General features: G+C 39.1%; 2 pseudogenes; one reads left to right on the top strand and one right to left on the bottom strand.

Annotated features, from left to right (window-relative positions):
- The first annotated feature begins 63,695 nt into the window (after positions 1–63,695).
- LOC149229294 (two-component response regulator ORR21-like) lies at positions 63,696–65,616 on the top strand (annotated as a pseudogene).
- An 11,212-nt stretch (positions 65,617–76,828) lies between these two features.
- Positions 76,829–122,563, bottom strand: LOC149229293 (protein NODULATION SIGNALING PATHWAY 1-like; annotated as a pseudogene).
- Positions 122,564–144,179: the final 21,616 nt, after the last annotated feature.

Here is a 144,179-nt window from a genome sequence, read left to right as displayed (position 1 = left end):
TCCTAGTTGGTATTAGAACCCATGCTCAAGGCTCACTTGCTAGTTTCTCAGGATCAAAGTCTAAAAACCATCTTCCACACAATCCTCCCAATCATAATAATCTTCCTCATAACAATAAAAATAACAATGATCATAATAACCCCCATAAGGCTTGCATATATATTTATCCTAATGCATGACATCTCTCAGCCATGTGGCACACCGAAGCCACATGGGCCCTTGGTGTCCTCATCATCGGCACATATCATCCAACACCATTTCCCCTTTTCATTGTGGAATTGCATGCCCCCCATACTCTTATCGTGGAGTGGGCTCCATAGCCAGCCTATTTAATTATTATTAAAAATATTACATTTCATTTATAATCATAGCCCTCTGATCATGAAAATATTATTAACAATATTACAAATTACATTGTAATTATAATTAGAATATTACATTGTAAATATAATTAAAATATTACATTTTAATTATTATTAAAAATATTACAAATTACATTGTATTTATAATCCTAGCCCTCCGACCACTCAACGAAAAATGCTTAGGCACGTTGGTCCCAAAGTACATAATATATCTACATGGGCATGCATGCCACATAACATAGATTGGCTCACCAGCCTAATACCTTGCACATATAATTACAATGTTATAAGTGGGTAGGGGTATTACAAGGAAAATCTAGTGGGCTAAGAAAGGTTGGAGCAAGCCATGAGGCAATGTAGTAGAGTGATAAATTTGTCCTTTTGGTGTTCCTGAATCATTGCAAGTGGTTATTCAAGAAAGTAGAATATTTTTTTCACTAACTTTGTTTGAATCCTCTAATTAGGTCATAACCCATCAAATCAATGCAAGTTTATGAATTTTTATTATGCCTATTATGTTTTAGGGATTTATTTTGTTAAAGCTCTAGATAATTTTTTTGAGTCTTGCAGACACACCAACACATCACGGGATGATTGTGATCTTACAACTAATAAACCCTATGTTCATTGTGTTTAGGAATACTTCTCCAACATATTCTTCAAATTAATATACAAAATTGTCGTGTTTCAACGATTTGATTTTGAGGAAATAAAAGAATGTTTGTTGGATGAGTTAAACAATGATTTCTTGAAATTTACAGGAGGTAATGACTATCTACATATAAATAGAATCCTTATGGATCAACTTGTAGACACATCTTCATGACAATACTCTTCATCTCCTGATCAGATATTTTCAAAATAGCTGGAAGATATACACATGGACGGCTTGGTAAATCTTCTTTATGTCCATAAACTTTCCTCAACAACTATTATTAAATCAAATTTGATGGATGCAATGTTGTTTTCTCGCCAGCTGGATAGGGTTATTTTGGATTAATCCACTCTAGGTCCCCCAATTAAGTTGTTGAGTAGGATGTATTCTATTGAGGGGTTTGGCATATGCATACATTGACATAGCTTTTTGGCTTCTATTTCCACGCCATATTAGTCCTTGGGATAAAGCAAGTGTGAGAGAAATATATGTTTGATGAAGAACCAACCATTGTTTTAGTTGTTGCATAACAACTTCAGAAAAATAATGCTGCCATTCAAACTCATTATGTAAATGAGGAAAATAATGTTTGCTACAAAGAGAGCCATCACAAAGCATAAAGGACCTACAGATGATATCAATGCGGGATTTCACACTTAGCCAACGAAACCATGCCCTTACATTTTGATTTAATGTTAACTTTTAAGTGTTGTACTTAACATATATATAAACTCCCTTTAACATGCCCCTTTTGAGAAGCTGCTTCTTGTAATCCAATCATGCAATGATATGGAAATTGGAACTGATAATACATTTCCCTATCTTTCTTGTAAATATTAGTTCAGAACCAATCATAGGATAGTGGTTCCTTGCCGGTAAAAAGATATTTAATATTATTACAAATATGAGTTAGGGAATTCTTTATCATTAGGGTGTCACTTAAGGTTATTTTGATGCTTGTGTAGTGGGGCTTCTAGATAAGTATGCGTATAATAATTTATTAGACAGGTTTAATTGTAGGATATACAAAAATTTTAGGCTATTTGGATGTCCTATTCCATGGAGATTTCTCATATGTCTGGCGAGGGAAAGTAGAAATTTGAATTCCATTATGGGAAGCTATGAGCAGTGTATGGTGGCATAGGATTGTAGATTTTACAATTTATTTTCTAAGCAAAAATAGAGGCATAAGGGAAGATATTTGTCAAGATATTACGTACCATTTTGGTAATTATGAATAGGACAATCACAACTAAATAAATAATAATAGCATTCTTTAATAGTTATTAATATAGAGACACGACATGAGTATTTGATAAAGAGATATGAAGAGAATATAATTATATGTGAAGCTATTGTAACAATCATTGTATATGTATTGATAAAAATGTCATTCACTCTTTGGGCTCTCCCACCTTTGGTGTATGAGAAATCCCCTTCGAGGATGGTTATTTTCCATCACTGGGCCATGCACATATCTTCTCTTGTGGTGAACAAATAAGTTCAATATGATTATCTTTTCTGTAGTAGATCCTAGATGCTACTAGATTCAGGACCATGTATTCATTACAAGCAACTAATCTGATTGGTTTAGAAGATTATTCATCCATGGTCCTTTTGCAGAAGGAGCCAAGTAGAGTAGCGTATTTTGTCACAAAAGTCCTTTTTAAAATATAAAAGAAAGAATTTTATTCATTTATACAAAAATATCAGATAGGAAGTTAGGTTAGCTGCAACCCCAAAATGAAAAAATTACAGGCATAAGCCGCTGGCTCAAACCCAAACATCTCTAAGGGAATATAGTATATACCCTTTAGGTCAAGGCTATGTTGTTTTTCCAGTATGTTAGTGTCAGTCTTTCCAGCCTTCCTCCAGTGATCAAATATGCTCTTACAAAGTGGTCTCAGAGTGTCAAGGTCAAATTTTGTCATTTCAGTGAGTCTTCAAGCAAAATTTGGTCACTAGGCATTAGGTCTAGGGTTTGCTTTCACTCCTTCTAAAGTTGTCCAAATGTCGGTCCATGTCATCATTTTGCTGAGTCTATCATCATTCATAGGGTTGTCATCATCATGTCAAGTTCTAATGAGTCATTTTACACCTTGTTCATGCTTCAGTTGCGCCTAGGCAAGGTTCATTTCCCTCTCTTAGGGTTTTGAAGGCAATTTCTCTTGGATGGTCAAATCATCGGCAAAACTTGTATCCAGATGTTCATACACCTTCCCCTATCCTTCATGTACCTTATCAAATGCTTCCCATCACTGAGATCCCCCAAATTCCTCATTTTTGCACAAACCCTAGTTTCTTGCCACAACTTGGCAATTTTCTAGGCTAGGCCTGTGTTTTTCCCTTTTGGACCCCTTCCCCTCACTCGATCTCTGAGATTCCACTTTCCCCTACTTCCTAACATCCCTCCCTACTTCCAAAAATTTCCCCAAGAATTTAGAAGCCCCTTATCCCCTTCATTTCGCTTCATTTCGACAAAATTCCTTGTTTCACACATCGGGACAAGTTTCACTCAAAAGATGTTTTAGAGCAATAAAAGATGAATTTTGAAAAATTGATAGATTTTTTTGTCCAAAACATGCCAAAGAAGAAAAACCTCCTTCACTTTTTACACAGGTGTCATGTTTTTAGAGAAATGTCAAAAATATCGTTGCCTCAGGAGAATCGAATGCACCTCTAGAGTGACCTTGGTAAAATCAAATTTTCTCCTAGGTTGGTTGGCCAAATGACTTTATTGATGATTCAAATGATAACTAGACACAAATATCTTTCCAATGAGCTATCATGAGCTCAATTTGGAGTTGAGGAAGGCATTCAAAAGTTGACTGCAACAGCACTTTTCCTTGAGGCAGCCTCATTTGGCACATTTTGACCAGTCTTGGGAGATTTGATTTTTAACAGGGAAAATGACCTCCAAATTAAAAAATTCTAGTTGTTTTGGAAAGTAGACTAAAATACCTTTCCAACGAGATATCCTGCGCCCAATTCTGACACCGGTAAGGCCTCCAAAAGTCATCTGAAAGTCGCGCTACGCGTTGAACCAGGCGCACTATGCGTTGGGGAGCGCGCTACGCATCAGCGCGCAGTTTCCAGTTCAATTTAACTCAGGCGCTACACGTTGGGAGGCGCGCTACGCATCAGGCTGGGCATGCTACGCGTTGGGTTTCTTGCTCAGGAAACTTGCCAACAAGCACTCAAAACCTTTCTTAACTCAAGCAAAATTCAGGTAGGCCTCTCCTCCATGGCTAGTTTTGGTTTGGCAAGATGAATGAGAAATTAATATGTTAAAAAATGCCATGCAAATGTGAAGTTGAAACCCTACATTGCTGTGTGAAATTTAAAGACTTAGTTGTGCTAGGGTTTCAAAGTATTTTGCTGTCCAAGGTTGCCCATTTTTGATCCCTCTTTTCCCATATCTTCACCAACATTCTCCTTAAAATTTTTCCATGCAATTATATAATCTTCCTACCAAAATCCACTAAACTCCCTAAACCCTACTAAAATCCTTAAACCCTATGAAAATTCCCAAACCCTACTTCACCTTAAATCCCACAAGTTATGATTTTTCATGTTCCCTTCCCTAAATTCCTTTTTCATGTTTATTGTCCCTAATTCCCTCATGTTCCCCTTTCCCTAACAATTCCCTTGTATTTATGTCCCCTTGGTAACAGCATTTGAAAAAGTCAAACAATAGTCAATTGTGTGCACAGTCAGCATATACATTTCAGCCATCTCGCCTTCTTCATCGACACAGTGAGTATTATCTCCACATCAGGTGGAAAGGGTCTCGCCTTCTGCAGCACAGGTACAGGTACAGGACAGAGGCAAGCAACCCATATTTGATGAGTTGCGACGGATCCATGAAGACCGCAACTTGGCTCGCAAGAGACCCGGTGATTTGACACCCATTGAGTGAGAGGCTATACTCATCCGGGTCAATACTCATTTGGAAAAGTTGCTGGCCAAGGCAAACACGGAAAAAGACATGCTCCAATCACTTGAAACATCATTATTAGGCTCGCATGCATGTGTGTAAAGCAAGAATGAAGATACTCAAAGGACGGTTGGCCAAGGCACTAAAACGGAGAAAAAGGCCCGATCCCCTTCATATTTTGGCTGAGGCTTCCTTGAAGGAGCATGGCACTAAATGACACACCTTCAGCTCAAATTTCAGAGAATTTGGAGCAATTTTGGTCATTTTTGAATTTTTTGGTCAAAAAACAGGTTTTTGCCCTCAACGCGTAGCGCGCCGCGCGCTACCCTGAAGATGGGCAAGTCCATTTCTCAAAAACTCAGCATTTTTGGATTTTTCATGACAAATTACACTTTCTCAGCAATTACCAAGACATTTCATCAGGTTTTGAGCCCTCAGAAGGTAAAAAAACATGCAAAAAATGACTTTCTACCACTTTTTGGACACACAGGGAGCAGTCTTGGGAGATTGCAATTTTGGAGGGGAAAATGGACACCAAATTGAGAAATTACACTTGGGTTGGAAAGCAGACATCCATACCTTTCCAACAAGCCTACTTTTTCCTCATTTGGATGCCGAGAAGTGCCCCAAAAGTGGGCTCAAAAGTGCGCTACGCGTTGAGATTTGGCGCGCTACGCATCAGGATATTTTCCACATTTTGCACCTTCCAGCTCAGGAATTCGCCCAGCTTTGACCAATTTTGATTTGTGATGGGATTTTTCACCCTCCTTGATGTAATTGATGTAATTTTATGATGTCATGGCACTTATTTATCTCTTCTAGAAGATTCATTCATAAAAAGTCAAAAATTTAATGAATGAATTGGTTTCCTAGCTTATAGAGGCAAGTTGTTTTGACTGCCTAGATTTTAGTGCTCAGTTTAGAATTAGTTGAAACAGCTCCTAGGATGATGAGCTCGACCCCTAGAGGCTAGGGAATGGGTTGGCATGGTCTATATTATGCATTTTCTAAATCATTTTCATGGTTGGAGAGGTTGGACTCTGGAGGGATAAGCTTCTATTGTATTACACTTTGTATCTCTGCAATTTTGGCAAAGGAAAGACCAGGGTTTTGCAGCACTATTTGGGATTCCTGTGGTTATTTGTGTTGATGGTGTGCTTCTCTCATGTACTTGTAAGATTTGTTATGTGTATCAATTTCCTATTTCTCTTTTCTGCACATTAAGTAAATGAAGTGTTAAGGTAGAATTCATAATTTATATGCTCTGCCTTTAAGTTTGCTTAATATCTATGTTTTCCTCTGTCTAAAGAGAACTCTCGATGGTTTCTTGCTCTCTTTAGCTCCTCACTGGTCATTCCTATCCATTCACTTAAATCAAAGGCATCAAGACAATCTCCTACCTTGCCCCAAAAAGACCTCTGCAAAAACTGTGTCTCATCCCCGCACCCAAAATTGCCGTGCTCAGTTTTCCAACAAAACCCTAAAAATTTAAAATCAAAATTTCCCTATCAGTTTAATAGCCTAAAATCAGTGTTCTTTATTGGTCATCTCAGCCCTTTGAAGACCTTTTGCCGAGATAGACCCGGAGAGAGCCCTCTCCTGTCCCCGTAGGGCTAGCTATGAGGCTAAGTAGTTTGATGTTGCCTTGGATTTTGCCTTTTTCAGCCTGAGGCCAAATTCAAGCGCTAACACAGTATATTACATAGCTTTTCCTCATCTCTATTCTAACTTTTCTTTCACTCCCTTAACACTATAAATCAATGCACTCATTTTGTTCATTTCTCATCCAACTTTTCTAGTACCTTGTCCAATTGCATGTTTTTTTCCTAAACCTTTTTTTATAGTTTAATCACATTTTATGTAAAATGTTATTTTTTTTCCATGATGCACAAATCAGCTCCAAGCTTTACTGTAATCCATATATTTATCATAGTCTCATTAAATTATGAAAACTTCTCGCCTAATTCCCATGAAAACTTTTCAATCTTCCTCTTAGAAATCTTTTGCAAAGTAAAAGTATTTTTCTTGGTTTTGGAATGACCTAGTTCATCCTAGTCCCTACCTCCGCTTGAAATTCCTCCTATTGCCTACTTTCATGCTCTCCCATTTGCTTCGATTTCTGTCACTACATCCTCTTCTTCTTCTGTTTTTGGGGAATTATGCATTCTCCTTAGCCATTGATTTTCCTTTATCCTTCCACTAGGATTTTAACAACCTTAATATTTGAGTTTATTTCTATCATTTTGTATGCAAAATCATAAATATGATTGTGGAATTTGATACACACACTGCACATCAGTACACATACTGAGAGGGTGTCCTTATTAGGATATATTTTTCGATAGGTGTCCTTGTCGGGACATATTTTTCTATAGGTGTCCTTATCAACATTATATTTCTGAATTCTCTATAACTTTGCTTGTCTAGTGAAAATTTCTCTTTTCCTCCCCACTAGCTTCCTTTTTGTATCTACATATCACATGCACCTAAATAATCTCATATAGGTATTTTTTAGCTTCCCCCACAAATGTTGAGATGGAAATTTTTTTAGAGCTTCTCGTAACTTTGTGCCAAGTGGAAGGGGTTGTCCCCCCTTTTGCAAGCTCAGCAGGTGAGAAAAAAATATGCACTACTTGTGCAGTTGTTGTAAGAACTAGATGTGTCTGAACTTATTATGATCTGCCACTAGAGGGATATGTGAAAATGTTATGGTTCTTATGCATTCACTTGTGTTGTTCTCAGTTGCTATGTACTAAGCTATATTTTGACTTCTATCATCAACTATGAATATAATTTTTTTCTCCCCTTCTGCATTATCATGTTGTTAGGATCAAAGTCTTTATACATGTGTTATTGATGGGGCTGATGATAAATTTCAAGTTCTTTTAAACAACTCCTGGGAAATGGTTGGTCTCTTTCCAATGAGATCATTTTTCTTAATCTTGTTTCACATTCTAACCCATTGAGTAAACATAGAAAAGCATAATAACTCTAGCAAAATACCCTCTAATGGCTGCTACATATGCATAACCCATGTTTTTTCCAAAAGAATTATTCCAAGTTAACTTAAACACCATAGATAGGGATTCAAACCATAGTCTAGTACTATTAAAAAAATTATCATAACCTTTTAGATGAATAATCCCAAATAATTAATAGCCCTAGAAATTCCTATCAATTATTAAGTTATTACTATGTAGAATGCAAAAGTCCTTTACAAAATTGTTGACTCATGCTATATTCTTGTATTAATTTTTCTTTTTTTGGTGTCCCATTTAGGATATTGAGAGAATAGAAAATAGTAGATTCTTCAATGTAAGAATTTCAGGAGTGGTGGAATTCAGGGCAACACCTATGCATTCCTAATGATTAGTTACTAATTCAAAAATTACTAATATATGTAATATTGAAATGGATCCAAAATTAAATAGGTTCCTTTCCCATGGTTGATACTAGATCACGTCATCATGCCAAGTGAATGCATAGGCCCAACCATAGGCCAAAAACCTTTAAAATCCACACAACACACTTTTGATAGAGACAACCACTAATATTGAGTTTAACCAACTGACGCCTTTCTAGCTGAGGTGTACTTGAAGCAAATAATTGTGAGATATATTCATGCTATGAATCTTCTATCTAAACACCTGAGGCTGCTGTAATTTGGTCCGCATGCATTCTCATCACAAAAGTCTTTCATTTGCTAAAAAGATTAGGGAAATGTGTATACAATCATAACCAATGAATTCCACAATAGGGAACATAGTTTACATGATTCAGTGGTGATAGACAAAGGTGCAAGGAAAATCTATAGTCATCATGCATCCAATAGATGAAATAAAAGTAAGAGAACCAACCTTCAAGAAAAAGATTGCCCCTCTACCAAACACATAATGCAATACAACCACCTCCTGATCTCAAGTCCATGGTGATTTAGCATAACCATTTGGACTAGCAAGATTCCATGATGCTTATGTGTTATTGGGTACCACTGGAGAGACACAATAGGATAAATGATACTCATACTCTGCTTTCACAACCTGCTCAGAAAAAATCTTAGGTCAAATTTCAAAACAACAATGCATGTGAAATCAAATTCTTATCTTATGTTCTGTGCCTGATTTTTTATTTGACATGCCATGTGAGAAACCTCTATGCCATTTTCTCTTTTGATACATGTGATTTGTGGACTACTAAATAGTGGAATTCATTTTAAGATCTATTGAGGTTGAATTTGTTTTCGAGATCACATATTATGAATTCTGATATACAAATATGTAGCATAATACATTCATACGAAGTTCACTGATAAATTGTACACAAGTGTTTTCAAGGAGATACTAAACCATAATCGTGATCTGAGAAAAAAATTGGATTTATCAAATGCAACACCTCGCATTTCTCCTACAACTAAGGGCCATGTTGAGGTGGTCAACGAGCTTGTTGCTGGATATAGTAAATTGAAAGGAATTGCTAGAAACAAAGGCAAGAGTGCACTACATTTGATTGCAAGAAGTGTGTAACACCCTCACCCCACATCTACCCAAGTAACTATCCAATCGGGGTAAATATGCAATGAGAAGCCACTATAATGGGATTCAACCTCCTAGGCGACCTTAAGGAAGTGGAATTGACAGAAACACATTACACAAACCTTCCACATGAACAATAGAAATCCTAGGAGACATCCTAACTACTCACGTAACCAACCCCTTGGTCCCACTGAGTTTTTATACCATTAAACCCTCGGACGCTCCCTTGATATGGACAAGGGTGTGTTTGGGAGGCTCTAGACACTCCCATAGCATGGGTATGCATGTGTCTCAGGACTTTTCTCCTTAGACCTGTGCTTGCAAATCCAATATTTGTGCCCTTTTTTCAGGCCTAGAGCTCAGGTCACTACCCAAAAATCAATGACAGGTTCATAAATGAATTTACATAATAGAACAATGATACATTTGCAAAAACATTGACAGGTTATAGACTGGACCCCTTCTAGCCATGATAAGAATTTTGTCAAACATGTCACAAATATGTAATATATAGGTTTAAAAAATAAATATGTGCATAGGGGTCTCATACTTATATGAGAATCGCTAAGAAGAATTGTTCCCTTATATAATTAGCTGCATTATCATCTATTAGGTCATAGATACATTGTTCATTCCTTTAAAAATCAAAACATGAGGAGAGCCATACATCATCACTGTCATAATACATGCTTATAACTAGCATAATAACAACATACATACCAAGGATACATCACCCATAGAATCCACATATAAACCAATACATTTACACATAAGATACTAATGAAATAACCTCTTATTAATGAATGCAAAAGCCAACTCGGTATGGGACTACCAAATTCCACCTGACCATAGATTGTCTGATCCAGATCTCTCTTCATCCAATCACCGCCATTCCATATTCCAAGCATGAATGTGGGACTCAAACCAAAATAACCAACCAGGGCATCCTGAGGCTAGACCACCTCACCCTCATAAATAGAAACTAGGCTTTACCGTAATCCACACTAGATCACTAAGCCAAACAATAAACATGTAATAACAGACTTTACCATGATCTCCACCAGACCACTAGGCCAAAACAAGCATGGATTCCACTTGATTTCTCCACCTACACCATGAGGAATTTTCCTATCTGCTAGTCTCTTAAGATTTACTGCAATCCACATAGGATCACTAGGCCCTAAACCGAGACTCCACCCTCTAGGCTTTACCGTATATCTCACCATTCACCATTAAGGATTCCTAGGCCTAATCAAGGGAAACCACCTCTAGGATTTATAGTATATCCCTCCATTCATCAGTCGAGTATTCCTAGGCCCATCGAGGCACACAATACCTAGCTTTACCGCAACCCACATTCTAGTTCAGGGGTCACTAGGCTAGTGGCTTTACCGCAATCCACAGTCTAGTTCAGGGATCACTACGCCATGTGTTCTTTCTTTCAAAGATCCACCTCACTTAGCTTCGAATCCATTCGGCAATCCAGCTCAACCAAAACATGAGAACACCATCACACCATGGCTATCTAGAAATGGAAAGTTTAGGCTGAAAACACTGTCATACCTAAAAAAACCCATGCCATAACAACAAAGAGCCACATGCAATACCATGCATGCCAAATCTAGCAAGGAAAACACACATGCAAATTGATTCTTGCAAAGAATCTTGCTATAGTTGCTTGATCCTACTCTTCCATTCTTGCTCCTTCCTTCCTCATGCCTCCTTTTCCTTTCTTGATCCAATGCCAAAGTGCTCCAAGAAAACTCTAAGTGTCCAAGAGTGAGAGAGAGATAGATAATAATGAGAGAGCTCCAAAACTGAACTGAAAAAAGGTACCAACTAATCCTCCTAAGCCCTTTTATCAATTAGGCCTCTATTTTCTTCATTTTTCATTATTTTTCCTTCATTTTCCTCCTCACATGCAACCTGTGACATTTCACCTTTCTTTTCTCCTAATTTCCATTATTTTCATAAATAAATGTGCCAAAAATTCCATTTTGCCTTTCTAAATGCTTTAGCCATTTCCTTAGCCATACTTAACCAAATGAACACACACACTAGGATGTCTTTCCCATCATTCAACTTGGAATAAGTGTCCCATCAACCGTGGTTATTATTTTTTCCTTTATTAACTTTTATTACATGGAATTTTGACCAGGGTTGTTACAGAATCCTCCCCCTTGGGGGACACCGTCCTTGGTGTTCAACGATGCCTATACCTCAACAAAACTGTTGAAAGGGAAACATATTTCCCATGGAGCTTTATAACTTAGCTCGTTGCAGTATTTACAATGAATGACTCCGTTGAAAAGAAAACCAACATGACAACTATGATGACATGACACCCATACCGCTTATTGGATATTTATAACATAGCTCGTGGAGGTATTTACATCCATATACATATGTGCATATATCTAAACATCACACCAAAACATATACTAAACATCATACCAAAATTTCTTTTCCTCAACTGACAAACAATGAAGGATACATAGCCCACATCTGATCCACCATCCCCCATGTAGCTTCATCGGGCCCAAAGTGCTTCCACTTCACTTTAACTTGCTCAATTTCTTAGTTCTGGAGCATGGGTACCTTTCTTTGCAATATACACTAAGGATCTGACTGGAATTCTCCATCTGGCTCCACCTGCAATACATACCATTTAATCACATGATCAACATCTTTAACATACTTCTTAAGAAATGACAAATGGAAAATATCATGGAATTTCAATGTTGAAGGCAGTGTAAGTCGATATGCTACTAGTCCGATCCTCTCAAGAATATCGAAGGGTCCACAAAAACTATGGTGCCAGCTTGGCACATGATCCAATCCACAAGGAGCTCTTCTTCTGTTTGATGTGCAAGTACACCTGTTCCCCAAACTAGAACTCCTTGAACAACTTATTTTGATCTGGATAGCTCTTCTGCCTATTTTGTGCTGCTGTCAAATTCTTCTTGATTACCTGCATTTCCCAATCCATGTCTGACAACATGTCCGGTCCAATCAACACCTTATCAACTGGATCACTCCAACTAATGGGAGTATTACAACTCCACCCATACAATGCCTCAAATAGACTCATCTTCAAAGATTATTGATACCCATTGTTGTAAGAGAACTCTACTAGTGGAAGGTACTCTTCCCACTTTTGCTGCTGATGCATCACATGCATCCTCAACATGTCCTCCAATATCATATTGACCCTCTCAATCTATCCATCTATCTACGGATGATAAGCTATATTGAAGGCCAACTCTGTACCTAATCTCGCAAATAACTCCTTCCAAAACTTGGAAGTGAACTTCGCATCCCTGTCTGACACAATCTTCTTCGAGACTCCATGCAATATGACAACATCCTTGATGAATACCTGTGTTACATCACTCACTGAGAATGTAGACTTCAAGGGAATGAATTGTGCTACCTTTGTCAACCTTTCCACTACTACCATGATGGAATCATGCTGTCTCACTGTCTTCAACAAACATGTGATAAAGTCCATGGAAATGACCTCACATTTCCATTCTGGAATCACAATCATCTGTAGCAGTCCACCTGGATGCTTACACTCTACCTTCACCTATTGACAATTCAAGCACCTATCCACAAACTCTGTTACATCCTTCTTTAGATTCGACCAATAATAAAATTTCTTGACTGCTGTTAGCGTCTTCTGAGAACCTGGGTGACTTGAATATGGTTTCCCATGAAACTCCTTTAATATCACCTTCTTGATATCACTGTTGTATAGCACATATATCCTGTCCCTAAATCTAAACAATCCATTTGTTGTGAGATGATAGTCCACATCCTGTGCACCTGCATCTATACCTATACCTATACCACTACCTATACATGTACCTGTAACACTACCTTTACTTGTACATGTACCACTACCCGTACTTGTACCTGCACTCTACTGCAACCTGTGCACAATTTCCATGTACCTGCCATTCTGATGACCTGCTTACAAGATCCTATCCTATAAATTTGTCCCATAGGAACTCATAGCTTCTATATGATTTACTTATATCCACTTGCTAAAAGAATCTGCAACCCTGTTCTCCTTTCCTTTGAAGTGTTTGATCTCAAAATCAAACTGACTAATCGTGGCCAACCATCTAGCTTTTCTGGTGTTTAGATTCGTCTGGTTAAATAGATACCTGAATCCACTATGACCACTCATCAATACAAACCTCCTGCCAAGAAGATAATGCCTCCACATCTTCAATGCATGTAATATCACTGCTAGGTCAAGATCATCCATCAGATAGTTCTTCTCGTGGTGTTATGAGGAATTTTGCATCTACGGATAAATACTAATTCCCTAGGTAGGTAGCTATATGTAGAACAACAGATTTAAAGCACTTATTCTTTTTCTATAGACGATAAATAAGGCAAAGGGAATCAAAGGACCTACTTGTTATTTCACTTTCCTTTTGTCTCCTTTGTATGACTCCCGTCACTCCTTCTTGAACTTAACTCGCTCAAAAAGTACCTGCAAGCATAAACAGAAGACGTAGAACCAACCAAAGCAAGAGATCTACCGATTATAAGTAAATGGAATCAGATACATTCACACATATAAACATCATATATCAAGATAAGCATATGGAAAAAGGGGTAAACAACTTAATTAAGTAGAAGGAAGAATTACAACCATGAAGTCCGATCCATTGTCACTCTTCCAGCTTGGGTTCCAACCAACATCACATCAATAGAAGAACTCTCTGGAAGCATAACACTACTTGCTTATACTCTCAATCTTCACACCAACAATATCTCCTTACAAATTCTCAAAGTCTAGCCCTTGTTCACTTAGACGAGTGCTCAATTTATAGGAAGATGGAGGAGGTTTTGTCATAAATGAGGGTATTGAATGGCCTTCCATACTGAGAGTTGGTTTCCATGGAGGAAAGGATGATAGGATAGGAGGTTACTTAACTCATTCCTCATCCATTTTCGAGCTCATAGGAGATGATAAGTGTGGGAATCTTATAGAAGGCTCCAAAAGATAAGAATATTCCCAGAACCCTATATGAATTTCACTCAATCTGGCCGAACACAGGTCAAAGTGGGCCTAAGTGCTCTGAAGAGCACCCTTACATGGGCCTACCTGCGCTGGTCCTTCAAGGAGTCATTTCAGGATGTCTTCAGGCCATGAAACTTTCAGGGAAGGAGGAATTCAAAGTGTTGACTTATCTAGGGCATGTAGCAACTGAATTAGTGTTTGATGAGCCCTAATAGTACTGATTTGGATGATGGGAGTGACGTGCCCAAATGGATCTATAACAACTTCCCCCTAAAGCATGAAGTCCGAAATGTTAATGTCGAGTGATATGCTTTATGATGTGATGAGGAGGCTCTGAAGCGGATGGTGACTTGCATCGATTACAATACATGTATCATGATATTTTGATTTTTTCTCATGAATCACTGAGGGAAGGCATACCCATGCTCAGCATATAAAATTTCATTACAAGTACATAGACAGTCGTCTATAGATATAGACCCATGATAGGATGACTATCAATGTAAAGCCATTGTATGAATGATTTGGTACATTTCCTGAAATCGCAGCCCGGATGGATGAAACTAGATCTGAGGTCTTCTATCTCGTTCAATCGTTCGCTCAAGTATGAGTCTAACCATGCGAATATGTGATCTGAAGTCGAACATGGGAAGACACTATCTGATTACTAGCCAATGATGTAAGCCGTTAACAGACGCGAGAGAAATCATTGATAATGATAATGATCCTCAAGGTACTGCAGTACATTCTGCATGGTGTGAATGGATGTTTTGATGTTGAACACCATACAAAGTCTTTCGGTTGAAGGCCAGTGATGTCAACCTATCGCCGGAAGCGAGAAACCTGCCATTGATGTATGCAAGATTCAAGGTACTAGAAGGGTGTTTCTAAGTCAACTTGTTGGATAATGTGCTGATGTCGACAAGAAGCGACTTGTCGCAGGAGGGCCTTGATGTATCCCACATCAATGACACAAAACAAGTGTAATGATTTTGGAGACGGAATTCAACTAACGACACAAGTTTCAGGAATGGCAGTCATGAAAATGAAGGTTTATGAGTATTGCAAAGGATGAATTTCAAACTGAGTGACTTCTCTTGAACATGTCGGCGACACTGAATGGATTGGCAGCATCGACCCAAAACAAAAGTAATGGATGGTATGATAGATCAATGTATGATGACCATCAAGCAGATAACCCAATCCAAATAGTCACAATGATGAAGTGAAAGTGTCATGTTCAAGAGTGATCTGTTGCCATAAAGTGGTTTACCCCCTTTCCCATTTTCCCCAGTGATTGCTGACTAGTACCTCTTTATTTTTATCAAGCTTGAGAAGGATAACATATGCTTGTTATATAATTCCACCCTTCGGGTGAATCCATCGCTATGTGATGTTTTAATGAGTCTAGTGAAGGTGAAACTCGGTCTTGTCATGATGGACAAGTTTGTTGCTATTTGATGTTTTAATGAGTTTAATGACAATGATAATTCAATGCTTTTCATGTTTAGAGAGTTTGAAAAGGGACAAAAAGAAAACTCCACAACTTCTTTTTCGTAGATTTGTCTCTCAAGTCCAAAAAAGGGTAAAACAATACAAGAGAGAACCTATTGACCATGTTCGGTCAACGTCTTCCTTTTTCGTAAATAATCTATCTCAAACCGAAAAAGGGTTAAACTTATACTGAGTAGATGTCATTTCCAATCCGTTAACGAGCTAAAAAGGACAAGCGCTCGACAATCTTTTCATGTTTCGAGAGTCTGAAAAGAGCTTAAAGAGGACTCCAAGAGGGTTCCTTTTTTGATGTTTAACAAAGCTTGAAAAAGAGATAAAAGTATGCTTTGTGGTAAAAGTACAATTCACGATCGTGCACGTCAAATTCTGTAATTCAGCTGTAAATCTGTTCAAAGCAACACCAAATGGATTAAACATACCAAAATATTTTTTGATTTTTAAGTTTTTACATGTTTTTGTGTTTTGATGTTCCAAGACTATACTAAAATCGTTCTCATGCATGTAGATGTGGGTACTATTTGACCTATGAGGCATCGAAAGGAGGCAGGTGGGCCAACACCGAAAAATGTTGGGAGAGTAGTTCTCTAGGATTTGGATTTGGCCGAGACACTGGCAGAGTTGCAGGATCATGTAGAGTGATTGACCCTTGGTATTCCAGATGTCTGGATCCAAGATTTACCTATGAGGCTGCAAGGCCATACTATTGGTGTTCCAGGCCGTTGGATGCAGCTCTTGCACATGATAGCTCAGGCCGTGACTTGTTATCATGAGCATCACTAGGTCTACTTAGGACTTTTTTTGCATGCATTTTGAATTTTTAGGTCAAATTACCAAACATGTCTTGGACACAATTTTGTAAAAACTTTTAAAACATCTATCTCTTTTTATTTTCATAGTTTTTATATATATGGTTATGTGCAATCCTATTCAACTAATGATGTCGCAAATGTCTATTTAACACATTGTTTGCTAATGAGTCGGTTAATGTGTTAAAGTTTATGGAAATATGTTGATATTGAATGTACTCAAAATGTCTTTCCAAAATACAAACTCTAAGGAACATACAAAGAATTGTTGGGTTTCAAACGATATAAACGTGATGAGCCTCATAATTGGGTAATTATATGGGCCTTAATTCACCTCCTAGCTTAGTCAAACCAACTATTCTCACAACTTATTGCATACTTTTGATTATAGTTTGTTTATGAGATGAGTTAGAGTTGGATATTTTGCTTTGTGGTCTAATGTGCATTTAATGCGGGATTTAAGGATAAAAGCAAGGAATTTTGGCAAAGACCTTAGTCAAAAATTGAATGGGACAAGGGAGAGGAATTATAGGAGGTAGATCCTCCTCATCTACTACCCCTCCATTCGAATATTCCTCCATCAGCTCGGAGTGCAAACAACCAAATCATGAGGACTAGAAGGCAGCTGAGCAAGTGAAAGTCAAAGCACCAGTTTATCTCGAGTTTGGGAGCCGAGCCTCCCTAATTTTAAGGAAGTCATTGGAGACTTCAGATGTATAAGTAGAGAGGCCTAGGACCTCAGTAGGATTTGGATTTTTGATTGTAAAACTTTACTTTATTTTCGAGTTGCAAGACTTGTGACAGTTGTTGATGTAATCCATTGTTTTGATAATAAGAATGAGTTTTGTTTTGAGCCAACACTGAGTTAACTCAGAGGGCTGAAGCTCTTGGGTTAGGGCCCAACCCTAGCAACTAAGGCTCCTCTTTATTGTACATGTATGCTAACATAGATTCATGGTTTAATTGATCATTTTCTTAAGTAGCCGCATTTCCATTATAGTAGTGTAGAGTAGATTGGTTGTGTTTTAGTTTGCTTCCATTTGTGCCTTATTTCAATTAGCAGGTTAGCTAGAAGTTCTTGCATGAAGTTTGTTGTCTTGATTCAGTACGAGTTTCATTTCATTGTCGTCTTCTTCCATCACTTTTTTCTCATATTCTCATTTCCTTTAGCACGAAATGCTTAAGTAGAAGCTAATAAAACATGTCTCGATCATATTATACTCGTAGATTTCCTTACCGTATGATCCACAAAAAACCTGACCAATCACTGCCCGATTCATTTCAATGCTTGACTTTATGCACTCCAGATCTCCACCGTCGATCTGTCTAGCTTGATCTAATGACTATCATGAATTCTTCCACCTACTTTATGTGCTCCAAATCTCCACTGTCTATATGTTGCACCCTCAATCCAATGGCTATCGCATCACCCGATCGCCAACTAGCTTGGCTGATCTCGACCGTTGAACAATCTCGCATGATCCAACGGCTATCGCGTAATATTGCGCGAATTCTTGCACGGCTGATATCTGCCCGAGAGCACGCGAGAAAAGTGGTTTTACCGTGCTACGTGTCACTCACTTAGGCTAATCACGTGAAAATTAGAAATACAACTTACAACTTTGAAGGCACGCAAGAAACTACTTACCACCTACGAAAACCCGCTCCATCATTCCGCACGTTTTTCCCACGTCAAGATCTCCACTGGTCATCCTCCATTAATCCTGTCTGTCCATCTATTAACTTAATTCCTCGTGATAAGATATCCGCCGGTCATCTTCCATTAATCCTGTTCATTGATCGATCCATCCATTTATTCACTTAATCTCCATGATAAGATCTCTGCCGCTCATCTCCCATTAATCTTATTCGTTGATCGATCCATCCATCCATTCACTTAAGCTCCTACGATAAGATCTCCACCACTCATCTCCCATTAATCTTATTCATTAATCGATCCAAGGGTTCTTATGCACTACTACTTCATTACATCCTCCTTTCACTGATTTCGTCCTCCGGTTGCTCTTCCGCTTGAATCCTTCCTGAATGTTGTTCTGCATACTATTTAAACGCTGCCATTCGATCATCGCAATACTCCCTGAGCACCTTATAGCCATCCTCAACCACCTTCCATCCACCTGTCACATCTACAAGAATAATTACATTGCATGCTTAATTTTACCAAAAAATCCAAAAAAGTGAAAACATATTTAGTTTAGTTTCCTTGCTTACACATTAGTATGGTTTGATGCTCTTTACTTCTGTAACATAGATAGCAACATCAGGTTAGTGTTGATTTAGCAATTCTGCTTAGCATAGCTGTTTAAATGGTTAATTAGGTTATGGTGTGAGTTAGCATTACATGTTGTTTTATTCATTATTGCAGTAGAGTAGCTCTCTTAGAATAGATTTTCTCTTCTTCCATCAAAGAATCAAGCTTTTTCTGACTCTATAGAAGTCTGGCTTGGAACCCCTGGGGTCTCTCACTAGATGAACATTGACAATAGGTAGGACCTTAAATTTTACTTGTGCATATAGCACTGTCACCTCCAAGTTTTTACGAACCCCAGGTTGATAAGTAAAGCTGGTAGCCTAGGAGTTGCAGAATCCTTGCTGCAATATTGGCACTCATCAAAACGTTTGTTAGTTGCAGTACGACGAGTTGTAAGTCCAGCCTTACGATGATTCGGCGAATGCCAAGTGAAATGGTATCAGAGAGAAGTTCGATCAACGTGCTATACTCAGCGATATTGTTCGTTGATCGACCAATACAAATCCCTTGAAAACTCACCAACTCGCCACTTGGAGCAAAAATGGCCCATGCTGCAGAAGATAGGTTCTACATACCACGACTAGCACCATTGGCGTAACCAACAAATGGTTCCAAAGGTTCCGCCATCTGCAACAAATGCAAAGCGGATTACTTAACCACATAAGAACTCTAAAAGACACATTGACACACATGCATGCAATTAAAGCATATATACAATGAGTTTTACTAGACTCAATTAAGCATAGTAACGTTTGAGGTACAACCCATTTTAGGGCTGCGACAATGGAATTCCATCATAATCCACCAAAACGTAGGCACCTTTTTGCCAAAACACGCTTGACAATATAAGGACCCATCTAAAGCAGTTCAAATTTTCCTGCTCTTAGTTTATCAACTTCCTAATCGTAAAGCAAGACCAGGTTTCCTTCTGATAAAACACAAGGCTTGACATTTCTCTCATATTACGCCTTGATTCATTTCTTATGCGCTTCGTTAGCCAATGCGGCTTCACGACGGGTTTCATCCATATGGATAAGTTCCAAGAAATGCACTTCTTCTTCAGAAGTGTCGGTAACAGGTCAATCACGAGTTTGAGAGATGAAATTTCGCATTGTATTAGCAAGATTGCCTCCAGACCATACACCAATTGAAAGGGTGTGTATCCTGTTTCATTTCTCATCGAGGTTCGATATGCCCACAAGGCAGAGCATAGGATTAAATGCCAGTTTCGTTTATGAACCCCTATCATTCTTTGAAGCATTCGCTTCAGGACTTTGTTGATGGACTCAACTTGTCCATTCGGCTGCAGATAATAAGGAGTAGAACTATCATGTGAAAGTCCTAACTTGGCAGTTAACTCAGCCATCATGTGATTGTGAAAATGCGACCCATGATTTGTAACTATAGCCCGTGGTACACCAAACTGGGCAACCACGCGGTGAAAAAGAAAAGAGCAGCCGTCTTGCCGCTGTTGTTTAATGTTGGCATCGCCTCGACCTATTTTGTGAAATAGTCAACGATGACTATAATTTACCCATGCCCCTCAGTCGAGGTGGGGTTACATGTCATGAAGTCAATGCCCCATTTGGAGAATGGTCCAACAGTGATGACAGGATGCAATGGTGTAGGTGGTAATCTAGCTTTATGGTCATAGATCTAGCATGTGTGACAACTTCTGACAACAATTATGCAATCTTTGAATATGGAATGCCAGAAGTAACCAGCATAGAGAATTCTCTATGCGGTAGCATGACCAGATAAGTGTCCACCACAACCACCTAAATGACAATCATTCAAAACTTTCTTGGCTTCCTCATGAGTGAGGAACCTTCGTAAAATCATATCGATACCACGACGGTAAAGAGTGTCACCAACGATCAGATAATGTTTGGCTTGGTATCGAATACGTCGCTGTTGCGAGCGAGCGGTATCAGGCCATAAAGTTTGGGTTTGGAGATAAATCAGTATATCTCCATACCGCACGTCAGATGATGAAATCAATAACAGAGGATCATCCAGAATTGATGGTTCTGATGTTGAATTAATGGTATTCGAGGGAAGGTCGCAAAGAAGCTCGACAAAGACTAGAGATTTATTTGATTTGGATTTGATGAATTCCAAATCAAACTCCTGGAAATTGATGATCCATTCTGAATATTTGCCCCCCAGCAATTAACGTGACAAAATATATGTCATAGATTTGCAATCCGAAATGGCAGTGGTCTTTCGGAGCATGATGTAGTGGCGAAATCTCTGTATAGCTTGAACAACAACTAGATCTAACTTTTCGACGTAAGAGTACTTAACTTCTATATCATTGAGATTGCAGCTCAAATAATATATCGGATGTTCAATCCCATCTTCTTCTTGAACTAAAACCATTCCAATGGTTGTATCTGCAGCGGCGAGATACAGGAAGTAGTCATTTTGATAATTTGGGGAATACATTAATGAGGCTCTAATCAAGGTATCTTTAAGAGCATCAAAGGAAGCTTGCGCAACCTGGTCCTAATGGAAGGGTATCCCCTTTTTCAATAAACGAGTAAATCCTTTAGCCATTTCAGCATAATTGGGAATGAACCTCCTCAGAAAGTTAGCCTTCCCTTGGAGTCTCTGTAACTGTAGTAGATTGGAAGGTGGAGGCAAGTCAAGGATTGCCTGAACCTTAAGTGGATCAAGTCAAATTCCCTCCTTAGACACTACGAATCCAAGTAAACGACCAAAACCAACACAAAACACACAATTGTGTGGATTGAGTCATATTTTGTAGTGTCAACACCGTAAAAATATAGCTCTAAAATGCTGCGGGCGATCAATCTGCTTTCGTGAATGAGCAGGTAAATCGTTAAGGTATGGTTGAAAAATATGTTTGATGTCATGGAAGGCATAAGTCATCGCCCTCACAAATGTTGCCCCTGCGTTCTTCAAACCAAACATGAGTTTCCTATAAGCGAATGTCCCCCATGACAAATAAAAGCAATTTTAGATTGGTCCTCTGGGTAGATATTGATCTGATTATAGCCAGAAAAACCATCCATAAATGGGAATATTTCGCATCTGGCACATTCATCAATAATATGGTCGATAAAGGGAGTAGGATAATTGTCTTTTGGACAAGCCTGATTAACATCCCTATAATTGACGCACACTCGTATTGTCCCTTGTTTCTTCATGACAAGAACAATATTGGAAACCTAATCAGTAAGAGGAATAGGGTAAATGAAACCAGCATGCAAAAGTTTTTCAACTTCTATTTTAATAGCAACAACCTTCTTTGGATGAACAGGACAAAGGCGTTGTCGCACTGGTTTGACACTAGGATATGTTTTGATTTCATGTTCAACTATACTAGAGTCAATTCCTGGCATCTCCTCGTATGACCATGTAAATATATCTCGAAATTCACGAAAGAGAGCATGGTAAATATCAAGTTCTGATGGAGAACAAGATTTGCCAACATGAATGTTTTCTGCAATGTTGGGTTTGGTTGAAATATTGATAGAAATAGTTTCTTCGATATTTGACAGGTTTTGCTCGGAATCTACTGTATCTATGAAAACATAATTCGAAAGAAAATCGACAATTGAAGGGTGATTAAGTTCATTTGAATAATATCCTATGTGATCTGGAAGATGGGAACGATGATGATAATCTTCCCATGTTTCTCTTTCCATAATCATTGATTGGATGATTCCTTCATCAGTAGAAAATATACATGAAAAAGGATTAGAGGAAGTACGATATTCTAATGAACGATCTACTGATAAAATTGACGAAAATGGATTTGGATTCACCGCAAAAGCCAGAAAAATTGATTGCTATGCTTTCTCAATAGGGCTTAGCGGCATGATTTCATTATTACTATCAACTTCAAAACTATTGGTAATCTTCCCTAAGTCAGATGAAGTGGAAGATATCATGTTGCAAGTCTCAACTTTTGCCACTTCCGCCAAATTTAATGGTGATGGTAGTGAAAAATTACCCATTAGGGAAGGATGTTTAAAGAGACCCACACCAATGTTTTGAAGAGATAGTGTGGGTCCATGTACCAACAGAATGCTTCCAGTAGCCTATGAACTAGAGGCGAAGAAGGCAAGTTAGTCGATAACTGTGATTCCACCTTTATGAGGGAATGCAATTGTACGAAAGTACGTTGAAACCATAGCTGCCATAGCATAAACCCACGGTCTTCCTAGTAAAATGTTGTAGTCAAGGGGTCCGTCAACAACCTCAACTTCAACAGTTACTGTTTTACCTCCTAGTTCGATTTGCATATTACTCGATATTCCACAAGGCATATATGTGCATCCGTCAAAAGCTTCAAACATTGTTGGTGAACGTGACAAAGGTGGTGATCCAAGTGTTTTCCAGCAATTCAAAGACATAATACAAGTAGATGCCCCCTCGGTTCGATGAACAAGTTTATTCAAGGCATTTACTTGAATAAAAAATGCTAATTGCGCTGGTAACTGTGGCGTATAACCCGCATGGTTGAAAAACACAAGATTGGAATCAGTTGGATCGATTCCACCAATTGTTGACAACAAAGCCTGCTTTTGGGAGGGACAATTCTGAAGTACCTCAAACGTAGACATAGCAGAAGGCGACTGAGCCAAATCTTCTACTATGTTATAATTATGTGCAGCTCGAGCTTGAGGGTTAAATGTTGATTTATGTACAACTCCCTTAGGCAGTTTTATTGTTAAATCTCGTGAAATAGGTGGTGGAATAGGATCATTCGAAGTCGGAGTCGAAGAGTTAGGTTGATCAGCCTGGTTATTCGATCACGACGGCTGATTTCCATAATATTTACTTCGTGTTGACACCAAAAATTCAATTTTAGGCTTAGAGGCGGATAGCATAAGAACTTGGGAAGTGGAAGCATGGTCTGTAGAAACCATATTTGTCTCCGGTTTCGGAAAAGGATTAGTCAATACCGCGGATGTATTATAAATCTTCAGAAGCTTTGAGACTGCGGAGCGGTGAGGAAAATCTCGTGTAAAATGCTCATCGTTACAAATAAAACACCGGTAATGAGGTTTCCTAGCCGAAGGAGAGGAATAAGATGATTTCTCTTGAGGGGAGTTATTTTGTTTCTTTTTTTTTTTCCCTTCTTCTTACTTCCTGGTTACTTTTCATTCTTTCTCTTGTCAGATGACATGACATTGATTTCGGAAGTAAGAGTGTTACCAGGTGCATTTGTAGTTTGGTTGGAAATGGAAAGTTTTTAACCAGATGGTCTACCTACTGTTTGTGTGCTCGAAGAACCAATCACACCGTCACCGGTAGGAGAGTCCTTACTCGATGGTGGAGGAGGAACAGTGAAAGCTGGTTGGGGTGCATTCGGGATCTTGTCATAGAGCATGCCAGACTGTGTATAAATCAAGTCCAAATATTGGGCACGAGAAATTACTTGCTCTTCAGTGACAAATCCACCTTTCACCACATCCTCAGTGATTGATGGCATCAAGGATTTTATAAACCACTCAGCCAGAAGCTGATCAGGAACATAAGTTTTAACCATTCGACAACGATGACACCACTCATGAATATGATCAGAGATATGAATAGCAGTAGTATGTTTAAAGTTGGTTAATAATTCCGTTCCAGTCTCATATCGTATGGGTAACTAGAAGTGGGTTAGAAATGTGGTAGCTAAGGTAGTGAAGTTATCAAAAGAAGCTTGTGGTAACTCAATGTACAACTTTGTAGCTGGACCAGTAAGCGTTCTCTGGAAAAGACGTAGTCTAATAGAATCATCATTCAAGGAGTTTGATGAACACCATAAATGAAAAGTCATGACATGGTTGGATGGGTCTTCTCCAAGGTTTCCATTGAATTTCAGAATATCAGAAGGTAACTTATGAGGAATCACCGGCCACCAAGGTGCATAATGAATTGGGTCATTGGTGAGCCAATTTAGATCTGGTAATTCAAGTGTCGCAATGAAAGGCAACTCTCTATTGAGGTTAGGTTGAGCATATCCAGGGTAATATGGGATTGCCTAGGCAATAGGCCTTTGCATACCATCATAAGGCATCTACTGCTGGTAACCTTGATAAGGGTGAGTTTGTTGAGCAAATCCGGCATAAGGTTGTTGTTGAGCACCGAGATACATTTGCTATTGTCCAATCCCAGCATAGGCTTGCTGACCAAGACCTGGATAAACTTTTTGCCGACCAAAACCAGCATAAGCTTGCTGACCAAGTCCATGTTGAGGTTGGTATTGCTGGAATTGTTGCTGTTTGTACTAGGGCTGCCAAGGCTGTTGAATCAACTGTTGTTGTTGTTGGTACAACAGTTGTTGATTTAACGGTTGTTGTTGCCCACCAATGTAAAGTTGACCAGGTTGTGAATACACTAAACCAGTGTAAGTCCGAGTCATTCAGTAAAAGGTAAACTTGCCTGAAGTTGTTGGACTCCAGACACAATTGGTTGTTGTAAAATTGCCTGCGAAGGTTGGATTTGTATACTTGAAACTTGGGGATTTGAGGTTGAAGGGCCAGCTTGCACATGTTGAGATACAACAATCTGAGCTTGTGACTGTGGCACAACTGTAACAACATGTGTCATAGGTATGGATGAGACAAATTTCATAGGTTGTGATGGATACACAAGCCTAGGTTGAACGAGAATGGTTGGCTGCCATTGACAGACAGTCATTCCAGGCTGACCTAAAGACGACGACATACCGACATATGGTTTCCCCCCAGAAAATGGAGGATAAGGAGAATGTGCATATTGCTCTCCGTATGGGGGTAGTCCAGTGTAAAGCAGATACATAGGACGGTAACCAGATGAACCAAATTGATATGAACTTGATGGGTCCAGCTGTTCGGTATCCGTTAATGAGGAACCAGATAAAATTCCAGTAGAGGACATTGGTGAAGACCAAGGGCTAGAAGCAACACCTGAGTGGGTTCCCGATAAATATTGGTAACCCAATGGGATGGATGGAACACCATACAAGTGTGACTCAGGTGTCATAGTAAACATCGAAGAGTTTGTGACAGAAGGTTCTATCGTCGCCGTAACAGATGGTACAGTCTGGGATGTTGACTCTGCCATAGTCAAATGTCCAAATAAGTTTCCTAACGAATCAATGGGTGTTTGAAAGTAATCAGGATCAAAAGGAGCAGAAATGAGGAATATAAGGATACAGATAAAGTCCAATTCCAAAATTGAATGGAGTTCTTGGTGATTCTACCTCAGGTTCCTCTTCTATCGAAATCAAACCAGGTGGAATAATTTCACCGTCTGGTCCATAATAAATTTCTGGTATTTGTTGCTGAGATAAAGAGGAAGTCTCGACAATTACAGATGTCTGAGGATGTACCTGTTGATCTTCTTCAGGTAAGGTAACAACTTCTGATTGTTCAACCTCAAGATCCGAATGTTTTGGTAAATGAACAAGTTCAGGTTGGGCTTCGTGAACAACTTCTGGTCTAGAAGTAACTTCTGATTGAACAATGATGGGTTTAGGATCCACTTCTAGTTGAACAGATTTAGGTTCAGAAGTAATTTCTTGTTGAACAACTTTGGATTGAGAATCAACTTGTTGTCGAACAACTTGGGTTACTGTTTCACTAGATTCAATTCTAGCAGGTAATTATGGAGATTCCACTTCAGTAACAGATGTACCAGTAACTGGGGTCACAGTACTTACCGATATAGGTGTTTCTGGTAATTTAGATGAAGAACTAGAGGCTTGTGAAGTACTGGATCCAGTCAAATGAGACCGCTTCGACCAGATAGGTGTAGCTTCGGGCAGTAAAGGCGATTTAATCGCTGTTCTTCGCGAACGACGGGGTAAGGGTTGATTTTCCTCCACGATTACTGATTGATTTTATTACAAAAATAAATAATCAAAAAGTGGTAAGATAGGCAAAAAGGTTTACCAAGCAACTGTGAATTGTAGAATACCTCCTGGCAAACCAAGAAGTATAGGCAGACAATCTTCCCGAATGCCGTGTTCGGTGTATCACAGTGTACAAGACGACTGACTCGGTTACCTAAGGATGGATAACAACCTAGTGTTGTCCTCCCATATATACCTGAAAGTACGTGGAGGCCCAATCCGTATTAGCGCTGTCTAATGCGAAACTGCACAATGAGAGCATTCCCATATACTTTACGTATTGTAACACCGCCCTATATACCCGAAGGTACGTGGACGAGCTACGATATACTCACGTACGTGGAATGAGGTATCACACTCGGAATGTATCACAGACAAGTTAGTGACAGCTGCTATGTTTTACGATGCCGGAACACGTCTCTAGCCTAGAACCTCTAAATGTTTTGCGTTAGGTGACAATGCTCCATTAGGTTAATTGATGTTAATTTTAAGTTGATCTTGATTAAGAATTTTCCTTTCAAGGTTCACCACGTGATGTATTTTCAATTCCTAGAATGCAACTAATATGATAAGCATCCTTTTCATTCGATTTTGACAATGAAAACCTTAACTAGTAGGGATAGAGCAATCAGATTCTTGTAATCAAAGAACAAAGAAGACATCTAATGCAATTTCCATAAACTATTCCTATGAGCACACACAAACTCTTTTAATGGACAATGCAAGTTTTTCTTTTCAATTCCCTTAATGTTGTGATGAAACAAAGGAAACTAATGCACATATAATCAATCAATCTTTTTGCAAGAACGAATACTTTACGACAATTACGTTTCGAAAGAAAAGAAGGGTTTTACGACACTTTATTTTGAACAAAGATTAATCGAATATAAATTAACTTTGACAATGAATTGATAGCGATAAAGAAATCATTTAAGAAACACTAAACAATCATAGAGAAAGTAGGGTTGGCAAAGGAAACACAAATTGATTTTAGAGACAAGCATCATTGACCTTTAAGCAAGCAGAAACATAAGGAAATTTGGCAAAAAATCAACTCAAAGGAGGGATTTTTGTCCTAAGGAGGATCAACACTGCCTTGAATGGGAGACGGTGTGCTTTAGAGCACTGTCCTCAAGCCAAGGGTGCTCTGCAGCGCTCTGTCTCTAGACCAATCCTGCATTGGTGCCAGAGAGGCAATCCTAGGGGCTTACAAGCACATTTTTCACCAAAAAAAACACTTCAAAAGGCTGAAAGGAGATCAATGGAAGAAAGTAAGGTCTACTAGAGTGTACTAGGATGAAGGTAAACTACTTGGAACGATGATCGTTCCCCAGCGGATTCGCCAATTTTTTATGAGGAAATTTGCATTTACAGATAAATAATAATTCCCTAGGTAGGTAGCTAAACCTAGAAAATAGATTTAAAGAGCTTATCCTTTTTCTATAGATGATAAATAAGACAAAGGGAATCAAAGGACCTACTTTTTCTTTCGTTTTCCTTTTCTCTCCTTTTTATGACTCTCGTCGCTCCTTCTTGAACTTAACTCACTTAAAAAGTAACTGCAAGCATAAACAGAAGACAAAGAACCGATCAAAGTAAGATATCTATCGATTATAAGCAAATGGAATCAGATAAATTCACACATATAAACATCATATATCAAGATAAGCATATGGAAAAAGGTGTAAACAAATTTATTAAGTAGAAGGAAGAATTACAACCATGAAGTCCAATCCATTGTCACTCTTCCAGCTTGGGTTCCAACCAACATCACATCAATAGCACAACACTCCAGCAGCATAACACTACTTGTTTATACTCTCAATCTTCACACCAACAATATCTCCTTACAAATTCTCAAAGTCCAACCCTTGATCACTTAGATGAGTGCTCAATTTATAGGAAGATGGAGGAGGTTTTGTCATAAATGAGGGTATTGAATGGCCTTCCATACTTAGAGTTGGTTTCCATGGAGGAAGGGATGAGAGGATAGGAGGTTACTTAACTCATTCCTCATCCATTTTCGAGCTCATAGGAGATGATAAGTGTGGGAATCTTCTAGAAGGCTCTAGAAGATAAGAATATTCCTAGAACCCTATGTGAATTTCGCTCAATCTCACCCAGTGTAGGTCAAAGTGGGCCTAAGTGCTCTGCAGAGCACCCTTGCATGGGCCTAAGTGCTCTGCAGAGCAACTTTCCATAGGCCTACCTGCACTGGTCCTTCAAGGAGTCATTTCAAGATGTCTTCAGGCCATGAAAATTTCAGGGAAGGAGGAATTCAAAGTGTTGACTTGTCTAGGGCATGTAGCAATTGAATTAGGGTTTGATGAGCCCTCCTTGCATGGGCCTAAGTTCTCTGCAGAGCAACCTTTCATAGGCCTACCTGCACTGGTCCTTCAAGGAGTCATTTCAGGATGTCTTCAGGCCATGAAAATTTCAGGGAAGGAGGCATTCAAAGTGTTGTCATGTCTAGGGCATGTAGCAACTGAAATAGGGTTTGATGAGCCCTAATATTACTGATCTAGATGATGGGAGTGATGTTCCCAAATGGATCTGTAACACGTGGTCATTTAGTTTCCATGACTCATAGCATACCACCTGTCCATCCTGCATAAGGACTCCATTAAGTCCTCTCTTGAAAGCATCTATACATACTACAAACTCTTTGTCTAGATCTACAATCTTTAACACTAGTTCATGTGTCAATAACTACTTGAGCTGCTCAAAACCACCCTCACACTCCTTCGTCCATTCAAACTTATTACCTTTCATTTTCAATGATGTAATAGGATAAGAAATTTGTGAGAAGTTCCTGATGAACTGCCAATCCCATGAAGGATCTCGCCTCATCTACATTTCTAGGAGATTCCCACTCCATGATAACTCTTACCTTTTTTGGATCTACTATTATTGCCTTCTTGGAGACAACATGTCCTAAGTAATGTACCTCAGTCTGAATGAAACTTCACTTGCTGAGCTTGGCATACCACTGATGCTCTCTTAACAACCTCAACATGCTGCCAAATTCTCAACATACTCTTCCTCATTTTTAGAATATACCAATATGTAATCAATGAACACAATAACAAATTTATCCAAATAGAGATACAACACACTATTCATCAAGCACATAAATGTAGTTGGAGCATTAGTTAAACCAAATGGAACTACAACAAACTCATAATGCGCATACTTGGTTATGGCCCTCTAAATTAGACACAAATTAAGGCCCATCTAACCTTTATTAGTCACATGAAGGATATATTAAACCTCTCCTTATACACTTAATAATGTTCTTTAGCTTTAATATGTTCAGTAGGAAGGTTTAAATATAATTTCATATTTGTGCTTAATATTATTTATTTTTGTAGAATATTGTGAGAATATTGGGAAAATTATGAAGATCTGGAGGAGGAGATAATCTAGGGACTTGCTTCCTACTACAGGAGGATCAATATTGGATCATAAATCAATAGGATATTATGAAATTATTGCACAAATTCTGGAGCTCTAATGATTGAGAAAATCTAGGAATGTGTTCCCTCTCATTTAATACAGATTCCTAGTATTGGGAACTAGATCCACTATTTGATGGATTTTGGAGGGGAAATCTTCCTCCTTTCAAGTATAATTATTCCTCATCATTTTGTATAAGTACCAATTCGAATTTTCCTCCATAGGAATGCATTTTTTAGTCTTCTTGTGGAGAAAACTTGTATTTTTGCAGTTCCACTTTCATTTCTAGCAGGGATGTACTTGGATTGATTCAAATAATGAATTTTGGTGTCATTTTTAGCTTCTAAAGCTTGGTATCCTTCATATGAATTTGATTATCCTTGGGCTTGGCCATCCCAGGAGCCTTAGAGCCCTTTTTTATAATTTACTTTTCTTCTTTTCACTTATTATTCACATGCATCTCTTGTTCTTGTTTTTCCTATTTTTGCATTTAGTATTGATGATTTTTTGCTATAGGATTGGGTTAAATCGTTGAAGTGAGTTCTTTTGTATGTTATTTACAAAGTCACAAGCATTATTTCATCCTTGGAACAACTTTGGAAGGTCATAGTAATCATTTAGCTACTTGGATTAGTTTACTTATTCACAAATCTAAAATTTCTGGAAATCCCTTGTAGCAAATAGTAGTAATTTTATGCTATTTTTTAGAACGTTCTAATGAAATTAATTTGGGTTGATTCAAATTGAATTAAGTCATAAAAACATTCAAGTTAATAATTTTTTTTACCCCATTTCATTTTCACTTGATTAGGTTAGGCATTTGATAGTTTAACTAGCTCACTGGTTCTCGAATTTCCATAGTTTAGACTAGTAATTTTATGCTATTTTTTAACATGTGTTAACAGGGGGTGTTTTGGAGTGATCCACTTGGAATGGAGACTTATGACATCATAATTAATAAAAAAAATTGTCCCATCCAATTTTCATTTGATTTACTTGGTCATTCGGTGAGTTATTTTCTCATGTAGCAATTATTGTAGGTTTTAACCCCGTACAGAAATTACCTACATACGAATTCTAAAAACACAGAAAATAAAAAATGCGAGAGCATAACACATAAAACACATATACACAAAGATTTTTCCCTGGATCCCAAAACCGGGACTACCAGCTTGATTTTTCATTATGTTCCTTTCAATGTTACAATACATATTTATACATGCCGAAGCATCCAATACCATGGACCGAAAACCATGTCGTCCAAAACCATGGACCGAAAACCATCGCGTCCAAAACCATGTGCGAAAATCATGCACAAAACCATAGGTAGGTCCACCCAACCTAACATAGGGTCCAAAACCAAATTTTTTCGGGGCGCTGCCCTGGACCCCATAGAGTGGGGTTACCTACACCCCTCAAACCCCCTGTGACTCCCCCTGCTCGCAATTGGCGCAACGAAGGGGGGGTTCCGCCCCCCTTCAAACCCCCCAGTTAACTACATGGGAAAATTGTGGAAAGAATATAACACAACCCAACATTCTCCCACTTGTTGTTTTCTTTCCACAGGGGTCCACAAGAGAGCTTAGTCATTTATCCAACCCTGCAATGCCCATTGTTTCTCTACACCAAGAGAACTTCTCAGAGCTCACAGATTTTGTCAATGCATCTACAGTGTTCTTCAAAGTGTCCACCTTTACCAGCAATTCCTTTTTTTCTTCTATCATATCCCTCACAAAGTGACACTGAACATCAATGTGCTTTATCTTTGAATGGTAAGCAGGGTTCTTTTCCAAGAAAATTGCACTTTGGCTATCACTGTCTATCCTTATAGCTCCATGTACTAACCCCATACTTGAACACAATCTCTACAACCAAACTACTTCCTTTCTTGCATGAGTGGCTGACATGTATTCTGCCTCTGTAGTTGATAGTGCCACTACAGATTGTTTCTTACTCATCCAACTGACTGCACCTCCAAATAGGTTAAACACATACCCACTTGTATATCTTCTCTGATCTAGATCTCTAGCCCAATCCGCATCAACAAAGCCATGGATATCCAAAAATTTGTCCAATCCTGGTCTTCCTTGGTAGCACAAACCATAATCACTAGTGCCATGCAAATACCTGAAAACCCGCTTCACTGCTATCCAATACTCCTTCGCTGGTTTTGACATAAACCTGCTCAATACTCCCACTGCATGTGCAATGTCTGGTCTAGTATAGACCATTGCATACATCAGGCTACCAACTGCACTTGCATATGGAACACGAGACATATCCTCTTCCTCTTCTTGTGTCTTGGGACACTGTTTAGTAGATAACTTTACACCTACAGGAATAGGAACCTTCACTGTTTACTATCCTGCATATTAAAACTCTGCAATATTGTCTCGACATACTTCCTCTGGTTTAACCAGAGCTTCCTCTTTGCTCGATCTCTTTTAATTTCCATGCCCAAAATATAGTTTGCAGCACCAAGATCTTTCATGTCGAATTTGGAGGACAATTGGGTCTTCAAATCTTGGATAATTTCTTTGTCATTTCCAACCAGCAACATATCATCCACATACAAGACCAGATAAATAACACGGTCACCAATTAATTTAAAATACATATAGTGATCTGCTTTGCTTCTAGTGAAGCCAAGTCCCCGTATAAATGTATCAAATTTCTGATACCACATCCTTGGTGACTGTTTTAACCCATACAAAGACTTCTTTAACTTGCATACCAGTTCTTTCTTACCCTTCACCGCAAAGCCTTCAGGTTGCTTCATGTAGATCGCCTCTTCCAGATCCCCGTGAAGAAATGTTGTCTTCTCATCGATCTATTCTACCTCAAAATCAAAAGCAGCAACAACAAATAAAAGTAATCTAATAGAAGCTACCTTGGCAACAGTAGAAAAACTATCACCAAAATCAATTCCTGGCACCTGGGAATAACCTTTTTCTACCAACCGAGCTTTGTATTTCTCCACCTTTCCTTCTTCATTTGCCTTCTTCTTGAACACCTATTTGCTACCTGTTATGCTCCTATACCAATAGGTGTCATATTTCATGATTGACTGGTTGAGATCCCTGATATGTTCATCCTTTCCCTGCTGTAAAGGTTTCCATATTATGAAAAAATCAAAAAATTAAAAAATGAAAAGAGGGTATACCCTAAACACCCCGCTATTGTATACACCCGCCCTGGTTAAATAAACCATATCACTGCGCATAAGAGGGATTAATAGCTCATTAGGAGCTTATTAATAACATCTGCATGCATAAATTCAGGATTAATTAACCTTTGGCTAATTAATAACCTAATCTCAACCCCGATAACCAATGAAAATCACCCCGGTACTGTTATAAACCATTATTTAATACTGGGCCCCTCGCGCATTACCACGTCGTCACCTCCAACGAGCACCCACTGTCCGATCGGCGCCCTCCCATCGGACGACCAATATACATATCGCTAGCCCTCCATCCGCCGAACTTTACCGCCCGGGGGATTGGCGGTATCATCGCCCGTACCAGGACGCGTGTCACACTCCTGCACTACTTGCGCCCCCCCGTCCGAAACCAGTTTAGCCCATAAGCAGTGCAGGGTAGAACACTTACCGCCCTCCTGCTAACCCCTCGCTGACATCATCTCTCCACGTCACCATCCCGTACCCTCCGCTAAATGACAAGATGTCCCTTCATCTCGACGTCATCCACTCAATAAATGCCAAAATTCTCGCCAAACCGAATTGTGTTAAAAAACGGCGAAATGTCATTTTCACTGTGATTCTGTTTGTTCACACTCCCATGCAAAAAAGCGACTGGAGTCACTGTACCAGATTTTTCAACCGCCACCTGGCTGAGCAAACCACAACAGCGCACTCTGCACTCCGTCATTCAACCTACAGTTTCTCAATTTGCCTCCTTAATCTAGGTATTTATCCATTTCACCGGTAACCCTGTAAATTCCGCTTTTTCACTGAAAATTCCACCTGTGAAAACCAAATTCAGGTTGAGAACAGTCCGTTTAGCCCTTAAAAAGACTACTAGACCTGCTGTTCAGTCCAATTTTTCACAACAATCCCAAATTCCAGTTTGAAAACACAAGAACCAAACATGGAAGCCCCCGCAGCTCTGAATGTCGCGCCTGTAAAAGCACCTCACAAAGATTTGGATTATCTACCTCTTGCAGACAAAGATTTTCAATTTTTAATTTTGTGGAAAAACCTGTGAACAGTTTTGAAACCAACGTTTCGGACTAGCTTAGTGAGTCCATCATTAGGGCAATGAGATTTGTATTTGAGAAGAGAGAGCGTGAGATTACGGAGCTTATTAATAGTTATTTGAAAAATATTTCAGATGTCTTCTTTTGTAGTCGGCTTATAAATGATAAATTCATTAATAATTATTTAATTTATTTATTTAGATAAGTATTTATTTTATTTACTATTATTATTTATTTATTTAGTTTTAATTTTATTATATTATTGTTTTTATATATATATATATATATTTTATTATTATTATTTATTATTATTATTATTATTATTTTTAATTAATTAATTAATTATTTTTTATTTTTTTGAAATTTATATTATTTGTTTAAGATCCTAACTACATGTTAATTGTTTTACAGGAATGTATATAATTTTAAAGATTAGTTTTGAAAATTTATGTTAACTAATTTATTATGTGATTAAATTATTATTTAAAGGATTAGATAGGGAGTTAGCTATGATAGGTTATGTTTATCAATTTTAATTAATTAAATAATTTTTTTTTTTCTCCTTAATATTGATGTTTACTTATTTATTTATTTTTATTTTCAAATTAAGGAATTAACCACTGATTATAATCATCTTCAGGCCTTCTGTCAAATTAGGGATAGTTATCTAAACAACTCTGATATTTTTGCACTGTGGGAATCCTTCCCTCAATCCATGTTTTGTTAGACATCATTCACCAATGCTGTGCCGATTATGGCCTGTCCATAGGGCAGTCATGTCACCTTCCCAAACTGTCCTTTTTTCCATAATTGCTGAATCCATTAATGAGATGATACATTTCCATTCCACTGAGCCTCTTGCTCCTCTTTCCATGGGATTTTTTCTAGAAAAAGCCTCTCAATTGCCCAACTTAGACATAACTCGTATTGCTCAGATGTTCATGTCACCAAGGCGCCAACCTAAAGGCCCTCCTCCTTATTTGCACGCTTTTTTCACTGAAACTAGTAGGCTTATTGTTGACATGATATCCTCGGTCTTGGGATTTAGGTCCAATGAATATGTGGATGATATCAGCCTAGTTCTATTATCAATATTTACTCCAGGACATCCCCCTGCTGTCAAGTATGACTATGCCATTTTCATCACCAACAAAATCCATGCTAAATTCATGAATTTGGAGAGGGAAGGAGTGTTTAAATACACATCTTTCATCTACCATATGTTGTTATATTATCAGCCAGACAACTTTCCATTTCCCATGAGGAAATTAGACTCAAAGGGAAATCGAAGGCCTGTGATCTTTTGGAGCTCAGTTTTCCACAATACCTATGAGTGCCCTTATACTTATAGTGAATTCATTGACCTGTTTGTACGCCCAGCCTTGACTCTGTTGATAGGAGCTCCTCCTCCTAGGATCACTGGGGATATGAAGAAGATTCTGCAACTTTCAAAACAATACAGAGTAGGTGACTGGTACCTCTACCAGAATCACACAGAAATCAGAATGTATGGGTGTGTACTTTTCCCTTTTAAGTTGTCCAAGTATGTGCCCATGAGGTTATTTGCATTAAAATATTTCAGGCAGATTATCAATGCAGACCTAACACATTTTTGTAATGTAAAGAAGAAAGCTCAACCGAGAATCAAAAACCAGTTAGGCCCTTATGTTATCCATTCTAGGGAAGCCTGGAAAGATGCAGAACAGATCTTAGAAGACCACCTTAGATTAAAGAAGAGTTTTGGGTGGGTGTCATATGACCCATGTAGTTTCATAAGTAACAGAAGGGTAAGGTACAAGCTATCAGTGTATGTACATCATAATATCCCAGAAATTGAACAATATGCAAATCAGGAAGAATGGGTAGAAAGAACCTTAATAGAAGAAATGAGTGAACATGAAAAGATGGAAAAGGCTATGAAAGATCTTGAAAAAACCCTTGACCTGGACTCTTTTGGACAGGTATCTTTCAAGCTGCCTCAACAGTCAGGAGGTTGAACATCCTCTGCTGGAACTTCTCAGTAGCCTGTACAAAGAACCAGTGCATTAGTCACAGGGACCTCAAAGGGCAAAGAGGTAGAAACTACAGAGCAGCCAATAATGACTGATCAGCCAGGGGGTCCAAAGAACATGAACAAGTACAAATTCCTCCCGCCCAATCTAAAGCAATAGAGATCCCAACATTACAAACTCCTCTAAATGAGGAAAGAAGCAAGAATAGAGACAGAGAAGAGGCCACACCTATTAATGGACCTGTTGAGCAACCAGGAGCAAGGAGACAAAGAATGAATCCTCTGTCAGAAGAGGAAATTATTGAAGAAACAATAGACAGTCTAAGAGGTGAGAGGGTAGTCAGCCAGCAGACTTCCCCAGTAGTGGATACATCAACTAGCTCACATAGAAAGGAGCTAGAAAGGCAGCACAATGTAGAGGTGTCGTCCACCAGGCCACAAAGCAAACAGACCTCAGACATCAAGAAAACTTTCCCAGAGATAAAGGCCAGGAATGATCCCGTGAGAATTGAAATTTATAATCAATACCTAAAAATGGCCCCCTCAACCGAGCAAAGATTGATGTCTGCCTATGACATTAAAGAAGGCAAAATGATCATGAGTTATTTTAAGCCAAAGGTACAACAACCCCGATCTGCATCAAATTACATCAGAACAAACTTAGAGGTCCTAGCCAAAGACATTCATCCAATGGACTAGATTGAACTCCACAAGCAGACTGGAGAAATGGTTTATTCTACATTAACTGACAAAGCAATGTTGGCCCACCAGTTACAAAGTTCTTTAGACAACACAACAACTCAGTTAGATTGGGAAAAAGCTTCTTCTTTGGCCAAAGATAATAGAATAAAATCATTGGCAGAGATCATCATGGAACTGGGACATGACCCCAAAGATGCTAAAGGCATAAAGGCACTAATCAAGAAGAAGGAAGAGGACATTGCTGCCCTGAGGAAACAATTGAAGCTCCCTCCTTCAAGGCACCCTCAGACTATATAAATTATAGAACAAAAATCAGAAGAAGATATGATGGACTTGCTCATGAAACTCAATGAAAGATTAACTGATATAGAGTAGACACTGGAAAAAGCACTAAAAGAGAAGCAGGGAGAGTCGACCTCCCAGCCACCTGAGGTAATCCCTACAGTCACAACTACAGTCCCTTCAACACTTGGAACAACATCAGCTCCAAATGTCCCAGCAGCCACAACAACAGTAATTACAGGTACAGAAACAACAACAAGAGCACTAGGCAACAATACAAGTATGAGCATAGAAGAATTAATAAAAGCCATGGAAGAATTGAAACTCCAAATGTTAGAGCTGAAACAAGTAAATGAAAAATTGGCAAAAGTAGAAAAGAGTTATGATAAATCCAAAATAAGTGTGGTAGAGAAAATAAGAGAGGTTAAAGCATTAGAGAATAAAGTGAGAACATTAGAGAAGGATCTCACTATGGGTAAGCCTCTGGTAGAAATCAAAGGAATTCTTTGGACCAACATCAATCAATCCCTAAGTAATGTTTGGCCATCTATCCAAGCTATTTATGAGCAAATTGACTCAGTGAATACAACACATGGAGAAATTCAAAAATCAAGAGCTTTATTAGGACAAATGCCTGATCAAGCTAATCGGCTCATACATTTTTTGAATAACAGAAATAGGGAACAACTGGAACAACTAGAAATCCTAGACAAAACAGGCACCATTTTGGACATCAAAAGAGTTCTAACCAAGAGAAATTTAATGCAAAATTTGGAAAGAAGATGCCAGGATATGCAAGTAGAAATTAATTCTTTCATGGAAAGGTTTGCAGTTTTGCAGAATAAAGGAATACCAAGTCTTTTAGGAAATAATGACTGGCTTATGAAACACGCAGATTATGTACATAAGTTGAACAAATATGCTGCTGATCAAGTTAGTTCATCCACAAGTGCTTCAGGAGAAAAGGTACTCCCCATAGGCCAAGCTCTCTATGATAAGCTAGAGAACTTATTTTATATTGAACATGAGGTAAAACATCTATTTCAGCTTCAGCCTAATTTTGTCAGATATACAAAAGCTGATGAAACCCTAAGGAAACTTCAGAGGCATAAATTGCCAGAGCAACAATGGTGGGAAGACATGCTGGGAATTTTGTAAATTTCTCTTGACTAAAACATAGGTTTCGGGCTATTTTTCCGTGATAAAATAACCAACGATGAACGAGGGTCAAACGGGCTAAAGTATATCTAATCAGGGTCAAAGAATGTCCGGCAATGACGGAGTAACCGGCACAGAGTATCAGTGGAAGACAGCTGTAAACCAACTCACAGAACCTACCTCCAGCACATCCGTTAAAGATGGAACAACCAACACAACATCAATTTATTGTTTCCCTGTTTTCAAGACTGTTTGTCTCTATCTTTTGTAAAAATAGGGATTAGTCATCACTAGATATTATCTCCATCAGATATTTTGTAAGATATTTTGATATTTTATATAAATACCCCCAAAAATGAAGTATTTGGGGTTGGTTGGGAAGTATTCTCAGACTTTGCTGTAATACAGAACTTTGGAATAAAAAAGGTTGTTGGAACCTTTTGTTGTCTGGCCTACTGGATGTGGAATTGATGCTAAGGACCTGTTACAGAATTCTTGAATCAGCTTATGGATCAATAAGTCCCTTCTAACTTGTGTTTTACAGTTTCTACGTTTATTATATCATCTATGTTTCATGATCTCAATAATAAAGAAAAATAATAACTCAGAATTTGCTTGACTGCACTCTGCTTTCAATCTTTATTATTCTCTATGTTTTCTTCAGAATTAGAATAAACAGTGAATTCTTAATTGCTCCTGTTTCCCCTGATTCTTTCCTCTTGAGTATTTGCTAAGGAATTCTTAATTGCTCCTTAACAGTGATCAACCATTTTCCCTCTGTCAATATGATGAAGGATTCTTAACTGCCCTTCATCCATCTGACTCCATTCCATCTGATTCTAGCCTTTAGATTGTTCCATATTTGAAGTACCTTGCTCTGCGATGCCATCCTCTGTTAGAAACCAAATCCAGAAAGCCATCCTTCTTTGACTCCATCATGCCCAATGGGCTGAACTCTTCAGTTTTACCTTACTGTTCTATTGAATCTTTCCAACCAAACTCAAAACAAAGCCCTTGAACTTCATAGCTAGCCTAACACATATCAAAACAAAGCTAAATCATAAAGAGAGAGCCCTCTCTAGATGCAAATTGGCTAGACTCTATATGTAAAATATTGGTTTGTGGTTACCTTGGCTGTATTCCCTTTCTTACAACTTTTGGGAACAACCTGAGTGTTAACACTACCAATGGGTTTCCTTCAAGCCGACAACTTCACCAGATCCCAAGCCTCATTTTTGTGCAAAGATGCCATTTCATCAACCATGGCCTCTTTTCAGAGTTTTCCATCCTCTGAATCTACTGCTTCCTTCACGGTTCTGAGATCATCATCAGTAATAGATAAAGCAAAATTTGAACAGAAAGCAGATGGACTATACCTTTCTAGCTACCTTCTTTCTCAAACTGATCTTCTCACACCTGGAGTTTGTGGCTCTTCATCTTCTAATTCCTCCTTTGTTGTAGAGTCTGATTATTCCTCCTTTAGCTCAAACTCTATCTTCTCCGGTTCCTTTGGTTGGACTTCACGTTTAATAACATCTTTCACCTCTCTGAACACCACATCTCGGCTGTACACAACCTTCCTTGTTACTGAGTTCCAAAGCTTATAACCCTTTAAACCATCCTTATACCCAATAAAGATGCACTTTTCAGATTTACTATCCAACTTGGTTCGTTTCTCCTTTGGAACATGTACATATGCATCACATCCAAATACCCTCAGATGTGAAAGAGAGGGTTTCTTACTAGTCCATACCTCTTGTGGAGTCTTATCCTCCAACGCTGATGAAGGTGATCTATTGACCAGGTAACATGCTGTCTCCACTGCCTCTGCCTAGAATTCCTGTCCTAACCCGACACCACTGAGCATGCTTCTTTCCCTTTCCATCAACGTCTTATTCATTCTTTTTGCAACTCCATTTTGCTGAGGTGTATATGGAGTAGTATTCTACCATGATATACCACACTTCTTACAAAATTCTTCAAATTCCTTTCTACAAAACTCTCCACCGTTATTTGTTCTCAACACCTTTATCTTCTTCTCTGTCTGGTTTTCCACCAGAGCTTTAAATTCTTTAAACCTGTCAAGACTTCAGATTTCTTCTTAAGGAAATATATTCATGTATTCCTTGAGAAGTCATCTATAAATGATACATAGTACACAGACTTACCCAGTGATGGAACCTTCACAGGTCCAAAAACATCACTGTGCACAAGCTCTAATATCTATTTCGCCCTCTTACCACCAGAGGGGAAACTCACTCGATTCTGCTTCCCATATACACAATTTTCACAGAAATCAAAATCCAGAGAGCTATTACTCATACCTTCTACCATACCTTTAGCATGAAGTATTCAAAGGCCCTTCTCTCCAATATGTCCAACCCTTTGATGCCACAACATGGTATTCTCTCCAAAGACCACTAGATTTTCTGCTCCACTTTCAGGAACCACAGAATTGTTGCACCCATCAACAACAATGCTACCTTGCAGCTTGTACAAAGTTCCAATATGAACTCCCTACATCAATACCAGCGTTCCCTGAACCATCTTGCAGGCATCCTTCTCAAACACTATTTTTACACCTGCATCATCCAACTTGCTTACAGAAATCAAATTTCTGGCCAATGCAGGAATATGTAGAACACCCGGAAGTGTTTTAACCCTTTCACCTTGCAACTTCAACTTTACTTTTCCACGACCAACAATTCTAGCCTTCCTATCATCCCCTAAGAAGACATCACCACCATCGTATTTCTCATACTTGCAGAATCACTCTCTATGGGGAGTGAAGTGAAAGGATGCACCTGAGTCAATCAACCATGCCTCGTGATCTACATGTGTACTTGAAGAAGCCAAGTACACATCCCCACCTTCATCTGAGGTGGTTTTCGCCTCTACATAAGGAGCATCATCAAATCCCTTTCCTTTTTCAGGAGCTTTAGATTTACAGTCCCTTTTGTAGTGCCCTTCCTTTCCGCATTTCCAACACACCACCTTTACAGGTTTTCCTGGAGATTTAGATCTCCCTCTAGATTTAGACCTCCCACTCGATGACTTATTTTTGTTTCTATTTTTGGACCGTCCTCGTACAAACAAGGCATCACCATTCCAGCTCTCCATATTTTTCCGTCTCATTTCCTCCGTCAACAAGGATGAGACTATTTTATCAAACTGCAAGGCAGTTGCATTACTACCTATTGCAATAACCAGACTATCCCACGAATCTGGTAGAGAACACAATAAACTAATGCACTTATCTTCATCTGAAATTTTAATATCAACAGATGATAATTGACTTACCACAGTATTAAATGCGTTCAGATTCTCTGTCACCGAGTCTCCATCTTTCATCCTTAGGCTATACAACTTTTTCCATAGGAACAGTTTATTTACCAGAGACTTAGATTGGTATAAAGTCCCTAACTTGTCCCACAAAGCCTTCATCATAGCTTCCCTTGATACATTCAAAAATACTAAATCTGAGACACACAATCGTATTGTGCTCTTTGCCTTCCGATCCAACTTCTTCCATGCTTCATCGAACACTCCCGTTAGTTTAGTACCTAGATCTACCATGATCCACTGATATTTATCCACCAATAGATCCTCCATCTTGAGTTTCCATAACTCAAAACTCTGACCTTTAAATTTCTCGATCTCTATCTTTCCACTGCTCACCATCTTCTTTCACCACCAGAATCAATCCCATAGATCTCCCACTGAACAGGGTCTACCACACGCCCGAGTGAAACCCCTCAGCAGCAAAGGCGTCCCCTTGAAGCCAAAACAGCTCTGATACCAAATGTAGGTTTTAACCCCGTATAGAAATTACCTGCATACGAATTCTAAAAACACAAAAAATAAATAATGCGAGAGCATAACACATAAAACACATATACACAAAGATTTTTCCCTGGATCCCAAAACTGGGACTGCCAGCTTGATTTTTCATTATGTTCATTTCAATGTTACAATACATATTTATACATGCTGAATCATCCAATACCATGGATCAAAAACCATCGCATCCAAAACCATGGACCGAAAACCATCGCGTCCAAAACCATGTGCGAAAATCATGCACAAAACCCATAGAGTGGGGTTACTTGCACCCCTCAAACCCCTTGTGACTCCCCCCTCCTAAACCCCCGATTAACTACATGGGCTAATCATGGAAAGAATATAACACAACCCAACAATTATGTCTTCGCCCATAGAAAATATGTCCCTTCCTGTAACAAACCTTAACACCACTTCACTTCATCAGTTCTGATCCCCACTGCAACGATGACTTAGTCTAGATGAATAATGATCCCTAGCTATGATTTTATGACCAGTAAAAGCTCCTAAGCCACTCCAACCCTTCCTTTTATTCAATGCAAAAACATAGTAGACTTAGTTTTTTTATCATAAGTATGATGCAAGTAGGTTACTGATTTACAAGCAAGTGTGAACTAGGTAGATGGTATGTTGACACCTAATCCTTGTGATTGGGGAATTATTGTAAATAAATAATTGAGAAATGTGAATAGTCATCGGGAGATGAACTAAACAGTCTCTCCCTCATGTATATAACAGACCTACCTGATTGAATGAATAACACGAATCAGTTTTTGTTTTATGGAGTTACTGCCTGGCCTGACATGGTATCAGAGCCAACTCCTTGTTTTAGCTATTATGCTCCTGTAACTCCTCTGTCCTGGCCTCTGCCTTATTCCCCTCTGTCCTGAAATAACCTGCCTCTGCCAGCGCTGCACATCTGTCCATACTGTCCAGACAAAAGCGCTGTACGTTAATTTTTTTTATATAGCGCTGTCATTTCCTGTTTTAGCGCTGAGGCCTGACACGATGTCCCATATTTGTTGAATCATATTAATGTTGCGTTAATTTTTTTTTTTTTGTGAACACCCCTGTCTTCATGAATAGCCTCAACACCTATGTCCTCTGAATGATTACATGGTATTCTGCGTTCAATGATCTCTGCATTACTTTGATTCCTTAGCAATCGATGTTTCCTTGAATCTGCGTTGAATGCTAAATGGTGTATGTTGAATGAATCTGCGTTGAATGCTGAGTGGTGTATGTTGAATACGCTGGCCATTCTCTTCTGTAATTTCGTTCATTTCGTTCACATCCTCCAAGCTACGAAACGAGCATTTCATGCCAGGGTGCCACTGCAGAGATACGCCACCATCGATGAAGCTTCCGCGTTTGTCAGCATAGACGTTTTTAAGGTTTGTTCACATAGTGTGAATACCTGTTCACAAATAACAAGAGCATAGGGCGTTTGGCTTGGGGCATCATAAGTAGCTTGCAAACCCTTTCGGTTACAGACATGAATCGGCAGCACTGTGAACCGGAAGGCATTGTGAGTGATTGCACTCCCACTGGCCATTAATAGTGGGCGAACTTTGGAATAAAGCCACCTGTATCGAACCTCTGTGGTGGATCGCAATAGTGAGAAAGTTTTCGAGCTCCTGATATCTCTACGTGGGAGACAACTCCTAGTATCGACATTTGAATGGTAACATTTGAATGCAGAAGGGTAACTGTCGGTCTCTGTGGGTATCGATTGGTATATTTAAATCATATTGAATGGACAACGCATTTAAATCATATACATGGTATCGATTGGACAACGCATTTTTAGTGTATCTTTAAAATGTCTTTAACGCTGTCCCATTTTTTTTAAACACTGTCCAACAGTTTAACACTGCCATATTTTTTATTGCTGGCTTCAAGGTCTAGAGAATCAAAGGAATTTATGGTGTTTTCCTTTCAGTGAGCTTTGAAATTGTAATGCCGTTGCTGCTCCAACTTTGTAGAGCTCGCGGTTGATGCCGTTGCTGCTCCAACTTTGTAGAGCTCACGGTGAATGATTGATTATTGATTGTGATATGAATTAAACAACCAAAATTGTTTCCCACAGAAATTTTTTGAGTACAATTTCACTATATATCAGCAGAAGTATTTTTTTTTCTATCAGCAGAAGTTTTTTTTTACAGAATGCATTCAATCATCTCTATGGTAGGAATAGTTCTCACTGGCAAGGAGAACTATCCTGAATGGTCCCGGATGATAAAACACACCCTCATCTTCAATGAGTTGTGGAAAAGAGTGTGTGTCGGAGAAGGAGACAAAGACCCAGTACAACCTACCTTAGACAAAGAGCTCGTCATTTGGGAAAACAAGAACAGCAAAGCCTATGAATTAATCGCAACATCTATAAATGAAGAGGTGAGTTGCCATATTTCGTCATATTCAACTGCCTTTGAAGCCTTACAAAAGCTGAAAGAACTCTATGACTCACATTCTGCACTTGAAGTTGTTTAGCTCATGATTAAACTCTTCACTCTTGAACTGAAAAATAATGATCCTCTTGCTCTTGCATCTGAAGTAAAGTCTATAATGCATGATATCAATTCCACTAAGGTTGAGTTGGATATCCCTCTTATTGCTTTTCTCAAGGCACTCTATCCTACTTACTCCAATTATCTTGAGTCTTTACAAGCAAATGGAAATCTCAAAGATATAACCTTTGAATCTCTTGTGAAAAAGTTTGCTGAAAGAGAGAAAGCTTTTGGAAAGAAGACAGCCCCTGAATCTTCTGAAGAGACTATGTGCCTTGCTCATAAAGAAAAGCATCTTGCTCAATATTCTACAAGAGGAAGAGGTGGTCGAAGAGGAAGAGGAAGATATTTCAGAGGCAGGGGCGGGCAGACATTCTCAAGGAGAAAAGGCAGATCTGCATTGCATTCGCTGCAAAAGAAATGGATCACGTGATGCCTCTACATGCAAGCTACCATGGGACAAAATTGAGCAGAAAAGAAACCAACAAAAAGGTAAAATTGATGATACAGAAAAAGGTAAAGCACCTGAATCCTCTCACTATATTGAGGCACAATGTAACATTGGAGTAAGTGAAGATATGTTTAATGCTTCACTTGCTTCTTCAAAAAATGATTGGTTGCTTGATTCAGGAACAACCTATCACATGACTCATAGAAAAGATTTTTTTGAAGATTTCACTGACAATGTTGATGGAGCAGTATACTTTGCAGATCAGTCAAAAATCAAGCCATCAGGGCTTGGCACAATCAGGCTTAAACTGCCTGGTCTTCCAGACTTTCTTCTGGATCATGTTCTATATCTCCCACAGCTCAAGAGAAACTTGCTGTCCTTGGTCCACATCCGCCAGCAAGGTCACTCCATTCATATGTTTGATGGCAAGCTTGAGGTAAGAAAAGCTTCTGACCACTCACTTGTCATGAGGGGAATAGAAGAAGAAAGGCTTCTCAAACTGCAAGGAACCTCTGCTCATGCACAACATTTCTCATATATTTCTCATCATGAAGAAGGTACAATTCCATCAAGTTTATTATGGCATGCTAGATTTGGACATTTAAACTATGATAGTCTCCGCTTATTGAAGAAAAATGGTGTTGCTGGTTTGCCTACAATTCCTAGGAAACATAAGCAATGTGATGCTTGCATTCTAGGAAAGCATAGCAAACAGTATTTTCATGATTCACATTCAAGAGCACATAGGAAGCTTGAACTCATTCATTCAGATTTATGTGGTCCAATGCCTATTCCTTCTGCAAATGGAAATAAATATATCATGACATTTATTGATGATTACACCAGAATGTGTTGGGTTTATTTATTGAAGAACAAATCTGATGCTTTTCAAACATTCAAGAATTTTCATAAATGGATTGAAAATGATGCACAATCTATTTTGTGTTGGGTCTATTCGCACTGATAATGGAAAAGAATATACATCAAATGAATTTGAAAACTATCTTCGCCAACATGGGATCAAACATCAAACAACTCTGCCTTATAATCCCCAACAGAATTGTGTAGCTGAAAGAATGAATAGAACAATCTTGAATATGGTACGATCCATGATTTTCTTCAAAAATGTAAAGATAATGTTTTGGGTTGATGTTGTTCTATGTGCTGCATATATAAAGAATAGATGTCCATCTAATGCTATAAGAAACAAGACTCCTTATGAATTGTGGTATGGACATGTTCCTTCGGTAAAACATCTCAGGGTCTTTGGTTCCACCTGTTATGCTTTGATACCAAAGGTACTAGAAACAAACTTGGTGCTAGAATTCGTAAGTGTATCTTCCTGGGGCATTCAAACACCTCCAAAGCATACCGCCTCTATGATGAAGTAAATAAAAAGTTTGTTGTATCTAGAGATGTAATTTTTTTTGAATCATCCAAATCTAACAATGTTGTTGAGCGGCAACTTGATCGCTTGGATAGATTCGCAAAAACGAAATCATTTCAAGAATTTGATAATCGAATTCCACATCTTGAAGGGGGGATTCCTATTCTAGATCAACATGTGGAATCTTCTTCTGCAGAACACTCTCCCCCGAATGAAACTCCAACAACGGATGATGCTTTAAGTGATGTAATTGATAGAATTGGGAGACTCAATCTTGATTCAGTCCCAACTCAATCAACAGAGCAGCCTGGACCATCTCAGAAAGGTCCCCCAAAGTGGCTGACAAAGACACTTGAAAGTGTTCATCCTGATGAAATTGGAAAAACAGGAACCAGAAATTCAAACCGACAAAATGGACGTGATGTAGATGACTCTAATTCACCTGTTGATATGGATGTTTCTTATGATTGTGAATTGAACTTGTCTACAGATTTTGAACCAACTTCCTTCAAAGAAGCTGCTTCTCATGATGAATGGAAAGAAGTGATGCAAAAGGAGTATGATGCCCTCATAAAGAACGGCACTTGGAAGCTGGTTGACCCTCCATTTGGAACCAAACCAATTGGTTGCAAGTGGGTCTACAAGAACAAGTACAAAGCTGATGGCTCACTTGACAAGCACAAAGCTAGGCTTGTGGAAAAAGGTTTTGCACAGAAGGAAGGGGTCGATTATGAGGAAACTTTTTCCGCCACAGCAAAATGGGCCACCATCCAGACACTCTTTGCACTAGCAGCTCAGAACGGTTGGAAAGTCCATCAAATGAATGTAAAAACTGCCTTCTTGAATGGAGATCTAAAAGAGAATATTTTTATGTCCCAACCTGAAGGATTTGCTGTGAAAGGACATGAACATAAAGTATGCAAACTTGTGAAGTCCTTGTATGGCATCAAACAAGCACCGCGAGCCTGGTATGAAAAACTAACTGAGCATCTTCTGAAACTCAACTTCAATCATTTTGATCTTGATGATGCAACTTTATTTGTCAAGAAAGTTGGCAAAACAGTTGTATATCTTGTGGTATATGTAGATGATCTTTTAATGATAGGGAACAATGAAAGCTACATTGCATCCATAAAGAAGGAATTGGGGAAAAGTTTTGAAATGACTGATTTGGGCTATGTTCATTACTATCTTGGCATTGAAGTAACCCAACATCCAAAGTCCATATTTCTTTCTCAAAAGAAATACATTGGAGATTTGTTAAACAGATTTGGCATGATAGAGTGCAAGCCTCTTACTACTCCAATGGAACAAAACTTAAAGCTCACATCTATTGAAGGAAAGGAATTTGAGGATGCAACAAAGTATAGACAACTTGTAGGAAGTCTCATCTACCTCACTACTACCAGACCAGACATTTCATTTGCTGTTGGAATCCTCTCCAGGTTTATGCAAAAGCCTTGTGAGGGACATTGGTCTGCTGCAAAAAGGGTTCTAAGGTACTTGAAGGGAACTCAAGACCTTGGAATCAAGTATACACAGGTGGACGACTTCAGCTTGATTGGATACTCTGATTCAGACTTCGATGGAGACAAAGAAACTGGGGTATCTACTTCAGGATATGCTATGAGTCTTGGATCAGGAGTTGTCTCCTGGAGATAACGCAAACAATCAGTTCTAGCAGATTCCACAACAGAAGCAGAATACATGGCAGCAGCTGAAGCAACAAAAGAAATTGTGTGGCTCAGGAAAATTCTTGAAGATTTGCAGGTAAAAAAAGTACAATCAACCCCACTCATGATTGACAATACCTTTGCAATAAATTTGGCCAAGAACCCAAAGTTCCATGAACGAACGAAGCACATCAATACTAAATATCATCTGATTCGACACCATGTTGAGGCCAAAACAATCCATCTCCGTCATTGTTCCACAAATGAGCAAATTGCAGACATCTTCACCAAAGCGCTTGGAAGAGAAAAGCTTGAAAGATTCAGAACGATGCTTGGACTCACCAACATCCCTTCAGATTAAGGGGGGGAATGTTGACACCTAATCCTTGTGATTGGGGAATTATTGTAAATAAATAATTGAGAAATGTGAATAGTCATAGGGAGATGAACTGAACAGTCTCTCCCTCATGTATATAACAGACCTACCTGATTGAATAAATAACACGAATTAGTTTTTGTTTTGTGTAGTTACTGCCTGGCCTGACATGGTACATGAAATTATGATTGGTAGTTTGATGAATTATGAAAGATAAAATAACTTTCTTTTTACAAGTAGATTAACCTTTGTCCTTTCATAAATTGATTAGTTAGCATTTACAAGTTGAGCAAGTAGCATTTCCATTTCGTGCAAATAGAGTAATAATTCGTTTTTTGCAATTAGTTTATGCTTTTATTTCATGATATTCACTCCATTACATCAGATCAACAAAAGAATGAAACATTGTATGCTGCACATATAGTGTCGATACCTGTTAAGTTTGTACAAAGCTTGAGTTGATAATTAAAGTTGGTAGCCATGGGAGTTGCAACATTCTTGTTGCAATATTGAGCCTCATCACTTTTTGGCGTCGTTACCGAGGACGTGTCAAAGTATGAATTGTTTTCTTCCCTAGTTGATTAATTTATTTTACTTTCTGTAAAAACACAAAAAATTTCATTAGGAAACTTTCATTTCAAAAACAGAAAATTGCATTGCATTAGCATTTTCATTCGAAAAAAAATTCCAACACCAACCCCACCCATTTGATCATGTGGTGCAGTAAGAGTCACATCACCATCCAATTTTGTAGGTATAAGAAGAGGAGGTGACAAAGAAGGTAGAAGAAATGGATGGATATGATGACAATGAAGAATATCCTCTTGGATTTCCGATTCAAGACACTGATATCATTGTTCATATGAAGAACATCCCTCCATAGTTTCTTCCCAACTTCCACAGTATGAGGTGAGAGGATCCAAAAACCTTTCTCTTTGAATTTGAAATCCTTTGTAGATCTTATGGTTACTTACTAAACACTAAAAAGTTGAGATTGTTTCCAGAAACATTGAAGGGTAGAGCTCTTAAATGGTTCATGAGTTTAGGGACTAATATAATAAGATCATGGAAAGATATGCAAAAGATTTTTCTAGAAAAAATAAAAAGACCACGATCTCAAGGAATAAATTTTTAGAATGAATAAAAAAGAAGACGAGAGCCTTGAGGATCTAATATAGAGGTTCATGTATAATGTTAAGAGGGAAAAATTACGTCATTTAGGATCTGACACACTAAAAACCCTCTTACTTAGAACTATTAGGGATGAATGGATTGATCTTCTTGATCTCATGAGTAGAGGTAATGTATACCAATTATCAATTGAAGAAATTTGTGAAACACATATCAAGAGGAATCGAAAGAGTAAGTGAATCAACATCAAGATTGGTAAGTCAAGCTAAACTTGGAAATTTGTTTGATGGCTTTAAAACATAAATTCTTAGCAATCTAAGAAAACAAGTAAAAATGTTAAGAATGCAAGATGAGGAAAAAGAAGATGTTGATATTTGTGTTGTCCATGCAGAATCACATGTTGTTAAATATTGCCCATCATTACCAAGGTTGAAGGAAGATTACTAAGAGGACAATGGGGCAAGTCAATCACCAAAGAAACTATGTTATGTAGCTCCAAGAGGACCGTGGCAGCCTAGTCAACCTAGTATGATGTAAGAACCTAATTCACAATTTCAAGTTTATGCACATACATCTCAAAGTAATTGGAACACACCCTTTCCTTGACAACCTTGGCCATCTCAACCCCAAAACCAATCTTGGCAACAAGGTTGGCAAGAACCTTATGGGAGAAATCTACAATATCCTCAATATCCTCCATACCCAACTCCATGTTATCCCTACCATCCACCTCCACCACAACCACAACCCCAACCATATCCATCTCAAAGATCCACTCCCACTCAACTACTTGTACCACCATTTCCAAACCCACACAAGGAACTAACTCAACCTGCTTACAATGTTGAGGTACAACACTTCCTAACATCTCCTCTTGATCTCAATAGTATTCATCTTAGCTTAGGATGAGAATTGTAAAAAAGAGATTCTCGTAATGCCATTGAAGGACAACTACAGAAAAAAAATATTCAAATGAGAAGACCAAAGAATAATGGGCTGCACTTGATGAAGAGAAGACATCAGAATTAGAGATTGAGAAAGTTGCCTCATGTTTACCATCATATCCTCCATGTGTTCAAGAGAATAATCTACAGAAAGAAGAAGATTTAAATGTCATGATAAAAGAAGACATGAAGAATGATCTAGATGAGTAAGCGAACCAAGGTATCAAATCTATATTAAGGTTTGGTTCTAGAAAATCGACAGGATGGAGCATCACTCTCTTCTTCAACCGTGCTTGATATTGTTAAAGTCAAAGCATTTGGTCTCTGACATTCACCTACATGTCAAAGCATATATTTCAAGCCTACACACCAGTTTATCTATCATCTTGATGTGCACATGGCTCCATTGGAAATATTCCTATACTTGAAAGAGATTTTGTTTTTCAAGTAGAGTAGCATAAAAAAAATAGAAAAAAAGAGGAAAAAAAAAATCTTAGGTGAAAACCTCATTTGAGGTGCCTGAAATTGGCTCATTGACTGAAAAACTCCATGAGGCGGTCAATGGGTTGGAAAAAGTTGAAAAAAAGATAAAAATAAAAGATCCTAGGTGAAAACATTCTATGGGGTGCCTAGGAAGGCCTACTAGTTGAAAACCTCATTGAGACAGCTCGTAGGCCTAAAAAAAAAAGATGAAAAAGATGAAAAGAAAAAAATTATTTTCTCCATGTATCTCTCTCTCTGATGAATGCAGGTGCTCTCCAACTTTGTAAGCAACAAGAACAATTTAGCACCAAAAGGAAAATATTGATCAAAATTCTAGTCAAAGGAAGTCAAACTTGGGATTTCTCCTCTGTCCAAATGCTCCAACAGGACCAAAGCCATACCAATCCATCACCGTCATCTATTTCCACCATCCACCGATAATTCCCAAGCATTTCCTATTCATTTTCCTCAATGTCCTAAAATGCTACATGAGGGCTCTGTTTTGCTACAGAGACCAAAATACACAGAGCATAAAATTGTTTTTATCATATCTGAAAACTATGCATCCATTTTTTGATATTTTTAATGGGGAGTTGCATATGGATGATGGTAACATGCTCAAGAAATTTCAGCAAATTCCAATGCACACTTTTCAAGAAATTTACCTCCATCACCTACAACCAATTTTAATTTTTCTCGAGATGCGTGCATCCATTAGCCAAGATTTTTATGGAGAGATACATAAGGATGATGTCAACATGCTCAAAACATTTTAGGTCAATCTAGTCTACTGTTTGAGAGATATGGATAAAACAATTATGTTATAGGAGGCTACCCTGAAATGCTATAGGAGGGACCATAATTGCTACAGGAGGCATATTTGATTGGAGAAAGAGGCCAAAAGGTCATGTATTCTTTAGGAAATGTTGAGATAGGTCCACCATATCCTCATCATTCATTTTCCACACCACTTGACCTCTTCTCCACTCTCATTTTCATCCCCGTCCATGAAAAATTTCCATTTTCACCCCTTCTTTCATTACTTTCACCACAACCAAGGTTTTTGATCCTTTTCAGTAGTTTGATCATGAATTATCAGTGTTTTGGAAGCATTATCTGGACGATGAATCGCACTGGTTGGTTCGAAATGCGTCGACAAATGAAATATCATGTGATTTACGCTGAAAAAACTCTCTCATAAACTTGATATGGATCATAGAAGCCTCAATTCAACAAGGATATTGTTGTCATAGAAGGGTTTTAATGACTGCTACAGGAAGAACTACATTTGTGTAGCAGTCTGCAATTACCTTACAAAACCACAATTGATAGCATTAGAATGAAGAACCAATAATCTTGAAGACATCATAGAATGATTTGATCTATGATGGTTGTGTTTTGAGCCAACCTGATGTGACATATTTATATATGATGATTTGGTCAAAGATGCTAGTTTGACTTGTTGTGACAAGAAGTAAACAAGATTGTGAGTGTACCTTATTGACGAGATACCAATGAGGTATGATTTGAATTTATTTTGAATCTAATGGGAGTTATGTGCTTGGTACAAGACACACGAAAATTCTCGGTTGGGTGGTTGAAACTGACTACAAGTATTAGCAACAATAACAAAAGGAATTGGAACATGCAGAATTATGTTGGTAAAGCACTTTAGTTGCAGGGCCATTGTGGGACACTGGTACCCATTCGTGACCATTGATTGTCATGAGCATGCTATGACCAGTATGATGATTTTAAGACAGGGATATGCCTTGGTTTTTGTATCTTCTGATGTGAGGAAGCCTTGCCAAGGGATGGACTGCCCGAGACAGGGGCACCAATGGAACTTGTAAGGTGTGTGAATGCACGGAAGTGGATGACTGGATTTCCTAAGGGATTGTGTAGCAAACAAGGGAAGACCTTGGATGGATTTGTTTTGGTCATTAGCATTTCTATATGGAATCAGATGCACATTGGAAGTGCACCCTAGAACAATGAGCCAGTAACTGTTCATTGAGAGGACAGGTGGCACGGGATTATAGTGTTGGACATTGGATGCAGATTTGATTTTGCAGTGGATTTTGGACTTCTTGGAAAGGAGGTGAATCCTGGTATTACTTTGAGGGTGGAGGTGTGCACCTCTGGATTCCCTTGTTGCGTATGTGGGCATCATATCCTTTTTATTTGCTGGTTGAGAAAATGTGCATGTGTGTATTATTATAAACACTGTATCGAGCTGGATTTATAAAGGTCCATAAATAGTATGGTTATTTGCTGGTTGAAGAAAATGTGTATGTGTATATGTGGTTATTGTAAATACCATAATGAGCTGTGTTATAAAGCTCCAGTAAATGGTATGTTTGTCATGTTTCAATAGTTGTCATTATAAATACTGCAACGCGCTGTGTTATAATGATCCATGGGCAATATGTTTTGTTTTCAACAGTCTTGTTGGTTATAGGTGTCATTGAACACCAAGGACGATGTTCCCCAAAGGGGGAGGGTTCTGTAACAACCCTAGTGAAAATTCCATGTAAACAATATATAAGACCACGGTCATTGGGACACATATTCCAAGATGAATGGTGGGGAAAACATCCTAGTGGGTGTTGATTTGGTTTAATGGCTAAGGAAATTGGCAAAGGCAATGGAAAAGGCTTTGCAAAGGCATGATGCATTATTTGGAATTTTATTTATGAAAATAATGGAAATTAGGAGAAAAGGAAGGTGAAAGGTCACAGGTTGCATGTAAGGAGGAAAATGAAGGAAAATAATGGAAAATGAAGAAAATAGAGACCTCATTAATAAAAAGTCTTCTGAGGATCAGTGGGTAGGACTTGACCAATTCAGTTTTGGAGCTCTCTCATTATTCTCTCTCTCTCTCTCTCATACTTTTGGATACTCAGAGTTTTATTGGAGCACTCTTGGATGGTGTGGCATACTTGGAGTTTTGGAGCAAGAAGGCAAATGAAGAGCGAGAAAGCATAAGAGGGCATCGGTATCAGAAGCTACAACGGGTTTTTCTTGCAGGTATCGAGTTGCATGTATGTTTTTCTCACTACACTAGTAAAAAATGATGAAATTAGTAACTAGGTGACTAAAAAAGTTAGTCACCACAATTATTTCAAGTGAATTACTACTAATTTTGAGCAATTTTAAGGGACCAAACTAAAAATGACTAACTTAAATGACTAATTTAGTCTAGGGATAAAATATACGACTAGACAATAAGTCACTAAACTAAACATGACTAACTTAAATGACTAATTTAGTCTAGGATTAAAATATATGACTAGATAATAAGTGACAAAATTAATAATGATTAACGTAAATGACTATTATAGCCCAAGAATAAAAATATGACCAAATAAAAAGTACAACAAGGACATGAATTAGTCATTTATGTTAGTAATTTTTAATTGTGTCACTTTAGAAATGGAAAATTGCAATTTTGATACCGAAGTGTTACATTTCACTACAGGAGTCTCTTAATCCATCTGCAGTGTTAAAATTTAGAGACAAAGGCATCTCTAAATTCATATACAATGTTAAAATTATGAATACACTTTTGTCTCTAAATTTTAACACTGCAGATGGATTCAAAGACCCCCTTCTTTGAATCCATATGCAGTGTTAAATTTAGAGACAAGGGGTCTCTAAGTCTATCTGCAATGTTAAAATTTAGAGACCCTCGTTTGCAATGTTAAAATTTAGGTAGATAGATTCAACGACCCCCTTAAAGGGGTCCATGAATCCATCTATAATACTAAAATTATAACACTTTTATACAATCACTACTAAACCAACATAAAAGTTGCTATTAAAATGATTAACCACAACACATATTAACATACTCAATATCCTTGTCATAAATAGAAAAAATTAGATATATATATATATATATATATATATATATATATATATATATATATATATGGGTTTCTTCTCAATGACTATCATGACCACCACATTTTCACTATAATTTAGTTTTTAACAATTCAATATATAAATATACATAGAATGTTAGGAGATTATCGGCAAATCATTCTATATTTCCTTGCAAGGTTTTATTGTTTGAACCTCTCAGACCTAAACTCCCTCTTGAGGACATTCTTAGATAGTGTATTGGCTCATTTTCCACTATCAATGATCTTGTAGGGACATTTCTATTCTCTTCGTCCTTGATGTCTACCTATATCTCTGTTATGGGTGGAGGGTTTCCCCCTTCCCCCTCTCATTCCTCTCCTACTTTTGGTGATGCGTAGCATTTTATCTTGTTATTTTTAGGGCCATGTTCAATAGTTTAGTTTATGTTATTTTATGTTTGACCTCTTAGAGATTAGCTTATAGGAGTTGCTCTGGCACTCCTACAATCTGTCACCATTGATTGTACCTTTGCATCCCATTGACATACCCTTTTTGTCATTCATGGACATTAATAAAATAACATGAATTCCCAGGTATAACCTAATAACTTCCTGAATGGAATTCCCAGGTATAACCTAGCAACTTCCTAAAACCAAATTCTGAAGAATAACCTAACAACTTCTTGGAAATGCAAACTAACAATTGCTGGAATTAACAGATTATACTTTTAGCTAGTGAGTTGATATTGTGGGGACTATGTTTCCCTATAATCTGGGTGCCATGTGTCAACCTGACTATTGTTTGGGAATTCCACCCTAGAATTGGCGTGCTGTAGAATAATTTTACAGCTACCCTAAGGAAGTGATTCTGGAGATTCTGCAACCGTCTTTAATCATTCTCTATAAGGAATTATGTGGTAGGTGTTAATTCTACACAAAATGTTAATGAACACCGGTAGCCTTCGACAGATCATAATTGGCGAGAACTAAGAAATTTCATTCAAAATATTCATAGAGGCCATCAAATACATTAATTTGCAAAGAATTACTTATTTAAATCCAAATTTCTATAATAAGGTGGTTAAGCAATCTAGAAAATTGGATGTGTTAGGTTTTTTATACTCATGAAAATGTCAGTGGAAGATGAGAAAACCAAGACATTTATGACGTTCAACATCACCCCCAAACTGAAGGAATTGTACACCCTTGTGCAATAAAGTCGTCCATGTCATTCTTATTTAATTTCCTTGAAATCATAAATTTCAAATGGGTTTGTGCATTTTTTATTTTATGATAGCCCATGATTGATTCAATTTACTCCAATTGTTCATGTTCACTTTCTGCATTTATTGGACCATTGCTCTTCCAGTTCAAAATTGGATAGCATAGCAAGGGAAATCTAAATCCAAGTCCTATCCAATGTATTTCAAGATGCTTTACAAGTGTAAAGGTGAGCCCTGAATATAGATGGTTTGTGATTTGGAATTAAGTCGGGTTCCATTCTCTTCAATTCTTATGTAAGTTCATTCTTTCTCATTTGGGAATTCATAGCATGGCCACTTCAAGTATCAACGAAGGCTTTGAAATGCTCTAATAATTGTTGCTATTCCATTACCCATTGGGTATAAGAATGTGAAGCATTTCAGTATGATGGGGCACGATCTTTTCTCAGACAAACAACTCAACCTTGGATATATAGGCCCACAATTCTTCAAACCTTTGAATTTAATTCTACATAGTAGAGATAAATTCTTTAAAATACCATCCTCCATAAAAGGATGAGGAGACCATCTTATGAGCTTACGCAGGACATAATTTTGTAAATATAACTCGCATTCTAAGTTCTGCCTCTTAGGAATGCCTATGAAATATATAGAAAATACTTGGTCATCCACATTAACAATTGGTAGATTTGAAGCATTCCTCTCTAGTAAAATTTGAACCATTGCTCCTTAAAATATAAGGCATACACTTTGGCAGGTGGCCTACATTTTATCTCAAGCCCTGATTTTGGCCATCCAAATTGATTCCTTTGATTTGAAACACAATTTGAGAGCACATTTGCATTCAATAGCTAAAGCTCGTGGTTGGTGTGACGTACTAAACCCCATGCCCCTCTTGAATGGTAAGCTAGAGCAACATAACCCCCATGTCTATCGAATGTATGAAGGTGCCTATTTGTAGTTGATATACCTTTTGGAATCAATTGCAACTAATTAAGGAATGGTTCCTTTAATGCAAAGCATGAGGGTGTAAGCATCACATGAAGAAGATTCTAAGTAATTGTTGTAAGCATCACAGGAATAAGATTCTACGTAAGCTTCTCATGAGGTTAGAAAGTTACTATCCAAGTGTTTAAGCATTCACGTTAAATTTTTTCGAGAGGACCTAGAATTTTCAGGCTGGAGAATTTATGTTGCATGAATGGAGGCATTCAAAAAGGTTCATTTTTGTTCAGTTCATGTCCAAAAAAATTGATAGCAGGATCCCTTACTCCAAAACTCTTACACCTGCAGGATTATATATGGGATTTGGATAGAATGAGGCATGTTGGCTGTAACAATATTACATGTTCAATTTTTTTTTATGTGTAGTTATGCATCATTATCACTGGGTATTAGGTGTTAAATTTTTTAATACATTTTGGATGAAATACCTATTTTGAATGGACCAATCTGGCATTTTGGTGAAGTGTCTATATCCACTTGTAGTTAGTCTCGAATTTGATCCCTGTAGTGCATGTGCATTGCTACAACTTTATATACAACTCCATGGATTGAAATTCTACCAATAACATGGGTACTTTGTTGAATGCTCTGCTCTGACATTCTAGTTAAGAACTCATATCTACAGTTATGGTGCTAGTACATTGCTACAATGCCACATACAACTCCATGGATTGAATTTCTACCAATGATGTGGGTATACCATATCCACAGTGGGTCTTAATTCTTTAGTACAAAGGGTACATTCAACATTGTAATTAAATGATGACAAGCACAGATTAAGGGGGGATACGTAAGCATTGAAAGCTTTTGGAGTGCTTAGGAGTGATTCCATGCAATTCACTTACATGTACACCCACTGGTGCTAATCACTGCTAAGAATTATTACAGAAGAATGTATATCTATAAAATTTTCAAGAATTTTGTGTGTAACAATGGCAATCCAAATGTCCAATTAATTTCCTTTGTTCCATTCATATTTGAGCACTTGAAACATGTTATATAATTGATAGCACAATGACTAAAATTGTTACCCATAAATGGCATTCAGGACATTATGAGGGCAAGCATGCATCATAGAAATTCTCATTGAGATGCAAATGCATAGAAGAGAGCACAATATTCTTGCACGAATACAACTGTTCTTATTAATGTGCATGAAATTAGAGATTGAATCTATTTCATTATTTGAAGCTCTAATGTTTTCATTTTGAATCAAAATATGTTTTTATTTGTATTACATTATGAGGGATTACCCAAGCTTTGTTAATCTGAAAACTGGCTTCGAGATGCAAGTCCCTAGGTTCGATTGGGTTGATGTGATACGCATCTTCTATGAGGTCCAACACTAACATTTTATTTTGTATATTTCATCAAGTAATTGTTGTAAGTTCGACACCTTACTATGTGGGTGTCTCTATAATATAGGTATTGAATTTTTTTATTATCCTTAGCCAGTATTGTAGATGAATTGTTGTCCCAAGGTTGTCATCCTTTCCCTTAACCAATATGGAGCTACACCAAGTTGGCACAATATCCTGTCCTATTATTTTGTTCTATGCACTATTCTCTCTACTGTTATGTTCTCTGTTCTTCTGCCATGTATGTTCTCTCTTATTAGAAGGCAGAGTCAACTTCATTTTTAATATCTTCAGTATATTCATCCTCCCCCCTATTGGCATACTACATAATATTGGACTATTGTTGAAGGATCAATGCTTGCTAGTAAGGACGGTGTTGAAAGACTTTGGTCCTCATTTTGATCGAATCATTGTCCCATGTTCATCATCATTTACCTTAAACAATCTGGATGGCCACACTAAGCTAGCACAATTAGACAGATAAGATAAGATAAATGTATTAGTGGTTGAGTTATTTCAATGAAAGGTTTCAAATTCCCTAATTTTTCTTTTTCCCACTCTTATAAGCAAGAGCTAGGTTGCATCTCATTTTACTTTTGGCATACCTTGTTAAGTGTCAAAACTGATTATTTGTTTATGTTTCAGAGGGTCTTCCTGGAGGGGAATCCATACATCCTTGGAATCACAATGATTGTTTCATTTCTTCATTCCATCTTTGATTAAATTTTTTCATTCAAAAATGGTAAGTTGGGCCTTTTTACTACTTGCTTTTCAATGTGGGTTTATTCAGCTGTATTAACTATATTCTAATATTTGCCATTTTTTTGTGATATTGTTGCTTATTGGTTACAAATATTCAATTTTGGAACAAGAACAAGTCAATGGAGGTCAGTGGTGTGGGTGTTAGCGAATTCTTCCTTTGTTGTAGTCCTTTCTCTAGCCTGCAGATTCTCTTCAGTTATATGTTTATCTGTGTTATAAAACCAACTCAAGAAAAATATAGAAAAGATATATCAACGCCTTAGAATTCAGCCTCTTCGAGGGGGCAACCTCCTTTACATTACATAAATGAACAATTCTTGGATAATACAAATGAAAATACCTCCTTTCTATATATAGGAGTCTAAGGGATCATAATATAATCAGAGCTGACATAACAATAATAATGTAAGGGCATAATAATAACAATAGTGGGCTTCTATGGGGCACAATAGTAACAATATGGGGACTACACGGGTACATCAATATAATAAGGGGGTTGTACTAATAACAATAAGGGGTTACACTAGTAGTATAGGGGCCTAACATGCCCCTCTCCTTCAAAAAGTGTTGTCCTCAACACTTGAGTAGTTCTTGATGCTTCTGTATAAAATTCTTGTCCTCCCATGTGGAATCTTCAGTGGGTAAGTTCTTCCACTTGATGAGATACTCTGAAATTGATTGATTTCGTAGCTGTCGGGTTCTTGTTTCTGTGACTGCTCCAGGTTCCAATATGATTTTTCCTTCCTCTTCAAGTTTTGGCAATATTGTTTGAATAGGGATCTTCTGCAAATTTTGAATGAGTGGCCATACTTCTTCGTCCTTCTTCCATTCATCCCTTGCTTCGTTTATCCAATCTGGTTGGATAATAGAAATAGCACAAAACAATGCTTCCACATCCTCATCCTTTCTTGAGAGTGCATCTGCAACAAAATTTTGCTTCCCTTTTCTATAGATGATGTCAAAGTCATAACCCAACATATTTGTGACCCATTTTTTTTGTTCTTCTAAAGATAATAGTTGTTCTAAAAAGTATTTAAGACTATCATGATCCATTTTTACCTTAAAGTGTCTTCCCATTCGGTAAGGTCACCATTTCTTAAGTGCATATAGTATTGCCAACATTTCCTTCTCATAAATAGCTTGCTTGAGATGTAGCAATAAAAATACCCAATCACCTACATCAAAACATTTTTCACTACGATGTTGATCTACCTGTTGTTTCATTCGATTTTGCACCAAAGTGGCGTTATCCTTTAAAAGTTGGAGAACTCGTTGTTGATGCTCGATGTGATCTTTCATTGCTTGAACCTTTTTATTCTTGATATGTCCTTCTATCTTTGGAGTTTGAGGAGTGGTAATTTCTTCCAATCCTTTACAATATATGATCAACTTCATTTCTTGATGCTCGATGTGATCTTTCACTTCTTGAACATTTTTCTTCTTTATATGTCCTTCTATCTTGATAGTTTGAGGAGTGGTAATTCTGACCAATGAATTAAAAGATATGGTTGGATTCATTTCTTCTTTCTCGATGTGATATTTCACTTCTTTCACCTTTTTCTTCTTGATATGTCCTTCTATCTTGAGAGTTTGAGGAGTGGTAATTCTTGCCAATGCTTTATAAGATATGGTCTGATTCATTTCTTCTTTCTCTGGGTTGGGTCCTGGCGTATATCCTCTTCTTTTGACGTTTCTTGATCCTTTTCTTCCTCCTCTTCATACTCTATGTAAAGTAATTTCTTCTCAGCACACTTATGACCTTTAGTGCAGTTGCTATCACAATTGTAACAAAGCCCTTTTTCTATTTTTTCTTCCAATTGTTGTGGTGTAACCCTTGTAGGTTGTGGAAGGATAGGAGAAACAACACTTCCATCTTTATAGTTGTGAGGGGTAGACTTCCTTGTTGCCATAATTTTACTTTCCACTATGTAACAAAGCCCTTTTACTCTTTCCAATTGTTGTGGTGTTGGTCTAAAGAAGGTGTTGCTCTTGGTATCCTCATAATGTGCTATCATTTCCTCCGTGAAATTTGACCATGTGACAAGTTGTTTACGAGAACAAAGCCCTTTATACCATAAAAATTGATCCGGTTCTAAATATGAAGATGCAATACATACCTTTTGTAACAGTGGTACACCATGTAGATCAAAATATTTTTCCATCTGAAGTATCCAATTTACCAGATCCTTGCCATCAAACTTCCTCATCTTGCTTTTTCTTGATTTTAGGAGCTCGATCTTGAAATGTCTGTAACTTTGTACTTTCAGATCTTTAAGTTCTAAAATTGTGACTTGTAGTAGCCCTTTGTGTCCTCTTTCCAATGCCACCAGTCTGATCCAAATTGGATTCTCCAAGGAAGAGTTATGCCAAATCTCCCACAGTGACCTGATTATAGACTAGTTCAGTAGAGCGAACTTGTATGACATGCCATGTGTCATTGTTTTGACCTTTAGCTCTGAAAAATATATACAAGAAACTAAAGTCCGTCCTCTTTCTATACCTTCTTACAAAATTTCAATCCGATGCTCAGAGAGAAAGTTATGATGATTTTACCCAGGTGACCTATTTGGAATGTAATTCAGGAGTCTGCAAAAAGACCAACTTCCTCAGATCATATCTCCGAAAATATAGCGCAAAAAGCTCTGAAATTTGGACCTGATGTTCAGTGCGTTTTCGTCTCAAATGGGTTTTTTTTCGCTTCTGAAACGTCGTAGAAAAAAATTTATAGCGAAAATTCCATGATGACCTATTTGGAGCAGCGAAACCCTAGAATCCAAAGTTTTGATACCAAATGTTATGAAACCAGCTCAAGAAAAATATAGAAAAGATAGATCAACGCCTTAGAATTCGGCCTCTTCGAGGGGGCAACCTCCTTTACATTACATAAATGAAAAATTCTTGGATGATACAAATGAAAATACCTCCTTTCTATATATAGGAGTCTAAGGGGTCATAATATAATCAGAGCTGACATAACAATAATAATGTAAGGGCATAATAATAAAAATAGTGGGCTTCTATGGGGCACAATAGTAACAATATGGGGACTACATGGGTACATCAATATAATAAGGGGGTTTTACTAATAACAATAAGGGGTTACACTAGTAGTATAGGGGCCTAACAATCTGTTGGTTTCTTTAAGATGTCCGCGTGGTGGAAACTAAGTATTGGATGGAACAAGGCATTTTCCTGAATGCTTCTCATATATAGTAGAGGGTCATGGATGAAGTCTTTAGATCTGAAATTGCAAGGGTGTAACAACAAAACACACAAGAATACAATAGAGCTGATATGCTCTATTAAAATGAAAGTTCCAACTAATAGCTTTGATGGAAGAATGTATAGATTTTAATGAGGGAAATTAGCTGCATGATGAATGAAAACATGATTTTTAACAAGGGAAACCAATAATTGTGCAATGGAGGAAAAATTAGTTTTTAACAAGGGTAGAAATTCATTTTCAAAAGTTAGAGCTTATCAAGATCAAGGGTTTCTAAATATAGGTGTGCATTGACCTCTTGTTGTTGAATCAGAAATGATTTGGTTAGTAAATCAACTTATCACATTTTTTTTGCCTCTCCATTCTATGTCATTGTAAGTGCTAGATGAGTCATAACTCCCATGCTAGTTGTTTTCCAACTCAATTAGTATGAATTTCCATTTTCTCAATTTTATAGTTGCTATAAGGCACAAGAGTTGAGATGTCTCTGACCACTGTTTTTTTGGATTTGACCCAACTGGCAGAGGAAGTCTTAAATGCTTTCCTAATTTTTCTGGTGCTTATTTTTCAAACGTTTTATCATTTTGACTTGTTAAGTTGTTAATCAAATGATGTTATCCTTGCTTTTGTATTTGCAGTTACATCATGTGGGAAAGCAATCACAACCCTGAACCTGTTAAGGGAGAATAAAGACAAATTTGACCTTGTGATAAGTGATGTCTATATGCCTGACATGGATGGATTCAATTTGTTGGAACTTGTGGGACTGGAAATGGACCTTTCTGTTATCAGTAAGTGTAGCAGTTCATTTGGTAGACCTAGAAGTTTGATTGCTTCTAGTTTTGTGTTACTTCTTTTGTTTATTAATTCCCTTAAAAGGTTTATGGCAGCTAAAATATGGCATGTATTGATGGAATGATCCAAGCCAATTTATTTTTGGTAGAACAAGGACTAGAAGTAGTGAAGAAAGGTAAAGGATTCACACTAACTTGCAATGTAGAAAACTGCTACCTAAGTACAACAGTCTGAACTTATCTTTTTTACTTTTGGAACCTTAAGCTCTAGATAAAGAAACATGTTTCATATAAAGTAGGAATTGCCAAGATAACTTATGTGCTACATGTTCCATGGTCTTTTATAACTGAATTGGGGTTGGTATTGAAGTTAGGGGCATTTAGAGAGGATAGCTTGCAATTTTCAAGTATTATAAGGAGCAATATTTTCCTACTTTAATTGTCACTTACCTTGTACTGGAAGCCTACATAAGTGATCCCATCCCCTATCGAATGGGTAGATATTAAAGAAAAATTGAGTGTATATTATTTAAGTCGTAAAGACTTCCCAGTATGGAGGAATTAATCAAAGAACCACCACCCATGAATTGCAATATAATTTTCTTGACTGTGGCTATGATTACTATGAACATGGCATTGGAACTGTACATTGATTTATGGATTCTCGTAGTGTGTTGTTCTACTAAACTGTTGTCTTTTGTATGATACAATGATGTCAGCAAATGGCAAAACAAGTGTTGTGATGAAGGGGATAACTCATGAGGCTTGTGATTACCTGATGAAGCCTGTCAGACTTGAAGAAATAAAGAATATCTGGCAGCATGTTGTGAGAAAAAAGGAGGAAAAAGAGCAAGGATCATGACAAATTAGACCATGGAGATGCAAATGACAAGTTTAGTCATGGACCAGAGGATGGAGAACATGGGTCTAGTTCCAATGATGGAACATATTGTAGTTGGAAGCTTAACAGGAAGAGAAAAGAACAAAATGATGATGAGGATGAACATGATATGGAAAACCCTTCAACATAAAAAAAGCCAAGAGTTGTTTGGTTAGTGGAGTTGCATCAACAATTTGTCAATGTTGTTAATACATTGGGAATAAACAGTAAGAAACCTTCCTATTTAGAATTTTAACTTTGAAAATTTATCTTTTCAATGTATGACCATTGACATAACGAGTTACTTGTTACCAGAATGTATTTCTTTGCTACTCATTTCCTCTAGAAGCAATTTCTATTCATTTTAATTGGAATGTAGTTCTATGTAAACAATTATTACATTTACAAGTAAATCAATTTTCTTTAGAGGATAATTTTTCATGATTATCTTTGAATAATAGGATTTTTTTCAAAGGTCTTTTGATGTTGATATGATTTCTTTGTGGTATGAAAGTCGTTCCAAAGTAAATATTGGAGCTTATGAATGTTCAAGGATTGACACGAGAAAATGTTGCAAGCCATCTACAGGTGTAGTTGAGTTTCTACCATATTTTTTACATATCTAAAACTGAGTCATCTTTCATGCTTAGATTTTGGATTTCAATCTCTAGATATGTTGCATTCTTTATTTTTTTATGATTTCATTGTTTCTATAGGTCTCTTTGATCTCTAATTTAAATATGTGTATAGCTTGATTAAATAGAGCAGTCACACGTGACTCACATATTTGATTGAATTGATTAACATTAAAGCTTGTTTTTTGATGGTGTGTATTTTCTTTTTTGAATAATCTATAGAAATATAGATTGTACTTGAAAAGGCTTAGTGGCATGGCTAGTCAGTAGGGTAGCATGGGCAATGCATTTGGAGGAGGCAGAGAATCTTTGTTTGCTTCTCTTTTCCAAGTGGATGGAATTGGTGATTTGCAAGTTCTTGATTTATTTGGAAAACTTTGTGTTCGTGCTCTTAAATCATTGCAAGCAGGGGTTATGGGTAGATTAAATGGTTTAGTAGGCTTGGGTTTGCCAGGTCTAAACCCCTATGGAATTCTCCAATTTGCCTCTCTTCCAGGCCTTGGGAGAAATAAAATAATTGGAAGATCTCAAGGAATTTCACCTGTAAATAATCCAAGACTACATTTCCTTGTTTATCAACTAGAATTGAACTAGATCAATTACAACAAAAACAACAAATTACTAGACTTAGAGATATAATTTCTCCTGTGGACAATCTTGAAGGATTTCGCACAATGTAGCGGTAGCTGATAGCTACAAATAGTCTTCTTGTTGGCCTGGGTGGAGGTAGCAGTGGAAACATCTCAGTGAATTTAACAAATAATGATTTGGTGTTGCAATTGATGCAACAATAGCAACAAAAGCATGGAAGGGGTTTGACCACCTTAACCACTGAAAGAATTGTTGGTCAAAGATTGGGGGAAAGTGATATTAACATGGTAATCTCTTCTCAACTACCTAATACTAACGTAAATAATGGCAACTCGAGTAATGGTGCAACAATGTCAGGGTTAGCAACAAATGCATGTTCAATGGGTGGCCCTCTAAGTAGTACATGTTCAGGTGTGAAAAATTTAAGGGAAATCCTTTTAAATGCATCGAATGTTGATTGTATGTCAATGAAAGTTTTTTCTCTTCCTGTTAGTTCCCTTGTAGGGCCTAACCCTCATCATCTTAACCCAACAAAATATATCTTCCTGTCCTCTATTAATGCAGTGAATAACAACATTGGGAACATAAGTGAAGTTGTGCCATCTGACAATAGAAGACCTAAGCTTCCAATTCTTCGTAATATGAATGTTGGTCTTAGACAGGATATGAATCAGATTGTAAAGAAGACATGCAAAATCATAATCAATATTTGGGAACCATTTCAAATCCTCTATTAAGTACGAAGTTGAGCCGAGCATCTCTTCTTAATCAAAAAGTTGTGGGAACATATATTGCTCAACTGTAGGGGCAGAACACTGGCTTTTGTGATCAAAAGATGAATTTGGATTTCAAACTCCCAATGAATACAATTGTTCTAGGGATTGGTGGACGATGTGAAAGTGAGTAATCCATTGTAGACAGTGGATTGCAAAATATACTTACTCTCAAATGTATGATTTTAATTTTTTACATATCAAATTTGATTTTGAATACATGATATTTCTCTGGCACTCCAAGAAACACATCCCTAAGGACAGTTAGGATGTCTCCAATCTCAGAAAAGTTTAATGCACCACCTAAACAAGGAGATGGTGACCTCCCCCCTTCGATGTCATTAGATAAATCCAAGGAAGCCTTTCAAAACTTGGGTGCTTAACCCCATATTGAGTAATGGAACAATCAGATAAGGTAGTGGTTATCTCAAGTTTTGCTTAATCTTCTTGTTCAAAAAATTGAAACCAGTCATAGCCAAGTAATATATTGCTCAAAATATACTTACGCTCAAATATATGATTTTTAATGTTTTACATATCATATTTGATTTTGAATATTGATTTGTGTTATTTCCATGGCATGTTATGAAAATGATAACAAAGCTTGGGATTTCTCTCACCTTAAGATAAGTAAGTATTAATGTACCAAATTATGGAGTCTCTTCTGCTACTTCATTAGATAATCTTGCTAATGAGTGGCAGACAACATTTACTATTGATGAAGATGGATTTCTTCATCAATTGTGTGCTACTCTCATACAAGCACGAAGTGCTCCTAATAGTAAGTTAGACTACTTAAAAGTGTTGGGTGCGTATTTTATGTTGTTAAAAGGTTGAGCACCACTTTATAAGTCACTCTAAAACCTCAATGTTTCTATCTCTGATGAGTTCTCTACAAGCTCAATGTTTAAATCCTTGATGTTGGGTTAGTTTTAGACTTGAAATGTTTAGGTTGCAAAGAAATAATGCGGTGCTCTGCCTTTTAGCATGTTTTTTGTTTAACATATTTGAAGAATTTATATTCAAATTGTATACTTTGTATCTATAATTATTGTGTGTTTCATTCTATCTTGAATGTAGCTCCACAACCATATTTACTGGGCCTTCAACCTCTAAAATAGAAACATTTCAATCCTCATATTCAAGAATGTTTGGATGTCGTGACTGAGCATCAAAGTTTGTGTGTATTAATGAAAGGAGAGTGGGTTAAGGGGTTGTTACCACAAAGTAGTATTCGTGTAGATTACACCATATGATAGATTAAAGGTAAAACATATTTAAGTGTGATTTTGAGTAATACCAGTTTGGCTTGTTGACTTGCTCAATCAAGGTAGCTTCCAAAGTAAAATTGTATGGGGAAATGTGCAGAACTTGCAGAAGGAACATGTGTGCGAGTTTGAGGGAAGAGGGGAATTTTATAACAAAGTAAACAAAATATGGACTCTGGAACTGCCCACAGATTCACATCTTCTTATGTATCTTTTCTATTCACTTTTGGAGCATTTGCAGTGGATGCTGCATGTGGAAACTACTTCTTATCCAAATACACAGTCAAGCAATAATCCTTTATTTGTCAGTATCCTGCCACCCAAAGAAATATTTCTAGAGAAGTATGTTGTATTTTTGTCCGCTGTTCCTATTATTTTTCATCCTGGAGCATGTCTGCTAGTAGTAGGAAAGCAGAGTTGCTTTTTTTGCACTATACTGGGATAAAGTGTTGCAATTCTCTCTTTAGGTACATTGACCAAAGTTAAATTTTCTAGGGCCTAGTCAATATCAATGGTCTAGTTTGGAGAGGCGAGATGTGTGTGTCGCCAACATTTCCCCATTCACTACTCTAGTTGCAAATAGATCGCCATGACCTCAAACTACCCGATCCCTTCCAGGATCGCAAGTACCATGCCAAAGCACATTCGCTTGGGACAAACAATTTTCAACACCATGGTCTAAACCAAGGCCTTGTCTTAGAAAGGAGGAAATACTAAACGAAAGAAAATCTTGAAGAGTTTCTGGCAAATGTGGAAGAAAAACTGTCAGAGTCTATGTTAAAGGAAGCAACACCTTCAAACCAATGTCTTACAATGCCATCACCAAGCCTTGATGGTGTTAGTGTCAGTCTTTTTAGCCTTCCTCCAGTGATCAAACATGCTCTTACAAAGTGATTTTAAGGTCTCAAGGTAAAATTTTGTCATTTCAGTGAGTCTTCAAGTAAAATTTGGTCATTAGGTATTATGTCTAGGGTTTGCTTTCACTCCTTTCAAAGTTGTCCAAATGTCGGTCCATGTTACCATTCAGCTGAGTGAACCATCATTCAGAGGGTTTTCATCATCATGTCAAGTTCCACTGGATCATTTTACACCTTGTTCATGCTTCAGTTGTGCCTAGGCAAGGTTCATTTCCCTCTCTTAGGGTTTTGAAGGCAATTTATCTTGGATGGTCAAATCATTAGCAAAAATTGTATCCGGATGCTCATACACCTTCCCATATCCTTAATGTACCTTATTAAACACTTCCCATCACTGAGATCCTCCAAATTCCTCATTTTCGCACAAACCCTAGTTTCTTGCTACAACTTGGCAATTTTCTAGGCTAGACCTGTGTTTTGCTCTTTTTCACCCCTTCCCCTCACTCAATCTTTGAAATTACACTTTCCCCTACTTCCTAACATCTCTCCCTACTTCCACAAATTTTCTCAAGAATTTAGAAGCCCCTTATCCCCTTCATTTCGCTTCATTTCAACAAATCCCCTGTTCCACACATCGGGGTAGATTTTACTAAAATGATATTTTTGAGCAAGAAAAGATGAATTTTTGAAACTTGAGAGAGGTTTTTTTCCAAAATAGGAAAAGGAAGAAAAACCTATTTCACTTTTTACACAGGTGTCGTGGTTTTAAAGAAATGTCAAAACTACAGTTGCCTCGGGAGAATTGATGCACCTCTGAAGTGACCTTGGGAAAATCAAGTTTTCTCCTAGATTGGTTGGAAAAATTACTTTCTTAATGAGTCAAATGATAACTAGACACAAAGATATTTCCAATGAGCTATCATGAGCTCAATTTGGAGTTGAGGAAGCCCTTCAAAAGTTGACTGCAACAGCACTCTGCCTTTAGGCAGCCTCATTTTTCACATTTTGACCAGTCTTGGGAGATTTGATTTTTGATAGGGAAAATGAACTCCAAATTGAAAAATTCTAGTTTGGTTGGAAATTAGACTCAAATACCTTTCCAATGAGCTATCCCATGCCCAATTTGGACACCAGGAAGGCCTCCAAAAGTCTCTTGGAAAAAGCGCGATGCATTGGGCAGGTGGCGCGGCGCACATAACTGGCGCGGCGCATTGGGCTGAGATTTGCAGTGTTAATTTGCACTGGCACGGCGCACACAGGAGGTGCAGCGCATTGGGTTTGTGGCGCGGTGCATAGAGCTGCCAAGCAAAATTTTATCCTAAGCTCTCTCTAGTTGCCAAAATTGCTTAAATCTTCGAATGTGCAAGTAAGTCACCATCTCTTCATTGCTAGTGGAGGAGTTTTCTTTAAGGTTTATGGTGATCGTGTAAAGAAAAATAAAACCCTACCTCTTGTATCTCTCAAAGGAAACAATACCTAGGGTTCACACTGTTGTTTCACTACCAAGTCATTCTTTTACCTTTCCACTCCCTCACTCGTTTTCCTAGTTTCTTCCCCTGTTACCTAATTCCCATAATCCCAAAACAAAATCATATATCCCTATCCCCAATCCTATTTTTCCCAAACAACAAAAATCCCTAAACCCTAATTTCCATCCCCTTCCCAAACTCTAAATATCATTCCCTAAAACCCCCTCATTCCCTCAAATCCCTACAAACAATCTACCCCACCTCTCATACACAGTTCTTCCACATTCCCTCCACAGCCCCTCATACAAACATACCTTTGGCAACAAAAACCTAATCACCATAAATCTCATCAAGAAAAATCACACATTAGCAAGCATCAGGAGTCTTGGCTTGAAAGAGACAACATTCATCTTGAGAAGCTGTTGGCGAAGGCAAACAAGGAGAAGGACATGCTCAGGCACATGAAAAACCATTATTGGGCACGAACTCATGTTTGCAAAGCAAGGATCAAAATCCTGAAGGCAAGACTAAGGAGGGCACTAAAACGACGCAAAAGGCATGATAGGCTCCAAATCTTGGCCGAAGCTTCTTTGGCTGAACATCATACTTGATGATGGATCTTCAGTCCAAATTTCAGCAAATTTGGAATTTTTTTTGTCAATTTTGAATTTTTTGGCTTCAAAATAGATTTTCCTGCCCAACGCGTAGCGCCACTTGGCGCGGGCTTATAATTGGCAGCTCTTCAGGAGGAAAACTTTACATTCCTGGATTTTTTATGAAAATTTATGCATGCTCATGAATTACCTAAGAATTTCATCAAGTTCTGGGTTGCCTAAAGGGTCAAAAACACACAAAAAATGACTTTTCTGCCACCTTTTGCACCCACGGGAAGCAGTTTTGGGAGATTGGACTTTTGGAGGGGCAAATGAATGCCAAATCCAGAAATTCCACTTGTGTTGGAAAGTAGACAGGCAGGTATTTCCAACTAGCTATCATGAGCTAATTTTCACTTCGGGAAGGCCCTCAAAATGAGCTCCAAAGTTGTGCTATGCATACAGGTTTTAGGCGCGGCGCATAGAGAATTTTGGCCTATTTTTCGCTCTTCAGCTCAAAATTTCGGCCAATTTTGACTAGTTTTACTTTTTGATGTTACTCTTGATCTAACTTGATGTAATTTCATGAATTTGATGTAATTTTGGCACATTGATACTCATCCATGTAGATTCATTCACTAAAAGGTGAAAAGATAGTGAATAAATCAGTTTCCTTTTATATAGAGGCAAGTTGTTGGCAAGTTGTTTCATTGCCTATTTTTCAGTTCCTTGTTTAGATTTGATTGAAACAGCTCCTAGAATGATGAGCTCGACCCCCAAAGGCATGGGAAAGAGTTAGGCTTGTCTATATCATGTAATTTCTCAGTCATTTCAGGGTTGGACACTTGGGATTGCTTGGCACTTCATTGTACATTTATTTTCAGCCTTTTTGGCAAAGGAAAGACCAGGGTTTTGCAGCACTTGTTTGGATCCTTATGGCTCTGTGTTTTGATGGTGTTTTTATTCATGTAATTGTAAGTTCATTGATGTTTTATGTAGCCATTTCCCTTCTCTTTGCTTTTTAAATTAAGCAAATTGAGTGACAAAGGTAGAATCCATGAGTTTGTTGTGCTCTGCCTTAAACTTTGTTTAGTTTTACATGTTTTCATCTGTTTGGAGAGGATTCTTGCAGCCTCTTGCCCTTTTTAGCTCCTCAGCAGTCTTTTCTATCCATTCATTTAATCTAAAGCATAAAAAATACTGCCTACCTTGCCCCAACCGGAACTCTGCAAAAATTTGGCCTCATCCCCGGACCCAAATTTGCCTTTCCCTTTTTCCAACAAAACCGCCAAAAAACTCAAATTAAATCCTTGTATTTCATATCTAGCCTAAAATTAGTTTTATTTTAGTCATCTTAAGCCCATTGATTATCTTTTGCTGAGATTGACCCAGAGAGAGCCCTCTCCTGTCCTCGTAGGGCTAGCTACGAGGCTGAGCGTGGTTTGATGTTGGCCCTGGATCCTACCTTTTCAGCCTGAGGTAAATCTAGGCTCTAACACATGGAATAGGTGGCAACACTCCAAGTCCTATTCCAAATTCAAGATATTTCTCTAGCACTCTAAGAAACACCTCCCTGAGGACATTTAGGATGTCTCTAATCTAAAAAAAGTTTGATGCACCACCTAAACAAGGAAATGGCGACCTCCCCCCTTCGATGTCATTGGAGAAATCCATGTAAGCCTTTCAAAACCTAGGTGCTTAACCTCATATTGAGTAATGGAGCAACTAGATAAGGCAATGGTTATCTCAAGTTTTTCTTAATCCTCTTGTTCAAAAAATTGAAACCAGTCATAGCCAAGTAATATATTGTTCAAAATATACTTACTCTCAAATGTATGATTTTAATTTTTTACATATCAAATTTTATTTTGAATACAAGATCTTTCTCTGGCACTCCAACAAACACTTCCCTAAGGACAATTAGGATGTCTCTAATCTCACAAAATTTTAATGCACCACCTAAACAAGGAAATGACGACCTACCCCCTTCGATGTCATTAGAGAAATCCATGGAAGCCTTTCAAAACTTGGATGCTTAACCTCATATTCAGTAATGGAGTAATCAAATAAGGAAGTGGTTATCTCAAGTTTTACTTAATCCTCTTGTTCAAAAATTGAAACTAGCCATAGCCAAGTAATATATTGCTCAAAATATACTTACTCTCAAATATATGATTTTAATTTTTTACATATCAAATTTGATTTTGAATATTGATTTGTGTTATTTCCAAGATAGGTTATGCAACCGTCAGCAAAGCTTGGGATTTCTATCACCTTAACATAAGTTGGTAGTAATGTACCAAATTCTGGAGTCTCTTCTACTGCTTCATCTGATAATGTTTCTAATGAGTGGCATACAATATTTACCATTGATGAGGATGGAGTTCTTCATCAATTGCGTGCCACTCTCATACAAGCATGAGATGCTCCTGCTAGTAAGTTACATTACATAAAAGTATTGGGTGTGTATTTTATGTTGTTATTTAAAATGTTGTATTGTTTTTAAAACATTGCAAATCTTATTAGGCACCTAGATTTTTACCATGACTTAGTAGTTCTGTACCATAAGCACCATTCTCACTGTGGTGTGGGAAATCAATTAGGAAGTATGGTTTAGCAATTCACTATTTTCTAATTTATGATCATCATGTTCTATACATTAATAGCTATTCTCATACATGCCCTGATGACTTGGATCATTTTCATTTTGTGTTTTCTAGTAATTCTAGCTTACCATGGCATTATATATTAACCATATGCTTCTATTTCGAGAAACAATTCATGATAAAGTACTTTAAATTTTAGATTGGTAGCAATAATCCAATGACCAAGGAACATACTACTGTATGATTCAATATCTACTTCTTACACATGACCCCAAACCACCTAAGTGAGAAAATTATCTTCTATTTTTACTTCCTAGATTATGTCTAGGGAGAACTCTGCATATGAACAAAGCTCTTGTTACCTATGGATTGTTCTTAAAGGTTAGTAAGTTTTCAAGTGTTTCTGTGACAAAGTGATTTTCATAAATTGTTGCAGGGAATAAATGGTTGTTGAATTGATAGCAGCTGTAGGCATCCTACAATACATTGCTTATGAGTTCACTGTTTTGGATTCCTATCTTATAAATTTTAGACTTTTTCATGGTTAATAGAATGGATTGTAAGTTGGAACATGACTAGTATTGTTCATTTTTCTAATTGTAGATGGGGTTGTCAAGGTGCTACAGATAATAGTAGGGTTATTGTTCCTCGTAGTTTTTTTTCTATCTTAAAAGCATTTTTGTTGCAGTGAATGACAAATTCAAATTGTTATGATGTATTTCAAACCCCTCCTCGAGATTCAACGACAAGATCGACATCAAACAAAACTACACAATCATTTGGCTTCATAGAACATCAATAAGAACTTTAGGGGTTAAGGAAGAGGAATATTGAGGAGGGAAATACAGACTTCCCTTGAAATATTGGTAGTAGAAAATAGCCACAAAGATCAAATAAATCATCAACACCAGCCCCCTCATCTCTAATAGCACTTGTACAACAATCACCTTCTAAAATTTCTTTTGGACTAGGGCCTGGTCAATATCAATGGTCTAGACTGGAAAGGAAAGATGTGGGTGTCGACAACATTTCCCCATTCACTGATCCTGTTAAAAATAGATGACCATGATCTCAAGGTACTCGATCCCTTCCAAGATTGTAAGTACCATGCCAAAGCACATCCCCTTGGGACAAAACATTTTCAATACCATGGTCTAAACCAAGGCCTAGTCTTACAAAGGAGGAAATAATGTCGGAAGAAAATCTTGAAGAGTTTCTAGAAAATGTGGAAGAAAAATTGTTAGAGTCTGTGTCAAAAGTAGCAACACCTTCAAACGAAGGTCTTACAATGCCATCACCAAGCCTTCATGGAATAGGTGGCAACAATCCAAGTCCTGTTCCAAATTCAGGATCTTTCTCTAGCAATCCAAGGAACACCTCCCTGAGGACAACTAGGATGTCTCCAATCTCACAAAAGCTTAATGCACCACCTAAACAAGGATATGGTGACCTCCCCCCTTCGATGTCATTGGAGAAATATGTCGAAGCCTTTCAAAACTTGGATGCTTAACCTCATATTGAGTAATAGAGCAATCCGATGAGGCAATGGCTATCTCAAGTTTTTCTTAATCCTCTTATTCAAAAAAATTGAAACCATTCATAGCCAAGTAATATATTGCTCAAAATATACTTACTCTCAAATGTATGATTTTAATTTTTTACATATCAAATTTGATTTTTAATATTGATTTGTGTTATTTCCAAGATAGATTATGCAAACGAAAGCAAAACTTGGGAATTCTATCACCTTAACATAAGTAGGTAGTAATGTACCAAATTCTGGAGTCTCTTCTGCTGCTTCATCTAATAATGCTGCTAATGAGTGGTGAACAACATTTACCATTGATGAGGATGGAGTTCTTCATCAATTGTGTGCTACTCTCATACAAGCACGAGATGCTCCTCCTAGTAAGTTACATTACTTAAAAGTGTTGGGTGCGTATTTTATGTTGTTAAAAGGTTGAGCACTACGTTATAAGTCACTCTAAAACCTCAATGTTTCTATCTCTGATGAGTTCTCTGCAAGCTCAATGTTTAAGTCCTTGATGTTGGGTCACTTTTAGGCTTGAAATGTTTAGGTTTCAAAGAAATAATGCAATGCTCCACCTTTTAACATGTTTTTTGTTTAACATATTTGAAGAATTTCTATTCAAATTGTATTCTTTGTATCTATAATTATTGTGTGTTGCATTCTATCTTGAATGTAGCTCCACAACCATCTTTATTGGGCCTTCAACCTCCAAAAGGGAAACCTTTCAATCCTCTTATTCAAGAATGTTTGGATGTCATGATTGAGCATCAAAGTTTGTGTGCATTGATGAAAGGAGAGTGGGTTAAGGGGTTGTTACCAAAAAGTAGTGTTCGTGCGGATTACATAGTACAACAGATTAAAGGTAAAACATATTTAAGTCTAATTTTGAGTAATAACAGTCTGGCTTGCTGATTTGCTCAATCAAGTGGTAACTTCCAAAGTATAGTTCTAATTTGTATGGGAAAATGTGTAGAACTTGTAGAAGGAACATGTGTGTGAGTTTGAGGGAAGAGGGGAATTTTATAACAAAGTAAACAAAAGATGGACTCTAGAACTGCCCACATATTCACAACTTCTTATGTATCTTTTTTGTTCACTTTTGGAGCATCCTCAGTGGATGCTGCATGTGGAAACTACTTCTTATCCAAATACAAAATCAAGCAATAATCATTTATTTTTTAGTATCCTGCCACCCAAAGAAATATTTCCGAAGAAGTATGTTGCAGTTTTTCCCTCTGTTACTATTTTTTTTATATCCTGGAGCATGTGTGCTAGTAGGGGGAAAGAAAAATTGTGGTGTTTTTGCACTATATTGGGATAAAAAGTTGCAGTTCTCTCTTCAGGTACATTGACCAAAGCTAAATTATCTAGTTTGAATGAGATCAATTTGCTCACATATAATTGGAATAAATTATTGTTGGATTTTGTGTAAATTCTACTAGAAAATATGCCCAGAAAAGCTCCAAAACATATAACAGGTAGACTACCACTTGTATATATAGGGTGAAGGTAAAACAATTGACAATGATGTTAAGGTTCTTATGTGAAACTACAACACAGTGATTTTAATTGAGCATCAAATGATAAATAGATGAAAATTTCATTTTTTCTTTATTATTTGTATCCTTTCTGCTATCAGTTAAATATAAGCATTGAATTTGACCCAAAGTACAAATTCAAGAGACCAAAGTTTATGTACATTTCTATGTATGATACGTATGAAACAAGAATATAGAAGTTAATAAAAAAAATATGCATAATATTTGTAGAATATGAGTGAAACAAGGAGTCTGCTCATGTAGGCTCATTCAAAGATGGCTTCCACAAAGAGAAAAATGTGACAGGATGACTCTTCCAACACAAATAAATATACCCATCCTCCAAATGCATCTCCCAATTTGAATAATGTTTACAAAAATGGCTCTTGCACAATGAATTATTTTATCACTAGGGATATGACACACAAATCCCCTTCCCTAACTCTAGTGACCCACTTCAATTGGCTCTCTTTTCTCTCCATACAAGAAGCACCATCATATCCTACACTATTAACTAACCCCATGCCAACCTCGCCTTCAACCATAAGCCTCTCCTTGCACTCTTTCCCCTTCAAACATACACTGTTGGAATCCAATAATCTTCATAGATGATCTACAAAGTTCTTAAATGTTTCTATGAAATCAAGAGACGAATGGTTTATATCATTATCAATCAAGAAAAATAATTCGGGATTTAGGTCCTTTATGAATTTGATGAACTTGTCACAAGGGTGAACTGATGTGAACTAATTGTCTTTTACTTCATTTTTGTCCAATCCCTCTCCTAATAGTTGATGAAGATGAAATTGTGCACAGATAGCTAATGCCTTGTATTCTTTGACCCCTAGGGCTTTCAATGGTAAGGGAATCTAGGGGTTTTGCAATGACATTGAATTTCATATCAAGATTCAAAGTCTTTGCACACCTCTTTAAATGGTTAGGGAAGTCATTGGAAGGAGTGTCATCTGAAAAGGGTTCCCCAAGAGTGTCTAATATGATAGTTATCCTTTGGAGACTAGGAGGCCCAAGTGGTATCCTAGCCAATGCCCCCATAAATGTGGGCCATTGTATTCCATGAGAAACACCAATATCTATTACATGAAGAGATTTATTGGTATTGTCTTCAAAAGTTTCGAGCAAATATTTATTGGCTATGGTGTACACCAAATAATACGATGGACTCACCTCATGAAACTGGATGAGAGCCCTGTGAGACAACTTTGGATCGCAGAGAGGAATTTCGAGCAAGGAAGAGATACGTTGGGATCCATGATCTCAGCAATGAAATCTCTCAGCCCATGTGCTGCAAGCCTATGGTTCGCATCAACTAAGATTGATGCAAGATCATGGAAGACCCATATGAGATGTTGAATGCGAACAATGTTATTGTTGGTTATAACCACTACACAAGAGTTTAGTAGTTGTTCAACCCATATCGATTCGTTGGGAAGATTAGGTGGACTACTCTAGCATCCACCTTATTTGCCTTTGTTGTCTCTATTACTATTGTTGTTATCATTGTAGTTTTTGTTTCTTGTGGTGTCCAAATCTAATTGATTGTTTGATTCTTCTCCATGCATAGAACTTAGTTTCTGGGGCAAGTTAGTGGTTTCCATGACCCAAACTCTCTCCTGTGTGGGGAGAGGCTACATTTTTTTCAAAGACATTCCAGAGCTTGCCTTTAGTAGATTCACATAAGACTCTAACTATTTTTCTCTTCTTGGTTATCTTGTAGAATCCTCCACATCATTCTGTATTCAACAAAGAAACAAATTAATCACTTTTGGTTTTATAAGAAAATGCACATAAGAAATCTATTTGGTCAAACTTGTGGAATGAGCAACAAAATTAGTAGCAGAAATATCAGTAGTGTCTTCTTCTCCATCCTCTACCTAGAACAATATAAACCATAACACAAAGCTTTAAGGTGAGGGGAATTAGAAGGGAAAGGAGAAACATATCTCATTTCAAGTTATTTTGATTTACTAAGAATAAGAAAATAATCCTTGAAGATCAACATAAATAGCAGAAATAACAAGAGAGTAAATCTACTCGAATGTTATAATTGTTTGCTTCAGAGCCTCTTCCAAAGAATGAGCCGCTCATATGAAAAATAGTAAAACAAATTTCATAAGTAGTTCAGAGAGTTGGTGTCTTCTCTAGTGGTCCACTTCCAGGAAAGGCAATTGTCTCCTGTGCTAGAATTTGCATGGAGATGGATGTGAGTAAATATCTCCCAACTAAAATGTTATAATTGTTTGCTTCAAAGCATATTCCAGAGCATGAGCCTCTCATCTAAAAAATAGTAAAAGAAATTTCCTAAACAATTCAAAGAGTTTGTATTCTTTGTACGATGGTCTTTTTTAAGGAAAGGTGATTATCCCTTGTGCTAGAATTTTCATGAATATGGATGTGAGTAAATAACTCCCCACTAAAATGACATTAACTTTAGATGAATTTAGTTGGACCCAAAAAAGTTCTTGACTGTTAAAAGTTGAATTTTCAATGAAAAAAATCTCATGAATTGGGGCATCCCCCTCCCTCCGTTCTTAATGTTCCAAATGCATGGTTACAGGAAAAAGAAGATGTTCATTGGATTGTGGTCTAGTAGTTGAGATAACACGTGGTGGCATTAAAGAATCAAATTTGAACCTTGAATAATGACATAATAATTTCAGAAAGTTTGGAAGCTTCCCAATATATGTAGATATGTGGTTATAGTAGCAAGTAAAATATCATTTAAACTAGAGATTTGTATATACACAATGGAGGCCTCCACTAAATAGGTTATGTAATAGTGGGCTCTAAAAAAATCTCATATATTTTAGCATATTTAAACCAAAGAATTAGAAATATTCCAAAGAGGTATTAGTTTAGTGATATACATAGTGGAGGGCTCCAAACACTGAACAAGTTACTTAATCATGGGCTCCAAAACCAGATCTCATAGATTTTAACAAATTTAAACCTAACTATTAAAAATCTTCCAAAGAGGCATTAGTTGAGTGGTGAGAAATTATGCCCCAAACATATGATGTCAACCTCAAAGTGAAGATCCAAGGTACAATTCTCGAGTGAGTTTGGGAGAATACATACCCATCATGATGACTTTCAGAGGGACAAGAATGGGTGCAAGTCCCAAGAAATTTCAGCAAAAAATGACTTCCCTTATGAATTTCAAAGGAAAAAACAGATACACACCCCTCATGGCTTACAAAAGGACAATGATGGGTGCAAGTCCCAGGAAATTTTAGCAGAAGGCGCTTCCCTTATGAATTTCAAAGCAAAAAACAGATACACACCACTCATAACTTATAGATGCACAAGGGCAAGTACAAGTCCTGGGAAACTTCCAAAAAAAGTGCATCCCTCACAAATTTGAATTTGAAAAGATGCATCTTCGCCTCACAATTTTGGTGAAATATGTAAGTTTATTACAATGAGGTGGGTGAAATATTATCACTCTCCTAACTCATAAAATATTTCTATCCACCAATTTTATACTCTTGTATATACCTAATATAATATAGAGTGTACAGTTTGATTTTCACTCACACTTTCCTTCTTGTGAGATTGTTCTCATTGCTCTTTCAATTCATGCACATATCAATAAGGTTTACTTTCTTGTTTCTATTGCAATATGAGTTTTGTTTGGTTGAGGTATTATTTTTGTTTTTGTTTTTGTTTTTGTTTTTTTTTTTTTTTTTATGATAAAGTTTATTCCTATTTATTCAGTTTTAACTCTCTTGCGTTCAATTCTTTCAATGAGTGGGTATTGTCTACATGATCCACAGATAAAACAATGAAAATTTTAGATTTGTGCAAGATAACCAATTCTTTGCATACCTTTTCTTTTCACAAGTATGTGATTTGTTTGGGTCTAATTCATTTTCTTGTTTATGGAAGTATCATCCTGAATTTCTATGATGTATGTGGAAACTTGAAATGTTATATCTCTTTATGTGGAGGTACTTGAAAATTGAAATGCAAATTGATTTCTTAAAATAGAATATCCATTTATTCTTCTTAAAATGCACCGTAAAGAAGAGAGTTTTCCTCTAGTATTTTTACCATTTTATTTGGTAGAAGACATGGTAGAGAATGATACACTACTCCTTTTCTCATTATGTTTGGAATTTATACCTATTGATTGAGTGTTTTGTGTAGCTTCATTGTTGTTTGTTTTATACCAATAACTTCATTTCTAGTTTGTTTAGTTACCAATAGAAATTAAGTTTCATTATACGAATATAAATTAAGCTTCATTGTGTAGCTTCATTGTTTGTTTTATACCAATAGCTTCATTTTTGTTTTATACGAATAGTTAGTTTTGTGTAGCTTTATTGTTGTACAATGTTGATCATAAAAGAATAGTAATTCTTATGGTTTATGGCAAATATTTAAGAGCATTAGGATCTAGATATATTATGTATTTGTTTTTGAAAAAAATATTTTTTAGGATGTAAATAAATATGAAAGAAGAAAACCAAGTGGGTATATTTTGTTAGATACATTGGAAGGGGGTATAAATGACATAGGTTTAGAAACAATTCCAAAATTCCATTTGTTTGGAATATATGACATTTTTGGTAGGTATGTGGAGATAACATGTGAAAATGATACTATGGAGTACAACTAGTTAATGATCGACTTATTTTTATTTTTTTGACTCACAAAGGAGAGGCAAGGCCAAGATGCAACCAATCAATCATTATGTTAGTAGGAAGTTTACTTCCTCTGGACACTAAAGATCATGGCATATTGGGACATGTTACCCACCCACATGTATGGGTTGCTATAGGAGATTTTTTTTCTTCTATGATGCAATTTTCTAGCTAGTTCTCATACATGATTTATTATGTTGTCTTTTTCTTTCCATATGTTTTCACAAGATATCTACAACTTGATCTTTTTAGATTGTAACTTAGCTAATATGATTGTTATTAAGTTCCCAAGGTTTTATTTTTCTATGGTGACATTTTATTTGTTTTGTTTATACAGGTCATCTGGCCACATAGTGGCCACTATCGCCCAACTAAAGAAAACTTGTTCGAGTTTCTTGCTTTTCTGGGGAAAATTGACATTGACATAGCTGATGTTGAGGTATATGTCATATAAATCCTTTATAGTCTACTTTATTTTATATTCCAGTGTTCATCGTATTTCATGTCTTATACTCTGCATTATATCTTCTTTCATTTCAGAAGAGGAACTCAATATTGATGATCAAAAGAAGGAATTGAAGAAAGAGGAGAAAAATAACATTGGAGCGACAAATGCAGAAAGAGAGAGAGAGAAGAGAACTGATCTAGTGATACCCATAAAAACAATATCTCGCATGAGACACACACATAGAGACTGATGATCAAGTCTTAGGAGTTGGTGAATTCACCTACTATGCCTTGGCAACATAATGATAATGTTTTGAAGTGATGAAACAATATTTCATGTGCAAATTGTAGTCCAACCAATATTAATTTGGAAACTCGTATTGTAATACTTGACATTTCGTATAATATAGTTTATGTGGTGGAAATTATTTATAGTTGCACTTGATATTATTTAGTATTGTAATTAACATTTGTAACTTCGTGTTTTCATATTAGATGAACATCCACATTTATGGGATTTTTTTTTAATTAATTAATTTAGTATTATTTTTTATTTTTTTAGTGACAAAATCATACTAATTAATTTATGTTGATTAATAATGAACACATAGAATCAATCTAAAACTACTAGATTAGTAGTTTATATTGATTAATGATGAGCACAAATAAACTGAATATACAACTAAATTAGTCGTTTATAATGATTATTAGTTAAAGTAAATGAAATGAATATAAACTACTAAATTAGTCGTTTATATAATGAATATGAAACTACCAAAAAAATATAAATGACTATTACAAATGATAAATTTGTGATTACAAAGGAAGACCAAATTTTGCATATATACGACTATTAGTAGCTAATTTACAATATCTTATAACATGACCAAAATTTAGTCATATTTCTTTGGTCATTAATTGATTTTAAACGATGACTAAAATTTGCATATATATGACTATTAGTAGCTAATTTACAATATCTTATAACACGACCAACATTTTGGTCATTAATTGGTTTTCTCAAGTGATCATATAGTAATATATTTTGTTGTATATTTGGTCATTAATTGTGGCAATTAATGACTAAATCAATGACAAAATTAATGACCAAATTAATGACTAAATATACTATTAGATGATAAAATTGAGACAACCAATCAATGACTAAGCTAAAAACAACTAAAATTTGGTCGTGTTATAAGATACTGTAAATTAGCTACTACTGGTCAGCGATTGAACAATGGTTGTTTATATGCAAAATTTAGTCTTTTTTTTAGTAACTAATTAACTATTTTGTACTAGTGTTAATTTTGGCATGCATGACACATGCATGTGGTTTCTTGGTCATGATTTGTCACTGTCATGAAGTATTGCCTGGATTGACAGTGGATTTTCCTAGCCTTTCCATTTCCTAGATAACCATGGTGTTGTGGGTTTTTTTTTTTTAATGGTTGGTTCTCATGTTTCCTTAGCTTGGATTGAGTTATTAGTTCCTGGAGCCTTGGTTGGAAAAACACTCTAGAGCCTTGTAATAGATTGGGTTGAGTTACTAGTCCTATAGCCTTGGTTGGACAAACGCTCTAGAGCCCTGTATCAAATTGGGTTGAGTTACTAGTCCCATACTCTTGGTTGGAAAAACACTCTGGAGCCTTGTAACAACTTGGGTTGAGTTACTAGTCCCTTACCCTTGGTTGGAAAAATTATCTGGAGCCCTTGGTGGGTTGAATTACTAGTCCTGGAGCCCTGGTTGGACAAACACTCTGGAGCTCGGTAAAAGTTGTGGGTTGAGTTACTAGTCTTGGAGCCTTAGTTGGACAAATGCTCTGGAGCCTGGTGTAAGCTCTGGGTTGAGTTACTAGTCCTGGAGTCCTCGTTAGACAAAGGCTCTAGAGCCTGGTAAAAGTTATGGGTTGAGTTACTAGTCCTGGAATCTTAGTTGGACAAACGCTCTGGAGCTCGGTGTAAGTTGTGGGTTGAGTTACTAGTCTTGGAAGTTGGGTTGGAACAAATGCTTTGGAGCCCTAGAAGACTTGGATAGAGACTGATCTAATGTTGGTTTCATGATGTACGACCATGAGGTGGAATCACTGTTTGATGGGTTGAGGTGGATGGCCTCTGGAAGCCCTAGATGAGTTTTGATTGACGTGTTCTATGAGATCCCATATTCATGCTTAAAATATGACACGGGGGTGAATGACTGAAGAGAGATTTGGCTTAGCCATTCTACGGTCAGGTGGAACGTGGAAGTCCCATCTCGGGTTTGGATTTTGCATCATTAATGAAAGGTTATTTCTCCTTGTATTTCTATGAGTATTATGATGGATTATATGTGGTGTATATGGCTGCAATTTCATTGATATTTCTGTCCCTATTATTTTGGTTATGTATATGTTTTATGACAACAACTATGTATGGATCTTATCATGTTTTTACTGGTAAATTAATGAACAAAGTATCTATGACCTAATGGATGGAATGGCAGTTAAAGTGATAAGGAAACAATGCTTCATGGCGAATCTCAGATAAGTATGAGACCCCTATGTTCAGACCTATTATTCACACTTGTAGGTTGCATATTTACTAAGTGTTTGAAAAAATGCCTATCATGGCTAGTAGGGGTCCATTCAAGGTCTTGAACAAGTATTTTCTTTAGTACTGTCATTTCCATGTTGTTTTACTAATTTAAGAGATGGTTCAATTCTTGGTAGTGACTTAGGCTCTGGGCTTGAAAAAAGTGGCTCAAATCCCAGAGTCGCTGGAATAGCACTGACAAATTGGGTCTCTAGTTGCGGGCAGGCAAGGCTATGAGAGAAACATAGGGTTACATTTGCATGCATTCCTTTCCATGGGAGCGACTTTGGGTTTAATTCATTTAAATGCTAGGTTAACTCAGGGGTTGGGCACTTGGAGTGATTGATTAGCTCTTGGGAATCCTGAAGCCCCTGAGGGAGGTCTATGTGTTGTGTTTCCTTCGATTCCATTTCCTTAAGGTTACCTAGGAGGTTGAATAATATCATAGTAGCCTCTTGTCGCATATTTACCTCACCGGGCCGATTTCTTGGGTAGATGTGGGAGGAGGGTGTTACATTGGTACCGATATTTTGAAGGGTTCCTCTCTTTTAGGCCATTTTACTCTCCTGTCGCCCCAAGTTCCACAAATGGTTTCAATGGTCTCGAATATTTCTAATGGCCCTATCGATCCCTGGATCCTCCAAACCCCTTTAGACCTCGATTCAAATGGAGAACAAATGATGTTGTCACTAGATGAATTGACTTACTAGGCCATTCAATTTGCATCTGATTCTTTTACTACTTTGGTTATGATTGATGGTACCACTTCCTTTCTGTTATGAAACCAGCTCACAAAAAGATAGAAAAGATAGATCAACACCTTAGAATTCAGCCTCTTCGAGGGGGAAACCTCCTTTACATTACATAAATGAACAATTCTTGGATGATACAAATGACTAAACCTCCATTCTATATATAGGATTCTAAGGGGTCACAATATAATCAAGTTGACATAACAATAATAGCATAAGGGCACAACACTAACAATATTGGGTTTCTATGGGGTACACTAATAACAATATGGGGACAATAGGGGCACAATAATAACAATAAGGGCTACAATGACAATAGTAATGGGGGAATCACTAGTATTATAGGGACCTAACATGCCCCTCTCCCTCCGAAAAGCATTGTCCTTAATGCTTGAGTAGTTCTGAATGCTTCTGTATACCTCCCATGTGGAATCTTCAGTGGATAAGTTCTTCCACTTGATGAGATACTCCGAAATTGATTGATTTCGTAGCTGTCAAGTTCTTGTTTCTGTTACTGCTTCCTGTTCCAATATGATTTTTCCTTCCTCGTCAAGTTCTGGCAATATTGTTTGAACTGGGAGCTTGTCAACTATAACCTTCTTTAAACGTGAAACATGGAAAACTGGGTGCACTTGGATGCTGTAGGAAGCTCTAATTTGTATGCCATAGTTCCAATATTTTGCAACACCTTGTACAGACCATGATACTTTGGTGATAATTTATTATCCTTCTTAGCTTGCTTGAGTTGTTATAGCCGTAGGAATACCCAATCACCTACATCAAAACTTCTTTCGCTGCGATGTTGATTTGCCTGTTGTTTCATTCTATTCTGCGCCAATGTGAGGATACCCTTTAAGAGTTGGAGAACTTGTTGTTGATGCTTGATGTGATGTTCCACTGCTTGAACCTTAGAATTTTCTCTTAAATATGATGTGATGGATGGTGGATGATATCCATAAAGTGTCATAAATGGGGTCATTTTTGTTGCAGTATGGAAGGAAGTGTTATACCGCCATTCAGCCAGAGGCAACCATTTGACTCATTATGTCTGTTTATCAGATACAAAGCAACAAAGATATCCTTCAAAACATTTGTTTACTATCTCAGTTTGCCCATCAACTTGAGGATGATAAGATGAGCTATGAGCTAACTGAGTACCGAGACAAGAAAATAATTTTGTCCAAAAATTTCCAGTGAAAATGGGATCTCTGTCGCTTACAATAATCTTTGGGTTTCCATGTAGCTTTTGAATTGTTTCCATAAATGCAGTAGAAACCGTGTTGGCTTTAAATGGATGTGATAATGCACAAAAGTGTCCATACTTGGTAAGTCTATCAACTACCACCATGATGACACTCTTTCCTTCGGACTTGGGTAAACCTGTGATAAAATCCATTGAAACCTCCTCCCAACGTTGGCTTGGAATTGATAAAGGTTGTAATAGACCTGGGGTCTTAATTGTTTCAACTTTATTTTGTTGGCAAACCAAACATTCCGCCACAGAATTTTGAATATCCGATTTAAGGCCATCCCAGAAAAACTCCTTCTTAATCCTGTGGTAAGTTTTTAAAAATCCTGAGTGCCCTCCTAAGGGATAAGTGTGAAATTCCATAAGAATCTTTTGTTTGAGTTTGGAATTCGTACATAGGTATAAGCAATATTTGTACCATAACAAATCATTTTTCTAGCTAAATGTATCATATGTACTGGGATCTTGTTGTAACTTTTGACTGAGTGCCCACACTTCTTCATCATTCTTCCATTCATCCCTTGCTTCGTTTATCCAATTTGGTTGGATAATAGAAATGGTTCACATCAATGCTTCCACATCCTCATCGTTTCTTGATAGTGCATCTGCCGCAACATTTTGCTTCCCTTTTCTGTAGATGATATCAAAGCCATAACCCAACATCTTTGTGACCCATTTTTGTTGGTCTTCAGAGGATAATCTTTGTTCTAAAAAGTATTTAAGACTATCGTGATCCATTTTTACCTTGAAGTTTCTTCCCATTAGGTAGGGTCGCCATTTATTAAGTGCATGTAGTATTTCCAACATTTCCTTCTCATAAATAGCTTTGTGTAAATACTTTCCTTTGATTAGACGACTTTCGAAAGCAATGGGTCTTTCATCTTACATTAAAACAACACCAATTCAATTTCCTAAAGCATCACATTCCACAATAAAGGTTTTTGTAAAGTCTGGCGTAGCTAAGACCGGTGCTTGGCACATTGCTTCTTTAACATGTTTGAAGGCCTTTGTTGCTTCTGGAGTCCATTAAAATGCTTCTTTCTTCAATAATGTTATTAGAGGTGCTACTATTCTCCCATAATTCTTAACAAACTTGCGATAATACCCTGTCAACCTGAGAAATCCTCACAAATGCTTTATGGATTTAGGGATTTTCCATTCCTTAATGGCTTTAATTTTGCTAGGGTCTAGCTTAACACCTTCATGAGATACAATATGACCCATATATTCCACCTCTTTTACTCTAAAGAAACATTTGGAGCTTTTTGCATATAATTGTTTCTCCTCCAATAGTTTGAGCACCCTGTCAACATGTTGAACATGATCCTTCCAAGACTTGCTGTAGATTAGTATATCATCAAAAAATACTAACACAAATTTTCTAAGGAGGGGTTTGAAAATGGAATTCATCAAACCTTGAAATGTAGAAGGTGCATTGGTAAGGCCAAAAGGCATGACCAAAAATTCATAATGACCCTCATGAGTTCTAAATCCTGTTTTCAGAATGTCTTCAGTCTTCATTCTGATTTGATGATATCTTGAACGAAGATCCAACTTGGTGAAGTAAATTGATCCATGCAATTCATCCAATAATTCATCAATGACATGAATGGGAGATTTATCTTTAATAGTGAGCTTGTTGAGCTCCCTATAATTTTGACACATGCGACATGATCCATCCTTCTTGTGCAGCAATGCTACTGGAGTAAAGAAAGAACTTTGACTAGGTTGAATTATACCAGCCTCTAGCATTTCTGCAACCATACGTTAAATTTCACTCTTTTGGGCATAAGGATATCTGTACAGCCTAATGTTTGGAGGAACACTTCCTGGAATCAAATGAATAGCATGATCATGGTCATGAATAGGTGGGAGGCCTTTGGGAGTCTCAAATACCTTGGAATGATTGTCCAAGACCTTTTGGAGATCTGCAGAAATAGATGATTTCAATGTGGGAACCTCTAGCGAACATAATTGTGCAATTATGCCTCGTTGTTCCTTCTTTAGAAGATTTGTCATATCGTTAGAGCTGATTATCTTTCCTAGTTTCCCTGCAATACCCCTTTATTCAACTTCCTTTCCTTTTGCATAAAATTTCATGAAAATTAAAAGCTATTGTACCCAAATATTGTAGCCATTGGACTCATAGTACAACACCAACACCACCCATTGGAATGGAAAGCATTGGGCTATTCAATACATATTATCCCATGGATAGCTTGATATTATGGCACTTACCAGAGCAATTTATGGTTCCCCCACTTGCAACCATCACTTGACACTCTGGTGTTGGATATAGGAAGCAATTCAATTCCTTGGCTATCTTATAATGAATAAAATTATGGGTACTTCCCGAATCAACTAATACTATTACCTTTTTCTTCTTGATATGTCCTTCTATCTTGATAGTTTGAGGAGTGGTAATTCCAACCAATGCATTACAAGATATGGTTGTATTCATTTATTATTTATCTAGGGTTTGTTCCTGGAGTATATCCTCTTCTTTTGACATTTCTTGTTCCTTTTCTTCCTCCTCTTCACAATCTATGTAGAATAATTTATTCTCAGTACACTTATGACCTTTAGTGTATTTGCTATCACAACTGTGTTGGAAATAATACTGAGGGGGGGGGGGGTGAATCAGTATTATCAAGTCAATTATTTCCTTTTTCAAATCCAGATCATATACGCTACTTGTTAGTGAAAACTACGTATATATGCAACTACGTACAAGGAAACCCGCGTATACCATGCAAACTTATAATTTACTTTATCTTACAGATGTTGATCATTAATCTGTGTATCATAATCAAATAAACAATAACCAGAAATAGGGAAACAGAGCAGAAGACAATCACACACAAGAACACAAGATATAAGGTGGAAACCTAATGTGGGTGAAAACCACCTGCTGCAATTCGTCTCTATCTTCTTTTTAATTAGAAACTTATTTTTACAATGATTCTGTACTGGTGCAGTCCTTTCCCAGTATGCAGGCTGCAACCTGTAGAGAGCTACAACCCTCTCTCGTTCTCTAGCTTCTCCTGGAAGGGAGCTACAACCCCCTTAGCTCTTGCACTAGCCAAGATACTAGTACATAGGTGCTGACCTACAGAAGGCTACAACCTTCTCTTTCTTCCAGGGACCACGTTTCATAAATTTTCAGACTGGATCCATGAACATCAATCAATCATCAAGAATTTCTACATCAAACAATCTCCTTTTCACCAATTAGAACTGAATCAAGTAGACACTTCTCTGACAGCTATACCCAAAACACAGTAACAGTAACCACACACAAAATTCTGAACCCAGAACACTGCAACAATAAATAAAAGTAGCTAGAACACAACTCAAGAGATGTACTTCAATAGCCAGAAACATGCGTGCGTACACTTCTGTGCTTGAACCAACCAGAACCAACATGTATGCGCGCCCTCACCTCACTGAACCTGCGTACAGATCTATAAAGGATAATTCACTCTTTCAAATATTCAGACATTAATTAACCCAGATTACCAGATTTATAGATCAAGCATGCGCCACATATAACGGATCAAAATCATACAAAGATACTATTATTCAAGCCTTAATATTATGACCCATCAATAGAACTTATCCTTCTCTTTGCGCTCAGATTCCTCCTTCATTCAGATCCAGATCTGTACCATAACCCAATCACCAATATTTCAGATCTTGCACTTTATCAGATATTCAATAATTCAAATCATACCTTGCAAAATGATCTCCTTCCTCTTTTATAGTCTTAGGCCTTTCACAATACCACGGTCCAAAACCATAATAAAACAATACCATGGACCCAATACTTGGGATCAACGCTTCTGACGAGATACCATGGCCCAAAACCATAGGTTCAATTACCAAGGACTAAATATCGCAGACCAAAAGTAAGTTCTCCAACATGTACGCGCTTTTCCTTGCGTGAAAGTGCGTGTATACGCATACACGACTTCAGAACGTCTAACCCGTGTGTATACGCGTCTTTGTCTAGGTGAACCTGCGTATATATCTTTTTCTTCTTTTTGAGTGCCTAAACTGTGATCTGTCACCAGAGTGAGTTGCCATCAAGGACAACACCTGTGCCATAGCTCCAAACCTGTGCCAAAATGCCAACAATCTCCCCCTTTGGACTTGATGGCAACCCCAAGATCCTCAAAGTCATTCTCCCCCTTTGTCATCAAGGGCAAAAGGTTGTGCTCCCCCTGAGTACATGCTGAAATCTATGCTCTATTGTGCTAACCATGCTCCCCCTGACTGTAGGCAAGATCTGCAAAAAGATGTTCTTCAAGAAGAACCATGACTTATACATCATATAAGACCTTCCTATCACCAAAAGACTCTATTCATACATCCATCACCCAACCAAGTGGGGATCAACCACCCAACCAAATGGGGATACATCAGAAACTTATATGTGACAACCAAGAACATTACATCATTCATCCCAGGCATAGTGGGGAAACCAAAATAGGCCGTTACATGACCTTGACACCATAAAAGAGATACATGACATAGAGACGAAATATCTAGAGCAAGACTTATGAAAGTCACCAATAACTGATATCTATCAATCACTATTCAGATCAGTGACCGTGTTTTCCTTCTGTTCTCCCTCTGCATTTGTTCCACCTGAGATCAATAGCTGTGAAACTGAACCAACAGCTTCTAATGTAATGCCAACAATGCATTATCAGAAGTTTATCTGCTCCCCATGAACCTGTGCCGGATGGTCTCTGTCAGACCCATATTAGACTTTCTTCAACCAGAGTTTGTCCCCACTGATTTCTTTCAAACTACCATATACGCGACTATCTCTGCATAAACCGGTGTATGTACGTGGATCCTCCTCAGGCAACTCGCGTATACCCATTTTTCTCTGAAACAGACAAGTTTCAATAGCAAGATGATGCATCAACTACTTCCAGCTTTTGTCTGAGGTATTCAAAAGTTTCCTTGGGTAGTGGTTTGGTGAGAATATCAGCAACTTGTTCCTTAGAGGGAACATACTCCAATTTGACCTTTTGTTCCAGCACTTGTTCCCGGAGAAAATGATGCTTGATCAGTATGTGCTTAGTCTTTGAATGCATGACATGATTCTTTGAGATACTGATAGCACTTGTATTATCACATAAGATGGAGATAGGTGGAGTACAAGTGATTTGAAAATCCTGCAAAGTTTGCATCATCCAAAGGAGTTGTGTGCAACAAGATGCGGCAACCACATATTCTGCTTCAGCTGTAGATAGAGCAATCGAACTCTGTTTCTTGCTGAACCAAGATACTAATCTGGAACCCATAAATATTGCACCACCACTTGTGCCTTTTCTATCATCCACGCTTCCAGCCCAATCTGCATCTGTATAAGCATGAAGAGTGAGATCTGTATCTCTTGGATACCATAGGCCATAGTTTTGAGTTCCTCGAAGATACTTGAAAATTCTCTTTACTGCCTGAAGATGGGTTTCCTTAGGATTTGCCTGAAATCTTCCAACCATTCCTACTGCATGCATGATGTCTGGTCAGGTACCTATTAAATAGAGCAGACTTCCAATCATGGATCTATAAGTTGGTTGATGCACTGCTGCTGATTCATCATTTGCACTGAGGTTGCATCCTGTAACCATAGGGGTACATAATAGTTTCGAGTCTTCCATGCCATACTTCTTCAAAATCTGCTTGAGGTACTTGGTTTGAGATAAAAAGATACCGCCTTCATTTTGTTGGATTTGTAATCCAAGAAAGTATGTCAGTTCTCCAAGCAAGGACATTTCGAATTCTTTCTGCATCACCAAGGCAAAGTTTTGACTCATAGCTTCTTCATTGCTGCTGGTGGGCTCCAGTATTGCAGCAATAATGCTGCAACTCCTGGGACTCCCTTCTTTACTTTTATCAACCCGGTAGTTCGTAACAAACTTGGAAGCGACGATGCTGTATGCACAAGTACTAGCTCTTGCCGCAGCTGTCACTTGGTCAGCTGGCACAAGTCCGCTAGGGGCTTAAGCCAACTTCTATGAGCTCTTAGAAGAAGCTTTTTAACTGATGGCTGGAAGCTAATTCAGAGGAAACTGATCTACTTGCAGAAAGAAACTGAAAGCCAAAAAGTAACATAAACCCTAACAAACCCTAATTCTACTAGCTAGTCCTACTGATGCAGAGGAGAGAATGAAAACTACTGAAAGAGATGCCATTAATCCTATGAAGGTAAAATACATGTGTCTAGACTACCTCTATCTGAAGAAAGCATCTTTTTGTATTTTTGAATAAGTTATTAGAATTATCATGCATGTGCTTTTTAACTGGCTTTTTACTGTGCAGGGGTGGATCAAGGAAGAGAAATGCTTGGAAAAAGTTGGGAAGGTTTAGGGAGGGTCTAAGGAGTCCCTAACACCCTTCCGGAGAGTTTCACAAAGTTTTGCTATCCAACAACCTCATTTGTGAGCTTCTATAGGAAGTCTGTAGGGGTTCTACAAGATGTTTCAGGGATTTCTACAGGATGTTCAGAAATTTCTACAGGATGTTCTAAAATTGGATTTTGGAGGATGGGTGAGTGAAAGAGGATGCATGAATGGATAGGGAGGTAGGGTAGGGGTCTGAAATGACCCAGTGACTGATGGATGAAGTGATGAGAGGGTGTGGAAAGCTAACTTGACTTAAAGAAGGCTAAGACAATGGAAGAGCAAGAAGGTAAGGTTACGTGGGCAGAAGAGTAGTTGTGAGATGAGGAACCTAACTAGGGGATGGAGCAGTTGGCCTGGACGAAGCTTAGGTGGACGAGAGAGTGATGGAGATGCCCTGCACGGTGCACACTTAACCGAATCAACCAAGTCCTGCACACAATCAAAATCTTAGCTAATCTATCCTAACTGTCAACGAAGCAAATGAACAATAGCTTTATTTCTAAAGAGAACCATGTACAAAACTTAATCAAAGAAACATCTCAAAAGGTCTGAACGCATGACTAACTTCTACAAATGAAGACATTACACCAAAGATTGCATGGTCAAGTAAACTAGTGTTTTTGTTGGGCAGCATTGTTTCTGCAATTCCAGCCCCTGAAACAATAAGGGAGAGGTGAAACTGAGAGTGTAGACAACCCCTTTTTTTGGAGCTTTATCGATTATTATCCTATCAATCTATTCTACACATCTGAAGCAATTCTATACCTCAACAGTGACCTATTTAACCAACACAACTAAATCTTGCTCAACAAAACCACGTTTCAAATGCATAAAAGGAAAATCACAATGCATAAAGGAAAGATAACAATACAAAGAAGGAGGCCCTAGGCTCTCAGGTTGGGCCCAACCCCGAGAGCTATGGCTCTTATAGAAAACTCAGAGCTGATATCAAATCTGACTTCTTCTCATTATCAAAAAATAATCATAAGTCAAGAGTTATGCCAACAATGGCTACAAGATAACAAAACAGAGCTAGCAGCACTGTAGTACAAAATATGCAAGAGTTTTTTCAAAAGTCCCTCACGAAGGCTGAGGCCTTAACATTTATACACCACGAGGCCCTAGCTGGCCTCCTAAATCCATGGGACTTTGCTGCCCAAACTGTGAGTGAACAGCTCCTTCCAAAAAATCTGTTTGGCTGCCTTCTAGATCTGGTTTTGGTGGCCTTTGGAGCTCAGAGTTGGGGGTGAAGATCCCGAGGGAGGCTATTTAATGCCATAGAAAACCCCCCTACGAATCCTCAACCCAAGCTTGGCTGTCTCCTAGCCCATGTCTGCTCGATTTTGCTCCACCATGTGTCAAAAAATCCTAAAATGAGCACATGTTAGCCACCTAGGAAGAGTGACTACCCTTATTCGTACAAATGACATAAACATACTAAAAAATAATGCATAAGTTATGAAAAATGAAGGATTGAACAAGGATAATTAGGCCAAATGAGCCCAAAATGTTACCAAATTTGGGGCTCATCATCACGCCCCTGCTAAAATGATTGCTCATCCCTGAGCAACTAGTCCAAATCCTCGTCTTTCATTGCTTTAATCGCCACTCTCACATCCCAGGCTTCTGAAGTAGTATCCTCCTCACTGTCATGGAATCCGGCCTTCTTCTCCACCTCTTCCCACTGCTTATGCTCTTCTTTTTCTGTGCTTCCTTCTACCAATCCCAAAAGCAAAGGTGGAGTCCTAGCTGGCCTGGAGGTTCTGCATGGACTTCTTGTAGAGAGGCACCCGTACTAGGGCATCCCTCATTCTAGTTGGAGTGTGATACTCCCTGATTTTGAGGCTGTGGGACAATGTGTTCCACCTTCGGGTGCAAGCATGAAAACAATTGTCCCCTAATAATCACTCCATATCCTCGAAATGTGCTATAGCCTGAGCCTGCTGATCCATGTATTTTAATAAAGCTTGAGAGTTGGTTGCTAGGTGTTGGTGGGCTGATATCAATGCAGTGGGGTCCCCTGGCTCTGCTCTAATCAGCAGTGGTTCATGTAACTCTCGGTTCATAACATCTTTGACCTCTGTCGCTCTCTTTTCTTCGTGGTTTAACCATGAGGTAAATGCCATCAGCTGCATATCTCCCACGACTATGTTGGGGTCCCATGAAGTTATGTTTGGAAGGGCCAAATTATGGAGGTAGAACTCTAATAGCTTGGCCTTGTCCTCTGTTGAGTTGCTGTTGCATAAATCTGTGAACTGCTGGGGGTTTTGGAATTGGGAGATACCCCTCTGTGCCAATGCATTAATTTGGAATTGCAGCCACTGGTCCCATAGGTATAAGCCATAAGATTTGGCCGGCTACCTACATTGCAGAGCATCCATTTCTTGCACCTGCTGTTTGAGAGCTTGTATCTCTATGTTTGCTTGCAATTCCCTTTCCTGTAGTTGCTGGTTTAGTTCCTCAAGACCAGCTTGCATTCCTTCTTTGCCTTGAGGTTCTGCTGTAGTGTCCTCTGATGTTGTGCCCCTTTCTTTCCTCTGTTCCTGTAGCTGCAGTTTGAGCTTCTCATTCTCTTCCTGTAGAAATACTCGCTGGCAGTTTCCCACGTGTTTTTCCATAGCTAATTCTCTTCTTGCCTCCTTGAGTTGTTCCTCCAAGGGGCCTATATCTGCTACTCCTTTAGATTTAGCTATCCTCATCCATGTGTGGGTCCTCACTCTTTCTTCCTCCAGTGCAAAGAAAAGCGGCACTGTGAATTTCTGTGGAATAATTTTCCCAGCCTCCAAAAAGTTATAATAAGAGCTCAAGCTGGGCTGGGGGCTAGGTTCCATAATGTGCTCTACCTCTTCTTCCCTTTGTGGTGATGTGGCTGCCTCCCCCTCCATCCTTTCGGTCTCTTTGAGCCTGGCCAATGTTTCCTGTAGAACGGCTTCAACATCCTGTAGAGGGGTTTTTGAAGCTAACCTTTCCATTCTCTCCCTCCAGGTAGTTGTATTCGGGCTCCCTCGCTCATAAGTGACTGATACTTTGGAGGGGGACTTCTTCTTTGGCAAGGTAGGGGTGTCTTCAATGGTAATTGGGTCCTTGGATGGAGGTTGGGGCCTGCCGGTTTTAATTCTTACACTTCTCCTCGCTTTGAAATACAGAGGAGTCTCCCTCTTTCGTTTTTCCTTTGGCTTGGGAGAGGTACTTAGGGTGGCCAGCACAGCTGCTGCCTCCCTAGCAAGAATTTCGGCCATTTTCTCCTTCTGTTCTTTCTTTGGTGTTTTGGCCAGGGTTTCTTGGCCTTTACCTTTCTTCTCTGCTTGAATGTGTTCCTTCTCCTCGCTGCTGGAGGAGGTGAGCTCCTTAGCCAAAATTCGGATGTCATCATCCTTAGTCAAATTTCGAAAGGTTTCCCAGGAGAGAGGGACGGTGTACGTGTGGAGTGCATCTTCCACGAGGAGCTTAATGAGCCCATGATGGGCTATCTGGTCTGGCGTTCCCTCTCTCAATTTGGTGGCACACTCAGTCATGGATTGCAGGAGGAAGTAAGGAAGGCTCAACTTTTTCTTTAAGGTAGGTCCATTTGGTGTCTAAGTTCTGTGAGCAACCGGAAATGATATCCATACACGATGCTAAATCGCCCCTCGCACGTGATATACTTCATAATCTGGAGGCTGACCTCACTCCAGAACGGCTGTAGGCTGGTTCTTCGTACTCCATTCTTGTCTTATGAGAATTGTTCCTCTGGCAAAAAGAACTCCTTCTTAGCTTTCTGACCCAATTTTCTCTCCTCCTTATCCCAAGGGACCCCCATCGGTAGATCAGTTACTCTGCTAATGAACTGTGGGGTGAGTCTGAGGGTCAATCCTCTGAAGTTGACAACGGCTAATGTCTTTGACTTTGGCTTCAAGGATCGCAGGAATTCTTCTGCAACCTCGTCATCGTGACCTTGAAGCTTGTCACAGAATGACATCCATCGTGCACGAGAAAACAGGTCCACCACCTCAGGGGTTTCCCGTAACTTCTTTGAGTCTGTAGGCTCTTTTCTAATGAACCCTCCCGGCATGGTAAAAACTTGCTGTGTTGGCCTGAGCTTGCCTGCTCGTATACAGAAGTGGATCTTTGGGATTTCCTTAGATAGAGCGTAGAGCTATGTCTCTGTTATGCACACAGTTTATAAAATTCACGACTTTCTACGAGTGAGCCTTAACAGTGGCTCAATTATAAATCAAACCCTGGAGAAAATCCCGCATACACACTACGACGACAATTCTCATGCAGCGATAAGAAAACACTTGTAAATTCATGCACAGACTGTAATTCACGGTTTCCTACCCCTTCAACACGTCGATTTCACCACCTTTTGAACCAATTACATGGGAGAATTATGTTCAGGCTTACCTCATTCCAGAATTTCCACCTTCGACGTGAACAGTCCAAATTCCTCCGTAAGGTGGAGCTTCCTATAGCGCAGCTTCCTGTAGAAGTCGTGCACGGATTCTAGGGAGCGCTTCAGTGGTTCTGGGCCTTCTGTGCAGCAACAGGACGTTGGAACAGGCCGAGAACTCGAAGTAACAGCCTTCAGAAAATTTAGGATGCGTACTCGGCTGCAAAACGGTTGAGAATAAATGAGTGTAGTGCGCCATACGTGATCTAGCCGGCGGATTTGAATTTCTGCGGAATTCGTGGCGCGGGGGTGAGCTGTCCCCACCGGTCCGTTGGCCGACATCACCTGCTATCATTCCGCTACATGTATGCTTGACCGCCGAATCCTTCCCTGTATATCTACCGCTGCCACTCCTGTTAGATTGCCGCTTCTCTCCGACTGGACGCTTCCCACGTGTCCATCTCCTGTCTTGTCGACACAACCAAAGCTTTTCGGATCCGACGAGGCCGTCGGGCTGGTTGTGGTGGCTAGTTGAATGGCTACCCGACTTGTTCAATCCATTCATTTCCATAGTTACACACATTTTAGAGCATCGCTTATGTAATTTGACGAAACAGGGTGAGGCACTTACCTGTGCGGCCGTGGAGGTGATTTTTCTCATGCTTCAGGATGAGGGGTGATGGATCCGCTTGCTGCTGCTTCGTGCACAGGCACGGGAGCTCCTTTTTATTGACTGTAGCTGGTTGTGAGACCGGTTTCGTGGCTGTGGATGGTGCATGCGCCGACTTCATGAGTTGCAGGTTCCTTCATGGTGTGTGCTCTAGCCGGATCAACTGCTACAGGATTCCTGTAGGACATCCTGTAGCCGTTTCTCCTCCTAGGGTGCATGCCGAAATAGTGGAGTCACGTTCACAGGTTCAGCGTCCTCAGATTACCTTGACAGGTAGCACATTGGGCCTCTGCATGCTTTATTTCCCACTTAAAATTATTTCTTCTGAGAGTCCAACGTTCTAGTATGACTGTGCAGGTATTTTAATCGTATGGCAGCAATGGTGGTGAAAGGAGGCGACAACAGTGGGGGATGGAGAAAAAAAATTGGTTGCATGCCTCCTTATTGGACTTCGAGCTTCAAATTCTTCTACATAGTCGGTCCTGGCCCGTCCAAAGATTCTACAGGATGTTTCCTGTAGAAATACAGAACTTCCTGTAGAAAGTCCTGTAGCTTCCTGTAGAAGGCTAAACTATGACCAGATTGTGCCCAAACCTTGGAAGAGATGAGTGTTTATGGAGGGAATGCTGGTGAGGTCGCCCGGTAGCATGGTAGGGACCCTTGTCCTTGAGTTGAGAGGCCTCCTTTTTTGCATGGAATACCTACAACCTGCATTAATTTCCAAAGATTGAGCCTGTTTTTCTGTTTCTGCCTCCTTTTTTTTTTTTTTCTCTTTGTTTTTTCTTCTTTTTTTTTTTTTTTTTTTAGGAGACAGCAGGGGCGCCTCAATGAAGTTTTCACCCTTAATATCTGCCTTGGGTGCCTCAGAGAGGTTTTCACCCAAGGGTCTTTTTTTATTCCAATTCTTTTTTCAGAGAGACAGTAGGGGCGCCTCAATGAGGTTTTGACCCCTACCATATGCCTTGGGAACCTCAGAAAGGTTTTCACCCAAGGATCTTTTTTATTACTATTTTTTATTTTTTTATTTTTTTTATGATGCTCAGGGTATGCCCAAGACAAAGGCAGAACCCTTCTCTATGACCAGCACTGATTTTTCCACAGTTTTGATGAACTCTTGCCTCGAAAGAGGTTTCCTGTAGATATTTAGTCGATGCCCATTGATGAGCATGGGGATGGCTTCCTCATCAATGGTCCGAATAAGAACAGACCCATTGTCATTACATTTCTCCACTGCATATGGTCCTAGCCATCTTGTCCTCAGCTTCCCCTTGAAATCCTTATGTCTGGAATCATACAGCAGCGCCCAATCTCCTGGTTGGAATTGCTTGTCATTGAGGTGTCGGTCATGCCATATCTTCCTCTGAAGTTGAACCACTTCTGAGTGGAGAAGGGCCTGCATTCGGTGTTCATATAGCCCATTCAGCTGCAATAACCTTTCTTGTTGGGCATGGCTGAGATCTAGGTCCAGCTGAGCTGCCATCCTCAATGTGTTGTACTCGAACTCAATTGACAACAAAGCTCTCTTCCCATAGACCAGTTCATAAGGTGTGAAACTGGTTGTGGTCTTCCAAGTGGTGTTGTAGGCCCAAGTGGCCTCAACCAGGCGATCTGCCCAATCCTTTCTGCTGCTGCTCACCACCTTAGTCAAAATCCCTTCTAATGCTCTATTGGTGACTTCCACCAGCCCATTTTCTTGAGGACGATAGGGGGTGGAAGTCCTATGCTTGATCCTATGATAAGCAAGCAAGTCTTCAATTAAGTTGGAGGTGAACTGGCTCCCTTGATCGGTGACTAACTCTCTTGGGTAGCCAAATTTGTAGAAGATGTTTTCTCTTAAAAACTCAACCACCTTTTCTTCTGTCGCTGCTTTGATTGCTTTGGTTTCCGCCCACTTTGTCAGATAGTCTGTGCACACAATGATGTAAGACCTTTGCCTTGAAGGAGGATTGATAGGACCCAAAAAATCCATACCCCACTTCTCAAATGGTTCAAGAGTCACTTTAGGTTGGAGGGGCATTTCGTCCCTTAGGGTCGGCTTCCCCATCCTTTGGCATCGGTCACATTGGCTGATATATCTCTTGACATCTTGATGAAGTGTGGGCCAATAGTAGCCTGTCTGTAGGATTTTGAAGGCAGTCCTCTTGGCTGAAAAATGTCCTCCACAAGGCCCATCATGACAGGTTAGGAGGATGTCAAAGACTTCCTCCTCCCTTACACAATGCCTTAAGATTTGATCGGGGCCAAGTTTGAACAGGTTGCCCCCGATCCAAGTGAATGAGGCACTCTTCCTCACAATTCTGATTTTCTCTTTTGAAGATAGATGCGGAGGGAATTGTGCTGAGACCAGATAGTTTGCTATATCAACAAACCATGGAGAGAGTACTGAGATAGAAAATAGATGTTCATCTGGCATTTGGTCATCCACTATTCCATCTTCACCTGCAGGTAAATCCAGTCTAGACAAGAAGTCATCAACAACATTTTCTTTACCTGTTTTTTCAACGATAGTCAAATCAAACTACTGCAACAGAAGTAACCATCTAATAATACGAGCATTCACATCTGGTTTATTCATTAAATATCTAATTGCAACATGATCAGTATGTACAAATGTTTGATAGCCAGTGATGTAGTGTCGGAACTTGTTCAGGGCATGGACCACGGCCAAGAACTCTTTCTCAATTACAGTATAATTCATTTATGCCTTGGATAAGTTTTTGCTGACAAAGTATATGGCATATGGGAGTTTTTGTTCAACCTGTCCTAAGGCTGCCCCTATGGCTTTGTTCGAGGCATCAGTGTGAATGTGGAAAGGTAGGGCCCAGTTTGGACCTCTCAATATCGGGGCGGACACCAACTTATCCTTTAATTCATTCAGAGCCCTTTGACAGTCGTCCATCCATTTGAACTCGACATCTTTTGCTAAGAGGCCAAACAGTGGCGAGGCTAGCTTACTGAAGTCTTTAATAAATCTTCTATAATATCTTGCTAAGCCTAAGAAACTCCGAACATATCTTACCTTCTGAGGAGGTGGAACCTTTTTGATGAGAGCAATTTTATTAGGATCCACCTGCAATCCTTGGCGAGAAATGGTATGTCCTAGCACGGTTCCTTCAGTCATCAGGAATTCACATTTTTGCAGGACTAAGGGACAGGTTCATTTCAATGCACTTGGTTAGAACTTTTCCTAGATTGGACAATGCTTCCTGGAAGTTGGACCCATAAGGAGTGAAGTCATCCATATAGATTTCCACCGAATCATGGACCAGCTCAGAGAAGATGCTCAATACTACTCTTTGGAAAGTGGCAGGAGCGTTGCATAGCCAAAAGGGAAGGACTCGGTAAGCAAAGGTACCCCAAGGACAAGTGAAGGTGGTCTTATCTTAGTCTTCCGGGCTGATTTGGATCTGGTTATACCCACTGAACCCATCTAGGAAAGAGAAAAACTTCTTCCCCGCCAGTCCATCCAACACTTGATCTATGAAAGGCAGAGGAAAGTGGTCTTTCTTGGTGGCTTTGTTTAGTTCTCGATAGTCCACACAGATTCTCCACTTTCCATTTTTCTTGGGTACAAACACCAGAGGGGACACCCACTCGCTATCCGAGATGGGGTAGACGAATCCTACATCCAACAGTTTTTGCAATTCTTCTTTGACAATGTCCTTAAGGGCTGGATTCATTCTCCTCTGAGGTTGCCTGACCGGTTTACAATCTTCTTTGATGTAGATGTGATGGGTACAGACCGAAGGATGGACTCCTTTCATCTCTTTATAGCTCCAAGCAAAAGCATCTAGATGATTGGCCAACAGACTATACAGTTCCTTTTCCTGGGAAGGAGACAGGGAGGAGCTGATCTTTAATGTTCTCTCGGGGCCAAACTCCACATTTTTGACTCTGGGAGAGATTGGGTCGGTCACACAAAGGTCCACTAAGGTGCTGGCTTGAGTATCCTCCACTAATTTCTCTAAGGACAATGCACTGGGAGGCGGATTCTGAATCAAGGTCTCAATCAAATCATCCTTGGTTTGAGGACCTCCCCTGGTGGTTTCTAAGGTGCACAAAGGTGCAGAGTACACCTCATCCTCTTCTCCTTCTTCCAACCAAAGTGGTAAGTCATGCTCTAATAGAGGTTGGGCAGGAGGGTATAGGACTAGCTGCTTGGACATAGGACCATTTTTGATGGTCATGTTTCCTGCCCGACAGCTTATGTAAGCATCCACAGTGGCTAACCAAGGTCTTCCCAAAATAAGGGGGTATCTAGTAAGCTTTGCCTTAGGTTGAAGAACCAAGAAGTCTACAAGATACTCCCAAGAGTCAACAGAGACCAAGACATCCTCCACAATCCCTTCGGGAGTCAAGGTGGAGTGATCTGCCAACTGCAGGACCGTCGAGGTCTTCCTTAAGGAACCCTGAAGGTTGAGTTTGAGCATGGTATCCCTGGTCATCACATTAATGGCAGCCCCTAAATCAATCAAAGTGTGGGGTATGATGGTGCCATTGATGTGGACATCAACTACAGGACTCCCAGGATCCAAATACTTTGGACAGATTACCTGCCCCAACATAAGATCAGACAGTTGTCCTATGACATTGATGGTTGAGGCATCTCTTTTCGCCTGCCTGGGTGCCTGAAACACTTTTCATTAACCAATTTGTTGTATATCGGTACATCTTTGATGGCTTGGAGAAGTGGTATTCTCACACACAACTGTTTGAGTTCTCCCAAAAGCTCATTCTCCTCTGGGTCGGGTTGTGTGGTTACTGTTAGTCTCTCAGGAAAGGGTGGAGTGGCCTTGGGTTCACTTTCCTGTTTATCTTCCTCGTCCTCTGGGGGAGGAGGTTGGCAATCCAGAAGAGTCTTCCCGGATCGCAGGTTGATCTCCTGGATTTCCACAGCATAGGCAGGGCATGTTGTTTCCCCAGTATATACCTGTTGGGCCTGTCGGTTGTTAGGATTTAGGTTCGGTTGAGCAGGCATTTGGGGTTGTCTTGGAGGAGTAGGAGGTAATGGTTGTGGTTGAGCTGGTGGTGGAGGCAAAATGGCGGGAGGAGTGTTGTACTAGGGCCTCCACCCCGGTTGAGGTGCATTCCATTGAGGCTGTGGCTAGACCTGTGAGTGAAACGAATGAGTAGTGGGCTGAGTATGGTATTGAGGTGGGTAAGACCATGGAGGAGGCACAGGGCAAGAAGGATGAGCAGGGGGACCCCAAGAAGGCATAGGAGCAGATTGGTTGGGGCTATAATAAGCTTGGGATGTCCCTTGCATCCCCTGCTAGTAAGGTCTAGGTCCGTGCGGCCTCCTTTGGTTGAGGAAGTAGAGAGGTTCAGTGGGTGCCTCAGTTCCTTGGTACATGGCCTTAAACCCAGGTAAGGTTGGGCATTGGTTTGTGGGGTGGTCCTCCTCACAAACGAAACATACCTCTACCGAGTGTAATGGACACTCGTTCTTAGGGTGCTTCCTTGTACACCTAGGACAAAAGATGGCCAAAGCCCTCTCAGCTTCCTCTTTCTTTTGCTGGATTCAGAATGTATCAAGTTGCATGGAAATGGTCTGTCTCACCTCACTTTTGAGGTCCTCCAGCTGATTAAAAAACTCATGCTTGGAGAAAGTAGTACTAGCTGAAAGGGGGTTTCCCCTACCTCTTTTCCGGGCTGCTCTAGAGTGGTTTCTAAACACAGTCTTTATATCCTCATAAGGTAGTTGGTAAATATCTCCTACAGCTAGTATGTGAAGGGTATCTAGAAGGTCTTCAGGGACTCCTCGGAGCAGGACCAACTTGAGAGATTCAGGGTCAAGTGTGCACCTGGCCTGTTTATAGCTAAGTTGGAACCTTTCCTCATAATCTTCTAAAGACTCATCATCCGAAAGATTTCTCCCTTGGATTCCTTGGACCTACAGTAGTCTCGGTATTTGGTATTGAAAGCTTGCTGCATCTGAGCCCAAGTGGTGATACTGTTTCCAGGTAAGCCCATGAACCAGCGTAATGCTGCATCCTTGAGGGTAGAGGGAAAGAGTTTCAATTTTTGCTAATCTTCTGTATAGTCATAGGTTCGAAAAAGGAAAACAAACTCAAACAGGAAGGTATCAGGGTCTTCAGTAGTCAATCCATGGAAGTGAGGCAAAGCGGAGGGGCTTATGTTTTTCATTTTCATGTCTCCATTGGTCTCTCGGATGGGAAAGGCACCTTCTATTCTCTCATCTTCTCTTCTATCCTCAACCATGGCTTCAGGTGGAGTGTTCTATAACTCCTCTTCTGTTATAGGACCTTCATATATCTCAGGAGGCTCGCTTATAGGTTCTTCTGGATCAGTGTCACCAAAGAAGAGAGAAGGGTGACTCAATGAAGTGGTGGGGGTGTTGGGTAAGAATTTTCTGGTTTTATCTCTGTTCCTACGAGGCATGAAATGGAAAGGTTTTTGATTGTTTTTTGCTTTGTTTCTGGCACCTGCAAAACTGAAAATAGATTGAACTGCAACTAACTATCTTGCTGAAATGAAAATGCGGAATTGAAATGAAAGCAGGAAATGACTAATCTATTTTGCTCAAATGAAATTGCGAGAATGAAATGCTAGTCTACGCTTGCAGAATTGAAATGCTAATCTACCTTACAGAAATGAAATTTCTAATCTATGCTTGCAGAATTGAAATCACAGAATTGAAATGCTAATCTATGAAAGCAGGAAATATCTATTTTACTTTTGTGGAAATGAAATTGCAGAATGGAAATGAAATAAACTATTTAGTAGAAGGTGAGTGTAGGAAAATAGAAGAAAAGTAACAATCACAAATACTCTGACGCTTCCTCGGCAACGACGCCAAAAAGATGGTGGGCTCCAGTATTTCAGCAATAATTCTGCAACTCCTGGGACTCCCTTCTTTACTTTTATCAACCCAGTAGTTCGTAAAAAACTTGGAAGCGACGGTGCTGTATGCACAAGTACTAGCTTTTGCTGCAGCTGTCACTTGGTCAGCTGGCACAAGTCCGCTAGGGGCTTAAGACAACTTCTATGAGATCTTAGAAGAAGCTTTTTAACTGATGGCTGGAAGCTAATTCAGAGGAAACTGATCTACTTGCAGAAAGAAACTGAAAGCCAAAAAGTAACATAAACCCTAGCAAACCCTAATTCTACCAGCTAGTCCTACTGATGTAGAGGAGAGAATGCAAACTACTGAAAGAGATGCCATTACTCCTATGAAGGTAAAATACATTTTCTAGACTACCTATATCTGAAGAAAGCATCTTTTTGTATTTTTGAATAAGTTATTAGAATTATCATGCATGTGCTTTTTAAATGGCTTTTTATTGTGCAGGGGTGGATCAAGGAAGAGAAATGCTTGGAAAAAGTTGGGAAGGTTCAGGGAGGGTCTAAGGAGTCCCTAACACCCTTATGAAGAGTTTCACAAAGTTTGGCTATCCAGCAACCTCATTTGTGAGCTTCTACAGGAAGTCTGCAGGGGTTCTACAAGATGTTTCAGGGATTTCTACAGGACGTTCAGAAATTTCTACAGGATGTTCTAAAATTGGATTTTGGAGGATGGGTGAGTGAAAGAGGATGCATGAATGGATACGGAGGTAGGGTAGGGGTCTGAAATGACCCAGTGACTGATGGATGAAGTGATGAGAGGATGTGGAAAGCTAACTTGACTTAAAGAAGGCTAAGACAATGGAAGAGCAAGAAGGTAAGGTTACGTGGGCAGAAGAGAGGTTGTGAGATGATGAACCTAACTAGGGGATGGAGCAGCTGGCCTGGACGAAGCTTAGGTGGATGAGAGAGTGATGGAGATGCCCTGCACGGTGCACACTTAACCGAATCAACCAAGTCCCGCACATAATCAAAATCCTAGCTAATCTATCCTAACTGTCAACGAAGCAAATGAACATCAGCTTTATTTCTAAAGAGAACCATGTACAACACTTGATCAAAGAAACATCTCAAAAGGTCTGAACGCATGACTAACTTCTACAAATGAAGACATTACACCAAAGATTTCATGGTCAAGCAAACTAGTGTTTTTGTTGGGCAGCACTGTTTCTGCAATTCCAGCCCTTGATCCAATAAGGGAGAGGTGAAACTGAGAGTGTAGACAACCCCTTTTTCTGGAGCTTTATCGATTATTATCCTATCAATCTATTCTACACATCTGAAGCAATTCTATTCCTCAACAGTGACCTATTTAACCAACACAACTAAATCTTGCTCAACAAAACCACGTTTCAAATGCATAAAAGGAAAATCACAATGCATAAAGGAAAGATAACAATACAAAGAAGGAGGCCCTAGGTTCTCAGGTTGGGCCCAACCCCGAGAGCTATGGCTCCTATAGAAAACTCAGAGCTGATATCAAATTTGACTGCTTCTCATTATCAAATAATAATCATAAGTCAAGAGTTATGCCAACAATGGCTACAAGAGAACAAAACAGAGCTAGCAGCACTGTAGTGCAAAATATGCAAGAGTTTTTTCAGAAGTCCCTCACCAAGGCTGAGGCCTTAACATTTATACACCATGAGGCCCTAGCTGGCCTCCTAAATCCATGGGACTTTGTTGCCCAAACTGTGAGTGAACAGCTCCTTCCAAAAAATCTGTTTGGCTGCCTTCTAGATTCGGTTTTGGTGGCCTTTGGAGCTCGGAGTTGGGGATGAAGATCCTGAGGGAGGTTATTTAATGCCATAGACAACCCCCCTACAAATTGTTATAGACATTTTTGTGCCTTACAACATTGAGCATGAAATGTCCATAATCTAAGGGATCCAAAGTCCCTAAGCATGTTGTTCCTACCCCTAGAGGAACAAGGCTAACAAACCACAGCAATTCACAGAAGTTCTCCACCAGAAACTGCTCAAAAACAAGTCAATTCAGGATCAATTCAGTGGCTCCACTAGTTGTCTGCGCTGAAGGTCAAAGTCAACACTGGCTACCTGCGCTGAATGTCAAAGCCAACACTGGCTACCTGCATTGAGCGAGAATTGCCAAATGGCAAGTTCATTCCAAGAGGTGTCAAGACCCAGGAAGCTTCCAGAATCTTCCTCAATGACACTTGCCTCAGTGAATTCCACTGGTGATGAGTAAGAGGTTCCAAATCTCCAAGTGGAAGCAAGAACCTCCAAGTGGAATCAAGAACTGACAAAGGGAGAGGACACTAGTCAGATCTCAAGCTGACTCATCCTCTCTCCAAACATCTATATATGGATCTCTCCTCCATGAGATCCAGGGGGCTGGAATTTTGTTATTGCAAAGAATTGCTGTTGGTTTGAGATTGGAATCATTGGGTGCTTAATGCTTTGAAGGGGGTGAAGATAGGAATTCCATTTGCTGGGAAGGAGATGCTGGATTGGAGCCCTCTGGGTTGTATCTCTTCCTGAACCTTGTTATTCATCAATAAAGCTATCTTGGTTTCTCCTATATACTGATGTATCTGTGATGTATGATTGCATTAGTATGTTTAGTTTATTTCTAATCCTGAACTAGTTATGAATATGAATCCATGTCTTGTGTAGTGTTCTCTTCTTGTGATCTTGCAGAAACCTCTTGATGCTGGGCGAGCGGGAAGACAAGCAGCTGGGAACTCTCCAAGAGAAGAGGAACCGGATCGAGGGACAAACGGAAGACACCGGTTAGTCCATCTATCTCTCTTCATTCTTAATTCATAAAGGAAGAATACTAGAATAGCTGTCTCTGTTTGTTGCTAAGGCACTATCACACCTTAGGTGGATAGGATCGTCCTGCATAGGAATTTTTCCCCACAACAAATTGGCGACTCCGCTAGGGAGATCTGTTTAGTCATTTTATTTGTGTTTCTATCATTGTTTGTTTCATAGACTCGACAACAACAATTGAACTGCATCTGCTATTCCCGGATGCAAAGTAGACAGTTGCTGCTTTGATCCAATCACTGGACTTGTCTATGATCTGAACAATGGACTCACAAATGATTTGATGATCCTTTGTGATAGATCTTAGTACCCCTCAAAGCATCCCTTTGATTGTACCTTGCTTTTTGCTTTGATTTGGCCTGAAACTATAGATTAAATAGCAATCTGTGACCCAGAACCCAGTGAGAAACTCTCGTTTCTCCTTCAGCGCGACCCCTGTAAAGAGGTTCTGCATTTCAATGCAGGTCCCGTGAAGGCTACCTGCGCTGAATGTCAAAACCCCTGTGTTGAGGTTGCGCTGAACCAGTTAGGCCTTGTGCAGCTGGGGTTCTCTGCTCTGTTTTGCCTTGTTTTGATCTCTGATTTTTGCAGCCTGTAACCAGCATAGGTACCAGTCTGATAACCCTTTTTCTCTGCTTAAATTCCGCCTCCTTTTGTACAAAAAGACTGTGAGTGTTTTTATGTGTTTGTGGCATCATTTACAGTTTTCCTTTGCATGAGTGAAATAGTCATCCTGTAGCCCTTGATTCAGATCTGTTGATTGTGATCTTAGAAGAGAGTTCATTGGCTGTTTGCAGTTGATTATACATTTACTCTTGCTTATTGGTTTGAGTTTGTCTTTTTTAAGTGTCGAAACAAGTATTCATTTCGAAAATCGTTAAGTGTTGTAATCTCTTCTACCCTCTCTGATTTCGAAAAAGTAAACTTGTTTGTATTTGTCATTTAGAAGCAAATTCAAAGTTGTACAAAAAGCTTTCTGTGTAGGCATCGATACTAAGAAAGCGGAAAACAAACACCTGCATTGTGCATTTGCATTTTGATAGTTTGCATGTCTGATTTAGGAAAAGTGCATTAGAGTGTGCTGATTGCTCTTTGAGAAAATATGGTGTCTTTCTTTTCCCTTAGTAGCTAGGATTTTCAAAGTTGAAAAGATATAAAGCTTGCTTATCATCTTTAGACTGCATTTAGGAATTGTATCATACATCTTGTGGTGAACCGCAAAAGGCAAACTTCTAAAAAGATCAACCTAAAATAAATTGAATGAACTTAACAACGCTTTGCAACATAACGCACAACATAGAGGTATAGGCTAGAGACGTGTTCCGGCGTCGTAAAGCCTGGTGACTGTCGATCTCGTGGATGGTGGGTGATTCCTCCTGAGGGACGATAGCGCCAGTACGGATTGTGATCCCACGTACCGTCGCGTATATATTGGGAGACCCCTATAGGCATAAAACCTTTATCCTTAGGAAGCCGTGTCGGCCGCCCTACTGATCGCAATGCACTGAACACAACATTCAGGAAGATCGACCGCCCGTACCCTAAAAAGTATTCTGCGGTTTTGCGAAAAGTTTGGCACACCCTCTACCTAGAACTCCAGAGCAGTTCCTTTTGGCCTTTTTCAGACTCTATAACAGAAAAAGTCCATCCGAGCATTTGTCACTTCGGGCTCGTTAAAACATCGAAGGAGACTAGAGTCATCTTTAGCTTTTTCTCGACTCTTTAAAAGTGAAAAAGCAAGTTGTGTCTAAAAGCGTCGTTAAAATTTATTTTAAACGGAACAATCACCCTTTATTCCTGCGTTGATCTTTAGGTTGAAAAAATGGAGCACACCAACCAAGGAATTCCCCTTGGTGGAAATCCTAGTCCCTTCTCCTCTTGGGGAGATGTTGGTGTGCCCCATATGGCCACATTGTCGCTTCCAGGACTGACAATTGGCCTGCCGGTCTGGCTCTTTTCAACCAATGTCGTTCAGAACACCACTATTCCTGAACAATCGAGTCAACAGTTAGGCCAGACCAGAGTTGCCCACCAGCCTTCTACTTCATCTAATTCTTCCTCTCCTCCTTCCTCTTCGCTTGACGGAACTGGTAAAACAAAAAACCAAGTTCCTAAGGAGAAGAAGGAAAAGAAGGAGAAAGAGAAGAAGAAGAAGGAGCCAAAAGCGACTGGGGGCAAACAAGTGTCGTCTGACAAAAATCCACACACAGCACTGACTAGGCCTAAATCGCCATGTGTCATATGCAAGGGAGACCACTTCCACAGAGATTGTCCCTGCATCCCTCGGATACTAAGGGACTGGTCTCCCCGTTTGCGCAATTCGGTAGCGTCAACCTCTGATAGCCATGTTGACTGCTCACCGTCAACTAGTGAAAGTGAAGTCACATGACAGAGAGGGAAAGCTAGATTTCCTTGCAAACTATGTGAAGGTGACCATGCCATCTACCGTTGTCCCTTCTTAGACGAGGCTAAAAGAGTTTTGGAAGATCGCCCGATTTTACGAGCGCAACTTCCTCCTGGATATCAAAAACTCCTGCCAAGTCCTTCACTAGTTGAGAACCCGGCTGGCCCGCCCAGGTGGTCAGCCGAAGCACCTATCATTGAAGATGAACCGTCTGGATCCATGCCTCACGAAAGTCAAAAGGTTGAGGCGGCAGTTGACCCGGTTTTGCCTTCAGAGGCTCTATCTTCGAATGATACCATCACAGAGGAGAATAAAGATGACACCGTCCAAATTCTCTTCATCAACACAGACTCCGATGAACAAGGGGGAAATTTGCCCATTCCTTTATCGCAGGAAGGAAATTCGTTAGAGTCATACCCGACCGTCTACTCGGTCCCACCACCAAGCAACCTAGTTGTCTCGTTCGACTGGAACCAACTAGGCAGACCCCGGTTGCCAGCAAGCATACCATTCAGAATTATCGTTCAAATATACAGAATGGTAATGGCTGGCACTATCATTGATGAGGGGGCATCTGTGAGTATCCTTTCCTCTATTGCTTGGAAAGCGCTTGGTTCGCTAGCGCTTTTGCCTGAAATGAGAAATCTATCAGGCTTTGATAAAGGAACCAGTCGACCTTTAGGGATCCTCCCCAATGTGCCCATAACATTGAAAGGGAAGACCATTCAAATGAACGTGATGGTCGTTCAAGGACCCTTGGATTATAACCTACTCCTTGGACGAGACTATATATATTGCATGGGAGCCATCGTCTCCTCACTCTTTAGAGTAATGTGTTTTCCGCATGAAGGAAGAGTGGTCAAGCTCGTGGACCAACTTTCATTTCCCGGATCACGCATCGCAAATAGTCATATACCATCCCTAAATGGTCTATTCACGCAAGAAGTGTCTCAACCCACGGTCCGTCCTCCTGATGAGCGCGAGTAATCCGGGAGGATATGACTGGAACACAGGGGGCATGCGTCCTGGTCTGCTTCGGCAGGAAAACTTTGGGTATAGGGTAGGTTTCCGCGGGAGAATATGACTAGTCTGTACCCCGCCCATGAAGATTGACGAGACAATCTTTGGGTAACCTGAAAGAGGTAAGCCTCTCTCGTTAAAACAATTGTTTTGACGGAAAAGAAGTAGAGGTAACCTTGAAATCGTACTTTATACCTGGGGGCATGCAAACCTTTTGGAATGCAAGCAAAGAACGGTTATTTATCTGTTTTTTGGGTTAGCCGTATCCTAACTTGCATAAAGAAAGGATGCGGGGCATAGCTTTGTAAGATGAAGCTCCATAAAAAATAGAATCTTAATGAGACACTCTTATCATATGACTGGGTATTCGAGCAGTTTTAGCACACAGTTCATGCTCGTTAAAAAATAAACGCAAGATCCGAGCAGTTTTAGCGAATAGTTCATGCTCGTTAAAAAATAAACATAAGACCGAGCAAATGTTTCCACCTGTGTTTAAGCTCGTTAAAAAATGAACTATCCCGGTAAATAACCACTGTGAATGTAATATCATCAGCCATTAAAGCCTTGGTCGTGTTTGCACCGTCACCTCCACTTTTCCATTGGCCGATCGTTCACCTCCATATGTTTGTTTAGCCATTTTGAGGAACAGCTGCGAAGAGTGATTTCACCTAGCCATCCTTGTGACACTGCCGTGATTGGAAAATTCCAACCTGTACCTGGAATCAGCTGCTAACCCTGTTTATCACTCGTTCCTCAAAAGACGAGTCTTCTTTAAGCTCTTTTCATCTGACTCGTAAAATATGAAAAGATTGCCGAGTTTTGGCCTTCCAGCTCGTTAAAGCGACCGGAAGTGCTATCCCTCCTCTAGATTTTAATCCTTTTGGACCTGAGGGATTATTGCACAAAAAGATCGAGCGCTTGTTTTATTCGGCTCGTTAAAACTATCGAAAACTCATCCCTTCTGTATTGTTTTATACTTTTTCGGACTTAAGGGTTTAGATGACGAAAAAGGACTTTTGGAGTTAACTTTATGTATCTTTTCAGACTCTCTAAAAATGAAAAGAACCGAGTTATCTTTGTCGTTATACTCGTTAAAATCATTAAATAGCGACAAACTTGTCTTTAGACGAGAACGAGTTTCACTATCGCTAGGCTCGTTAAAACATAGCGATGGGCTTGCCCGAAGGGCAGGTTATAGAACAAGCATATGTTATCCTCCTCAAGCTTGACAAAAATAAAGAGGTACTGGTCAGCAATGACTGGGGAAAAATTGGGAGAAACTCAAGAAAACTTTGATGGTAGCAAGTCGCTCTTGAACATGACACTTTTCCTCCGTACCACAATCGGGTTGGGTTGTTTCATTCACCGGTCACATCAATGGTCTCGCCATACCATCCATATTTGGGGTAATGCTACCGATCCATCGCATCAGTGTCACCATATGTTCAAGAGAAGTCGTTCAGAAAAGTCAACCGTGTCCCATCCACTGCCATACATTATCCTTCATCCTTTCATGACCGCCACCCTGAATCATATGCCACAGATCGTTTTCACCTCCATCAAAATCATTAGCTCCGTTCTGTGTCACTGATGTGGAATTCATTAAGGCCCTCCTTTGACGGATCGCTTCTTGTCGACATCAGCTCATTATCCAAGAAGTTGATCTAGGAACAACCCCTTCAGTACTTTGAAGCTTGCATGCCTCAATGGCAAGTTTCTCACTTCCGGCGACAGGTATACATCAATGACCTTCGACCGAAAGATTTTGCGTGGTGTTCGATGCCAATTCCTTTATTCACACCACGTGAATTGTACTGCAGTACCTTGAGGGTCATTATCATTATCGGTGATTCCTCTCGCGCTTGTTAACGATTTACCTCATTGACCGGTAATCAAGCGATGTCTTTCCATGTTCGACTTCAGAACATTTCTCACATGGATCGACTTGTACTTAGAGTGAAGATCAAACGAGTTTGAAGACCCCGGATCTAGTTTCATCCATCTGGGCTGCGATATATATTCAGGAAAGATAAAGACATTGACATGTACATCATTGCAGCAGATAATCATCCTACTCAAAGGATGATAATTTCATCTAAATTATCAGTCTACCATCAGACGATTGTCTGTTCTATGTACAGAAAAATGAATTTATAAAGCTGAGCATGGGAATGCCCGCCTCAGCTAGATCATGAAAGCAATATGAAAAATAATGTATTGTATTGTATCTTATTACAGGTCTCCTCCCAGCATTGGATGAACTTCAGATCCCCCTGATAAAGCATTTCACCTGATAAACGACCTCATACTTTAGGGGGCAACTGTTATAGACATTTTTGTGCCTTACAACATTGAGCATGAAATTTCCATAATCTAAGGGATCCAAAGTCCCTAAGCATGTTGTTCCTACCCCTAGAGGAACAAGGCTAACAAACCACAGCAATTCACAAAAGTTCTCCACCAGAAACTGCTCAAAAACAAGTCAATTCAGGATCAATTCAGTGGCTCCACTAGCTGTCTGCGCTGATGAAGATATTTGTCCAGATGATAATACCAAGCCCTTGGAGCTTGTTTAAGTCCATAGAGAGCCTTCTTAAGTCTGCATAAAAGTTTTGGATCATTTCCAAGGATGAATCCATCTGGTTGCTCAATATACACTTCTTCTTCTAAGTCTCCATTCGGAAAGGTTGATTTCACGTCCATTTGAAATGCTTTGAACTTCTAAAAGCTTGAGAGAACAAGGAACATTCGGATGGCCTCAAGTCTAGCAACTGGAGCAAGCGTTTCTTCAAAGTCTATCCCTTCTTGTTGAGCATACCCTTTACAAATGAGTCTGGCCTTGTTTCTAATAACTTCCCCATTTTCATTCAGCGTGTTTTTAAAGATCCATTTTGTCCCTATAACATTCTTATCTTTTGGTCTAGGCACCAACTCCCAAGTGTTATTCTTTTCGATCTACTCAAGTTCTTCATCCATTGCCTTGACCCAACATTCATCTTTGCATTCCTCTTCTACATTTTGTGGTTCAGTGGAGGAGAGCAATGCCAAATAGCTTGAGGCTTCTGCAATTGTTCTTCTTGTTTGTATACCTGCCTCTTTCTGCCCCAAAATTTGAGATTCTGGATGATTCTTCTAAACGTACCTGGATGGAGTCTTATCTTCTATCCTTATCTTTTCTTCTGGTGCCTCTTGAGCTTCTTCTTCATCATAAGTCTGATTTGATGTTGAAGGATAGTCCTCATCATCTTTGTAATCTTCGGAATTCACTTGCCTAGGAATGTTTCCTTCTTCATCAACCACTACATCAATGCTTTCAACAATTTTTCCATGCCTTTTGTTGTAACACTTGTAAGCTTTGCTGTGGGGAGAGTAACCAAGGAGAATGCCTTCATCTGCTCTAGGTTCAAACTTGCCATGATTTCATCAGTATTTTTGATATAGCATTTGCTTCCAAAAATTTTGAAATATTTTACTGAAGGAGTCTCACCATACCAGAGCTCATGAGGAGTTTGAGTGTTTTTCACCCAGACATTTGTCTTGTTGAGAATAACAACTGCAGCTAATGCAGCTTCTCCCCAGAAGGTTACGGGAGTTCCAGACTCATCAAGGATAGCAAGAGCCATTTGTTGAACCGTTCTGTTCCTTTCCACTACTCCATTCTGCTGAGGAGTCCTAGCTGTAGAGAATTCCCTTCTTATTCCATGTTCTTCACAAAAATCGAAGAATTCATTCGAGGTAAATTATCCTCCTCGATCAGACCTGAGGCATTTGATTCTGTGATCTGATTCGTTCTCCACCAAGGCTTTGAATGATTTGAATTTTTCAAAGGCTTCGTCTTTGTGCTTCATAAGTCCTATCCAACACATCCTGGAAAAATCATCAATGAATAATATAAAGTATTCTTCTCCTCGGGGTGACCTTTTCCTAGATGGACCACATACATCAGTATGGACAAGTTCAAGTGGCCTGCTAGCTGATCCTTCCTTCTTAGGGAAGTTAGTTCTGGTTTGCTTACCAAACTGAAACTATTTGCATATCATATTGTCTGGAATTCTGATGCCTGGAAGACCATGAACTGCCTGGTATTTGCATGCTTTCCTTATCTGTGAGAAGCTAAGATGCCCCAATCTTCTATGCCATAGCCAATGTTCATCATTCTTGCTTAGATAGCATTGATGTTGTCCTTCTTTGAATATGTATAAATTATTTGGAGTTCTTACGCCTTTGATCATTGTTTTTCCTATATCAAGATCACGAACACTACATCCATTTGATCAAAATATTACCTCAGTTCCTTGATCACACATATGACTGACACTTAATAGATTATGCTTTAAGCCATCAACATACATGACATTTCCAGCTTTGACCCTTTCTTTCAACTGAACAGAACCTTTACCTTTTATGAGAGCAGGGGTGTCATTTCCAAAAGAGACCTTCTTCTCCTTCTCTAAGGCACTATATGACTGAAGTTTTTCTTTATCACCTGTCATATGTTTCGAACATCCACTGTCGATGTACCATTGATTTTCTTGCCCTTCCGCATATAAGGCTATACCACATCTTTCTGGTTGTGGTTCTTTTATTCTCCATGATTTGGCACTTGAGGCTTGCTCCTTCTGAGTTGTCTGCCGAAACCTGCTCCTGCATTCAGAATCTTCATGACCGAAATTGTTACAAATAGAACATTCTATTTCATTTTCAAGAGCAGAGAAGTTATTGTAGGTCCTTTTCATGATCCCAGTCATACTCCTCTGTTTATGAGCTTCTCTAGTCATGATTGTCTTATAGGCAACACATTGAGCTGCTTTGTGACCAAAGTTATGACAAGAAAAACATTGGCCATTGAAGAAACTCCTGTGATTATCAAATTTACCAGCCAAATGATTGTAGTTTCTATTGATATCCATTCTTGAGGCAAATTGAGAAGGTTTCACCTATGGCTGGTTGTAGCTTCTTCTCATCCTTAAAGTAGATTTCCCCTGATTTACCTGGTAGTCTTTGTTCATTCTTGATGTAAATTGTCCCTGATTTACCTAGTGAGCAACATTGTGCCTTTGATTGTCGACCTTTTCACTTCTCCTTGCTGCATCAAGATAAATTTTGGAGGTGGATGCCTTCTACGCTTGAGATGATTCTTCATTATATCCTAGACCTATCTTGATTAGTGGAGAACGCTGCACTTTGATAATCTCATCTAAGGTGTCAGATCCTTTAACAAATCTAAGATTAAGAGCTTTTGTTTTCTCAATCTCTTTTCTAAGTCCCACAATTTCACATTCTAACTTTTCATGATGTTTTTCCTTTTCAGCAAGTTGAAATTGTAGAGTGTCTATGATCACATTCTTCTCTTCTAAACAAATTTTGAGTCTAGAAATCTCTTCATAAAGACCTTCTTCATCTATAGCATCCACAAAATCATGATCTTCAAAAACCATTAAAAGTCTATATTTATTACCTTGTTCATCTTCATCACTATTTGAAAGTCCATCACTGTCTTCATGACTGTAATAACTTTTCTTATTTACATTCCGTTTCTTGTTCCATCTAACAGGTTCCTTACCCTTGTCATTTTTATCTTTATGAGGACATTTGGCAGCATAGTGACCGACTCTTCCACAAGCAAAGCATTTGAAAGGTAACTTACCTCTGAATCTTCCAGCACCCCGTTGAAGGTTCTTGACAAAATTTGTTTCTTCCTCTTCTTCTGACATATGTCCTGACTCATAGTAATATCCTTTGCCTGAAGCCTTGAAAGCAGCTTCTCTCCTATTTGATGGTCCTCCTTTCCTCATTTCGTAAGCAGTTAGAATTCCGTGCAGCTGTGACATGGTAAGGTTCCATAGATTCTCTTTTTCTTCTATTGCAAAAACTTTAGATTCAAACTTAGAGGACAAAGATCTTAAAACCTTTTCAACCACAACAACCTCTTTTATTTCTTCACCCAAGTTTTTCATACAATTAACAATCTCATCTACACGAAGGAAATAGTTAGCCACACTTTCATCATTGTGCATTCTGAGATTTTTATACTGAATTATGAGGGTTTGAAGTTTTGCTCGTTTTACCTGTTCATCTCCTTCATAGCTCAAAAAAATCTTGTCCCATATTTCTTTTGTGGATTTATACTGCATAACATTGACGAATTCTGATTGAGATAGACATCCTAATAGAGTATTGACAGCCTTTTCATTTGTTTCATATTGCTTCTTACTAGCCGAATCTGTAGGAGTTGTGGATGGAAAAGTGTACCTGTATCTATGATATCCCAGACTTCAGTACCAAGAGATTGAAGATAGGCTGTGACTCTTACCTTCCAATAGACGAAGTTGGTCCCATCAAAAATTGGTGGCCTGATTGATGCTTCTCTCTCATAGTTGCTCATGATGATGGATCTTCCTTCAAGCGATCAAGCTTCTTCAAAAGGACCTGCTCTGATACCAATTGTTGGAAATAATACTGAGAGGGGGGGTGAATCAGTATTATCAAGTCAATTATTTCCTTTTTCAAATCCAGATCATATACGCTACTTCAGTTAGTGAAAACCGCGTATATACGCAACTACGTACAAGGAAACCCGCGTATACCATGTAAACTTATAATTTACTTTATCTTACAGATGTTGATCATTAATCTGCGTATCAGAATCAAATAAATAGTAACCAGAAACATGGAAACAGAGCAGAAGACAATCACACACAAGAACAGAAGATATAAGGTGGAAACCCAATGTGGGTGAAAAGCACCTGCTGCAATTCGTCTCTATCTTCTTTTTAATTAGAAACTTCTTTTTACAATGATTCTGTACTGGTGCAGTCCTTTACCAGTACGCAGACTGTAACCTGCAGAGAGCTACAACCCTCTCTCATTCTCCAGCTTCTCCTAGAAGGGAGCTACAACCCCCTTAGCTCTTGCACTAGCCAAGATACTAGTACGTAGGTGCTGACCTACAGAAGGCTACAACCTTCTCTTTCTTCCAGAGACTACGTTTCATAAATTTTTAGACTGGATCCATGAACATCAATCAATCATCAAGAATTTCTGCATCAAACAATCTCCTTTTCACCAATTAGAACTGAATCAAGTAGACACTTATCTGACAGTTGTACCCAAAACATAGTAACAGTAACCACACACAAAATTCTGAACCCAGAACACTGCAGCAATAAACAGAAGCAGCTAGAACACAACTCAAGAGATGTACGCTACTTCAATAGCCAGAAACCTGCATGCGTACGCTTCTGTGCTTGAACCAACCTGCGTATATGCTGTTTTTACTCACAGAACCAGCGTGTATACGTGCCTTCACCTCACTGAACCTGCATACAGATCTATAAAGGATAATTCACTCTTTCAAATATTCATACATTAATTAACCCAGATTACCAGATTTATAGATCAAGCATGCGCCACATATAACGGATCAAAATCATACAAAGATACTATTATTCAAGCTTTAAGATTATGACCCATCAATAAAACTTATCCTTCTCTTTGCGCTCATATTCCTCCTTCATTCAGATCGAGATTTGCACCATAACCCAATCACCAATATTTCAGATCTTGCACTTTATCAGATATTCAATAAATCAGATCATACCTTGCCAAATGATCTCCTTCCTCTTTTATAGTCTTAGGCCTTTCACAATACCACGGTCCAAAACCATAATAAAACAATACCATGGACCCTTGGGATCAATGCTTATGACGAGATACCATGGCCCAAAACCATAGGTTCAATTACCAAGGACTAAATACCGTGGACCAAAAGTAAGTTCTACAACATGTACGCGCTTTTCCTTGAATGAAAGTGTGTGTATACGCATACATGACTTCGGAACGTCTAACCTGCGTGTATACGCGCCTTCGTCTAGGTGAACCCACGTATATATCTTTTTCTTCTTTTTGAGTGCCTAAACTGTGATCTGTCACCAGAGTGAGTTGCCATCAAGGACAACACCTGTGCCATAGCTCCAAACCTATGCCAAAATGCCAACAAACTGTAACAAAGCTCTTTTTCTCTTTTTTCTTCCAATTGTTGTGGTGTAAACCTTGTAGGTTGTGGAAGGCTAGGGGCAACAACACTTCCATCTTTATAGTTGTGAGTGGTAGGCTTCCTGGTTGCCATAATTTTGCTTTCCATTTTTCTTGCTAACTTGAATGCCTTCTCCAATGAACCAGGTTCCCAAAGGCGAACCTCATGTTGGATATTATCCTTTAAAGTCCCTATGAACACATCAATCCTATGCTCCTCTGGAATATATTTTACCCTTATGTTCAATTTTTGGAAGTCCTCAATGTGCTCCATCGTTGAACCCTTTTCTTTGAGATTTATCAATTGGCTAAAAAAGGTGTTGCTTTTTGTATCCTCATAATGTGCTATCATTTTTTCCATAAAAATTTCCCAAGTGACAATTTTTTTATGAGAGCAAAGCAATTGATACCATACAAACTGATTTGGTTCCAAATATAAGTTGCAATACGTACATTTTGTGTGTTTTGCACATTATGGAGATCGAAAAATTGCTCCATCTGTAGTATCCATGTTCCAGGATCCTTTCCATCAAGCTTTCTCATATCGATTTTTGGAACATGGTGGGTCTTCAATCCAACATTAGAGTCTATGAAATCATGATTAACATTTCTTTTGTTCTCATCATGAGTTTCCTTTACTACCTTTTCACCATTAGTAACCATTTCTTCTAGCAACTTATTCCAATTTATCTCCAATTCTTCCATCTTAGTGTCTATGCCATTCATCTTAGTGTCCATTCCATTCATCTTAGCTTCCATGCCATCCATCTTAGCTTTAGTTACCTTATGTGAGAGTGAAATTTGTTGTACTTGGTCTTGTAATTTTGATATATCATGTTGCATTTCTTCCTCTTCTTCACGAGTCATGCTAGAGCTTTCAGGTCGCTTACTAGGTGTTTCCATTTTCTTTCATCAGGGCATTAATTAATGCTAATAATTCTTCACTATTCCCTTTGAATTCCTTCAAACTAATTTTTCAAACCAATCTTATGCAAACTTTAAGAAAAAACCACACACATTTTTTTCACTTTGTAAGAGCTCGATATTGAATCTGTTGTACCTCTGTAACTGCAGATATTGAATATCTAAAATCACGTCCTGTAGTATCCCTTTGAGTCCTCTTTCTAACCCCGGGGTCTGATCAAGATTTGATTCTCCAAGGAAAAGTTATGCCAAATCTCCCACGGTGACCTGATTATAGACTAGTTCAGTAGAGCGAACTTATATGAAATGCCATGTGTCACTGTTTCGACCTTAGTACCTGAAACTGATATATAGAAAACTACAAACTGTCCTCTTTCTAAAACTTCTTACGAAATTTCAATCCGATGCTCAGAACAAAATTTATGACGATTTTCCCGAGGTTGCATGTTTGGAATGTAATTCGGGAGTCTGAAAAACCATAACTTTCTCAGATCATATCTTCGAAAATATAGTGAGACAAGCTATGAAGTTTGGATCCAAAGTTCAGAACAATTTCAACTCAAATGGATTTTTTTTTATCTTCTGCAACGTCGCAAAAAAAAAGTTATAGCGAAAATTTCACGATGACCTGTTTGGAGCCTCGAAACCCTAGGATCCAAAGCTCTGATACCAAATGTTATGAAACTAGCTCACAAAAAGATAGAAAAGATAGATCAACGCCTTAGAATTCAGCCTCTTTGAGGGGGAAACGTCATTTACATTTCAAAAATAAACAATTCTTGGATGATACTAAAGACTAAACCTCCCTTCTATATATAGGAGTCTAAGGGGTTACAATATAATCAAGCAAACATAACAGTAATAACATAAGGGTACAACAATCACAATAATGGGTTTTTATGGGGCACACTAATGACAATATGGGGAAAATAGGGGCACAATAATAACAATAAGGGCTACAATGACAATAGTAATGGGGGAATCACTAGTATTATAGGGACCTAACACTTTCCCATCACCCCTCCCTCTAATGGTCTCCTCAATGAAGTCTTGCCTTCAGATGAAGTTATCTAGGAAATCATGTCTTTAGATGAACAACCCTGGGAAGACTCTCATCATCACACTTCGATATCTTATTTGGACACGACCTCTTTACAAATCTTGCCTTTTGACCAACCTTAGATTGTTCCTTCGCCTTACATTACTATCGAAACTATGGATTCACAAGGTAACTTGGGTAATCTTTTCCAAGACTATGCTCATTGATATCTTGGTCAAAACAAGTATCATGGAAAATATTTAGATTGGAGTTGACTGCAGTCCCGATGAAATTGTGCACTTCACCTACCTTTTTAACGAATTTCGCGATGTGTTCGCTTGGTCTTACGAGGAAATGTATGGCATAGACCCTTCTATTGTCGAGCATGAGATCAAGAAGATCCGAGCATTCTTTTTATGGTTTTTTCTTGCTTGTTCATCCTTTAAACCTCGAGTTTACTTTTTGACCTCATTAAACTACTACTACGAAGAAAGATAATTATTTTTATGATATTTTTCTTGATCGTTAATCCGAAAAACCTCGATTTTAATTTTTGAAGCTCGTTAAAATTACATGAAGAAGCTCCAAGAATATTTTTTTAGGTACTTTTTCTCATTGGTAAAATTGAAAAAACCCTGAGTTTCATCTCCAAGATCGTTAAAATCTTATGAAGAAGATATGAGCATATTTGTTTTTGAGATTTTTCTCTCTCTTAAAACGAAAAAACCCCGAGTTACCTTCTTTGGGCTCGTAAAACTCCTACGAAGAAGATTTGAGCAATTCTTTTTTATCTCTTTTTCTTTCTTCCTAGAACTGAAAAAGACATATTGAGTTTCCTTCGTCTGACTCATTAAAATTTTACGAATATTATCGAGTTTACTCCATCTCCTCGTACACATAAAAAATGAGGTAGATGTCTATTGAGCATAGGTTTCTCACTATATCCAGAATCAATGGACTAACTTATGGGAAAGGAATTGTGTCGGGTATACTATTAACCCTTTGTCGCACCCAATTATCAACCATGACAAAAGTGCCCCTTGGAGTTGTCTTTACGATATTTTTCGACTCTCTAAAAATGAAAAGACCACTGAGTTTGACTCTGTGGACTTGTTAAATTTAATCATATTTGAAAAAATTGGACAAAACAGTGGCTCAATATTTATATTCTGAAGGATATTTTGGTAGTATTATTCTTGTCACTCCCTTGAACATGGCACCCCCTCAGTAACTTCCTCTTTTTTCATCTTCTTGTTGAAGCTTACCATCCTATGAGTTTAGGCTTGATACCCTGATGATTCCTTTATCCTTGTATCCTAAAACTCTTTGGTGTTCTTGAGTCTAAGCTCCTTGGTAGCCTTGATGTCGTGCCTTCTATTGTTCAAGGGAATCACCTACTCGCTGCTTCCTATATCAACGATGCAATCATATGCCTATAATGTCTTAAGTCCATTTTCCCAATCTATCTACAAAACAATCATTCTTATCTTGTCTCACGTCAACTAATGGAGGAAACCTTATTTCCTACCTTTGACAGGTATCTTCCTATCGACTTCAACATGTTATTTAGGAAGCATATTTAGAAATATATCAGTACCCTAGAACTTGCATACCTCAATGGAAGGTTACCTGTGTTTGATTGGGATTTTTCACTATTGGCTCTTGGTTGAACGAATCTACGAGTGTTCGATGCCAACCACTTTTATTCACACTCGCTAGATTGCACTGTGCATCTTGGAGACCATCATCCTTGTCAGTGGCCATCCTCATGTCCGTTAACAATTTTCATCATTGAATGGTAATCAAGCGATTTCTCACATGTTATATTGAAACTCCCTTATTCACATGTGCAGAAATATGTTGTTCGTAGAAGCAACAACCAAGACCTTGGGTGGAGGCTTACATCTCTTAACCTTGTTTCCTCTCCCAAGCTGCATATATTATTTTTGGAGACAAATCATTAGATTGATCATATTATGACAAAGTTTCTACATTGTGCCTATCGACGTACATCACAGTCATACCTCTCCTGAGAATCACTCTGATTCAACTACTAAGCATGGGAATTCCCAACTCAGGACATGTTCTTATATATTTGGAATATGTTGTTATTTTCAGGTCTCTCCTGGTTCCACGACTCCAATCCTCTCTCTCTTTATCTGTAGTTGTTTATAGACATTTTTGTGCCTTACAGCATTGAGCATGAAATGTCCATAATCTAAGGGATCCAAAGTCCCTAAACATGTTGTTCCTACCCCTAGAGGAACAAGGCTAACAAACCACAGCAATTCACAAAAGTTCTCCACCTGAAACTGCTCAAAAACAAGTCAATTCAGGATCATGTCAGCTGCTCCACTGACCATCTGCGCTGAATGTCAATGGATCCACTGGCTACCTACGCTGAATGTCAACTGGAACAAAGGCTACCTGCGCTGAACGAGAGTGGACAAGTGGCAGGCTCATTTCTCAAGGTGTCAAGACCCAGGAAGCTTCCAAAATGACACTTGCCTCAGGGAATTCGACTGGTGATGAGTAAGAGGTTCCAAATCTCCAAGTGGAAGCAAGAACCTCCAAGTGGACTCAAGAACTGATAGAGGGAGAGGACACTAGTCAGATCTCAAACTGACTCATCCTCTCTCCAAACATCTATATATGGATCTCTCCTCCATGAGATCTAGAGGCTGGAATTTTGTTATTGCAAAGAATTGCTGTTGGTTTGAGACTGGAATTATTGGGTGCTTAATGCTTTGAAGGGGCTGAAGATAGGAATTCCATTTGCTGGGAAGGAGATGCTGGATTGGAGCTCTCTGGGTTGTATCTCTTCCTGAACCTTGTTATTCATCAATAAAGCTATCTTGGTTTCTCCTATATGCTGATGTATTTTGATGTTTGAATGTATTAGTGTATTTGGTTTATTTCTAATCCTAAATCAGTTATGAATGTGAATATCTATCTTTGCGTAGTGTTCTTCTCTTGTCTCAAGTAGCTGTTCTCTTGTCGCAAGTAGCTGTTCTCTTGTGATCTTGCAGGAAGTTGTAGCTGGATAAGCAAGAAGGCAAATAGCTGTGAACACCCAAAGAGAAGGGAGATTGGATCGAGGGACAAACGGAAGACACCGGTAAGTCTATTGATCTCTCTTCTTTCACATTTCATAAAGGAAGAAACCAGTATAGCTGTATTCGTTTGTTGCTAAGGCACTGTCACACCTTAGGTGGATAGGATCGTCCTGCATAGGCATTTTTCCCCACAACAAATTGGCGACTCCGCTGGGGAGAATTTGTTTAGTCATTTTGTTTGTGTTTCTATCATTTGTTTGCATCATAGACTTGACAGCAACAGTCGAACTGCATCTTTCCCGGATGCAAAGTAGAAAGTTGCTGCTTTGGTCCAATTGCTGGACTTGTCTATGATCTAAACAATGGATCCACAAATGATTTGATCATCCTTGTGATAGATCTTAGTAGCTTTCAAAGCATCCCTTTGATTATACCTTGCTTGTGTTTCTGATTTGGCCTGAAACTGTTGATTTTTGAGCAATTTGTGACCCAGAACCCAGGAGAAACGAGAGTTTCTCCTTCAGCGCAACTGCTGTGAAGGCAGTCTGCATTTCAATGCAGGTCCCGTGAAGGCTACCTGCGCTGAATGTCAAGTCCTCAGTGTTGAGGTTGCGCTGAACCAGTTTGGCCTTGTGCAGCTGGGGTTCTCTGCTCTCTGTTGCCCTGTTTTGATCTCTGTTTTTTGCAGCCTTTAACCAGCATAGGTACCAGTCAGATAACTCCTTTTCTTTGCTTAGATTCCGCCTCCTTTTGTACAAAAAGACTGTGAGTGTTTCTATGTGTTTGTGGCGTCATTTACAGTTTTCCTTTGCATGAGTAAAATAGTCATCCTGTAGCCTTTGATTCAGATCTGATTGATTGTGATCTTAGAAGAGAGTTCATTGGCTGTTTGCAGATTGATTATACTTTTGCTTATTGGTTTGAATTTGTCTCTTTTAAGTGTCGAAACAAGTCTTTATTTCGAAAATCGTTAAGTAGTGTAATCTCTTCTATCTTCTCTGATTTCGAAAAAGTGAACTTGTTTGTATTGATCATTTAAAAGCAAATTCAAAGTTGTACAAAAAGCTTTCTTTGTAGGCATCAATACTAAGAAAGCGGAAAACAAACACCTGCATTGTGCATTTTGCATTTGATAGTTTGCATGTTGGATTTAGGAAAAGTGCATTAGAGTGTGCTGATTGCTCTTTGAGAAAAGATGGTGTCTTTCTTTTCCCTTAGTAGCTAGGATTTTCAAAGTTGAAAAGATATAAAGCTTGCTTATCATCTTTAGACTACATTTAGGAATTTGTATCATACATCTCGTGGTGAACCTTGAAAGGCAAACTTTAAAAAGATCAACCTAAAATAAACTGAATGAACCTAACAATGCTTTGCAACATAACGCACAACATAGAGGTCTAGGCTAGAGACGTGTTCCGGCGTCGTTAAGCCTAGTGACTGTCGATCTCGTGGAAGGTGGGTGATTCCTCCTGAGGGACGATAGCGCTAGTATGGATTGTGCTCCCATGTACCGTCGCGTATATATTGGGAGACCCCTATAGGCATATATCCTTTATCCTTAGGAAGCCGTGTCGGTCGCCCTACTGATCGTAATGCAGTGAACACAGCATTCAAGAAGATCGACCGCCCATACCCTAAAATGTATTCTGCGGTTTTGCGAAAAGTTTGGCACACCCTCTGCCTAGAACTCCAGAGCAGTTCCTTTTGGCCTTTTTCAGACTCTATAACAGAAAAAGTCCATCCGAGCATTTGTCACTTCGGGCTCGTTAAAACATCGAAGGAGACTAGAGTCATCTTTAGCTTTTTCTCGACTCTTTAAAAGTGAAAAAGCAAGTTGTGTCTAAAAGCGTCTAAAAAAAAGTTCATTTAATTCGGAAACACACTTTCCCCTTTTGTATTTTGGTTGATCGAGTAATCCGCAATCGTGGAAGAAAGTCAATTGAAACACCGTCGTTCGCGGAGGCTTACGAGTCAACCGTCTTTGTCTCTGGAATCAAAAACAGTACGGACAAAGCGAACTCGTTTAACCGATTCGAAATCTCCTATCAAAGTTAGAACAAGTGTTCCGACAACATCTGAGATTCCGGTTACTCCAAACATTTCTGGAAACCCTGCCTCTATAGAAGAAGTTCAACAACCACAGAGGGACAGTAATACTGATCCTAGTCTGGGGGCAAATACTTGCATCACTGAACCAGTTCCATCTTCAACTGGTTTAGAGAGTCTTGCTCCCCAAACAACTGTCGCTGTCGATTCAACCCCTTTTTCGGCACCAGAAATATTTTACGGACCTGACGGTCTTTCTCTTCCACTGGGTTTGATTGCGATAGAGGAAATTGCAGAGGATCCGCAAGCAAGTACTCCAACCCATTTTGGAGTCGGGGTCACTCTATTTCCTTCATCAGAAGTTAATCCACCACAAGTGGAAGTTCCTGTAGAATCGCTAGGCAATCTATTGGATAGACTCAAAATGTCTGAACAACCGTCAACATCTAGGACTGTGTCGAACGACACAGCGACAGCAGAAGCCCCTGCCATCACTCTGACAATGTTTGCCGGCATACCAGCTGTCCCGACTAGCTCACAACCGCTAGAAGGAGTCCACCAAGGGACTATTTCGACAGTGTGGTCTGTTCCAGTTTGTTCATCCGGAATAATATCCGGCAACTCTTATGTTGAGACTCGCCAGATTGATCCATTTGGAGGTCAATTTGGGCAATCCAGTCCCCAAGGACAAACAATCCCCTTGAGTTCCGGATTGCTACCGTATGGGGGGCAGTATGCCCTTTCATTACCCCCTCCGGGAGGGTATCCATACGGGAGTTCACAACAGTATTTAGGTTATACTGGAATTACATCGAGTGGTTGGGTACCTATGCTACCTCAACAACCGAGGGTTGTATATTCTATGAAACAGTGTGTACCTATGTCGAACATCCCGACCACACCGGCTATTGTAACAGTGTCGCAGGTTCAAGCGATGCCTGTTGTATGTCAACCTCAGATTTCTCAGGTTGTAATGCAACAGCCCCTTGACCTTGGGTCACAACCACAATCGCCAACTGGTGGGGCGACACAGGTCCAAACGGGTACAATTACCCCACACCTTGGTCCAACAGTTAGTGTAGCACAACAGAACATGGCTTCACAACCATGGCTGGTGCAATACCAACAACCACAATTCCAGCAAGTGTACCAAGGTTCTGAGCAGCAGATCTTTGCGAACAGTGGACAACCGTATATTCAAAACGGTCAAAACCAACCGCTTTACGGTGGTCAAGTCCACCAATCGTATCAATCATACCAGCATCAATTACATTATGTTGGTATGCAAAGACCCACTGCTCAGGCGATTCCATCGTACCCTGGTTATGCTTCACCTAACCTGAATCAACAGTTACCATTCGTGGCAACTTTAGAGTTACCCGATTTACACCGGTTAACCAACGATCCGATTGCTTACGCCCCTTGGTGGCCAGCGATTCCTCACAAACTTCCATGTGACATTCCTAAATTCAATGGAAATCCAGGTGAAGACCCATCGAATCACGTGATGACTTTTCATCTGTGGTGTTCATCAAACACCCTAAATGATGATTCGATAAGGCTTCGCCTTTTCCAGAGGACGTTAACGGGTCCGGCGGCAAAATGGTATATTGAGTTACCTAGAGCCTCGTTCGACAATTTTAGCTCCCTAGCCATGACTTTCTTAACCCATTTTCAATTACCGATAAGGTACGAAACGGGAACAGAAATATTAACCAACTTCAAGCAGACAACTGCCACTCATATATCCGATCATATACATGAGTGGCGTCATCGTCGTAGGATGGTGAAAACATACGTTCCCGATCAGCTGTTAGCTGAATGGTTTATAAAGTCGTTACTTCCTGCTATAACAGAAGATGTGGCAAAGGGGGGAGTCGTAACAGAGGAGCAAGTTATTGCTCGTGCACAATACCTAGACTTAGTTTATACTCAGTCTGGCACGCTCTATGACAAAATACCTGACGCCCCTAGACCGGAATTTTCAATTCCTCCTCCTCCTAAATCAAATAGTGACTCTCATGCCGGCAATGGCGTGATTGGCACGGCAAACGCGAAATCGACAAAGGCTTTGTCTAAGAAAGCCCGTAAGAATTCGGATCAAAATGCAAAAGAAGAAATTCTTGCTTCGGAAATAAATGTCGTATCAACAGATAAAGGCAAAGAAACCAAACAACCAGGGAGAAAGAAGAAACAAAACAAAGGGAAGAAGAAGAAACAGGGTGAGTCATCCCCTGAAAAAACTTCTTCGAACCCTCCTAGGAAAGGGAAACCAAAAAGTCCATGCATGATATGTGACGAGGATCATTGGACAGCCGATTGTCCATACAAAGCTGAGCTTAGAAGGTTCTTCAAAAGTTCGCAAACCTCAGCTGTGTTAACTGATCCGTTTCCCAATCCAGGTCAAAATCTGGTTGATAGTGGAAATGCTTCCCCGTCGCAAGTGCTCATGTTGTCGGTTTCAAAACAGCAGAATGATGCTTTGATTTCGACAAGGAACAAAGATTACGGGAATCCGCAGATGTCGAACGGCAAGGATAAAGATCAACCAAGCAGTTCGACAACAACTTCGACAAAAGTTGTACCGCCCATCATTCCTGAATTAACAATAAAACCGCCAAAGGGAGTAGTACACAAGTCGACGTTTAATCCTCGCACCAGAGCGGCGCAACATTATAACATAGTGGAAGATTTGGCCCAATCGCCATCAGCTATGTCGATTCTTGAAGTACTACAAAATTGCCCATCCCAAAGGCAGGCGTTGTTATTGGCTATTGGTGGGGTTGATCCTAAGGATTCCAATATTGTATCCTTTGATCACAAAGGATATGATCCTCAGTTACCAGCTCAACTAGCTTTCCTTATTCAAGTGAAAGCCCTCAACAAAACTGTTCATCGAACAATTATTGATGAGGGGGCATCTACATGTATTATGTCGATGAGTTGCTGGAAAACTTTAGGATCTCCAGCCTTGTCGCAATCTTCGACGACGTTAAAAGCTTTCGACAGAAGGACTTATACCCCGTACGGTATCCTTAATAACTTGAAGGTTGAACTAGGAGGAAAAACAATAGAAATAGATGTTGAAGTCATCGATGGGAATCTTGACTACAACATCCTACTGGGAAGACCATGGATCTATGCCATGGCAGCTGTTGTGTCGACTTATTTTAGGAAGATTGCATTCTCGTTTGAAGGAGGGATTACGATCGTCGACCAACAAAACTTCCTCCCTAATGGTTTGCAAGTTACAGGAAGCATTCCCATGATCCATGGAAGCAACCATTCGCTTCAAGACATCGGAGTAGGCCTACTGAAAGACCCCACATTAATGGGAACTTTCGCACTTCCACCTCCATTATATATAGGGGAAGTAGCATTGGTAAGAGCCTGCAACATGATATCTTCCACGAAGATCTCAGAAGACGATATCAACATGGATCATGCAATGGTTTTGCCCCCAAGCCCTATAGAAATATTGTAGCAATCAATGTTTCGAGCATGGGAGGCGAACCCAAATCAACGCTCATCAAGCGTTTGGGTAGATAGGTCTAGAGAATATGGTACCCCACTAGATCCTTGGTCGAAAGTACATGGGACTGACGAAGGAATTCTACAATCAATGTTGATTGAGGGGGCACCATGGAATGATTGCCACCATCGTTCCCTTCTTCTAGAATATGAAGAAGATACTCAGTATGACCTTTATCACCCTTCAGTTTTTGAATTCCTATCAAATACTGTAAATACGGTGGATTCCGAGTGAAACTTATGCAATATTGAAGAGACTATAGCCATAAATATCTCGACTAAAACAAATGTTGTAGAGAATATTTATGTCGGCAAAGGTTGTTCCCCTTCAGAACTGGAAATATATAACGCTCTTTTTCGCGAATTCAGAGATGTCTTTGCTTGGTCATATGATGAAATGCCAGGCATTGACTCGAGTATCGTTGAACATGAAATTAAAATGTATCATGATGTCAAACCAGTAAGACAACGGCTTCGGCAGGTGCACCCCAAGAAGGCCGCTGCCATTAAGGCATAAGTTGAAAAACTTCTCCATGCTGGTTTCATCTACCCGGTTCCTCTAACCGATTCGGTATCGAATATTGTCCCTGTTATGAAGAAACAAGGGACAATCAGAGTGTGTGTCGATTATAGGGATGTAAACCAAGCTTGTCCGAAGGACAACTACCCTACACCCTTCATCGACCAGATAATTGATGAATGCGCCGGATGTGAAATCTTTTCATTTATGGATGGATTTTTCGGGTATAATCAAATAAATATCCGCCCACAGGACCAGTCAAAGACTGCATTCATCTGTCCGTGGGGCACATTCACTTATCGAAAATTACCCTTTGGTTTAAAGAACGCAGGGGCGACGTTTCAGAGGGCAATGAATTATGCCTTCCATGACATCAAGAACATCGTTCAACCTTATCTCGACGACCTTCCGGCTCATTCGCGAAAGCGGACTGATCATCCGCAGCATTTAAGAGCGATATTTCTACGTTGCCGACACTACAAGATAAGACTCAATCCACACAAATGTGTGTTTTGCGTTGGTTCTGGTCGTTTACTTGGCTTTGTAGTCTCTAAGGATGGGATTCGTCTAGACCCTTGTAAGGTTCAGGCAATCATTAATTTGCCTCCACCTTCAAATTTGCTTCAGATTCAGAAACTCCAAGGGAAAGCAAACTTTCTGAGGAGGTTCATTCCAAATTATGCAGAACTTGCTAAAGGTTATACTCGTCTTTTGAAAAAGGATGTACCTTTTGTCTGGGATCAGGTGGGGCAAGCTTCCTTTGATGCTCTGAAAGATTCTCTAGTAAAAGCATCATTAATGTATGCCCCAGACTATCAAAGAGATTTTAACTTGTATCTGGCTGCAGCAGATACGAACATTGCGATGGTTTTAGTTCAAGAAGTCGATGGAATTGAACATCCTATATATTATTTAAGTAAAAACTTGAATGATATAGAAAGAAAATATTCTTACGTTGAAAAGCTGGCACTCGCTGCTGTTCAAGCGATACAAAGATTTCGACATTATGTCCTCTTTCAGAAAACTACCATTCTATCATATTGCAACCCCATGACTTATATATTGTCGCGACAGTTGCTGGGGGGCAAATATTCAAAATGGATAGAGATCCTTCAAGAGTTTGATCTGGAATTTGTAAAATCCAAATCAAAGAAAGCTTTAGTTTTCGCAGAATTATTGTGCGATCTCCCATCGTCGTCCAACGATGAAACATCAGAAGAATCAATCGTGGACGAAAGTTTGTTTCTGATATCTGCAAGCAATGAGTGGTATGGAGATATAATAATTTATCTCCAAACCCAAAAATTCAGGCCTGACACCTCTCACTCAGAACAGAAGCGTATACGATACCAAGCGAAAGACTACATGATCGTCGGTGATACACTTTACCGTCGGGGTATCGATATAGTTCTGAGGAGGTGTCTCACCCATGAAGAGGCCGAAAAAGCCCTGAATGAGTGTCATTCAGGCGCGTGTGGGGGGCATCAATCCGGATATGCTACATCGCAGAAAATCTTACGAGCAGGATACTTCTGGCCAACCATGTTCAAAGATTGCATAACCGCAGTCAGAAGTTGCCATGCATGTCAAATTTTCGATAGCAAAACCAAAATACCACCCGCACCTTTACAGCCAATAGTTGCTGTTGGGCCTTTCGCCAAGTGGGGCATCAATTTCATGCAATGTAACCCCACCTCGGCCGGGGGGCATGGGTATATTATAGTCGCTGTTGACTATTTTACCAAATGGGACGAGGCGATGCCTACATTTGATAACACTGGTGAAACAGCTGCCCTTTTCTTTTTCAATCATGTAGTCACCAGGTTCGGCGTACCACAGGCTATAGTTACAGATCATGGATCGCATTTTCGCAATCACATGATGGTCGAATTAGCTGCCAAGCTAGGGCTATCTCACGACAACTCTACCTCGTATTATCCGCAAGCCAACGGACAAGTTGAAGCAATCAACAAGGTCCTGAAGCGTATGTTGCAAAGGATGATCAGGGTTCACAAAAGAAGGTGGCACCTAATCCTGTACTCAGCCTTGTGGGCTTATCGAACATCGGTAAAGAACGCGACCGGGTTCACACCTTTCCAACTGGTGTATGGCCTGGAAGCAGTCTTGCCAATCCAATGTGAAATTTCGTTGCTAAAACTCGCAATTGATCTCCTCCCCGGAACTTCGGAAGAAGAGGCTCGTTTCTTGGAATTAATCCAATTGGATGAAACCTGTCGTGATGCCGCTTTGGCTAACGAAGCCCATAAGAAACGAGTCAAGGCGCAGTTCGACAAAAATGTCAAACCCCGTGTCTTCTCAGAAGGTGACTTAGTCTTGCTTTATGACCAAGAATCCGATAAATTGGGAGCAGGTAAATTTAATTCCTTATGGATGGGCCCCTATATTGTTAAACGAGTGTTAGCAAAAGGAGCCTACGAGTTAATGGATTATGACGGAATTCCACTGGCGCAGCCCCGTAATGGGTTGTACCTCAAGCGTTACTATGCTTAAATAGTAACCTGTATGCTTTTGTTGTATTTTGTTTTCGCTAAAGTGTTTGTTTTGGTCGAATGATCCGCCTTTTTACATTTATTGCAGATGTCAAACCTTCTGGAGACATGTGTTGGATATGCCGACGGAGCGAGTCGTAGTTCGCGGAACCTATCCTCCGCAGCCTGGGCCATTTTTGATCCAAGCGGCGAGTTAGTAAGTTTCAGAGGTGTATGTATTGGGAAATCAACGAATAACGTCGCAGAGTATAGCGCATTGATAGAACTACTCTCTGATGCCATCACCCGTGGCATACGCCGACTAATTGTCAGGCTAGACTCACAGCTCGTAATACTACAACTCAATGGTATATATTTCGTTCGCAATCCAGCTATTTATCGCATGTTCCTAAGGGTTAAGATTTTGGAAAGACAATTTGATTCAATTCAATACCAGCACATTTCTAGAAACTTGAACACATTAACCGACTCATTAGCAAACTATGTGTTAGATAGACATTTGCGACATTTATAAAAAGAAACACATCATCAATGATTGTACATATGGATCATATAACTCAACCAGAATAAAACTCGAAAATCAAAATATATATAAGCTGTTTATCGTTCATACATAATGTTCTGTAACCAAGACAAAGTCGGTCATATGACCCAAAAACTCAAAAGTGCTAGGGGGCACCCTAGTCTAGTGATGCTCATGATAGCACGTCACGGCCTGTGCAATCATGCGCAAGAGACGAGTCCATCGTCTAGGCACACCAGTAGTATGCCGCTGCAACTGTAAAGGTAACTCATCAGTCCTCACATCGGGAATGCCAAGAGTAAGGCTCTCAACCTGCTCCTGCACAGCTGTAAGGGTCTCGACTAGATCAAGGTCGCGGAGAATAACTCTCCCAGCAGTCTCCCCTGCCGGGGCAGCAACTGGCGCTCTCGGGCGAACAGGACCAACATCTGCATGCACACATGAGTTTGATTAAAGTCTTGATAGAATAAAGCATAAGGACATTATAAATAAGAACAGTAAACAGTAGTATGATCGAAGATTTTACCAATAGTGCCCCACTGTTCGCCATCCGACAGTACCAAGTCCGGATCACCTCGAAATCCATACCAACATATGGATACTCAGAATAGACCATCTCCTGACGCTCGAACCACGTGAAGAAGGTATCAGTGAAAGAAATCTGAGATTGACCAGCATGCCTAGACATGTGATCAACCCATCTCTGCATGCGTGGCTCGGTAGGAGAAGGCAAGTCGAGTGCAATATACTGAGGCTACATCAGTGGTATTTTCTCCAAGGCAAAGGCAGTCAGATTAGAACCAAATCCAAAGTTCTTCAACTTCCCGTCCTTTACCTTGTTTAACTGACTTTTCATCTGAAAAAGTACTGCATCACACCAGTTGAATACTTTCGGTTGGAGACACTCCAAGGCGTGCTGCACATAAGATCGGTTGGCAACATGTAGGGATGCGCTACCGGCCATCCTACCAATAGTATACAGAATGGACCTGAGAGACCTGTCAGTAATCTCACGGATAACAACCTTGCCGTCTCTGCTCGGCTGGGACCCCTCCCTGCAATACTGGCGGACATAATCTCTCATGGAATCATTCCCTCTGGCCGAACCTGACAAAGAAATGGGGGCACCCCGCCTCGACAAACCAGTCAAGAAGTAAATGTCTACCATGGTCAAAGGGATGGATTTGCTCCTGATCTGAAATACTTGGTTAATAGGATCCCAAGCATCAAGCATATACTGCAGTAAAGAGATCTGTGCTCTCATACTAGAGATACGGAAGAACTTCAGCAGGCCACAGTTCCGCAGCACGTTCACCATGACATGGTCATGGAGGGCAATCATGTCCTCCTCTTCATGTTCTCGTTCTCGCCATGTGAGGGTCATTTTGCTCAAAAATCCCTGCAAAACAAACAAGAGAAAGAGTAAGCTCCTGGATTTGATGAAAAACTGGCAAAATTTCATCAAAAAACTGTGCAATAGAACTGCTTTTCTGAGATCAACGCAATTGGCAAGTGTCCTACCTGCATTGAAGGTCAAACTGCCTCAAGGCAGCTTGACATTCAACGCAGGTTTCGAATGGACTGCCTGCGCTGATGGCAAGCGCCCTAGCAAAACCCCAGAGGCTTATGGGAACATGAAAACAGGCACAGAATGGAAAAAGGAAACCATGAAAAGAAAGAGCTAGAGTTTAGCTCCTACCTAGTCCAGACGGTGTCGAAAATCGTCCGCAGAATCTCCCGGAATCAGCTGGTGAAAATCAAGGGGGAAGAGGCACCTCCAAAGCTCCAACAAACCAAGTTCAAATGGAATGGTAAAATGAGAGGTAAAAACACCTTTTAATTGCTTTTTACGTAGTTCAAAGCGAAACATTAGGGTTATATTCTCATTTCCATGCAAATGTTATTCATTTTTAACTAGTTTGATGCAGCAATTGAGGATACAGTACTATCTTTGAAAAGGGCAAAGCTAGTCATGGTAAAAATCAAAATTTGACCATACAATTATCGAGCAGTTTTAGCATAAAGTTCATGCTCGTTAAAAAAATAAACGCAAGATCTGAGCAGTTTTAGCGCATAGTTCATGCTCGTTAAAAAATAAACATAAGATCGAGCAAGTGTTTCAATCCGCGTTTAAGCTCGTTAAAAAATGAACTATCCCGGTAAATAACCACTGTGAATGTAATATCATCAGCCGTTAAAGCCTTGGTCGTGTTTGCACCGTCACCTCCACTTTTCATTTGGCCGATCGTTCACCTCCATATGATTTTTTACCCATTTTGAGGAACAGCTGCGAAGAGCGATTACACCTAGCCATCCTTGTGACACTGCCATGATTGGAAAATTCCAACCTGTACCTGGAATCTGCTACTAACCCTGTTTATCACTCGTTCCTCAAAAGACGAGTCTTCTTTAAGCTCTTTTCAATTGACTCGTAAAATATGAAAAGATTGCCAAGTTTTGGCCTTCCAGCTCATTAAAGGACAAGAAAAGCTATCCCTCCTCTAGATTTTAATCTTTTTGGACCTGAGGGATTATTGCACAAAAAGATCGAGCGCTTGTTTTATTCGGCTCGTTAAAACTATCGAAAACTCATCCCTTCTGTATTGTTTTATACTTGTTCGGACTTAAGGGATTAGATGACGAAAAAGGAATTTTGGAGTTGAATTTATGTACCTTTTCAAACTCTCTAAAAATGAAAAGGACCGAGTTATCCTTGTCGTTAGACTCGTTAAAATCATTAAATAGCGACAAACTTGTCTTTAGACAAGAACGAGTTTCACTATCGCTAGGCTCGTTAAAACATAGCGATGGGCTTGCCCGAAGGGCAGGTTATAGAACAAGCATATATTATCCTCCTCAAGCTTGACAAAAATAAAGAGGTACTGGTCAGCAATGACTGGGGAAAAATTGGGAGAAACTAAAGAAAACTTTGATGGTAGCAAGTCGCTCTTGAACATGACACTTTTCCTCCGTACCACAATTGGGTTGGGTTGTTTCATTCACCGGTCACATCCATGGTCTCGCCATACCATCCATATTTGGGGTAATGCTACCGATCCATCGCATCAGTGTTGCCATATGTTCAAGAGAAGTCGTTCAGAAAGAGTCAACCGTGTCCCATCCACTACCATACATTATCCTTCATCCATTCATGACCGCCACCCTGAATCATATGTCACAGATCGTTTTCACCTCCATTAAAATCATTAGCTCTGTTCCGTGTCACTGATGTGGGATTCATTAAGGCCCTCCTGTGACAGATCGCTTCTTTTCGACGTCAGCTCATTATCCAAGAAGTTGATCTAGGAACAACCCCTTCAGTACTTTGAAGCTTGCATGCCACAATGGCAAGTTTCTCACTTCCGGCGACAGGTATACATCAATGACCTTCGACCGAAAGATTTTACGTGGTGTTCGACGCCAAGTCCTTTATTCACACCACGTGAATTGTACTGCAGTACCTTGAGGGTCATCATCATTATCGGTGATTCCTCTCGCTCTTGTTAATGGTTTACATCATTGACCGGTAATCAAGCGATGTCTTTCCATGTTCGACTTCAGAACATTTCTCACATGGATCGACTTGTACTTAGAGTAAAGATCGAACGAGTTTGAAGACCCCGAATCTAGTTTCATCCATCCGGGCTGCGATATATATTCAGGAAAGATAAAGACATTGACATGTACATCATTGCAGCAGATAATCATCCTACTCAAAGGATGATAATTTCATCAAAATTATCAGTCTATCATCAGACGATTGTCTGTTCTATGTACAGAAAAATGAATTTATAAAGCTGAGCATGGGAATGCCCGCCTCAGCTAGATCATGAAAGCAGTATGAAAAATAATGTATTGTATTGTATTGTATTACAGGTCTCCTCCCAGCACTGGATGAACTTTGGATCCCCCTGATAAAGCATTTCGCCCGATAAACAACCTCATACTTTAGGGGGCAACTGTTATAGACATTTTTGTGCCTTACAGCATTGAGCATGAAATGTCCATAATCTAAGGGATCCAAAGTCCCTAAACATGTTGTTCCTACCCCTAGAGGAACAAGGCTAACAAACCACAGCAATTCACAAAAGTTCTCCACCTGAAACTGCTCAAAAACAAGTCAATTCAGGATCATGTCAGCTGCTCCACTGACCATCTGCGCTGAATGTCAATGGCTCCACTGGCTACCTGCGCTGAATGTCAACTGGAACAAAGGCTACCTGCGCTGAACGAGAGTGGACAAGTGGCAGGCTCATTTCTCAAGGTGTCAAGACCCAGGAAGCTTCCAAAATGACACTTGCCTCAGGGAATTCGACTGGTGATGAGTAAGAGGTTCCAAATCTCCAAGTGGAAGCAAGAACCTCCAAGTGGACTCAAGAACTGATAGAGGGAGAGGACACTAGTCAGATCTCAAGCTGACTCATCCTCTCTCCAAACATCTATATATGGATCTCTCCTCCATGAGATCTAGAGGCTAGAATTTTGTTATTGCAAAGAATTGCTGTTGGTTTGAGACTGGAATTATTGGGTGCTTAATGCTTTGAAGGGGATGAAGATAGGAATTCCATTTGCTGGGAAGGAGATGCTGGATTGGAGCCCTCTGGGTTGTATCTCTTCCTGAACCTTGTTATTCATCAATAAAGCTATCTTGGTTTCTCCTATATGCTGATGTATTTTGATGTTTGAATGTATTAGTGTATTTGGTTTATTTCTAATCCTAAATCAGTTATGAATGTGAATATCTGTCTTTGCGTAGTGTTCTTCTCTTGTCTCAAGTAGCTGTTCTCTTGTCGCAAGTAGCTGTTCTCTTGTGATCTTGCAGGAAGTTGTAGCTGGATAAGCAAGAAGGCAAATAGCTGTGAACACCCAAAGAGAAGGGAGATTGGATCGAGGGACAAACGGAAGACACCGGTAAGTCTATTGATCTCTCTTCTTTCACATTTCATAAAGGAAGAAACTAGTATAGCTGTATTCATTTGTTGCTAAGGCACTGTCGCACCTTAGGTGGATAGGATCGTCCTGCATAGGCATTTTTCCCCACAACAGTAGTTTCTAAAGTATTTCAGCCATCCTCTTCTTCTCTAACCTCACACTTTAGAGGGCATTTGTTGTACAGAAAATGACCTCCTCATAAGCTCAGAGGAGAAGGACACTTTGACTGGAAGAAAACCCTAAGTTACAGGCCCATTTTCCATGGTAACACCCCCTAAAAATAGACAAATAGCATTCAAACACTTCTTATGACCCAGCAAGGGGTTAGTACCTAGGTTAATGCTCTGTTTTGCCTAAAGGGAAGTGTTACTAGATTTTTATGAGATTACAAAGGTCAAAGCATGAGTTGACTGACTGACACTCCACTTTTCACTCAAATGTCAGCTCAAAAAGCTAGAAACATCTACCTCAGTCCTGTCTAAGGAAATTGCTAATCCTAACAAGAATACAAAAAATGGGAAAGAGCAATAAAGGGAGGAAACATCTAGATTTTTCCTCAATGGAAATTATGAATAAATTGGCAAGGATTGAGCCTCTCCTCATCTATAAATTAGAGGCTAGGCCATTGTAACAAGGATCAAAATTTGAGCATTGTTATGCTGCCAAGAAGTTGATCGAGAAAGAGAGACAAGAGCTAAGGAGCTAAGTGAAGACTTGATTCAACAACCATGGTTGTAATCGTTCTTCTCTCATCTGATAATACAAATCTTCTCCTATTTTGTCTACTTGATGATGTTGACACCTTCTTTCTTTATATGTTGGTTCAATGGCGAGACTGAATATTATCTTAGATGCATGCTAGTTTTATATACTATCATACGTTGATGTTTTGAATCATTAAGGTTCATATTCTGTGAAGGTCCTGATCTGAGAGCTAGCAAAGGATCTTTCCCTTGTTACACTAAAAACTCTAGCGGATCTACACCAAGGACTGAAAGGTAGTCCTTATCTTTTACTTTGTCGATTCCTAGATTAACATGAGTATTTGCATGTATCTTTGAACAATTGCAGGTCACCTCATTCTGTCTACCTTAGGTCCCAGGAGACCTGAGAGGGTTTTCTGTACACAACCACCTGTGTGTTAATCCCTACAATAGAGCCCGATCATGTTGGTCGAGAAGAAGGATGGAACCTGGAGACTCTGTATTGACTATCAAATACTAAATAAGATCATTGTCTGGAATAGTTATCAAATCCTAGGGACTGAAAACCTTTTGGACCAGCTCAAGGGGGCCAAATACTTCAACAAGATTGACTTGAAGTCTGGTTATAACCAACTACCAATCGAACCCTCTTATGTATGGAAGATTGCCTTCAAATCAAAGGAGGGAATTTTCAAATGGATGGTCATGCCCTTTGGGTTGATGAATTCCCTGACAACCTTAATGAGGATGATGGATGATATCCTGCGACCCTTCACCAACTCGTTCGTGGTAGTGTATTTAGTCAACATCCTAATCTTCATCCAGTGTTGGGAGGAGCACCTACACCATATTCGATAGGTCCTCCAAACCCTATGACAACACAAATGGTATGCCAATTTGGACAAATGGACTTTTGGTATGACCCAGGTTTAATAATTGGGGTACATTATTGATAAGAAAGGTGTGCATGTGGACCCAACAAAGATACAAGTTATTTAGGATTGGCCAGCCCCAACCACTCTAATAGAGCTCCACATCTTTCTGGGCCTTGCCAATTTCTATTGTAGGTTCTTGTTGGGATTCTCTCATATCACTTGGCCTTTGAGTCAAGTCACCAAGGGAAGAGAGAAATCAAAGTTATTTTGGTTTGAATCCCAACAAAAGGTGTTTTCCGAGTTGAAGAACCGCCTCTGCTCTACACCAATTCTCTCATTACCAGACCTGCAACTACCATTTGAAATTAAGAGAGACGCCTTCGAATATGCTATTGGTGTAGTTCTTACCCAGTAGAGGCATCCGATGGAATATCATAGTGAGACACTTTCAGATACAGTCTGAAAGTATCCCACTTATGACAAAGATATTATTCCATTGTCCAAGCCTGTTGACAATGGAGGCATTACATTATGGGGAAGGAAACGATCATCCACAAAAACCACCAACCCTTGCATTTCATACAAACACAAGGAAAGTTGTTGAATGATTTCTATTAGAAATGGTCCACATATCTGCAATAGTTCCATTTGAACATCAAGTACAAGAAGGCCAACACCAATAATGTTGCACATTGCCTCAGCTAACCACCGATGATGGCACTGACCACTATGCTCAACTCTTGTGAACACAAGACTTCAAGATGGTGGAAACTTAACAAGAGTGATCTAGAATTCAACACCACATACTATATGCTCTAGGAAGGCAAGTGAGTTCTAGATTTTTACCTCCAAGGCACACTATTATGCAACCTAGGACACCTCTTTGTTCCTTCAAGTGAGCGTCCAAGATGATTTGGGAGGCGCACTACAGTAGGGTCACTGGACATTTTGGGGTAGAGAAAATAGTGGTAGTGCTACACAAGTATTTTTATTGGTCGAACCTTCAACAAGATGTTGGGAAGTACATCAGATCTTGCACTACCAATGTCATTGCCAAACCTACAATCAAGAAGCTAGGCCTGTATACTCTTCAACCTACTCCTAGTGTTATCACCAAAAAATGATCACTTAGCCATTTCTCACTAGGTGGATCGAAATACTCCACTGGGTCTTTAGTTACACATTTGTCATCTAGCAAATGGTGACTCCACTGGTGGAATAACAACGTTCTTGGGTGACTGAATTTTCAGAAAATTTTAGGGTTTTATTCAACTATTTTTTCTCCCAAATTTATATTTATAGTATTAAACCCTATTTTGTCAAATTTTTGGATTCTATTAGGTTTCTGGTCTTTTTCGCAGGTCATAGGTACCAACCGAGTAGGAGATGGAAAAATATTTGCAAGATCTGCCGACCGAGACTCCCAGGAACATAAATCACTTTTTTGCCCCATAAGTGAGTTGCATAGCACAATTTTTGGCTCAAAACCTGCGTTTTCCTCAATTCCAGGTCAGTACCTGTGTTATCAAAATTTTCTAAAGAATATTCAAATTTTTTATAGTTTTGCCGAGAGTGTTGTCTACATACTAGTTTGGGTTATTCATATTTGTTTGTCAGTCTCTCTTAGGCATGGATCCACTTGATTTGTCTCTTTGAGGAAGGAAATAGCCCCCTAGGTTTTAGAGTACACCTCCACATTGTTAAGAACATATTTGTTAAGTGAGGAGTCTAGCGTTTTCAACATTTTCAGCCATTGTAGATCCATTACTTTTTAGATCTATTGGATAGGTTTATTTCAACTTTTCTCCCTTTAGAGTTTGGGTTTGCCTTTCCCCCTTTAGGATCCCGTTGAGCATCCTGGGTCTTTGAGCTTCACACATGTCCTTTACAACAATTTTCACCTTTGATTTTTATTGTTTGTCTACACCATTTTCAACAGCTTAGAGCCTTTAGATCCTAGTCCCTTGACACCCGATCTTTTTTTGGCCTCTTTATGTGTCTTTGAGTATCTTTTTGGCCTTCTCTTATTTAGATTCTTAGTGGCCCTTGTGGGTGGGGTTATGTGTGCTTGATTGGTTTATTTTTCTATCATTTGAGATTTATTTACAATATTTCAACATTTTACTTTCAACAGCATATGGCATCATGAAACATGATTAATTAACTCATCCACTTGACACATCATTTTCACACACTCACACTTTAAGTGAACGTGAGATTGGTTAACATTGCCAAGCCAATACTTGAAACACTACACCTTAATAAATCAAGACAAAGAGATTAAGCCTACTTGGGCATCAGGGCCAAACAATCTTTGTAGTGTAGGTGTAGGGTCGATGGGATAGGCTTCCAATAACACCCATCGATCACTTTTCATTGAGACATAGAAGTTGACATATTAGGGAGCTTAAAATCATTCACCATCCCACTCCTAAAGCCGAAGTGCATAAGAAACCAGATCCAGAGGGGGTTTGGCTAGGTCATCGTGTGAGCAGTTCTCCTCGAGGCTACCCAACCCGTGTCAGGGAATTCCATGCGTTGGCTGACTACCAAGAAGCTCAAGACTCGACCACCCTCGTGGGATGAAGGTAACTATAGTGACCAATCTTAGGAAAACACCTTATAGGACTAGATGTGGGAAGTAGTTGGTCCTCTACCCCTCCTTTCTCTGGATAGCTCTACTTGCGGGGATGAGATTCTGTCAAGTAAGAAGTTATTTGGAAGGCCATATGAAACAATAGATGTAGGATTGTTTGAGGATTTAGATCACCTATAGGCTAGAGGTATTTTTATTTGATAGGATGTGTTTTCTTGTATTAGAGTAACACCATTAAAATAGTTAGTTTACACTTGGAACCACTACATTAGTTGTTTGCTTGTTGTTTGTTGCTCTTTTATTCCTATCATTATCTCGTTAATCTAGACACCATTATGCCTTGAAGGCATTTGTGACGTCAAATTGGAGGGCTTCACCCTTAGTTCCTATTAGGCCATATTACTCGTCCCCATCGAGTTTGATTTCATCCTCCTATTCCTCCATCGAGTCATCATTCTAATTCTGCTGATTCATATCGTTCATCCTCTGATTCCGCATCTTCTCAACCCCATATTGCCATCATGTCAAGCACCAATGTGGGTGAAAGAACCCAAGGTGGTAACCTAGGTGCTAACTAGGGTGCCCCCACTATTGGAACCCCAAATGGTGTGGTCACTCCTACTCCCTTACTTCCGTTTGTTGGTAGTGTAAGTCTCCCAGATTTTAACCAACTTATCAATGACCCTCTTCTCCATGATCCCACATGGCCAACAATGCCTACTAAACTCCCTTCAGACATCCCAAAATTTGAAGGTAATCCTGGAGAAGATCTGACTAATCATGTTTTCTCCTTCCATATGTTCGTCTTTGGTTGTTCCAATGCACGCTCACGGAAAAAAATGTATTTTTAAGGTGAAAACCCACATGTGCACAAAAGTACAGGTCGACTTTAAAGAAAAATTGGGCACCACTTGGAATCATATAAATACAAGACAAGTAAAACTCATTTGGGCACATCACTCACACATTCATTCTTCTTATCTTGGAGGTTTGATCTCTCTCTTCTTTGGATTGGTTTGTACAAGTTTGAAATTGCAAGGTTTGAGCTCACACGTTCGAGGAGAAGAAGCTAAGATAGAGTCATAGGGTTGGATCAAAGAAATGTTAGCTACATCCACTACATTGATAGGGGAATCCCTATGGCTGTGGGGATATAGTTGCACTTTCTGTCACTAGGTCCTCGTGGTTGTGATCTAAAATATTGTTGATCATTGATCGCAGACTTTGATCAGTTTTGGAGACTCTCGCTTTGATCAGCTTTGTATATTGGGCTCATCTCTTGGATATTATTTGGTTGGTTTTGTCGGATAGTCAAAGGGATTTTATTTGACTCTTGATTGATGAATTGGAACATTGTAATCTCTCTATTATATGTTTTATGACAATCTAATAAGAAGAAGAATTTGAAAGAGTTTTCACCCTTATGGGTTTTTTCCCTAGTCATTGACCAATCTTGTTGTCTCTTGTTATTGTTCTTGATTTTATTCTATTGTACATTGCATTTATTGTTCTATCTATAATTGTTATTTATTACTAGAAGATTGTTTTGACTTCTAATTGAAGTTAAGAATTGGGATAAAGTGGTTGTATCAACATAAAACAATGGAAAATTAACATTAAGTTGTTTGGTCTCTATGGTGTCATGCCTTTTATTGTTCAAGGGGTCTTCTATTATCTGTTGAACTTATAAACGACTTTATCATATGTCCATTTGACCTGAGTTGTCTACCCTATTATTTTGGATCACTTCAAAATCAATCATTACCATTTCGTGTCGATTGATCGAGGACTCCTTATTTCCCTCCATTGAAAAATTCCTTTCTATCAACTTCAACAAATTATATAGGAACTGGATTGAGAAACATTATAGTAACTTTGAGCTTGTAGTCCTTAATGGTAGGTTTCTGTGCGATTGATTGGGGGTTTTCATTATTGACTCCCAATTAAGTGATTTTATGATTTTTTGACCTCAACTCATTTATTCACACTCGCTCGATTGTCTTTGGAGACCATCATCCTTATCGGTGGCCCTCCTCATCTCTTAACGATTTTAATTATTGACTGGTAATAAAATTAATTCTCACATGTTCAAC

This window comes from Pinus tabuliformis, chromosome J (assembly GCF_031772625.1).
Source record: "Pinus tabuliformis cultivar Carrire ecotype Pingquan chromosome J, CPIR1, whole genome shotgun sequence".
NCBI lineage: Eukaryota > Viridiplantae > Streptophyta > Pinopsida > Pinales > Pinaceae > Pinus > Pinus tabuliformis.
The sequence above is the reverse complement of the archived record's forward strand: the minus strand, read 5'-3'. Positions and strand labels throughout refer to the sequence as shown.